At 36.6% G+C, this 126362-nt stretch overlaps 2 protein-coding genes across 4 annotated transcripts; one reads left to right on the forward strand and one right to left on the reverse strand.

Annotated features, from left to right (window-relative positions):
- The first annotated feature begins 67380 nt into the window (after positions 1-67380).
- On the forward strand, positions 67381-112135 carry LOC131152694 (mitochondrial Rho GTPase 1-like). Its single transcript, XM_058104502.1, has 15 exons — positions 67381-67641; positions 67722-67943; positions 68221-68353; positions 68603-68752; positions 79490-79666; positions 79881-80132; positions 86277-86345; positions 88200-88255; positions 90256-90337; positions 90919-91130; positions 91235-91304; positions 92280-92392; positions 97065-97215; positions 110024-110210; positions 111777-112135. The coding sequence occupies exons 2-15, from the start codon at positions 67726-67728 to the stop codon at positions 111848-111850; spliced, it is 1944 nt and encodes a 647-aa protein (XP_057960485.1). The 5' UTR covers positions 67381-67641; positions 67722-67725; the 3' UTR covers positions 111851-112135.
- A 549-nt stretch (positions 112136-112684) lies between these two features.
- On the reverse strand, positions 112685-115280 carry LOC131152704 (cyclin-U4-1). 3 transcript variants are annotated; one of them, XM_058104512.1, is made up of 3 exons: positions 115033-115280; positions 113578-113964; positions 112685-113277 (listed from the first exon to the last, which is right to left on the reverse strand). In XM_058104512.1, the coding sequence occupies exons 2-3, from the start codon at positions 113931-113933 to the stop codon at positions 113010-113012; spliced, it is 624 nt and encodes a 207-aa protein (XP_057960495.1). In that variant the 5' UTR covers positions 113934-113964; positions 115033-115280; the 3' UTR covers positions 112685-113009. The 3 variants fall into 3 exon arrangements, with proteins under 3 accessions (XP_057960495.1, XP_057960496.1, XP_057960497.1); XM_058104513.1 differs by having other exon boundaries at positions 115008-115272; XM_058104514.1 differs by lacking the exon at positions 115033-115280 and adding an exon at positions 114031-114090.
- Positions 115281-126362: the final 11082 nt, after the last annotated feature.

Genomic DNA, 126362 nt, shown 5'->3' on the forward strand with positions numbered 1-126362 from the left:
ATACCATTCACATACTTGCGTATAACTTAAGAATGACACACTTGAATCAATCATGCGTAGTTTCTTTTTATATGATTTCATGACTCCATAAAGAATCGATTGGTAGTACACTCGTGTTAATCTGGTTATATAATTTCTTGTATTTACACGACATCTCACGAGGCTAAATAAACACATTCACGTGATTCATTACACTTAGGGTTTCCTGTGAGCATTGAGAGAACACCCATGGCGACTATGACACCTTGTGAGATATCCTTGAGCTATTTATTATCCTTTTGAGCGTTAACATCAAATCAGAGTTCATGGAACTCGATTCTCTTTTTTCTGGATGATTCTTTGTACACTAGTCTTTGTTATTGATTTGCTAAGCCTAGAAGTGACACCTAGTGGAGATAGAAACTTAGGTCTTGTAGTCTACTCAAAATGTGAAGGTTGAGCCACCCCTAGAGATAGACTTAGTTCATGGACCACTATTCGATATCAAATCTCATTGATGGTATGAAGATAACAAAAGAAGTGTAAATATTGTCCTAATTGATCAAGGAAAGACTTTAAATGAAGAATGAGCAGAAGAAAGAATAAGCAATAAACATGCGCATTAAATGAAATGCTAATGCCTGTTCCATAGAAATACCACAAAAAATCAAGGACACAACACATGTTTTCCACATATGAAGATTCTCAACCGGTTAATGCCTTAGATGTATCCACAAAAAGTTTGTGAATAAGTTGATCTAGGGTGGTCTCGATTAGATATGGCGAGTAGGTGAGAAAATGTTAGGGTGAAGGACCTGACACCTCATAGATAGGCTAGATCCTTCTCAGACTAGTCCACTCTATACATTTAGCGTTTGTTCCTTTCAATATGTTGAATGTTTGATCACGACACTCCTCCTCACATATGACGACTGAACCCATTTTCTTTGAGTGTTCTTGAGGGTATACTAGTTAGGCCGAGTCAAAGCAACCGTTCTATAGGTGTCCACTGGTATCCTAGGTGTACTGAGTCACACACATCACACACACCTCCAGAGTTTACCTAGTTATACTCGAACTTATATGACTACATTAACTTTGAATTGTGCCACCAATTAACTTCATGTGAGTATACTATTCTTAAATGACACATAAATGATGAAACTTGCATGAGTGACGTGCTTCGGAGTTGTGTGCATTGAATATGAACGATCCTGTGTGAAATTCAGTTATGTTCTTATATGCAAAACGGTATAGTTGTGTCGCATGTGCATTAATTTCATGTTCACTGGAGTTCGTAGTTGTGGGCACTACCCTGAAATTCATTCACGTCATTTGCTAGAAACTAGAAAAACGTTAGTTAGGGGGTGTGATTACGTGCTAAAACTGCGTAATTAGGCATCTTAATCTGGACATTATTACTTCTATTTTTAATTAAATATATAATTATGCCCAATATTTTTAAAAAGTGCCCTATTTATCATTTCTGAGTTTTATTGAACAATTTATGAATTTTTGGTAATTCTTTTATCGCAGGAAAATTTTCGGAAGCCAAAACCAGCATCAGTTCGTAAATCGGGCATAACTTTCGCATCCAAGCTCTGATCGAGACAATTCAAATTTATGGAGAAAGAAGAGAGGATTATCTACAACTTCAATGTTTTGAGTTTTGAGAGAAACGGAGTCCAAGAGAGTCAAAAATGCGGATCAAAGAAAAAGAATATATATATATATCACATCATGATGTGACCCGGCCATGCAGCCGGGTCACATATCCGATTCGCTTCCACAATGTGCTAGGTGCTGAAGGGTGTCTAGGAAAGGATTAAAATAAAAATAAATGAAAATAAAAATAAAAAAAGTAAAAAAGCAGCATGTTTTTTTTTTAGTAGTTTTGGCAGGCAGGGTTTAATGGCATGAGGTTTTTCTTAGGGAGCTTGAAGGGTAGCAGGAGCTTGAGGTGCGGTAGAGGAGGCTAATCTCTCAAGGTATTCTCTCTCTCTCTCTCTCTCTCTCTCTCTTCCTTTCTTTTTCTCTAGTTTTTTTTTTCTTGTATTTAAATACTTGGTTGATTATTGTTGATTTTTAATTAAAGCTTTAACTTTTAAATTTCTATTGGGTTCTAATTATTAGATTCAATTTTTTTTTTATTCTTAGTTAATATCATTATTAGAATTAATTTTGGTTGGATTATTTTTTTATTGTTAAAGTTCGGTTTTGTCTCTTTAAAAAAATCTTTTTTTTAGGATTTAAATTTTATTGGGTTCTGTTTATTTCAATTCCAATTTAATTAAAGTCTGAGTTTTTATTGCGTTTTAGTTTATTAAGTTCGATTAAGTTTTGTTAATCCGTTATTTAAGTTTTGGTTAATTTATTTTTGTTTGAATCTATTATAGGATTAAATTTAATTTTGGCTACGTTAATTAATTGGGTTAAGTTCAATTGTTTAGTAGATATTTAATTTTATGGTTGAATGTTTAAGTTAATTAATAAAGTTTTGATCTTTAGGCTTTTGTCTTGAATTTCATACGTATGATTTATTTATTGTCTAAATAGAATTTAATTACCATCATTTGTTTCTTGTTATTTTAAGCGTTTTAGGTTCTCCTTTTATGTTTTAATTTTAAGTTTATAAATAAAAGTTCACGTTTTTTTTATTTAATTTCATCACAAAATTATCAAACATCCTAAGAATTGAATCTGAAATGCGTTCAGTAAAAATTTCTTTTCTTATTTTCTTTTGGAATTACACAAAATTTGGAACTAAACTGCATTCCCTGAGGAGACGATTTGGCCTTTGGGCTAAGTATTATATGACTGAACTCCTATACTTATGATAGCTTCCGAACTGCTCATTTTTAGAGCGAGTCAAGTTTTTGGCGTCGTTGCCAGGGAATATCGATCTTAGTCTCAAATTAGCGTTTTTCCCGTCATTTTAATTCGTTTTATGAAAAAATAAAAACAAAAAAAGAAAAAAAGAAAAAAAATTGAGTTTTGAAAAAATGAATAAATAAACATGGTTGCACCTGCACCACGCACGATAATAGACTTTTTGCAGCTTGAATATGTCACTACATCCTCTTCCACTGTTTTACCTAATGAAAAGCTTAATTTTATGATGCAGCGCGGAAGGACGTCATTGCTACCCGAGTTCTACGAGACGGAATCTGAGTACCCCTATCAGCACTTAGTATAGTTTAAGTTAACCTGCAACTTGTTTTTCTCTCATGCTAGAACTGACGAATCTACTAGACTGCAATTATTTATTGCTTCTTGGCAGGATGGGGCATAGATGTGGTTTCATTCCTTGAGACCTCACGCTATCACTAATTAGACTGATATGGAGAGCAAATTTCTACATACATTTTATCCTTTACAGAAAACTCAATTTTTATAGGAACAAATTATTCATTTTGTGCAACAGGATGACAAGACATTTCGGGCTTGCGAGGAGCGATTTAAGGATCTGCTAAGTACTTGTCCACATCACAGGTTTGACTCATGGAGGTTAGTTGATTGTTTTTATACTGCTTTTACCCCTAATTGTAAGTATTTTGTCCAGACCATGTGCAACGGAGAACTCTTCAGCAAGGATCTAGGTCAAGTACTATCGTTTTTTGATTACCTAACTGAATGTGTACCACAGTGGAATACACAATGTGATCAAGCACCTATGACTGTACACCCTATCAGCATAATTAGTGGTAGAGAGACATATGAGCTAACATACTATCTAGATAATCCTCTGGCTCAATACCAGCCATAACAGATCCCTCAGAGTTGTACGCCATCATAATTCCTTGAGGATAGCATGACACAAATGGCGAACATGCCCCAGCAGTTCATGCAAACTCAAGTCAATCATCATAATGAATTGCAGGATACCATTAATGCGATAAGCACGCAGTTAGACATCTTAGAAAAAGAAGAATTGCTCGCGGAACCTCAGCCTAGTTCTCAAGAGTACCAGCAGCCACAAAAACAAATACACGATGTCTTTTTTTAGACAGTAGAGACCGCCACTACTTCGAGAATCGAGAAGGAAGTTCCCCAACCTAAGATGCTCATCGTCAAACAACCAGTTGTCCCAACATCAGAAGTTGTGGTTGAAACAGAAAAGGTCAAAGAAAAATCAGAGGAAACGAACCCAGAAGCGGAGCAGTTAGTTAATAAGGAGATTAATACCAATAAGGAGTACCAACCTGTGGTACCTCATACTCAGAGCTTGGAAACCGTGACACTGTCACTCCCGCCCGAATCAGATGTCAAGGAGCCCAATGTGGAAGCAGACCCTTACAGTGGTGAGATGATATGTACACCCGATAAAGAGGGTGAGCAGACTGGTGAATGTCTAATTTTCAAGGAATCAGGTAAAACTTGTAATGTTAATGCTTTTGAAAAACTAAAGGTAACTGTTCCAATAACTTTCTCTCAAACACTGGTCCATAAGAAGCAATTTTCCTGGACACGATGTTGAATAAAGACCCTTTCTTGTCAACATAAAAGGGTCGATCTGCACATATATTGTTTGGTATTTTGATGAGTATTAATTCATTTGAGGTTGATTTTTGTGCAGGTATAAAGATTGATCCATTGTGGTGGCTCAAATTTGGAGACCCGCCAGTGCAATTTATGGACTTGCGACCACCAGACGAAATTTTTCTTGAGCCTCCGCCAGACAATTGTGATGTTTTTTTTTTCCCTTCTTTTCCTTTTATTTTATTTTTAGTTAATTCTCAGGTCTATTTTCTCGTAGTTCAGTTTTTTTTCCCATTACCCCGCCACTCAGGTACGCCTTACCTTTCCCGTGCATAGTTTTTTTGTTTCCCTCATGCTTTCATATTGAGGACAATGTTCCACTTTAGTTGAGAAGTGAGCATTCGCATGTGACACTGTGTACGTACACGTACCAGGTTTTATATGGGTTTTATATTATCAAAAAAAAAATCAATTAAAAAGAAAGAAAGAGCATTGAGGAATTACACTGCATTGTGCCATGCTTAACACTGACGTATACCCTTCACATACTTGCGTATAACTTAAGAATGACACACTTGAGTCAATCATGCTTAGTTTCTTTTAATATGATTTCATGACTCCATGAAGAATTGATTGGTAGTACACTCATATTAATCTAGCTATATAATTTATTGTATTTACACGACATCTCATGAGGCTGAATAAACACATTCACGTGATTCATTGCACTTAGGATTTCCTGTGAGCAATGAGAGAACACCTGTGGCGACTATGACACCTTGTGAGATATCCTTGAGCTATTTATTATTCTTTTGAGCATTAACATCAAATCAGAGTTCATGAAACTCGATTCTCTTTTTTCTAGATGATTCTTTGTACACTAGTCTTTATTTTTTATTTGCTAAGCCTAGAGGTGACACCTAGTGGGGAGATAAAAGCCTAGGTCTTGTAGCTTACTCAAGATGTGAAGGTTGAGCCACCCCTAGAGATAGACTTAGTTCATGGACCATTATTCGAGCTTAAATCTCATTGATGGTATGAAGATAACAAAATAAGTGTAAATATTGTCTACATTGATCAAGGAAAGACAGAAAATGAAGAATGAGCAAAAGAAAGAATAAGCAATAAACATGCGCATGAAATGAAATGCTAATGCCTGCTCCACAGAAATACTACAAAAAATCAAGGACACGACACATGTTTTCCACATATGAAGATTCTCAACCGATTAATGCCTCAGATGTATCCACGAAAAGTTTTTGAATAAGTTTGTCTAGGAAGATCTCGGTTGGATATGGCGAGTAGGTGAGAAGATGTTAGGTTGAAGGACCCGACACCTCATAGATAGGCTAGATCCTTCTCAAACTAATCCACTCCATATACTTAGCGTTTGTTCCTTTCAATATGTGGAATGTTTGATCATGATACTCCTCCTCATATATGACGAATGAACTCATTTTCTTTGAGTGTTCTTGAAGGTATACCAGTTAGGTCGAGTCAAAGCAACCGTTCTATAGGTGTCCACTGGTATCCTAGGTGTACTGAGTCACACACATCACACACACCTCCAAAGTTTACCTGATTATACTCGGACTTATATGACTGCATTAACTCTGAACTATGTCGTCGGTTAACTTCATGTGAGTATACTATTCTTAAATGACACATAAACGATGAAACTTGCATGAGTGACGTGTTTCGGAGTTGTGTGCATTGAATATGAACGAGCCTGTGTGAAATTCAATTATGTTATTGTATGCGAAACAGTATGGTTGTATCTCATGTGCATTAATTTCATGTTCACTACAGTTTGTAGTTGTGGGCACTACCTTAAAATTCATTCATGTCATTTGTTAGATACTAGCAAAACATTAGTTGGGGAGTGTGATTACGCGCTAAAACTACGTAGTTAGACATCTTAATCTGGGCATTATGGCTTCTATTTTTAATCAAATGCCTAATTATGTCCAATATTTTAATAAAGTGCCTTATTTATCATTTTTAAGTTTTATTGAACAATTTATAAATTTTTGATAATTTTTTTATCGCAGAAAAATTTTCAAAAGCCAAAACCAACATCAGTTTATAAATCGAGCATAACTTTTCCATCCGAATTCCGATCGAGACAATTCGAATTTCTGGAGAAATATGAGAGGATTATCTATAACTTCCGTGTTTTGAGTGAAACGGACTCCAATAGAGTCAAAATGGGGATCAAAGAAAAATAAAAAATATTATATATATATATATATATATATATATATATCACAACATCATGATGTGACCCGGCCATGCAGCCGGGTCACATATTCGGGTCCGTTTCCACAATGTGCTGGGCGCTGAAGGGAGTTTAGGAAAGGATTAAAATAATAAATAAAAAAAAGTAAAAAAGCAGCAGGTTTTTTTTTTAGTAGTTTTGGTAGGGTTTAATGGCATGAGGTTTTTCTTGGGGAGCTTGGAGGGTGGCAGGAGCTTGAGGTGCGACAGAAGAGGCTAATCTCTCAAGGCTATTCTCTCTCTCTCTCTCTCTCTCGCCCTTTCCTTTTCCTTCTCTCCTTTTTCTCTAGTTTTTTTTTTCTTCCTATATTTAAATACTTGGTTGATTATTGTTAATTTTTAATTAAATTTTAATTAAAGCTTTAACTTTTTAATTTCTGTTGGGTTCTTATTATTATATTTAATTTATTTATTTTTTCTTCTTAGTTAATATCATTATTAGAATTAATTTTGATTGGATTATTTTTTTATTATTAAAGTTCAGTTTGGTCTCTTTAAAAAAATCTTTTTTTTAGGATTTAAATTTTATTGGGTTCTATTTATTTCAATTCCAGTTTAATTAAAGTCTGAGTTTTTATTGTGTTTTTTTTTATTAAGTTCAATTAAGTTTTGTTGATCCGTTATTTAAATTTAGGTTAATTTATTTTTGTTTGAATCTATTATAGGATTAAGTTTAATTTTGACTACGTTAATTAATTGGGTTAAGTTCAATTGTTTAGTAAATGTTTAATTTTATGTTTAGTAAACATTAATTAATAAAGTTTTGATCTTTTCTTTTGTCCGGAATTTCATACGTAAGATTTATTTATTGTCTAAATAGGATTTAATTACCATCATTCGTTTCTTGTTATTTTAAGCGTTTTAGGTTCTCATTTTATGTTTTAATTTTAAGTTTATAAATAAAAGTTCACGTTTTTTTTTTTTTAATTTCATTACAAAATTCTCAAACATCCTAAGAATTGAATCTGAAATGTGTTCACTAAAAATTTATTTTCTTATTTTCTTTTGGAATTACACAATTTGGAATTAAACGACATTCCCTGAGGAGACGATCTGACTTTTGGGTTAAATATTATATGACTAAACTCTTATACTTAGGATAGCTTCCGAACTGCTCATTTTTAGAGTGAGTCAATGTGTATATGAGTCATTTTGTGTTGTTATTTGTGTGTATCACACTATAACATTGGCAGGCTTGAGGAGTTCGTCATATTGCCTAGATGTAATCATGATATACATTGGTAGGCCTGAGGAGTTTGTATATTGTCATTACATATTGGGGTAGAGCATTGGCAGACCTGAGGAGATTGTTCTACTGATATACAATGGATAGGTCATGGGGATTGGTACTAGTGGTTGGTGGTGCCTGTGTGAGCCACGATATATTTCTATGAAGATGTTAGTCCTATGTGGACCATGTAATTTATGCGAAGTTAGTCCTGTGTTGTTGAAAACAATGACCTTGACTGAATCTGGAGATGGCCGGCAGCCCACCGCTGTTGAGATTGGAGATTGGCAGGCAACCTACTCCACCTACCAGCCCACCTCCGTTGAAGTTTAATTCCTACCATTGTTGATTATTTGTTTTCTGTAATTGCTATAAATAGGTGAGTGTGTGTGCAATGTAAAATGTGGTGTGTTGAGAGTGAAAGCCAGTGAGCGTGAGAGGTGTGCAATGTAAAATGTGGTGTGTTGAGAGTGAAAGCCAGTGAGCGTGAGAGAGAGTTGTTTCCTCTGTATTGTTTCTGATTGAAATATATTGTTGTTTGGTATTTATCCTCACTGAGTTTCGGTTACAACCAGTGACTGAGCGATCCTCTCCACCCATTAGTGGTATCAAAGCGTCCAGGAACGGTGAAATCCGCCAAACAGAGGCAAACAAAGAAAAAATCCGATTTTCTCCCAGTTTTAAAGTTGCTCAAAATTCAAAATTGAGCATACCATTTTTAAATTCGACTCGAGATGATTCTAAAGGTGAAAACCAAGTTTCAAATGGACACTTAGAGACTCCGCACGCGCTCCCACGCCTCTCCCACGAAGATAGTGTCCTTCCCACGCGCCACATGTGCCGACAAAGACTTCGGCCGCAAGCTTCACGCGCCTCATGCTCCTGCACGCGTCTTCTTCTCCTGATTGGCGAGATCCGACCTGGACAGCGACCCGCAACCCGGATCTGGGACCCGCAAGAAGGATCCGTACCCGAGACTTGACCCGCATTTGACCCGCCTCCCAGCAGCGGACACACGGCACGTGCAGAGAACGCCACGTGGTGTAACGGAATCATTAACGCCATTAAACGGCCGCTAAGTTAAACCGGTTAGTTTAAAAATTCACCAAAATTTCCTATAGCCGGTTCAGTGATTTTTAAACCGGTTCATTGCAACCCAAAATCGGTTCCTAAGGTTTTTCGACCTTCTAAACACATTGGTGGCATCATATTTGCCAAAATCAACCCCCATCTCTCTGTTTTTATATATTAAATTCGATGGCTAACGGTACTACCCAATCGGTCATTCCAAAATTAACTCGGGAGAATTATGACAACTGGTCGATTCAAATGAGAGCCCTTCTAGGTGCTCAAGATGTCAAGGACATCGTTGAAGATGGGTATAAAGAAAGCCCAACAAAAGAAGCCGAAGCAGCTATACCCGATGCTCAAAGAACGATCTTGCGAGCAGATCAAAAGAAAGATTGTAAGGCGAAATCCATAATCTACCAAGGTCTTGATGAGGCCACGTTCGAATTCATCACCTCCTCCAAGACATCCAAAGAAGTCTGGGACTCTCTCCATCGAACACACAAAGGTGCAGATAAAGTAAAAAAGATTCTTCTTCAGACATTGCGAGGTTAGTTCGAATCTCTCAAAATGAAGTCTACTGAATCCATTGCAGACTACTATACATGAGTAATGATAGTATCAAATCAAATGAGAAGAAATGGAGAGACTCTCAATGATGAGAGAATTTGTGAGAAAATTTTGCGATCTTTAGATCCAAAATATGATTATATAGCTGTGACCCTAGAAGAAATAAAAGACTTGGAAACAATGTTTGTAGAAGAACTCGTGGGCTCACTCCAAGCCCATGAGCATAAAGTCAATAGAAGAAGTGATGATAAAGCACTGGAGCAAGCCCTCCAAACGAAGTTGTCCCTCACTGCAGCTGGATACGACAAAAGGGGGATGTCACAACAAGGAAGAGGACGAGACTGAGGATCTCGTGGAAGAAATTCTGAAAATTTTGATTCTAGAGGAGGTAGCAGAGGCGAAAGAAGTCCCACTAGAGGAGGATGAAATCAAAAGAACTATGTCCCATGAGGCAAAGGACAGGGAAGAAGAGGAGGATACAATAACCGCTCGAATATAGACAAAAGAAACATTCAATGCTACAATTGTCACAAGTATGGACACTATAGCAATGAGTGTTGGGGGCGACAACAAGAAAAGGTTAGCGAGGAGGCCAACCTTATCGAAACTAAACATGTAGATGGAGAGTCGTTGATGCTGATGGCACACAATTCAACTCCCCAGGACCAAAGTGTTTGGTACCTTGATTCTGGAGCCAGCAACCATATGATTGGTAGAAAGAATTTATTCTTTGAACTTGAAGAGAAAGTTCAGGGGGAGATCTCTTTTGGCAATAATTCTAAAATCCCAGTCCGAGGGAGACGAGATGTTTTGATCAAACAGAAGTCTGGAGATCATGCTTATATCTCCAACGTCTACTACGTGCCAGATATGAAGACTAACATACTTAGTCTCGGACAGCTCGTGGAGAGAGGCTACCAAATTAGCCTTAGTGATAAGAAGATAGTGATAATAGATGCTCGAGGAAAGCTTGTTACTCGAGTTCAAATAGCAAAGAATTGAATGTTTCCGCTCACCATCCAACATGATACGCCAAGGTGTTTGAGCGCTATCATCAAAGACAAAGACTGGCTATGACATCTAAGGTATGGGCATTAAAATTTTGAAAGTTTGAAACAATTGGGAAGCAAGAATATGGTGAAAGGCTTACCCAATATACACCATTCAAATATGATATGAGAAAACTGTATTCTGAGCAAACAACACAGAATTAGCTTTGGAAAGCAAGCCGACTAGAGATCAACCATGCCGCTCCAGCTAATACACACGGACGTGTGTGGTCCACTAAGACCATTTTTGAATAGACAGAATTGATACTTCCTAACCTTCATTGATGACTACAGCAAGAAGACCTAGGTCTACTTCTTGAAAAGGAAGTCAGAGGTATTCAATAAGTTCAAAGAGTTCAAAACTCTTGTGGACAAACAGAGTGGCTTCCGCATCAAGTCACTCCGGTTAGATCAAGGAGGAGAGTACAAAAACGAAGCTTTCTTGGAATTCCTTAGACAACAAAGGATTCAGAAACAGTTCACACCATCATACACTCCTCAGTTGAATGGTGTAGCTGAAAGGAAGAACCACACAATCCTTAACATGGCCGGAAGCATGTTAAAGGATAAGAATGTGCCCAAGAATTTTTGGGTAGAAGCAATGTTATGCGCAGTCTATCTGCTCAATCGGTGTCCTACAAAGAGTCTTGATACAAAGATACCATATGAAGCCTGGAGTACTCACAAGCCCAGTGTGAGTCATCTTAGGGTGTTTGGCTCCATAGCCTACGCCAAGATCCCAGAAGCAAGAAGGACAAAGCTGGAAGATAAAGAAGAGAAGTGTATCCTTGTTGGATACGGTGACAACACCATGGGATATCGATTCTACAATCCCATCAACAAGAAATTCTTTCACAGACGGGATGTCATCTTTGAAGAAAATGAATCCTAGAAATGGGACCAGACTAAATGTTCCAAAGATGCGGAATTGACACTTGAACGAGAAGAACCTACATAGACAAGAGAAGTGGCTATCAAGCCACAAGTTCCTGAGCTGCAGACACCTCCACATGGTTCATCACAGAGGAATGAAGCTCCATCACCAATAGAGCATGAAATCTCAAACATGAGACCTAGAGGAGCTCGAAATCTTGCTGACCTGTATGAAACTACAAAAACAATAGAAAAGTATGTTACTCTATATTGTATGTTGTTGACCAGCGACCCGGTTAGCTTTGAGGAAGCTAACGAAGAAGACAAATGGAGAAAAGCGATGGATGAGGAGATTCAATCCATCGAAAAGAACAAGACTTGGGAGTTGACAAATCTCCCGAAGGGCTGCAAAACTATTGGTGTGAAATGGGTCTACAAGACCAAGAAGAATGCTCAAGGAGAAGTTCAGAGATACAAAGTGAGACTTGTCGCCAAAGGCTACAAGCAGAAAGAATGGATTGATTATGCAGAAATATTTGCCCCGGTTGCCATACTTGAAACCATTAGATTACTAATTTCACTTTCAGCACAAAATGGATGGAAGATTTACCAGTTGGACGTGAAATCAGCATTTCTGAATGGTTTTCTTGAAGAAATGATCTATATCGACCAACCACCTAGATATGTCAAGAAGGACAAAGAAGATAGAGTGTACAAATTGAAGAAAGCACTCTATGGCTTGAAGCAAGTACCTCGTGCATTGAATATGAGGATTGATGACTACTTCCAGAAGACTGGATTTGAGAAGTGTCCCTACGAGCATGCGTTATACATAAAGATGGAGATAGATGGAAGCATGCTGATAGCCTGCCTATATGTTGATGATCTGATCTTCACCGGTAACAATCCAAAGATGTTTGCCGCTTTCAAGAGGAGCATGGTCAGAGAATTCGAAATGACGGATATTGACCAGATGGCTCATTTCCTTGGCATAGAAGTCGTGCAAAACGAGAAGGGAATCTTCACCTCCCAAAGCCACTATGCAAAAGAAGTACTAAAGAAATTTGGGATGGACAAATGCAATCCTGTGACAACTCCGGTTGAAACTGGATTGGAGTTGAGAAAGAATGAGCAAGGAGATGTTGACCCCACATATTTCAAGAGTCTAGTTGGAAGCTTGAGGTATTTGATGTGCACCAGACCAGACATACTCTATGGAGTTGGACTTGTCAGTAAGTACATGGAGACTCCTAACTAGTCCCACCTGAACGCAGCGAAAAGGATACTCCGATATGTCAAGGGTACCATCACCGATGGTATGTTTTATTCATCAAAAGGTGATTGCAGACTTATCGGCTATTCAGATAGCAATTGGGGAAGAGATCTTGATGAAAGAAAAAGCACGACGGGATTCACATTTTTCATAGGAGATACAGCGTTTACATGGTCTTCAAAGAAGCAACCCATCATAACGTTGTCATCATGTGAAGCTGAGTATGTTGCTGTCAACTCAACTGTTTGTCATGGTATATGAATTAGGAATGTACTGAAGTATCTGAGATTTCTTCAAGATAACCCCACATAAGTCTACATCGACAACCGATCAACGATTGCACTTGTGAAAAATCCAGTTTACCATGAAAGAAGCAAACATATTATACTCGGTATCATTTTATCAGGGAGCATGTCAAGAATAAAGGAGTGGAATTGATATCTTGTAGAACGTATGATCAGATTGCTGACATTTTCACAAAACCACTTAGGCATGATATTTTTTCAATATTGAAGACAATGCTCGGAATGACAAAGCTAGGAGAGTCAAGTTTAATGGGGGGTGATGAAAACAGTAATCTTGACTGAATCTAGAGATGGCCAGCAGCCCACCGTTGTTGACATTGGAGATTGGCAGGCAACTTACTCCACCTACCAGCCCACCTCTGTTGAAGTTTAATTCCTACCATTGTTGATTATTTGTTTTCTATAATTTCTATAAATAGGTGAGTGTGTGTGCAATGTAAAATGTGGTGTGTTGAGAGTGAAAGCCAGTGAGCATGAGAGAGAGTTGTTTCCTCTGTATTGTTTCTGATTGAAATATATTGTTGTTTGGTATTTATCCTCACTGAGTTTCAGTCACAACCAGTGACTGAGCGATCCTCTCCACCCATTAGTGTCGACCAGTCCTATGTGGACCGTGTAATCTGTGTGATGTTAGTCTTGTGTGGAGTAGTCTTCTGTGGACCGTGTAATCTGTGTGATGAGAGTGTGAGTCCTATGTGGACCGTGTGTTTTTTATTAATGAGAGTCATGCGTGGACAGTGTTCTCTTGTGTGAATAGTTTGTGTGAAATCTGATAATAAAAGATAAATGGTATGTTAATTTAATTATATATATATTTATAGCAAGGTAAAACTTTCCTCCAAGAGCTTACTGAGTAAGGTGAGTGCTTTGATAATTCTCAGTTTTGTACCAGAGCAGAGGGAAGCTACTTGTATGGGTGGGTAATCTTCCCTATTCTTGGAGACTTTGCCTATATACATAACCCGAGGGCTTACTTAGCAAAGTGAGTACACTGATATTAGAATTAGAGATGAGGAAAACTACTTGTATGGGCGAGTAAATTTCCCTATTCTCTGGTTTTATTAGTAAAAATATTTATGAATGCATGTATAATTTCAGATGACAGTATTGTTGTTAATGATGCGTTTTCTTAGCTGATGTGGATATTGAAACACAAATGAATATATATTCTGTATTTATTTAAACTCCTTTCCACACACTGCTATGATTTACTCTTCCTTACTGAGATGCGTTTCACCCTAGTGGATGATTATATTTTCAGATCCATCAGGAGATCGAGCTTAGAGCTCCGGGCAGGGTAGTATTTTATTTTTATAAACTTTGGGGCAACTATATAAACAGTTTATGTGTAGTTTAAGTTTTTAAATGCTAGAATGTAATATAGACAGATGGTTGCAGTTGTTTTCAGATATATATATATATATATATATATATATATATATATATATATAGAAAGACTTTGGTATTTAAATTGAGGGTAGTTATTTTAATTCCGCTGCATGTTTATGGTGTACAATATCAGAAACAGGTGTTTAAGATGCGTAACCTTCGGGCCCCACTTAGTGGGTTCGGGGCGTTACAGGTTTTCTCCTGGGCCTGCTCACCTATAAATAGAAGTGAGCTTATTTTTTAAAGAAATTCAAAATTCTCCTCTTTTAAGCTCTACTAGGGTTTTAGGTTTTAGGTTTCTTGCGTCAAAAGGCTCCTATGGGCTCTCTCGTGCTCTCGAATCATCCTCCTCTCTTCCAGCTTGCCGGATCTCGTAGTTTTGCCGATTTGAAAAGCTAGGGTTTTGAGTTTTCGGTCTGTTTCGGTTTCTATTTCAAAAATAGGTATGGGGATTAAGTTAATGCAGCATTTTAATAACTTTGAGTCGTATGAAATGTTTTTGGAGTAAGTATATTTATGTTTTCGGTTATTCTTTTGAAAACGACCATTCAAAATGACCTTTTTTCAAACCTAGGATATATGAAATGATATTTTGAGCAGGAATGAACGGTGGAAAGCTCCATCTAATCCTACAAACCATTTATACAGTGTTTTTCATGATTGCCTATGGGTTATGTTTTAATTATGGAAAATTGTGTGGCAGGTGATGACTCACTCGAAAAATGAGCAGTTCGGAAGTTATCCCAAGTATAGGAGTTTTGTCGTATAATATTCAACCCAAAGGTTAGATCGTCTCCTCAAGGAATGCGTTTAATTTCAAACTTCACGTTTTTCCAATCAAAAATAAAAAGGGTACCGAACTCAGTTCAGATTCAGGATCTCAAAGTTGTTTGATTTTACTTTTAACAAATTAAATAACACGCAAATTAAACCCTAAAAACTAGCATTCACTAAATTAAAAAACAAGAATAGAAACCCTAGTCTACTTAAGGAAATACCAGAACACGTGCTAATAAAAGATGGTAACTTTGGACACGGAATTAAAACACACAGGAATGGAAACTTAATCAGATTCAAACACGCACTAAAAAAATCAGGACTTTAACACGAACCAAGAATTAAAAACCAAAATTAAACTATCAATCGACTCAAACGATAACCGAGCACAATAAAAACATGAACTTTAATAAATAGACCCCAACTAGACCGAGTTTCAGAAAACAAAAATTAAATCTTGAAAAGATGACTACTCTAATTTCATTAAAACAATAACACTTTTCTTTTTCTTTTTTTCTTTCTTTTGTATTTTATTCTTTTTTTATTTTATTTTAGAATCAAACCAAACTTAATTGAATCGATTAAATCTACCGCTAATAAAAAGAGAGTAACTAAATAAATAACCATAATAAAAATTAAATGCCCTAAACAATATTCAACGATTAAACTTTCAAATAAACTAAAAAGAAGCTAAACTTGTATCATAATCTCAATAATAACAAATAAAAGAGACATGTGATAGAGAGAGAGAGAGAGAGAGAGAGAGAGAGAGAGAGTAAGCCCGGGTGCTGTGGAAGTTGTGGTGGGTTGGAGTCTTGGTGAAGGAGAAGGCTGTTGAACGTGGAGGCTGCCGCTATGGTTGGTTGGGCTGGGGCTATGCTCTGCTACAGGGTGCTGTGTGCTGGCCGAGGATGGTCCTAAATCTAGCCGTGCAGCAGAGGTCTCTTGGCTCGGGTTGCTGCAGACAGCAACTTAGCAATCTGGTGTGGGGATGGTCCTGAATCTGGCCGTGCAGCAGAGGGGTGCCGAGACTGGAGCTGGTGTGTCGTGGAGTGAAACTGGTATGGCAAGAGTCTTGGTGAAGGTCTGGCCTCCTGGTGGTGCTCGGGATGAGATTCTGCTGGCAGTGTTGCTCGATGGAGATGGCTGAGGGGGCTGGAACAGGGGTTGGTCTTCGATGGAGAGCAGCTTGCCTTGCCGGAGTTGCAGCAGGGTGGGATGGAGAGCTTGGCTGTGTGGCTGAGTTGCAAGACTAAAGAAGGACCGAGGAAGAACAGAGAAGAGAGAGTGAGAGCTAAGGGAAAGAGAAATAAAAGGGAACAAGAAGACAGCCGAGAGGGGAGACAAGGAAGAATGAGGGTGAGCTAAGGGAGAGGGAGAAGAGAAGAGGAAAGGGGAGAGGAAGAATGAGGGTGAGCAAGGGAAGGAGAAAGAATGAATAAAAAGGGAGAGCTGAGTACCCTAATCCAGATTAAGATCCATGACCAGATTAGAAGCAACTGACCCGGCCTTGCATGGGCGGGTCACATCAAGGCTTGTGCTATTATTATTTTTTTCTTTTTCTTTTTTTCATTTTCTTTTTGCTCTCCAAGTTCACGGCCAAGTTTGACCTTCCTAGAGCCCATTTCTCACAAAATTTAAAACACAGAAGTTGTAGATAATCCTTTCCTCTTTCTCCTAAAAATTAAATTGTCTCAATCGGTGTTTAGATGGAAAAGTTATACACAAATTACGAACTGGTGCCGGTTTTGACTCTTGGGAATTTTTTTGGGATAAAAAATTACCAAAAATTCATAAATTTGTCCAATGAAACTCAAAAATGATAAATACGGCACTTTATCAAAATATTGGATGTAATTGGACATTTAATTAAAAATATAAACCGTAAAACCCGGGTTAAGATGCCCAATTATACAGTTTTGACGCGTAATCACACCCCTCAATTAACGTTTTGCTAGTCTCTAACAAATGACGTGAATGAATTTCAGGGTAGTGCCCATAATTACGAACTCTAGTGAACATGAAATTAATGCACATGTGACACAATCATACCGTTTCACATACAAGAATAACTGAATTTCACACAGACTCGTTCATATTCAATGCACACTACTCTGAAGCACGTCACTCATATAAGTTTCATAGTTTATATGTCAATTAAGAACAGTATACTCACATGAAGTTAATCAGTGGCACATTTCAGAGTTAATGCAGTCATATAAGTTCGAGTATAAACAGGTGAACTCTTGAGGTGTGTGTGATGTGTGACTCAGTACACCTAGGATATCAGTGGACACCTACAGAACGATCGCTTTGACTCAGCCTAACTGATATACCCTAAAAAACATTCAAAAAGAAAATGGGTTCACTTGTCAAATGTGAGGAGGAATGTCGTGATCAAACATCCCACATACTAAAAGGAACAACGGTAAGTGTATGGAGACTAGTCTGAGAAGGATCTAGCCTATTTGCAAGGTGTTGAGTCCTTTACCCTAGCATCTTCTCACCTACTCGTCATATCCAACCGAGACTACCCTAGATCAACTTATTCACAAACTTGTCGTGAATAAATATGAGACATTAACTGGTTGAAGAATCTTCATATGTGGAAAACATGTGTCATGTCCTTGACTTTTTGTGATATTTATGTGGAACCGGCATTAGCATTTCATTTCATGTGCATATGTATTTCTTGTTCTTTCTTCTGCTCATTCTTCATTTTCTGTCTTTTCTTGATCAATTAGGACAATCTTTACACTTCTTTTGTAATCTTCAAATAATCAATGGGAATTTAAGCTCGAATAGTGGTTCATGAACTAAGTCTATCTCTTGGGGTGGTTTAGTCTTCACATCTTGAGTAGGCTACAAAACCTAGGTTTCTATCTCCCCACTAGGTTTCACCTCTAGGCTAGCAAATCAAAACATAGACTAGTGTTTAAGGAATATCCAGAGAAAAAAAAAAAGTTGAGTTTCATGAACTTTTAACTGACGTCAAAAACTCAAAAGAATGATAATTGGCTCAACAAGACCTCACAAAGTGTCATAGTCGTCACAGGTGTTCTCTCAGTGCTCACAGGAAACCCTAAGTGCAATGAATCGCGTGAATATGTTTATTCAACCTCGTGAGATGCCGTGTAAATATAAGAAATTATATAACCAAATTAACACGAGGGTACTACCAATTAGTTCTTCATGAAGTCATAAAATCATATAAAGATAAACTACGCATGATTGACTCAAGTGTGTCATTCTTAAGTTATACGCAAGTATATGAAGGGTATGAGTTAGTGTTAAGCATGACATAATGTAGTGTGATTCCTCAATGCTTTCTCATCTTTTCCCTCTTTTTGATGATTATATATATCAACCTAGTACGTACACGTGCGCAGTGTCACATGCAAGTGTGTATCCCCCCCCCCTCCCCCAACTAGAGTGAAACATTGTCCTCAATGTAAAGGCATAAGGGGAGTAGAAAGAACAGTGTACGGTAAACAACTAATGGAAAAGTACTACCGACTAATGCAACAGGAAAGAAAGAAAAAGAAATAAAAAGACAAAGAAAACAAATAAAATGAAAAGAAAAAAAAATGAAAAAGAAAGCAGTAGCATAGAAGGTCAGAGGACTCCCCTAGGGTCTTGTAAAAGCAAGACCTCTTTATCGACATCGAACGGAGTCATGAAGGGCTTTAGGGGCTGTCCATTGACTGTGAAGCGGTTGCCATTCTTTGGATCTACAATCTCTACCGCACCATGAGAATGAACTTTTTCAACGATGTACGGACCACCCCACCGGGATTTCAATTTCCCAGGAAACACATGCAGTTGGGACTCGTAGAGCAACACTTGTTGAGAAGGGAAAAGTTATTTGTCTTTGATGTTCCTATCATGTAGCAACTTCATCCGCTCTTTAGCCAAACAAGCATTGTCATAAGCATCCCTCCGAGACTCTTCAAGCTCACATACCTACAATTTCCTTAAACCTTTGGCATCATCAAGTGAAAAGTTAATCTATTTAATAGCTCATAAAGCACGATGATGAATTTCAACAGGTAAATGACATGTCTTACCGTATACTAACCTGTAAGGAGACATCCCTAAGTTTGTCTTGAAAGCTGTTCGGTAGGCCCAAAGTGCGTCAACAAGTTTTTCTAACCAATCCTTACGATTAGGACGCACGGTTTTGTCAAGTATGATTTTGATCTCTCTATTGGTCAGCTCAGCTTGACCATTGGTCTGAAGGTGGTAAGGGGCAGAGACTTTGTGGGTTACACCATATTTTTGCATGAGTTTTTCAAAAGGTTTGTTACAAAAATGTGACCCTCCATCACTAATGATCGCCTTGGGCATGCCAAAGCGTGCAAATAACTCCTTGAGAAAACGGATGACAACCTTGTGGTCATTAGTTCTACAAGGTATTGTCTCCACCCATTTAGAAACATAATCCATAGCAACCAAAATGTAAGAATGCCCAAAAGAAGTTGGGAAAGGTCTCATAAAATCAATTCCCCAACAATCAAAAATCTCAAGAGTCAAGATGGGGGACATAGGCATTTTATTCTTAGCAATGATTTTTCCTAACTTTTGACAGGCGTCACATGCTTTACAAAAATTTTCAACATCTTTAAACATGGTAGGCCAGTAGAGTCCACTTTGTAATATTTTTGAAACAGTTTTCTTGGCAACAAAGTGGCCTCCACATATCCCGCCATGGCAAAAATGCATCACGGAATTAAATTCATCATCTGGAACACATCTACGCACCAACTGGTCAGAACAATATTTGAACAGGTATGGATTATCAAAATAATAATGTCTTACCTCAGCTAGGAACTTACGCTTATCCTGGGTGAGCCAATGGTCCGGCATTCGGTTGGTGACAAGATAATTCACAATATCGGTAAACCATGGAGCGCGTGACACAACAAAGAGGCGTTCATTAGGAAAATCATCATTTAAGGGGGGGGATACCAGTACCTTGGGTAGCTGCAACCTAGAGAGATGGTCAGCTACAACGTTTTCCATGCCCTTTTTATCGCAAATGGTGATGTCGAACTCTTGGAGGATTAGAATCCACCTAATCAACCTGGGTTTAGCATCCTTCTTTGCTAGCAAATATTTCAGAGCAGAGTGGTCAGTAAAAATAATAACAGGTGAACCAATGACATAAGAACGGAATTTTTCTAAGGCAAAAACAAAAGCTAACAATTCCTTCTCGGTGGTGGTATAATTTTTCTGAGCATCATTAAAAGTTCGACTCGCATAATAACTAACTGACGATCTATTATCAATTCTTTGACCCAATACAGCACCAAGGGTGTAGTCACTAGCATCCGTCATGATTTCAAATGGCAAGTCCCACCGAGGAGGTTGCATGACATGCGCAATAGTCAAATATTGCTTTGGTGTTTCAAAGGTTTGTTGACAATCATCAGTCCACAAAAATTCAGTCTTATTTTGCAACAAAGTACATAATGGTTTAGTAATACTACTAAAACCCTGAATGAAACGCCTATAAAAGACGACATGACCAAGGAAGGAACGAATATCCCATATTGTCTTAAGGACAGGTAACTAGGAAATCAGCTCTACCTTGACCCTGTCAACCTCTATACCACGTTCAGAAACCAAATGACCAAGTACTAAACCACTACGTACTATAAATTGACATTTTTCCCAATTCAGAAGTAAGTTCTTTTCCTCACATCTTTCCAAAATAGTAGTTAAATTTTTCAAACAATTACAAAGAACTTACCGAACACAGAAAAATCATCCATAAAACTTTCACACATGTCATCTAACATATCAGAGAAAATACTCATCATATAGCGCTGGAAAGTAGCAGGGGCATTGCATAGACCGAATGGCATTTTGCGGAAAGTGAAGGTACCGAAGGGACAAGTAAAGGTAGTCTTCTCTTGGTCCTCAGGTGCTACAGCAATTTGATAATAACCAGAAAATCCATCCAAGAAACAGTAAAAGGAGTTACTATCTACTTTTTCTAATATTTGATCTAGGAAAGGTAACGGGAAGTGATCTTTTCAACTAACTGAATTCAATTTACGATAATCAATGCACATTCTCCAACCCGTTACTTTCCTAGACGGGATCAATTCTCCATTAGCATTTTCAATAACAGTCAAACCAGATTTTTTTGGGACTACCTGTGTCGGGCTTACCCATTGGCTATCGGAGATCGGATAGATGATGTCAATAGCTAACAATTTCAACACTTCATTTTTGACCACCTCCTTCATGGTTGGGTTCAGCCTCTATTGTGCATCTCAAATTGGTTTAGCGTCTCCTTCGAGGAAGATGTTATGAGTGCAAATTGAAGGGTCGATACCCTTGATGTCAGCAAAGGTCCATCCAATCGCTCCTTGATGCTCTCGGAGTACCTACAATAGTTTAGTTTCCTGTTCAAGAGTGAGGTGTAAAGAAATTACCACAAGGAATGTGCCATCTACTGGACCCAGGAAAGCATATTTCAGCTCGTCAGGCAATGGTTTCAGTTCGAGTGTTGGAATTTCTTCGTCGGACAACTTCAAAATTTATGGCAGATCAATGGCTTCAAATATAGGTTTACACCAACTACTTGTGTAACTCGATCAAACACATGAGGTGTACCATCTATCGTAGGAATCTGCCCTTCTGATCCTGGTAATTGCTCATCAAATTCCTTAAGATGGGCAGAAGGGTCATTGTCAAATATGTCATCAACATCAATCACTGACATTAGCTCTGAATTTTCCAACTTATCTATTACATCGATTGCATTTGTGTTGAAATTATCGCACCCACTTGACATCCGTTGGGCATTGAATACGTTCATTTCCAGTGTCATGTTCCCAAGCGTGAGCTTTAGGACTCCGCTTCGACAGTTAATCAGTGCATTAGAAGTAGCAAGGAATGGTCACCCCAAAATGACAGGAGCCTGATATATGATAGAAATGGGCTGTTGCATATCCAAAACAACAAAATCCACGGGGTAATAAAATTTGTCAACTTGAACCAAGACATCCTCAACAATACCTCGCGGAGCTTTGACGGATCTATCTGTTAACTGTAGCATCATAGTAGTTCTCTTCACGTGGGTGACGTGAGTTCGATCCCTGACAACGGCGCCAAAAACTTGACTCACTCGAAAAATGAGTAGCTTGGAAGCTATCCCAAGTATAGGAGTTTTGTCGTGTAATATTCAACCCAAAGGCTAGATCATCTCCTCAGGGAATGTGTTTAATTTCAAACTTCACGTTTTTCCAATCGAAAATAAAAAGGATACTGAACTCAGTTCAAATTCGGGATCTCAAAGTTGTTTGATCTTACTTTTAACAAATTAAATAACACGCAAATTAAATCCTAAAAACTAGCATTCACTAAATTAAAAAACAAGAATGGAAACCCTAGTCTACTTAAGGAAATACCAGAACACGCGCTAATAAAAGATGGTAACTTTGGACACGGAATTAAAACATGCATGAATGGAAACTTAATCAGATTCAAACATGCACTAAAAAAACCAGGACTTTAACATGAAGCAAGAATTACAAACCAAAATTAAACTATCAATCTACTCAAATGATAACCGAGCACAATAAAAACATGAACTTTAATAAATAGACCCTAAGTAGACCAAGTTTCGGAAAACAAAAATTAAATCTTGAAAAGATGACTACTCTAATTTCATTAAAACAAAAACACTTTTTTTTTTCTTTCTTTTGTAATTTATTCTTTTTTTTTTTTATTTTAGAACCAAACCAAACTTAATTGAATCGATTAAATCTACCGCTAATAAAAAGAGAGTAACTAAATAAATAACCACAATAAAAATTAAATGCCCTATACAATATTCAATGATTAAACTTTCAAATAAACTAAAAAGAAGCTAAACTTGTATCCTAATCTCAATAATAACAAATAAAATAAATAAATAAAAGAGACATGTGATAGAGAGAGAGAGAGAGAGAGAGAGAGAGAGAGAGAGAGAGAGAGTAAGCCCGGGTGCTGTGGAAGTTGTGGTGGGTTAGAGTCTTGCTGAAGGAGAAGGTTGTTGAACGTGGAGGCTGCGGCTGTGGTTGGTTGGGCTGGGGCTGTGCTCTGCTACAGGGTGTTGTGTGCTAGCCGAGGATGGTCCTGAATCTGGCCGTGCAGCAGAGGTCTCTTGGCTCGGGTTGCTACAAACAACAGCTTAGCAATCTGGTGTGGGGATGGTCCTGAATCTGGCCGTGCAGCAGAGGGTGCCGAGACTGCAGCCGGTGTGTCGTGGAGTGAAACTGGCATGGCAGGAGTCTTGGTGAAGGTCTAGCCTCCTGGTGGTGCTCGGGATGAGGTTCTTCTGGTAGTGTTGCTCGATGGAGATGGCTGAGGGGGCTGGAACAGGGGCTGGTCTTCGATGGAGAGCAGCTTGCCTTGTCGGAGTTGCAGCAGGGTCGGATGGAAAGCTTGGCTGTGTGGCTGAGTTGCAAGACTGAAAAAGGACCGAGGAAGAACAGAGAAGAGAGAGGGAGAGCTGAGGGAAAGAGAAAGAAAAGGGAACGAGAAGACAGTCGAGAGGGAAGACAAGGAAGAATGAGGGAGAGCTAGAGGACAGGAAGAAGAGAAGAAGAAAGGGAAGCAAAAAGCTACATGTGTGCAGGGGAAGGAGAAAGAATGAATAAAAAGGGAGAGCTGGGTACCCTAATCCGAATTAAGATCCATGACCCGATTGGAAGCAACTGACCCGACCTTGGATGGCCGGGTCACATCAAGGCTTGCGCCATTTTTTTTTCTTTTTTTTTTCTCTCAAAGTTCACGGCCAAGTTTGACTTTCCTGGAGCTCATTTCTCACAACTCAAAACACATAAATTGTAGATAATCCTTTCCTCTTTCTCTAGAAATTTGAATCGTCTCGATCAGAATTCAAACGAAAAAGTTATGCACAAATTACAAACTGGTGCCGGTTTTGACTCTCGGGAATTTTTCTGCGATAAAAAATTACCAAAAATTCATAAATTTTTTCAATAAAACTCAAAAATGATAAATACGGCACTTTATCAAAATATTAGACGTAATTGGACATTTGCTTAAAAATATAAGCCGTAAAGCCCAGGTTAAGATGTCCAATTATGCAATTTTGACGCGTAATCAGGTGAATGCTATTTTGAGAGTGATGTAAATACCAAAAATGAGAATGTTTGTGAAATAATGAATTGTTTGCAAAACATATTTGAACTGTTTAAGAAATGCAGGGAGTTTATAAGAGGGCCAAGGGCCGAGTTTTACCATACGGCCAAGGGCCGGAGTTTATTCGGCGGTTGAGAGCCAAGTTGTAACAGAGGGTCGAGGCTTGAGTTTGTTTTAAATGGCGCAAGGCTGGGATTTATAAAATGATAGACTTTGTATGAAATGAGTTTAAAGTACAGTTTTAATTACTTAAATTGCATGATATGCTCTAGAAACCATGAGGATTCAGTTGTTATGAGCACAGTACCGTTGCTAGAGATCAAGAGTTTCACCAATTGACCATGTGCGCCCACACTAGACTCGAGAGTGGTGTTGGGTGGTCTAGCCGATTGACCCAGGTAGAGGTGTTACCTTCCTTGGAAGTATGTACTAGGAAGTGTTAAGACAATTGGACTCACAAGCAAGCTTGCGGAAGCCTGTAGACGTAGTTACCAGGGAGTGACTTGGTCTGGGTTGATCCCCTAGGTTTTAGTCCAACCTTCGAGCACCACAACTCTGACCACGGGGGTTTATACATAGCGTTTAGTTCTAGGGTGAGTCTTTCATGCATATCTGTATATTTATGTAAATGATGTAATTGTTTTCAATACTGATTTATACTGTGAGAAATTAGCAATGAGTATACATTCTATTTTCAGTTAAAAGAGAGATGTATGATTTTCTATACACTGAAATGCATGTTGACCACACACTGTTATTAACTTAATCTTCCTTACTGAGAGGTTTCTTACCCCATTATACAACATATCTTTTCAGGAAATCCCAGAGATCGAGTTTAGCTAGAACAGGGGGTGGAGACTAGTATAGTTTCTTTTTTAAAGTGATTGCAAGAACTCAGATTTGAGTAGTTTATGCTGTAAGCCGCTGGGCTTGTATTGTGGTTGTATGAACCAAGTTAGTTGGTTTATTATTTTGAGATGTAATATGAGAATGGAAAGACCTTGATGTATGTTGATGGTTAGACTCTGGTAATAGATTATGGAGAATGTTTTATTTATTCCATTGTATGTTTTATATTATGAGATGGTATCAAGAACACATACGTCACTAAAGTAGCACCCTGGGCCTGCGAGGGGTTCGGGGCATTACAGCTGACGTCATAGTTGAGATGTTGAAGTAGAAGAGGTGCCTCTTCAAATTGCTCAATAGTTGAACAACAAATCAACCCTAAGGTTTCATCAATTCAAAGCTTCATAGATGATGAAGAGATTGTGGAGTATGAGGACTTTCTTAAGCAAAATGAAAATAAGGAAATTGATCTTGATGTATCTGATGATTATTGAAAATGTAAATATGTATTTTAACTAGATTAAAAGGGTTTTTTTTTTTTTTTTTTTTTGCAATGTAGTTGTCATGTATTTCTTATCCAGTCCATGTGTTTTGGAAATTTATATTATTATTGTTATTTAGAAATTTATACTTTTATAGTGCACTAACATCTTAGGAGTTGTGCAATATTTTTTCTACAAAATGATAGGTATGGGTAGAGGTAGAGGGAGAGGTAAAGTTCTACCCCTGCATTAAGAAAGCATAATGTTATTGGGAGCACTTCGACTTCACAAACGGATCCTATTGAGGACTCAATTGTAGCTCATCCTACTTATCTAATAGAGCCTTTTTTTGCCAAGGAGCCAATAAGGAAGTAATGGAGGTGTTGGAAATAAAAAAAAATGAAGAAAGTATTTTATGTCTTCTTGTATTTGGTGTTTTTATCTTAACAATAATATACTTGTTAACATACAACATTATTTACTATTAGGAGGAAATACAATAATTCCACCACTTCACATGCATAAAAGCAGTGGATCTACAATTGTTCATTTTCCAGCTAAACATCAAAGGTTATCTACTACTGGTAGCATGTATTCTTTTATTCCAAGAATAATATATTGTTTTTTCTTTAGTCATTAATTGTTAAAAATTCTTAAAGTGAAGAAAAAGGCAAATATTGATACTGTTCTATTTTGTAGACTCGCAAGAGCAAAATAATGATGACTCGATTGCAACTATACCGAGAAGATGATGTAGAAGTGATAGAGGTATTGGGAATGGACCAAATGAATGTGGTATTATATATTTCCTTGTATTTGGTATCTTAACAACGTATATATTTGTTAACATATAGTATTATTTACTATTAGAAGGGAATACAATAGATTCACCACTTCACAGACACAAGGAAAGGACTGGCTATCCTCCAACTCATCAACTCAAAGGCTATCTACTACCATTTATATGTATTTATTTCTTGTTTTAAAGCTTAACTTATTGTTTGTGTTGCAACCATTGATTGTCATAAATTCATAAATTTGGGTATATATTTTTAGGCTAAGAAAAATGGAAAGGTAGTCGTAAGGGGCTTTATAAGGGATGCTTAACTTACTACATAACTGATCCCATTTAATATTCTGATACTATTAACTCATCATATAATAAAGTCAACCTGAACTCGTGTGTAACGGGGACACACTTGTCATACACAGCGGAAACCTAAGCAACAGTAAATATAAATTACATTTTCCAAACCATAAAGTGCATAATTCCAAGGCTATCTACAATCCATCATAATACTGTGTTTATATACACTTCCTAAAACATCAAAAGATATACCTAGGATCTCACAACAAAAAAATATCCTAATTCTAGTTCAAAAACTTACCCTCCTAGTAGGGTAACACAACTGTCTCAACGGCGGCCTCGTTCCGCCGGTCTTTCTGGGTTTCCTGAAATGATTTAAGCTGGGATGAGACACCTCTCAGTAAGGGAAAATAAACTAAATATAGCTGTGTGGCAACATGAATATTTAGTACAATATTAAATATACAGTACATTTCACATACTAGAAAACACTTATCATATCATAGCTAAGTAAATATATAGTTTCATAATTCTACGAAATCATAATGTTCATGAATTGTCTTATATAACTAGTATCACTGAAATTTACCCAGGATGTATAACTAGTAATGTCATGTATTACCCCCATGACGGGTTATGCAACCCAAAGGTAGGACCCGACAATGGCTAGCTGACCATTGCTGAGTCAAAAATGTTTGTAAGTACGATGGGCTGCCACACTCTGGCCCAAAGTTCTAGGTGGACGTCTACAACTCTACACTGAAAGTCACATTGACTATTCATCTCCCACCCCCTCTACTTGCAAGGGCAGTTAGCACAAGTGTGAACTGTAATAAACTGAACTGTATAACTACAATACCATGCTCTTGAAACTAAACTAAACTATCATCCAGGTCCTTATAACATATAATACATGATAATATACTATTTAACATAAATAGATTGATAACATTTTCTAATTTCCATAATAACATAAATAAATGCGGCCTTGCGCCGATTACATTCATATATGTGGCCTTACGCCAAAATCATTCATAAATACAGTCTTGCGCCTAAAACATACATAATCCACGGCCTTGCACCGGCTATCAATCACGGCCTTGCGCTGAACATTTCATACATATTGATTTGAATAAATATATTATTTATCATAATTTTTAAAATCATAATATACTGCATTAGTCCATAATTTTTGAAAATCACTGAAACATACTTTATTTGTAAAATTGGCTTAACATAATACATTTTGCGTAAAATAATATTCATGCCACACATTGCTCAAAAAAACCATAATTTCCTTTCTAAAATCATACTTCCTGTATAACAGTAATATTTTCCTAAATATGCATTTTTACCAATCTACTCATATAAATAATACATGCTTCCTGAAAATTAATTTTCTAATAAATAATAATAATTTTCATGAAAAATAACTGCTTTAATTTATTCCCTTACGTGACTACTGGAAAGCCCCTAAAAAGTTTAGTCCTACACCCATAGGGTTCCCCATTCAACACCCTAAAAACAACATTTCCCAGAACTAAACTTCCGCATTTCTCCGTGTACAACATTTCTTATAACTATGGAAAAGCCAAGTTTTGAATAAAAAGTCTTACCTTGAATTTGGGATGAAATCCAAGGCAGCTCCATTGACGATCCACTTCAGCAAAGTTATAAAGAACTTTCCCAAAAATGTCATGGTGGCTTCAGATCGTCGAACTGGCGAGAATCCGGCCTAAAATCTTAGAGAGAAGTAAGGAGGGACGAACACGAGAGAGAGAGAGAGAGAGAGAGAGAGAGAGTGAGTGATTTATGCATGAAATTTTTGATAAAATTCGAGTTTAGGGTATTTATACACTAGCCTTTGTCAACGAGCCTCGTCACTTCGTCAACGAGGTCAAGAAGGAAGTTCGTCGATGAATGCTCACTCCTCGTCGATGAAATTCAGAGCTATGGTATATCCTCTTGGTATCTTCTCGTCGACGAGACATGTCCCCGTTGACGAGCCCCTTATGTGTGCTTGTCGACGAATCCCCTGTGTTCATCAAGAAAGGTTTAAAAGGATTAGATGTTACTATCCATATCAACAAGGTGCACCTTTCTTTTCGGGAGCCTTCCTACAAGAACTCCACGGTTAAGCATGTTTGGTTTGGAATAATCTTGATATGGGTGACCTTCTAAGAAGTTTTCTCAAGAAGTGTGTGAGTGAGGACAAAACAAACTGAAGAAGACACGTGTTGATCTGTGGGGCCAGTCATTAGTCCGATAAAGTTCACCCCCTATTGTCTGGTCCAAGTGGAGAAGGAGAGACACAGTGCTCCCTGGCAGACCCAGGTTGGGGCATTACAAAAAGGTTAGAAAGTCTACCCAAATGGAAAAAAAAAAAAAAAGGGAAGAGGGTGGTACGATTGAACCTGATACGTTAGAAATAATAAAGTACAAGTTTCACTATTTTTGTTTCTTTGAAATGAGGGTCTTGTGTTGCAAATGGAAACATCACTGATAGTTATAGTGTGATCCCAAGAGGGGGGTGAATTGGGTTTTAAAAACTTTAAGCTAAGTAAACTTGCGTCGATTCACCACATTATATCCCAATTGTCGCGACGTCCCGGAGCGCGGGTGCCCCGGGGTGGCGAGATAAAAATGTGTTTATAATTTTCAGAAAAAAAATAAGAAATGTCGGAGTCGCCACTAACCTTTTAGTGTGATTAGAACACTTAATTACTACCCCATTAAGGGTAGAATGGGTCTACGCTACTAGGGCTGGGGTCGGGAGTTTAGTTACGCGAGAGGAAGGTACGAGCACCCCTTACGCACCCGTTCTTACGAACGGTACCTAATTAATTTAAAATTATCCCTAAGTTAATTTAACAAGTCTTTGAAATTACTCCTCTAATGAATTTTTGAAATACACACAAAAATATGTATACTATATATTCCCTTAGAATCAGGGTACGTGAAGCCCGAAAGCTCATACCCTCTCATTAAAATCATAGGGATAGAAAATCGAATATAATTAATAACGAAAATATCATAATAATAACGAATACAGAAAAATAATATTAAAAACACTAATGATAACATACAATGATAATAAAAATAATGGTAATAATAATAATAATGATGATAAACGATAAATAATAATAATAGTAATAAATATAATAATAGTAATAAATAAAATAATAGTAATAAATATAATAACAGTAATAAATAATAAATAATACTAGGAATAATACACTCATTAACATATCAATAATATAATAATAGTACCATAAAAATTCATCACATGATAATAATAATAATAATATATAATACCCAACACACATTATAATAGTAATAATAAGAAACAATAATCATAATAATACACATGTCTAATATCTTATAAATATGACTGTACCAATATATAAATATCTAGACCCTTACGTAGATCATATAATATACACACATGGAAAGAAAAAGAATGAGGTTATGGCAATCCTAAAACTTAACATACATTATATGGAAACCCTAAAGACCAATATACACCACTATGGACTTCCTAAAATTAATTCATGCGCTATATGGAAGTAATCAACCCTAGACAGGCAAACTAATTAAAACCCTAAACGTCAAACACACCACATGACCATTACATAAATAAATACATTCAACCAAACCTTGCATGTTAAACACCAGCCAACCCTACATATTAGACATATTGCATGTTTAATAATAATGATAATAGTAGTATTGTACCAATATTATGATAATAATAATAATAACATACTAATTATTATGACGATGATGATAATAACAATGACATTCCAATAATATTAATAATAAATGATATACTTGTATTTATACATAGACAATGTACTAATACTACCAATAATGTACAAATATAATATTAATACTAACACAATTCATATAATAGTAATACTAATAAATTAATAATAATATAACTAATAATAGTATACGAACAAATAATAATAATAATATTAATAATAACATACCAATAATAATAATATTACTAATAGTAATATAGGACAATATAATAATGTTAACAAATAATAATATTCAAACGATGTAATAATATTACTAATAATAATATGGCAATAATAAGATTAATATTATTAATAATATACGAATAACAATAATGATATAGTCAATATAAAATATATATGTATATACATGTGTATATATATTAACACTAACAATGAAATGAATATGTATATGTGTGTGTTGTGTGTGCTGAGTGTGTGTGTGAGCGTGTGTGTGTGTTTGTCTGGATGCTCACTGGTGTGTGTTTTCTGGAGGTGTGAGTGCGTGTGTTTATGTGTGAGTAAGTGCGTGTGTGTGTTGGTGATGGTGTGCAAAGAGACTCACCGTCGGGTGGGAAAGACAGGTAACCGGAGCAAGGGATGGTCGGAGCTGTTGCGGCTCTGTGAGAAGTTGGTCGCGTGTTGGCTGCCGGAGGTAGCACATGGAGTTGCATGGAGGCTGTGATGGAGGTGTCTTCAGGCTTCCTGTGACTGGTGCGAACGGTAGTTGCCGGAGCTGGGCGTGAGGGCACTGTGGGATCTCGCTGAGAGCAGGAGCCGGCTGAGGAGCGGCTGAAAGCTTCGCCGCCGGGGCTGGGTTGCTGCGTGGATGGTTCGCAGCGGCAGCAGCAGGGTCGGGCGAAGGGCTTGCAGCAAGTTGCTGCGGCTGGTTTGCCGGAGTGATGCTGTGTTCTGGTAGAAAGTGAGACCGGAAACGGAGGTAGTTCGGCTGTAGGTGAGTTATTCAAGTGAGAAAGAAACTGTGGAGATCTGGAGCTGCAGTACTCGGGAAGAAGAAGAAGAGCTGCTGTGCTCTTGGCCTCCGCCCCCCCTTGTGTCTGTGCCTCTAAAGCCTTTTTATAGGCTTCCACTCAAAACCCTACTCCATAATAATAATAATAATACTAATAATAGTAACTAACAATAATAATAATAACACATTAATAATAAGAGTAATAAGAATAAAAATAATAATAGCAAAAAATAATAATAATAATAATAATAATAATAATAATAGAAAAATAATAGTAATAATAATAAAGTACTAATAATAATATAGGAAAATAATAATAATATTAATAATAATAATAATAATAGTGAAAATAATAATAATAATAATAAATAATATAAATAAAAATAATAAAAATCATAATAATAATAATAATAAAGTAACAATACTAATAATATATACGATAATAATATTAATAATAGTAATAGTAATAATAGCATAATAATAATAATAATTTATTGTGCCTTAGACGAAAATAGGGCGTCTACACCAATTAAAACATAATGTGTGCATGCAAAATAATTTGAACAATGAATGCAAGCATACATGTGCGGAAATTTAAAGCGCGAAAATATAAACAAGATAGGGAGAGAGAGAGAGAGAGAGAGAGAGAGAGAGAGAGAGAGAGAGAGAGAGAGAGAGAGAGAACATTTTAATAAGGTTTGGCCAATCCTGCCTACATCCTCGCCTTGGGCAAGCCCCCAAGGATTTCACTAACCCTGTTCACTCAACCGAGTGGAGCAGAAACCATTTACACTCCTTACATAGTGGAGCCTCCCTAACTCCTTCAACCAGGCGGAGCCAAACTGTTACACACTTCTTACAGAGTGGAGCCTCCCTAGCTCACTTAATTGGGCGAAGCCAAACCTCTCCAAGTGATGTACCCTCACTTGGCCACAGTTCACAACCCAAGCCGGGAAGGGTCTGTTTTGAAAAAAAAAATTCGTACAATTATAATGCTTCTCAAAAGCTGATTTGTACGATATGAAGATCTAAATGCACTCTCATATGATTTAAACATGAAGCTCAGTAGAGTAATGTTTTTCTCTCAAAAATTATTTTTCAAGTAAAATATGAGAGTATGGAAAATGATTTTTTCTAATATTGACCTTCAAACATGAGTAGCCTTTTAAGAAAAAATATATCAATGGATAAGTTGCACAAGGCTCTCTTTGAATACCCTAAAAAAATTCTCCAACAAATATATTTCAAGATAAGAGTAGGAGAATAGTAGGGTTTTATATTAATATGATTGACCTTTTAAAAATAAATTGAGAAAGCTTGCAAACAAAGTATATGAGTGTAAATCAAAGCTCTAACCTTTTTCAAGAAGCTTTTCAAGCAAGCATATATCAAGGAATATATGCTCAAAACTATCTTGAATAACTCAAAAATTTCCCCAAAAATATTTTTCAAAATGAATAGTAAGGGAGAAATTTGATTTTTGAAAATTACAATAAAAAGGCTCTCAAGCAAAATATATATATAAATGGAATATAAGCTCAAGTCTTTTTCAACAACCCCCTCAAAAATTTTCTCCAAAAGATATTTTCACAAAGAAAGAGAGGAGAAATTTAATCTTTGAAAAACAATAGTAAGAAGTCTTACAAGCAATATATATGAATTGATATATGCTCAAGACTTTTCAACAATAACCCAAAATAATTTCTCCATTAAATGTTTTCAAAAATAAGTGAAGGAGAAATATTACCTTTGAAAAACTTCAAGAATAAAAAGGCTCTCAAGTAAATATATGAGTGGATATGAGCTCAAGCCTTTTTAAGAAACCCAAAAAAAATTTCTCCAAAAAGGATCTTCAAGAAGAGTAGGAGAAATGAGAATTTTAAACTCAAAATGGGTTTAAAATATGGGGTAGAATCAAATAATATTTAACTAAGCTTTCCACATGATTCTCTAATATTTTTCAAGTGTTTTAGCTTGTATTTATAGGTCAAAAACCCAATATAGCTATTAAACTAGCCATTTTTTGGCTGTTGGGGCGCTTTCCCGAGAGGGCCGGTCAACTAGGGCCAAGCTCCAACAAGATGGGGCTTCAAATACACGATGTATGGTCGACTAGAGTGAAAATTCAGTTAGCTAGACTCAGGTTTTCTGTGTGGATACCCTTCAATGGTTTGGTAATAACTTTTTATATACAACTTCGAATTGGACATTCTTGGTATCAATAGAAAGTTAAGAAATTCCACAACTTTCATGTTGAACACTTTTTAAGACAAGAAGTTATGGATTGAGAAAAAAGCCTATCAATGAGATGGAAGAAACATGAAGAGAATTTTCTGCTATGGACACCTTTCAGTATTTTGGGCATTAAGTTTTCTACAAAACTTTAAATCGAACTTTCTTGGTATCAAAAGAAAGCTAAGAGGAAATTCCACAAATTTTATGTTGAACATATTTTAAGATGAGGACGAATTTATTGAGAAAATCACTTATTTCTACTGTCCGATCGACTGGGCTTTAACAGCCGATCGACCGACCCCTTTGTAAAAATTAGTTTTTGCCTTTTTTTAACTTAAAAATCATTTTAAACCTTTTGGTATAAGTTTAACTTTGAATAAAAACGTTTTTCATGGAAGATCGTGGTTCCTAAGGTCAATCTAAGGTCAGGTAGAGTTTCAATTTAAATCATGTGATATGCATGCACATTCAACCCTAATTACTATTACGACTTGAAAAAATAAATAAAATCTTCATGCTTTGCTCCTTTGCAATCCGATGGAATACGTCAAGGTATGCTTGTTTAGGTGCTCTTACGGCTTCCATTATGCATTTGTCACTTGTGCTTCCAGAAACATAAACTTGTTCCAACACTCAATACACAAGTATGATGTTGTGGTTTGTCATAATCAAAAAAGCATCGGACTCAAAAAGTCAACAATTACCTTAATGGTAAATATAAGGAATACACCACCGATGAATAACTTATGGGACATATACCTCGTGGGTTGACAAGAAAGGGATGGAGAGCAATGTTAAATGTCTTCACAACCAAGGACTTCTTGGTAATAATGATAATTGTCTATTCATAATATATATATATATATATATATATATATATTTTTAAACAAAGAATAGGTAATTTCATTTATTGATGTATTGTGCAAAACATAACGTAGGAAATGAGTATCACAAATACAAAGAATCACTCTCATCAAAAGATGATAGCTTCCACTGGGCCAATTCCTTTCATACAAGTAGAGTATGATATGGTGAGCTAAATACACACACACACGCACGCACGCACGCACGCACACACGCACACTATATATATATATATATATATATATATATATATATATATAAGCGCATCATAATACTTCCAATCATATTATTGTTAGTATTTTGACTTTATAGGTTGAATATTATAGATTGAGATGGCTCCTTCGTCTGATGTTTGGATGGTGGAAGGGAATGGCATGATTTGGTAGTTAAGAAGGTTTATGTATGCATTTTTTTCTTTGAAAGTATTGTTTTATTTTCTTCTACCATATATGTATATAAATGTGTCTAAGTTCATTGGTGGGTTTTAAAGTATGGTATAATGGAAATTGAAGAGTGTCCAAGGGAAGAGGAGGAACTAGTGCCAAGTCAATATGAGATATTGAAAAGGTCATTAGCATTAAATCCAATAAAGTTCATGCCAACTAAAAAATATGGAAGAACGCATGGAGGACTATGATAAGAATGACGATGCTGAAGGAGAGAGAAGCATATGGAGAGGCTACTAAAGCAGTATGAGCAAATGTAACAACACATTAACTCAAAATCTATGGTGAGTGGTTTATCCTTTATTTTAAGTCCACTACAATATATAGTTATCAACAATCTTTGAAGGATATATTTTGCACATTAGGGGTGGTAGGAAGCCTTGTACCCATTTCTAGAAAGCTAGGGTTGATTATGGGACTACTTTCATGAGTATTGCACAAACAACTAACATATGACTTAAATTGACCAACCAACCCACCTGGCCTAAGCTACACAACAACACACATAGTCTACGCTACACAAAAAACTTTAGCTTCTTTTTGTTATTGTAATTAAGCAAATGTAAATACAAGTCTTCCCCATTTGAGGAGCAATACTTGATGTCTTTAATTACATTGTTTGAAGGAAAAATGTAAATTGTTGGTCCTAAAGGGAATATGGATTTATGCTCTTTGTTTTAGGTCATTTTGTGCTTTGTTTGGATGATTTTGAGTGTTGCAATAGGACAATCTTACTTGTTTTTAACTTGGTTTGGTAACTTTGTTTAGATGTAGGACACACAGCAAGGGTAACCTTTTGTCCAAGCCAAACCCCTTCTCATGGCTTACTAAAATTTTGAACATGAAACCTTCATCATGGATGTCCTATGCTACGTCTACTTGCATTGTTTGAAGGATAAAAAAATTATGTTTAAAATTCATGCATGGATACAAATAAAAATATTATGACCATGCACCCTCTTAGTCTAAAGAAAGTTAATTGTTTATATATACTTCACTATGTCAAATTTGATCGTCTTTATATGTAAGTGATGGAATTATATGATCCTCAAATATGTCATGCATTAACTATGTACTTAGAAGGCTTTTGGATCATTCTGCAAATTTTCATATTATGTTGCTCCAAATTTTTAACATGTCTTATTGTATGGAAATGTCCAATTTTTAGGGGAGATTTTGCCAAAAAAATTATCATTTTTTCATTTGAATTTTATAGGATTATGGCGTGTAAGTTAGAGTGTATCCCAATAGGGGGTGAATTAGGTATTTTAAAATTAACGTGCAGAAGCTTAACCAATTTATCTTAATTTATTTTTCACAAGTGATCTAGATATTTTAATCACCACAGATATATATTCAACAAACAACTATACTAATAACAATAATCCTAAATATGAGACAAACCACAATGTTCACAATATTTACAGCAGATTAATATTTATAACAATATGTTCAGCCACACAAGGTTGTTGCTAGAATTTCAATGATTAATGAACCAATATAATCCTATTCCAGTAGATTAAATTAAGTTTAAATCCACAACTACAACATAGTTTGATCGGTATAAGGATTCAATCATTCATGGCATTCACAACTCAAAGTAAAACATTTATAGCATTCACAGCAGGTATATCTCACAATTAATATGCTTGAAAATTAAAGAGATAAGGGATAAGAATCACACCGAGATTTTTTACAAGGTTCGGCAACATGCCTACGTCCTTACCTCAAGCAAACCGCTATAAGGATTTTACTAAACTCTCCTTTCAGTAGGTGGAGCACCTCTAAAGTAAGAACAAACCTTTTGGTTGTCAGTGATTCACACCCGAATCGTCACTTCACAAATAAAACAATAGCATATTTGTACAAAGAAAAACTCTATCAATAGAGCAGATTTGTACATTTAAAAACCATTATGATACTCTAAAAAAGGTATTACTATGAAGCTCAAATAGATAGGCTAGGTTTTCTGGGTTTTGAAAGCTTTGAACTTGAAAAACAAATCAAAAAATTAGTTTCACCAAGGGGAACGGTGCACAACAGATTTTTTTCAATATAAAATCAATGTATTCTCTCTTTTTTCAACATATAAAACAAGTTTAGAAACATGTATTTATATGCAAAATGGTGTACTAGCCATTTTATGACCGTTGGGCTTTAAAAGATAATTAATCATTTTAAAAACTAGCCATTACGACTTTTTGTCGTGATGTTCGGTCGACTGAACTGAAGGTTTGGTCCCCTAAACCACCTGAAGATGAAAATTCTGAAAGTCAGTAGTGTGGACACCCTATTTTTGCCCTAACCAAATAGAACAAGGGGTCCCCTCTTATTTTCTTATTATTATTATTATTATTATTATTATTATTATTATTATTATTATTATTATTTTCCTATATTATTAGTACTTTACTATTATTTTTCTAGTATTTTTATTATCATTATTATTATTTTTCATTGTTATTATTATTACTAGTATTTTTATTATCTTTATTTTATTTTTACTTTACTATAATTATTTTTTTTTTCCATTTATTTTATTGTTATTATTTTTTGATATATTATTATTATTATTATTATTATTATTATTATTTTATTTTTCTATATTATTATAAGTAATTTATTATTATCACTATTATTTATTTATTATTATAATTATTATTATTATTATTTTATCTTTATTATTTTTATTTTTACTATAATTATTTATTACTATTTACTATATGGTAGTATTATTATTATTATTACCTTATTGATATTTATATTATTATGATTATTATTAATAATATTATTTCCTTTTTCATTATTACCATAAGAATAAAAAATAAAAAAAAAAGAGAAAAAGAAAAATAAAATCCAAAAAGGGAAATGTTTTTAGGGTTTTCAAAAATTTTTTATAAGAGGGGAGGCCAAGACAAGGAAGGAGGAGGCGGAGGCAGCGCACGAACACGGGGTGCGCACAGCAAATAGCCGCGAGCGACCAACTTCCCAGCCTCCATCCTCTCTTCTCCATCTCCATCTCACAGGTAACACCATTACCGCCAACCCGAGGCTCCCTCCACAGCAGAATAGAGCCCATCGCAGCAGCCCCTGCAGATCACGGTAGCGTCTCCATAACCAGCAGCTCCGGCAGAATCATCACAGCCCAACCTCCAGCAATCACCAACAACTACCACCACCCTCTTCGCAGCTCCGGCGACAGAAGCACCCAGCCACCACTCGTCACAATCCGGAGACCCTCTGCACCAGCCACGCTCAACTCCGGCCACCCCCAGCGGCCCTGTTACTTCTGCTGCTGCAACTCCGCAGACCCCACCAGCAACCACTGCCAGATTGCTGCACTCCGGCGACACCTCCCACGGCCACACCAGACTACAACCGAAGCCATCTGCCAGCCAAGGAGACCAACCTCCACATTGCAGACCCGAACCAAGTCAAACCAGCAGGTCTAGCCACTCACCACCCCGCCCAGGCATCACCGTCGCCGTCGGCAAGACCTCCCAGTGCCCCCTGCTCCCTTCTCCGGCAACCCCCCTTGGTGAGTTCCCTTGCCTACACTTACCCACACACGCACACACTGCACACACACTACACACACATTGCAAACACACAGCAAAACACAAAAAAAAACTCACCTTTAAACACACAGCAAGCACACTGCAAACACACACACGCTGAAACACACAGTGAGTTTCCTGCCTTTTGACACACACACAGCACTCATACCTTTTTTATTTTATTTTATTAAATGTTTGTATACCCCTTGTGATAATCCATGATCAGTTTTTATTTTATTTTGTTGTAGGTTTTATTTTTATTTTTTTTCCTGCAACATGTGTCTTAGAATTTAATGTCCATGTTCATATTTTGTGATATTTATTGCAACCTTGAGGTTTATATTGTTATCATATGAGTTTAAAGGTTTTAATGTTAATATCCATATTAATTTTTATTTTTATTTTTTTCCTCTGTTGTATCATTGTTTATATAAAATAATTGCTGTCATGTTGTAAAGTATTTATTGTTAAGGTGTTTTTCACATTATATGTGTATTATTATTATGGTCTTATTTTATTTTGTTTTGTTTTTGTTTTTTTTTTTTTTGTCTTTTGTCTTTTTGGTGTTTATGATTTATTGTTATAAACTGACTTTAGTATTGACATCATGTTTTATATATGTGTAAACTTTTTATATATTTTAATGACTAGTATACATGTTTATATTTTCACTTCTTGTTATATTATTCAAAGTTCTAAATTTGCAGTTGTATTATTCAAGCTCTCATTATCTTCATATTATTCATAGTTATTGTATATTATTTAGGGTTGAATTATGTTAAGTTATTATTTAAAGATATTGATGATCTTGATCGCTTTCCATGTTTAGGATTCAATTACTTCCATATAACTTGTGTACTAATTTTGGGAATGTCATATCATCGTATAGTGATCTTAAGGGTTTCCATAAAGTGTATATTAATTCTTTGGCTTCTATATGGCTTGGAAGAATTTGATTTATTTTCCATATTTATGTACAGCGTTTCCATATTAAGGTATATTAATATTTTAGAGTTTGTGTATATTTTATAATAGATCCATGATGTAAATTCTTGTCCATAATCTCATTCTATCTCCTTACATGTTTATAAAAAGTACATAATTTTTAGGGTCTGATTGTTTCCATTCTAGAGTATATCATTAGGATTTGATTATTAATACTCGGGGTTTTATCATTGAAAATTTGACTATTATGATATATAATATTTACGTGTTATGTCTTATATTTTAAGTAGTATATTATTTTTTGTTATTAGCTATTTGAAATTTTTGTGAAATACAGAAAAATAAAAAATAAAAATAGAAAACTAAGAGCAAATTCTAAAAACATTTTTGACTTTGACTTTCACTATTTTCTTTAATTATATATATATATTTTTTGAAAACCTCCCAAGCTAGTAGTTTTATACTTAGGAAAAACCCTATAAGATTTGAAAAAAAAAAAATTTTGGGAGGGTATTTTTGTAAATTATTTTCGATTTTATCCCTATGATTTTATTGCGGGGGTATGAGCCTTCGGGCATCACGTACCCTAAGCTCTGAGGGAATATATATGTATATATTATCTTCATTTATTTATTATTTTATTTATTTATTTATTTTTCACATGTATTTATAAATTCATAAAAAGGAGTAATTTAAAGACTTATTAGGTTAACTTATGTATAATTTTAAATTAATTAGGTACCGTTCATAAGAACGGGCGCGTAGGGGGTGCTTGTACCTTCCCCTCGCGTAACTGAACTCCCGACCCCAACTCTGGTAATGTAGACCGATTCTACCCCTAACCGGGTAGTAATCATGTGTTCTAACCGCACTAAAGGTTAGTGGCGACTCCGATATTCCATGTTTTTCCATGAAAATATTAAATTGATTTTTATTTCGCCGCCCGGGGCACACGCGCTCCCGGGACGCCGCGACAAGTAGCATTTCGATCACCTGAACTCTAAGTTTGGTCGCTTGAACTTGTTCAATTGATTGAACCTTGAGGTTCGGTCGCCTAAACTGCTAGGAAATTTCTGCCACGATATTCCTAAACACCCTTAAGTATTTGGAGCATAACATTTTCTAGATAACTCAAAAAGGACGATCTAAGTATCAATAGAAAGTTAAGAAAAAATCTCACAACTTTTTTGTTGAAGACTTTTGAAGATGAGAAGATATAAATAGAGAATATCGCATATCAATGTGGCAGCAGAAAAAAGAAGGGGATTTGGAGAATCCTATTTTAGGGTTTTTCATTCCAAAAAATGATTTAAGCCTTTAGAAATAACTTTTGATCTTGTAAAAATATTTTTCAAGATATTTAAAAATGCCTAAGGTCCAACTAATTTTCCTAAGAGCTTCATAAAAAAAAAATACTAATATGAGAAGTACTTTCATGAGACCTATCGTACAATACACATGGACTATCTTGGTTTTCTTCTCTTTAAGCTTGATCTTCATCCAAGCTTTTCTTCAATAGTCATTTATGATTTACTTGTGTTCTTCATGGCTTTCCATTTGTCATATTTCATTGTGCTTTTAATTTATAATACCTATAAATACACTTGAAAGTACAATCAGATGCCTTGGTTTGTCATTATCAAAATGAGATTAAGCTTTGTTAGGTCAACATGGTGATGGTTGCAATGATGGTTGTCTAAAATTGGAAAAGATTGAGCACTAGATTTTATTTTTATTTTTTTTGCATTCAATATTTTATATAACTATTTTCTATAAATGGTTAATTTTGTTAACATTTCAGATTATGAACTTGTTTTATTAATATTTTGTATTTTGGGACATGGATTACTTGAGAAGTTTGAATAGCTTAGATTTCTTGTTGGACATGAAATCAACTATCCTATGTTTATATTTTGATTAATGAAAGTGCTTGTTGGAATTGGTGTGATCCCAAGGAGGGGTGAATTGGGTACTTAAAAATATTTCAGTTAATTTAAGCATTTCACCGATTCACCACAAATCGTATCCCATTCAAATATAGTCGTGTATGTAGAGTGATTAAGCAATGTGTGTAGACATACACATGTAGAGGATATCTCATTTAACCATGGATGAACAAGCATACACATACTGAATTTGAAGTGTAATAATTAAATGAGATAAGGAAAAAGAGAGAGACACACACGATATTTGTTATCGAGGTTCGGCAAAACCGACCTATGTCCCTGCCTTGGGCATACCCCACAATTATTTCACTAACTCGGCTCACTTAACGAGTAGAGCAGAAACTGTTTACAACCTCCTTTCCTTACTAGGTGAGGAATACCCCAAGTCACATTGCAGGGCAGATCCCAACCTACATACCTCTCCTTACAGGGTGATAAATACCCCAACTCAATTACCATGCTGAGCCGAACTGATCTCCCTTATGGGGTGGAGACTCCTCAGTTCAATTTCCGGGCTGAACCCAACTAGTCTCCCTTATGGGGCAGAGACTCACCAATTCAATTTACGAGTTGAACTCAACCGATCTAATAAAAAAATTTTGTACATTTGAAATGCTTCTAAATACAAGCAAAGATGTACACAATGATGCTCTAAAAATGCACTCTTAGATGATATGAAATATGCTTAGTAGAGTAAGAGTGCTTTTCTCAAAATGATGTTTTCAATCTTTGAAGAAAATGTATATAATACAATGCTTCAAAGATTTGAACCCAAATAAAAATATCTCCAAAAATATATTTCAATAAAAATATAGGAGAACCTAGGGTTTGCTCTTCAAATAGTTTTTGTACAAATAAAATATATATGAATATATATATAAAAGATAAATATGTTCTCCAATAAAGATTTTTTCAATAAAAGATTATTTAGAGAAGTTAGGATTTAAGCTCAAAAGGTGTTTGTGCAATAAACACTATATGTTCTTTGACCATAAAAATAAATGCCCAAATCAAATTCTCTTTTAAAAAGATTTTCAAAGAAAGAGTGAAAAAGAGTTGGAGAGATTAAAATATTTTACCCCAAAGAAATGATTTTTGCAATAAAAATAGTTTGGGGGAACTTTGATTAAGAAAATATTTTGAGAGGATTTTAACATTAATCAAAGTTACTAATCTGAGTTATGAAGGGGGTATTTATAGATTTTCAAGAATTTTGACCGTTGAGGGACACAGAGAGAATTTTGAAATTTGTTTAATTAAAAATTAATTACGTTTATGCCCTTGACAAATTTGAAACTCGAGAGATTCGGCTTGTTGACCTTCAAGGTCAGTCGACTGAATACACATAACCATTTTGAGTTTTGAAATAGGTTTGGTTGGCTGTGGGAATGATCGATTGGTTGAGCAAGGCGATTTGCCGAACCTTCATTGGTAGTGACCCGAAGAATAATAGCATTTTAATAATAATAATAAGAGGGAAAGAAAATAAATACAGAAATAGAAAGAGGTTGTAAACTTTGTCGACGAATACAGGGTTTCATCGATGAAGGTTTAAATAATTTTGTCGACGAATACAGGACTTTGTCGACGAGAAAATGCCGAGAGACGGATCCGGGCTGCTCTGAATTTCGTCGACGAATACAGGGACTCGTTGATGAATTTACTGAAAGACTCATCGAGGAGGTGACGTGTCTCGTTGACGAATCTGGCAGTATAAATAGAGGGAAACCGGGATATTTTATCATTTTCACCGTGCCTCTCTCTCTCCTCTCTCTCTCTCTCTCTCTACGTCTCCCTTTCCCTTCTCTCTTCGATTCCGGCCCTACCAGTCGCCAGATCGATGATCTGAAGCTACCACGACGCTCCTAGTGGAGTTCTCTATAAATCTGCCGGAGCAGATTGTCGAGAAAACAGAGTTGGAATTCATCCCAAATTCAGGGTAAGACCTTTTAGTCCCTTTTTGATCTTACGACAGTTATAAGAAATGATATAGGTAGAAAAATATTGATATTATGTTCTGGCAAATATTATTTTCAGAGTGTTTTGTAGGAGGCCCTGCGGGAGTTAGGCTAGTATTCCATAGGGGCTTTCCAGTAGTCAGGTAAGGAAAATATGCTATGCTAGGTATTTCTTAAAATACTATATAGCTTATTTAATTAAGAAAATTATGTATTTAGTATGGTGTGGCTTGTGAATATGAATATGGTACGGGGATATGTTTTACGAATTTAGTTTCATGATTTTATGAATTTCAGTATTATGTTTATGTGAATTTCAGTACCATGATTTTATGGATTTTAGTACCATGATTATATGGATCTCAGTACCATGATTACACAAATATCAGTATTATGATTATGCAGCTTTAGTATTATGATTATGCAGTTCTCAGTATTATGTATGAACTACAGTTACAGTTTATGCAGCATCATGGTTATTTCAGTACTTCAGAATCATGGTAAATCATATATATATATATATATATATAGAAATATATTATATTATATCCGACCCTGTTGGACTTGCAGCTACAGAGCACGGTACCGTTGCTACAGATATTATGTTACTATATGAGTGCAACCATCTATTCAGATAATACGTGGTAAGGTCGACCACCTAGGCCCTTGAAGAGGTTGGGCTCCCCATCTAGATATGGGTTGAGGTGGGTAGGTCGATTGATGGAGTTCAATGATTTATTCCTGGTTGGCCAGCCAGGGTAAATCCAGCCTACGGGCCACACAACCTTGTCATGAGGGGGCAAATCATGACACACAGATATCCACAGGGAACAGTTTCAGTTACTATTACATACGTATGGATTTACAGAAACACGGACCATACTTATGTACACTAGAAGTACTTTGAATTATAACCAATATACTGTTATATTAAGCAATAGGGAAAAGGGGTGGTGTGTTTTATTATTTATACTATACTTTTGTACTCAGTTATTCATGTTTATATGAAAACAGCTTTCATGATATAATTTGCCACACACTAGTAATAGAATATTTCTTCTTACTGAATGTTGGCTCATCCCAGTGTTGAAATATTTTTTAGGTGATCCAGGTAGGCGAGCAGACCAGGCTCGCAGATAGAAGGCCTTTTGTAGTGCCCTGTGAGAGAGTGAGTACATTTTTGGGGAGTGTTTTTGTATATCCCAGTATAGTTGAGGGAGTTTTTGAAAAAAATAGATATATGTGTATATTTTGGGGAACATGATAGTACTCTGGTATTGGTTTTGTATTGTATATAATGGTTTATGGTTATGTTTATTCAGTTTCTGCTTCTTGCTACTTAGATTTATGGTTAGGTTTACCCCAAGCATGGTATCAGAGCATGTAGAATATTAGCGTAAAAAAAAAAAACATCAGTTTACTAAGCAGGTTGTTACATCATTGGTTCGGTCGCCCGGTCTTAAGGTTGGTCTGTCGATTCTTGAGGGTCGATCACTCGGGGTGCTTTTGAGCTCAGAGGAATGTCGACCAGGGCAAGTAGAAAGGTCAAACTTCATTGGTCGGTTGACCGTGGAAGCTATGTTCAAATTAAGGTCGGTTGGCCAAGGCTTTACAGTACATGTCTCACGTGGCAGGTTAGGTCGACCGAGTCATTTAGTATATAATCAGTCGGTCGACTGGGCTATGTAAAAATTACATTTTTGCCCTCTTTTGACCTAGAAACTTTATCAACCCTATGTGTATGAGTATGAAAATATGAGTAAAGGGTTTTCCATGTAAATTTAGGTTCCCTAAGGTCAGTCTATGGTCAATCTGAGCATTAAATCATATCATGCAGATGCATGCATTATTACAAACCAAATATGAAAACTTAAATGCAATACAAATGAAATCAAATGTCTTCCTCTTCTCCTTTGCTTTTTTGTCTTCATGGAATATGCTAGATTAAGCTTTAAGTCTTGTCTTGGCTTCCATGTTCTTTTACCCTTATGTGTGTGCTAAATAATATACCTGTTCACAAGGTAAGTACACATAAAAGATACTTGTGCTTTGTCAGCATCAAAACAGGGATCAAACTCAAAAAGTCAATAATCTCCTCCTTTTTTATGATGACAAACGCACCAGAGCAAAATGGGGTTAAGTGTAAAGACCCGAAAAAAAAATTTAATATTATTAACTAATTAATTATTATTATTAAATTGAATTAATGAAATAAATAGTAGGATGAATATATTAGTATACATACATACATACATATATATATATATATATGTATGTAAAATATTAATATAATGTTATAATGGCTTAAGTAAGATAATTAAATGTTAGTGGAATGCATTAAATGCATAAAGGACATTTGAGATTAAGTTTATAATAATATATATAAAAGTTAAAGTAGATATAATGATATTATATAAGTTGGTGGGGGATAGCAATCCAAAGAAAACCAAATTGGATTGAAATTCCAATTCAAATTTTAATTGCAAGCAGAAGCTCCCATCTCACGTACTGCTCTCTCTCCAACTCTCACTCCTCCACGGTCACATCTCTCTCTCTCTCTCTCTAAAATTTCTTGCCAAATATTCGGTCGATCAGAAAATGGAAGGTACTGTTGGATTCCTAACTCCGCTACCAAAATTTCTACCGGAACGGATTTGTCATGGGAGCGGCGTAGACACCACTTCTGGGAAAAGGTAAACCCTCACTTTTTACTCAATTTCTCCTTAGATCTTCAGCTAAATCAACGATCAGGCACCACCACGGGGTCCTAGTCGCGATCATCGTCATTTTGGCCAGAATAAATTTTCAATTTGGGTTTCCTAGGCACCACTACAAAGTGAGAGTGAGATTTAGTGAATTAAGTAAATTGGTTATATTTGAGAGTATAATTATTTATTTGGAATTTATGGGTCAAGGAAATGTTAAAATAGTATTTTATTTAGGATTGATTTAATAGAACTAGGATTTTTGATTCAGGGTTCGAGTGAGCGCCATAGGTATCTTTTCGGGGTCCCTGTTAGCATAGTTCAAGAAACGAGGTAAGGGGAAATATATATTAAACTAGATTTTTATGAATTAATTGAATAATGAAATATGTTATGAATATACATGTATATGTTTTTGTATGGGTTTAAAATGTCAACCATTTAAATTACGTTTTATGAGCCTAAGGTTGTTTATTTAGATACACATATGTGAAAATGAACTGATGTAAGTGAATGATATTTTCAGGATAACTATGTAAAGAGGAAAGGCATATTTTCAGTGTATAAATGTTAAATGTAGGTTAACTTATTTTTAAAATATATATATATATATATATATAATTGAATTTTACTTCTAAATAGTGTGGCATGAGTAAAATAGAATTCTATGTGGAATTATGTTATATGTATGAGATGCAGGATATGCAGGAAATAAACTGAGTATGAAAACGATATATGAAATATGCTGCATGTGAGTGTTAATGCAACCATGAAAACAAAAACAGTTGTAAGATGCTGGGTAGTAGATTAGCGCATTTCTATGTGGACTAACACAAAAACAGCTGAAAGATGCTGGGACTAATACAAAAACAGCTGAAAGATGCTGGGTATATTATGAAATGAAATGAAAATGAGAATGAAATGAAAATGAAATTTAAACGATGTGAAATGAGAAAGAGCCACGTAAAGTGAAATGTTATGAAATGTCAAAGTAGAGAATATGAATAGATGAGAATTACAAAATAATGATAGACAAAATAATGTATTATGGTAGTATCATTATTTATGCTTGTAGAACATGTTACGTTTGGGTGGGGCAAACTCTTCGCACGAGGGCTTGCTACGAAAGGCGAGTGCCCTGATTAGTATCAAGTGTAGCAGTAGGCTGCATAACGTATTAGGACAAAGGGAAATTACTTGTATGGGCGCGTTGATTTTCCTATTCTTGGGAGCTTTCGCTAGTAAACCTTTGTATAAATAGTGTGAGTACGAGATTACTTTTTCACTTGAGGGCTTACTAAGTAAGGTAAGTGTCTTGATATGCTTCAGTTGTGACCATTGGTTGCCTAAAGTATCAGAGCAAAGGGATGCTACTTGTATGAGTGGGTAATCACCCCAATCCTTAGGTATTCTCGTGGATAAAATACTTTGCATGTGTTGGATGAGGCTCAGGATTCTCGTGGACAAAGGGATAATTTAACATAAAACATAATATAAACCAGTTCTTTTTATCCACACATCGACAAAACCCTGCCCAGAGCTTTCTAAGCTCGATCACTTGGAATACCTGAAAAGATTAAATAATCGTCAAGGTGAGACACCTCTCAGTAAGGAAAAAATAAGTTATAACAGTGACTGAAGTGTTTGATATATAATTACAAAATATACATACAATTGAAATCCACTACCAATAACAGTTGAGAAAATGCAAACTTAATCACAACATTTTTTCTTCTCTATCACCCAATCACATACACACATAGATAATTATTTTTACTGATAATTCCCAAGAATAAGGAAGTCTGCCTGTCCATACAAGTAGATTCTCATCTGCTTTGGTGCTAACACCAGGGCACTCACCTTTCTAAGTAAGCCCTCAGGTTATGTATTCAGGTAAAGTCTCTGAGAATAGGGAAGGTCACCCGCCCATACAAGTGGCTTCCCTTTACTCTGGTATCCACAAATAATTACCGGAGTACTAGCCTTCCTCAGCTAGCCCTCGGGTGGAGTATTTTACTTTACCATAAATACTCAAGTAATTAAAGTCACATGCAACCAATAATAACCATTTCACAAAGTTCCACATGTACATACATATCACAATCAATCCACATAGGATTTACACATTCCACATTCTCATCCACATAGGGTCCATATCCACACAGAATACAACGTCCACACAGGAATCTAATCCATATAAAATACATGTCCACATAGGACTGGTCCACACAATACTATCATTTATACAACATACATGTCCACACAGGACTAGTCCACACAGGTTACACGGTCCACACAGGACTAATCATCACACAGATTACAACACAAACCACCTTGTTCATGGTAAATGGGTAAAACTAACTACTCATACCATTGCCAATGTTTACCCCCCCAATATAAACGCCCATATAACGACTTCCTCATACCACTGCCAACGTTATATGATAGTTATATCAGGTATGATATAACGACCTCTTCATACCACCGCCAATGCTATATCGCAATTTACATGAACCACAACACAAATCAATATCAAATTAACCACACTAACACATCCACGCATCTACCACAGTATACACAATCGAACGGTATCCACAACCAACCAGTATTTTCATCCAAATAGAAATCGCAGCTCACACAGTATTCACAATCATATCATAAATCATAATTCCACAGTACTCGCGACCATTTAATTATCAAAGTTGTTTTCAAGTCACATGATTTTTTTCCCAGTATAATATATAATCAAAAATAGTATTTTTAGTACCTACACTGTTTAGAAAATTATACCTAAATATATAGAATTTATACCCAAAAAGTAACCAGTTTAAAATTAATAAAAAATTATTATAAATTATTTCCTCTTACCTGTTCCTCAGGATTCTACCTAAAATCGAACAAACACGAGACCCTGTATTTCAAAAATCTCAACTTACTCAAATCTTAGAAAAATGCTTATTTAATGTTTCCTAGGCTCCAAATAATTATATTTAACATAAAAACTCCAAAATAACTCACTTACCCTAGTTTTGGGATGTTTCCCCAAACTTCTTAAATCGAAATTCAGCTCCACCTATGCTGCAAAGAATCTTTCCCAAAGTCTCGTGGTAACTTCCGATCGTCGAATCGGGCTAAAATCGAGCCAGACTCGAAGAGAGAAAGTAGAGATGCCATTTTCAGAGAGAGAAACAGAAGGAAAAACGAGTTTCTCTGCTGAAATTCTGATTTTTTCCTATTTATAGGCAACTTGCCACGTGGCCTTGTCAATGAGACCTATGGACTTGTCGATGAGTCAAGAACACAGTTCGTGGACAAATCCGGGAGCTCGTCGACGAAATTCAGAAACTTGAAAACCTCCCTCGGTGAACCCTCATCGATGAGACATGCATACTTGGCGATGAGGCTCAGATGATTGCTTGTCGACGAGACAATCAAGTTCGTCGACGAGCACCTACTTATTATCCTTTTAAAATTTATTTTTCTTTTATTATATTTTCCCTTTTCCTTTTATTATCTTTCTTATTATTTTAAATAGTTAAAATTTTTCGAGTCGTTACAAAACAGATAAAGGCAATTTGGTTCTCATAATCATAGGCCTAGCAATGAGTTGAAGTCTCTTAATAAAAGATTCAGCTAAACCATTTTGTGTATAGGTATGAGCAACGGGATGTTCAACATCTATTCCAAGTGACATGTAATAGTTATCAAAAGTTTGGGACGTAAATTCACCAACATTATTCAAACGAATTAATTTAATTGGATAATCGAGAAAATGAGCTTGTAATCTAATAAGTTGATAAAGAAGTCTAGCAAATGCAATATTACGAGTAGAAAGTAGAGAAACATGTAACCAGATGCTTCAATTAAGACCATGAAATATCTAAATAGTCTAGATGGTGGGTGTATTGGTCTGCATGTATCACTATGAATTCTTTGTAAGGAACTAGGAGATTCAATACTTACCTTTGAAATAGATGGTTTGACAATTAATTTCCCTTGATAGCAAGTAGTACACATGAAATCGCTTGATAAAAGAATCTTCTGGTTCTTTAGTAGATGACCATATGATGTTTCAATGATTCTTGGCACCATTATATCTCCAGGATGTCCAAGACAATCATGCCAAAGTGTAAATAACTTTAGGTCATTGCACTTCTGGTGCAATACATTATATGATTCAACTACTTTAATCTTTGTATAATACAATCTAAAAGATAGAGTTGACAGTTTTTCTAAAATTTATTTCTTTCCAAAAACAATAAAAGTAATATAAATGAATTCTTTACCGCCTTCATTTGCAGTTTTAATGTGATATTCATTGAGTCTTAAATCTTTAGAGCTTAACTGATTTCTTTTGGATCTGCAGGAATATAAAGCTTCATTAATTTGTACTAAAGTACCATTTGGTAATTTTATATTAGCTCTTTCGAAACCTTCAATCAAATTGTAGAACAAGATATTGTATTAACATTTATTGAAGATATATTCAAGTAATGAAATTATTTCCTATCTCGAAGAATTATGTGTGTTGCAGCACTGTCAGCTATACAAACTTATTCCATAAACATCTTAGAATCAATAAAAGTTTTAAGGCAATCCACACTACAATACATATTTTAAAAACACATTATCATACCAAAATTTATCTATTTAAACCCAAATACAATATTGCTTACTTTATATTTTAAAATATTACATCATTATTTTCGTCTTATTTTACAAAAAAATCAGCAACATCAAGATAAACAAAGTTGAATGGTTTAACATCGAGGTCTGTTGGAATAACATTGTCAACAAAATGTGTTTCAACTTCTTTACTTTTTTTCTTTTCTTTTATAGAGGTTTTGTATAGATCTACCAAGTGTCTGGGTGTACGACAAGTACGCGACCAATGACCATTTCCTCCGCATCTGTAGCATTTATTTTCATGATGCCCGAGTTATTGATCCTGATCATTATCCCGATTCTGGAGGACATCCCTCTTCTAGGGGATTGTAGCTTCACGTCGATGCCAGTAATTATTTCGATTATGACCACGACCATGCCCATGGCCATGCCTGTGGCCTCGTCCTCGACCATAAGATGTATTCATATTCACTTCAAGGAATGAGGTTGAACTAGTTGGACGAGTTTGGTGATTTTTCATCAAAAGCTTGTTATTTTACTCAAAAATAAGAAGACATTATGTAACGACTTGCTATTTATTTAGCATTTTTTTTATACCATAAATATCATATGTCTGAAAACTACTGAAAATATCTCAGGCTTAGAGGAGCACTGAGGAGCTCTGTATGTCATACACCTAAGCAGCGGTAACTGTGAAACTATAAACTATCATATATATATATATATATGCATACAATACCAGAAAACTAGAATATTCTAAAGTATGTTTACAACATAAAATACTAGTGATGTCACCACAATCTGGAAACTACCCCCAAAACACTGGCACCAAAATACACCTACTGTAATAACCCAAGAAATCTATTAAGGCTTTGTCAACGTACACAGGGGTTTCGTCGACGAAGGTTCATGAGGACTTCGTTGACAAGGACACGTCTCATCGACGAAAAGATATCGAGAGGGGTATATGGCAATCTAAAATTCGTCGACAAGGAGTGAAGGTTCGTCGACGAACTTTTTCAGGGTCTCGTCGCCGAGGTGACGTGTCTCGTCGACGAATCCAACTCTATAAATAACTGAAACTCGAAATTTTGGTAGATTTTTGACGCATGAAAACCTCTATCTCTCTTTCTAAAACGTTTCCCTCCCCTTCTCTCTTCGACCCTGGCTTCGTTCCTCGCCAAATTGAAGATCTGAGGCCACCATGACGCTCCTGGTGAAGTTCTTTGCACGTCTACCGAAGTTGATTCTAGGTGGAATTGGTTTGGAATTCATCCCAATTTCAGGGTAAGGTCATTCATTCAGTATTTTCTTTCCCTCCAGTTATAAGAAATGTTGTATACAGAAAAATACTGATATTTAGTTATGGGGGATGTTGTTTTCAGGAGGTTGAGCTGGGAACTCTACGGGTATAGGGCTAGAGTTCAGTAGGGTTTTTCAGAATCTAGGTAAGGGAAATATGCTATGCTAGGGTATTTTTAGAATGTTTATCAGCAGATTATGTATGCATATTCTACAAGCATGATGATCAGTTTATTTTCTAGAATATTACGAGTATCATTATTTCAGTGAAATTACAGATAAGAAGCATGAGATTTAATTATACAGTTATGTGGCCTGGGTTTATTATAGTATATTATGATGATTACAAAATTTTACAGATTTTCAGATACATAGTTTATTAGCAAAAAATGAGATTTATAACATTTCTCAGAATAACATGATTTCTAAACCATAACACTCAGAGAGATATTACAGACAGATATACAGATATTTCAGACAAACATTACAAATAGCACAGACAGATATTACATATAATGCAGATAGATATTCCATATATATTTCAGAAAGATATTATATATATTTCAGTCAGATATTTCAGATATTACCATGTTATGGTTGTTTCAAAATCATGTTAAAAGCAGCAAGATATATATATATATATATATATTTATTTATATATATACAGTATTACACGATATCAGAACCCTGTGGAAATTTCAGACAGAGTTATACAGCAGAGCACAGTACCATTGCTATTTACAAAATATAGTGCAACCACATAACTCATATAATATGTGGATTCCATCTAACCGAGCCAGAAGAGATTGTAGTCTCCCTAGCAAGCGGGGTTGAGGTGGCCGGTTAGACGATATTAGAGTTTGGAGATTGTCCGCAGAGATTATAGTAGGCCAGATTGGCATATGTACAAATATAAATTGACTTACCTGGTAGGCCCACTAGAGTAAGTCCAGCCTACAGGCCGCTCAACTCTATCATGAGGGGTTATATCATAATATTCAGATCCCAAAGTATAGCAAAAGTTTCTATGTACAGATATATCACACAGCATTAGTTTATATTATTATATTAGCAGTACGTTCATATAGCAAACTCAGATACACAACTATACTTTAAATTACATTTCATATATTCTGTACAGTTTATCAGCTTACTCAGATTACAGTATCAGTATTATTTCAGTATTTTAAATGTGTAACTCAGCCGCCACACACTAGTAATAGCATATTTCCTCTTACTGAATGTCGACTCATCCTAGTGACTAATTATTTTTCAGGAGATCTTGTTAGGTGAGCAGATCAGACTCGCGGTTAGAGATTGTCTTGGGCTGCCCTTGCTGGAAGGGTAGGTGTATTTTCGATGCCAATGATTTGGGGAGATTTCAAGTTTTGGATGTTGTCACTGGGGATTTTGTGCTGTAATTATATTTCAGAGTATTATAGTTTTCTAGTATTGCATATAGCAGTTCCCAGTTTTGTGCACTGCTGCTTAGTTATGTATGACGTACAGAGTTTCCTTAGTGCTCCTTTGGGTTTGAGATGTTATTATTAGTATTTCAGACAGATGATATTTATGATATATAGGTAGAATAAAAAAATATTAAAGAAATAGCAGGTCGTTACAGTTTGGTATCAGAGCCTAAGTTGTTAGGTTCTGTAGACTTTAAAATGCAGCGGGAACAATACTAGAATATAGGAAAAGAATTTGAGGTTTTGTTTTATGGTCTTAATACATGATTTTTGTGGTAGTTTCTGTGTTTTTCCTAAGCTGACGATTTCAGGAAAACCATAGTAAACTATCGACAAGTCATGTGTTTGGGTTACAGGATTGGATTTTGGGATAGGATCGGGGGGAAAAGTTGACAGTGAATTTGAGGTTTTAGTTGAATGGAGTAAAGTAGATCTGTATAGGGTTTTAAAATAGTCTTCTATGTATTTTCAGGATGGATCCATGAAGTAGTGGTATAGATGCAGGAGGTGATAGACCAAGACCTTCCAATATGGGAGGTAGGGGTACAAATGTCGTCTTACACAACGTCACTCAGCAGATAATGTGTAAAGACCCGAAAAATTAAAATGATTAAAAAAAAGATAAAATAACAAACAAATAAATAAAAGGAATGGTGTGGGAAAAAGAAAAAAAAAATTAAAATTAAAGAAATTAAATTAAATTAAGATAAATTAAATAATTAAATAATTAGTTATTAAATTAAACATTTTTACATCAGATTTTAAAAAAAAAATCTAATCGAAATAAGAGAAATATATATATATAAAGTAACTGAAGAAAAAGAAGTTAATTTTTTCTTAATTACACAAAGGCGCCCAACCCCCCCCCCCCTTGAATATTTCTCCTGCGCAGCCAACACTCGCTTCGTCTCCGTCTCTCTCCTTCTCTCAATTTCTTGACGAGTTTGCGGTGGATCGGGAAACGGAAGGTGCTATTGGTTTCTTGGTTCCATTGTCGACATTTCTACTGGAACAAATTTTTCATGGGAACGGCTTAGGCACTGTTCCTAGGGAAAGGTAATTTTTTTCCATTTTCCCAATTTCGCTGTTAATATGCGGTTAAATCGACGATCGGGTACCACCATGTGATCCTAATCACGATTGTTGTCATTTTGGTGTAGGTAAACTTCCAATTGGGGTTTTCTAGGCTCTACTCCAAAGCGAGAGTGGATTTGAGAAATTTGGCAATTTGAGTATATTTGCAGGTATTACTGTTTATTTAGGAATTATGGCCATAAGAAATATTTAAATAGTATTTTATTTAGGAATAATTTATTAGAATTAGGAATTTAATTTCAGGGTCCGGGTGAGCGCCACAGACATCTTTTCGGGGTCCTTGTTGGCGTAGTGCAAGAAATCAGGTAAAGGAAAAAATATATATTAAATCAGAATTTTTATAAATTAAATGAAAAATAAATTGTGTTATATGTACATGTAAATTTTTCAGTATGGGTTTAAAATGTCAACCATTTAAATTATGTTTTTCCGAATTTAGGACTGTTTATTATATACGTATATGTGAAATTGAACTGATGGAAGTGAAATATTTTTCAGAATAATTATGTAAGAAATTAAAAGTATTTTTCTAATATATGAATGTTAATTGTGGGTTAGTTTATTTTCAGGCAATGTATGAATTTTACAGCTCAATTGTGTGGCATGAGTAAATAGGAATGCTGTGTGGAAATATATTATATGTATGAGATGCATAATATACAGGGAATGAACTAAGTATAAAAATGTTAAATGAAATATGCTACTTGTGTGTGTTAATGCAACCATGTAAACAGTTGAAATATGCTGGGTAAACAGCTGAAATATGCTGGGTAAAACAGCTGAAAGTGGCTGGGTAAATGTGTAACAGCTGAAAAATGCTGAGTAAAACAGCTGAAAGATGCTGGGTATGAAATGAAAAGGAAATGAATGAAATGGAAATGAAATGTGAAATATGAACAATGTAAAATGGGAAAGAGTCACGTAAAGTGAAATGAAATGAAAAATAAAAGATGGAAATAGGAACAGTTGAGAGATGCAGAATAATGGCAAACAAAATAATGTACTATGGTATTATCAATATTTATGCTAGTAGAACATGTTACGATTGGGCGGGGTGTACTCTTTGCCTGAGGGCTTGTTCAGAAAGGCGAGTGCCCTGGTTGTATCAGGTGTAGTAGTAGGCTGCATAATGTGTTAGGGCAGAGGGAAACTACTTGTATGAGCGGGTAGATTTCCCTATTCTTGGGAGCCTTCACCAGTAAACTTTTGTATGAACCGTGTGAGTACGAGATCAATTTATCACTTGAGGGTTTACTGAGTAAGGTAAGTGCCTTGGTATGCTTTATTAGTGACCTTCGGGTTACCTAAGTATTAGAGTAGAGGGGTGCTACTTGTATGGGCGGGTAATCACCCCTATCATTGGGTAATCTCGTAGGTAAACCTTTGCATGTGATTGTTAGGTTCAGAAAATGACTTTCAGTGTTATGGTAATGATTTACAAATATTATAAAATGATATGTATAATCTCATGATCGTCACATGCTGAGTTTAATATATTGTTTCTTCCCTTACTGAGATGTGTCTTGCCCGAATATAAATGTATTTCTTTTTCAAGATATCCTCGAGGTCAAGCTTTTAGAGTTCGATGTTTTTATAGCATTATTGGGAAATAGAAAAAAAATGGTATATTTTTATTTTAAATTTGGGGAATATAAATATTTATGTTTTAAGTCTTTATGTTTTAAGGCTATTAAGTAAGGAATGATTGTGAAAATACTGAATTGTTTTGGGAGTTATGTATTTATGGAAATGCATATGATGGTTAATTTATTATGGATTATAGATAGATTTTAGAAAACTCTGGTATTATAATTGGGAGATTATGTTTATGTTTTCCGCTGCTTATATGTTGATTATGGATTATCAAGGATTTTATCAGGTATAACGCACTGGACCCAGGTTTAAGGGTTCGGGCCATTACATAATGACTAAGATGGCTAGAAACGGAGGAGAGCGTGGCTGCACGATTGAGCAGTTTACGAGGATGAAGCCTCCATCCTTTGCCGAAGGACCTGACCCAATTGTAGCTGAGAATTGGGTCCAGGATGTTGAGGAGATTCTAGCAGTACTGGCCCGTACAGATGAGCAGAAGGTGGCGTTTGCGTCGTTTAAGTTGATGGGAGAGGCAAAGCGCTGGTGCAAATCAACGCGGTTGATTGAAGAGCAAAGGTCGGATCTAGTTCCAATATCATGGAGTTGGTTCAAGGAACTATTCTTCGAGCAATATTTCCCTGTTATCATTCGAACTGTGAAGGCAACAGAGTTCCTACATTTGGCTTAGGGGCAGATGAAAGTATCCCAATATGCTGCACGGTTTATCGAATTGTTCCATTTCGCCCCACACTTAGCACTAGATGAAGAAAAAAAAGCCAAAAAATTCGAAGAGGGCTTGAGGCAGAATTTATTTGAGCAAGTCATTGGCTTCTGGGCTCATACATTCGTGGAGGTGGTAGATATAGCTGCTATTATAGAGAGTAGTATGTAGAGAGGTGTTGGGGCTTAGAGTTAGAGGAAGAGATCCGCGACTCAAGATCTATAGACGAGTTCCAGCCAAGGGCCATGGAGAGGAGATCGATATGGAGGTAGTCAGGGACAGATGATCGGCCGCGGTGGTCCTCTGAGTGGATGAGTTGTTCCTACCTGTCCCAGATATGGTTGCAGAGATCCAGGTGAATGCAGGATGGGTGAGGACATCTACTACCGATGCGGGAGACTCGGGCATATATATTGGTCGCGTTAAGGATTGCCAGCTCAGGCACCAACGCCCAAACCATTCGAGGTGGCTATCAAGCGCCCCGTGGAGGACAACAAAGGAATACAGCACCGACAAGAGTGTACACATTGACGCCGGGTGAGGCCAAGGTAGCTGGAGACGTAGTCACAGGTACCCTTACTGCTTTCTCATATACAACTGTTATTTTATTCGGTACAGGTGCCACCCACTCTTTTATTTCGTTGGTATATGCAAAATTAACGGGGTATGAGGCACAATCGTTGGATGTTGGATTAACTGTAACTACGCCAACTGGATCAGTAGTAAGATGTAGGAGGGTACTCAGAGACTTTCCAATGACTATTCAGGGAAAGATGTTACCAGCTGATTTGGTGATGTTAGATATGCAGGGGTTTGATATAATTCTAGGTATGGATTGGTTGGCAATTAATCATGCTAGTATTGACTATCATTTGAAAGAAGTGATTTTCAGACCTCTAGGCGAGCCTGAATACAGATTTCTTAGTTCGCGGGTACATTCTTCACCACAGCTGGTATTAGCTATACAGGTGAGAAAACTTATTCAAGATGGCTGCCAGGGATTTGTTGCTTACATGAAAGAATTGTTAATAGAAGAACTGAAACAAGCTGATATCCCTGTGGTCAAAGAATTTTTCAGATGTATTTCTAGAAGAATTACCTAGCCTACCACCGGATCGTGAAGTTAAGTTTATAGTGGATCTTCTACCGGGGTCAGCACCAATATCTAAAGCTGCTTACCGAATGGCCCCAGTCGAGTTAAAAGAATTAAAAGATCAATTGTAGGAATTACTGGATAAAGGATTTATTATGTAATGACCCGAATAATGATAATGTAATTTAAATGGAGAGGAAAGGAAATGGAAATAGTAACAGAAGGTGGCAGTTGACTTTGGGAGAAATAACTGAGGAAATTTATCAGGTCCTCATCGACGAACACAGGGGATTCGTTGACGAGGGTACAAGAGGGCCTAGTCGACAAAGACAAGTTTCGTCAACGAGAAGATACCAAGAGAGGATTTTGGGGAAATATGAAATTCATTGACGAAGGTGTAGGTCCGTCGAAGAACTTTCTACAGGACTCGTTGACGAGGTGACGTGTCTCACCGACAAATTTGGCCGTATAAATAGTTGAAACCCGGATTTAAACGCACAAAATTAAGAAAAATCTCTCTCTCCCTTCGGTTTCTCTCTCCTCTCTCTTCGATTTTGGCTCCATTGTTCGCCGGATCGACGATTTGAGCCACCACGACGCTCATGGGAAAGTTCTCTTCAAATCTGCCGGAGTGGATCGTTGGTGGAAGTTAGTCGAAATTCATCCCTGAGTTTAGGTAAAAATTTTTATTCAAAATTTGGTCTTTCCACAGTTGAAAGAAATGATGTACTCGAATAAATACTGAAATTTAGTTCTGGAAATTATCATTTTCAGGGTACTGCTTAGGGTTTCTTGCGGGTGTAAGACCAATATTATAAAGGGGCTTTTCAGTTGCAGGTAAGGGGATAAATTAAAACAGTTAATTTTCATTGAATTTACTATTATTTAATAGTAGAATAATTTTCAAAAAGCATGTGATTATATATAAGTATAATTGAGAAAATGTAAGTTTGGGAAAATACTGCAATTGTACAGGAAATGTGATTCAGAACAGAATATACGGTTTCATTCAATTCGTGTGGCATGAATATTATTTTATGTATATATATTATACCATGTTAAGCTAGATTTACAAGATAAAGCATGTTCACAAATATTTTTAGGAATAACATGATAAACACAGTAAAATATGATTTTAGAATAAATGATATGTTCGGTGCAAGGTCGTAATTGATGTTTGGTGCGAGGCCATATTTACTCATGTTATTCGGCGCAATGTCGTAATTATTCATGTTTTCGGCGCGAGGCCGTAATTATTATGTTAATGTATGATTCAGAAAAAAATGTTATTATTTGATTTACGATAAACAGTATATGTTTATGTACTATATGTTATCAGAATTCGGATGTTAGTTTAGTTCAGTTTCAGGAGCACGATACCATAACTTATAGATTAGATATCTATGATCATATTGGTGCTAACCACCCCACGAGGGGGTGGGAGATGGATAGTCGATGTGGCTTTCAGTGTAGAGTATAAACGTCCACCTGACAGTCCGGACCAAGGTGTGGCAAGCCCATTGTACTTATTAGACATTTTTGACTCGATAGTGGTTGGCCAGCCATTATCGGGTCCCGCCTTCGGGCTGCACAACTCGTCATGGGGGGTAATATATGACATCAACTAGCTATACATCCTGAATAGTTTTCAATATTATATATTATATCAGATAACACATGATTAGTATGATTACTTGGAAGTATGAAATTATATGTTTATCTAACCATATTATGGTTTATGTTTTATGGTATGTGAAATGTACGATATATGTATTACAACATTAAATATTCATGTTGTCACACAGTTGATTTTAATTTATCTACCCTTACTGAGAGGTGTCTCACCCCAAGTTTCAATTATTTTAAGAAACCCGGAGAGATCGGCGGGTCAGGGCTGCCGCTGAGTGAGTTGAGTTTCCCTACTAGAAGGGTAAGTTTTGGTCTAAGATCAGGAGATTTTTGTTATAAGATCTTAGTTTTAATTTGCATTTTGGAGATTATATATATAAATATAGTATCTTTGGGAATAGAGTAGACTCTGGTATTGTGAATTGTTGGTTGATAGTTGTGATTTACATTTACTGCTGCCTAGGTTCCGCTATGTATGATAGGTGTCCCCGCTACTCACGGGTTCGGGTTGACTATTTTATTTATTATGTTTTATTGTATGTTAAATTAAGCAGAACGTTACATATCAGGCCTAGTGTGTCGCCTTGGGGAGCACCAGTTTTATTTGTAAGAAGGAAATATGGAACCATGAGGATGTGTATAGATTACAGGGAGATAAATACACTAACAATTAAGAATAAGTATCCACTTCCTAGGATCAACGATTTGTTTGATCAGCTCCAGGGGACCCAGGTTTATTCTAAAATCGACCTGCGTTTAAGTTATCATCAAGTGAGAGTGAGGGCAGAATACATCTCGAAAACAATGTTTTGAACGAGATATGGGCATTATGCATTCTCACTGATACCATTTAGATTGACTAACGCACCAGCGGTATTCATGGATTTAATGAACCGAGTGTTCCATCGGTATTTGGACCAGTTTGTTGTTGTATTTATTGATGATATACTGGTCTACTTGAGGAGTTTTGAGAAGCACGAGCATCATTTTTGGCTGGTATTGCAAACATTGAGAAAGAGAAAGTTGTACGCGAGTGACAAGAAGTGTGAATTCTGGCTGAGGCAGGTTTCCTTTCTTGGCCATGTGATCTCCGAGGTAGGTGTATATGTTGACCCAAGTAAGATAGAAGCAATAGATAGTTTAGCATCATAACACATGAGAGTTCTCGAGGTTAGGGTAGGGTACAGGGCCATTGTAACGACCTGCTTATTTTACCCCATATATATATATATATATATATATATATTCCAATAATAATATCCAATATGATAATCCTGGTGAATCATAATCAACTTGGACCCATGAGAACCAAGGAAATACCTGAAATACAACACATATTCCTAAGCATCAGGAAACATAAAATCATATACATATCAAATTGTCCAACCAACACAATACCAAAGTCTTACTACAACTGTCATATACATACATATATCACAAAATATTCAAAAGTGGCCTAGGGTCACCACCCAAAAATCTATCTGACACTAGCAAAATGCTTACTCTTCAAGTAGGGTAGATTAACTGAATCCTAATGCTATGGAGCTCTATCCGTTCTTCTATATGGGGCTTCTGAAATGTTTATATAGTTTGAGTGAGACATCTCTCAGTAAGGGAAATAAACTAATATTAGTGTGTGGCAACATGAGTAATTCTGTGATATGCATATAACAGTATAAAAATCATACTTAGTAAATCTACCCATATCATATCTGTGGAAAACATATTTTATTATATCATGGTATAACATACTGGATTTCTATACATATAAATCATCTTATATAACTATACATAAAAACACCCTAGATGGATAGTTGGCTGGTGTCATGTCTTACCCTCACATGACTAGGTTGTGCGGCCCAAAGGCAGGACCTAGCAATGGCTGGCCGACCACCCTAGATCAAACAAAAGTCTATAAGTACGACAGGTCTGCCCCTCCTGGTCCGGACACCAGAGGGACGCTTGCGTTACAATAAATCACATCGACTACCGATCTCCCATTGCCCCGTACGGCAAGTGGTAGCACTAACATAATCATGATCGTGATCATATAGCTACGGTACCGTGCTTCGTGAAAGCCTAAACCAAACTAACCACATTCTGATAACATATAATATATTTCCAAATAATGATACATGACTATTTCATAATAATAACTGTCAAGTTAATATCTTTATATAATTTTGCATAACATATCATAAAAATCTTCGGCCTTTACACCGGTATTTCATATAAAATCCTCGGCTTGTACACCGACATATCATATAAAACCCTCGGCCCATACACCGACATATCATATAAAAACCTCGACCCGTACGTCGACATATTATATAAAATCCTTAGTTTGAAAAAAATCCCTGTATCATTTAACATTTTCTAGGAAACAGTAAAAAAAAAAAACATAATTATTTTGTAAACATAATATTCCATCATCATAATTTTTCATGGTAAATTTTACTCATGCCACACAAAAGAGGTATTAATCATATTTCTAATCAACAACATTATTTCCAAAATAGTTATACAGTATACATATTTACCTAAACTAAATGTTGTAAAATAGTAAATGCATCTTCATAAAATTTTAATTTAGTTTATTTTCTTACCTGACTTCTGGAAAACCCCTAAAATAACCAGTCCTACACTTGCAGGATTTCCTATTCAACACTTTGTAAATAATATCACCTCGAACAAAACTTCAGTATTTATTCGAGTACTACCTATTCTAGAACTATAGGAAAGCCAAATACTAAATAAAAAACCTTACCCTGAACTTGGGATGGAGTCTAAGTTAGCCCTACCAACGATCCACTCCAGCAGACTTAAAGAGAACTTCCCCAGGAGTGTTGTGGCAGCTTCGGATCATCGATTTGGCGAATAATGGACCTAGAATCTTAGAGAGGAAGGAGAAAGGATGAATAGGAGAGAGAGAGAGAGAGAGACGGAGAGAGAGAGAGAGAGAGAGAGAGAGAGAGAGAGAGAGAGAGAGAGAGGGAAATTTCGCGTGAAAATTAAGCGCTAAAAACCGAGTTTGAGCTATTTATATACCTGCACTCGTTGACGAGCCACGTCACTTCGTCGATGAGGCCACGAAGGAAGTTCGTTGACGAACACCTATCCCTCATTGACCAAATTCATAACTGAAAATAGCTTCTCGGTATCTTCTCGTTGATGAGACACGTGTCCCCGTCGACGATCCCAATAAGCCACTTCGTCGATGAACATGGCTGTGACCCCTTTTACAATTTCCTTTCCCTCATTCTTTTATTATTTAAATACCACGATTTTTTGGGTCTGTACACCCATACACTATACAATCCCTCTGCCCGGTACTCAAACTTGTGACTTTGCCCATTTTAGTTTTTAAATCATGTATATGCTTATTTAGAACACCGTCCAGTTTAGAAACTTCATAACAAATGCCAATACTACCCCTTGGTGCGGGTTATGCAATCATAAATCCCCTGAACAAGCTCTACCCTACGCAGACACTTGTCAGTTATTATGGTTACTATAGTCCGACTAAATCCACCTGGTCCATTAATCCACCAGTGGCACACACCTACCCAGCCGACTATCTCGATACCCACACTGAATCAGATGTGTGGTTGCATTGTATCCAAAATATAGCAACGGAACTACACTTACATATACAAAGCTTTTTAAGGCTTCCAGATATTTAAGCTTTTTAAGGCTTTCATAGTAACAAGCTGCAATCCTAATATCATACATACAATTTACAATAAGACAAATTAACTTGTTTCCAATTCATAAATCACCTGTACAGTTCCAGTATTTTCACAAACTCATTCATTCATATTGTGGTATAAACTGGCACACACACTCTCGGTTTAACCCTTTTTCACCTACAAATCTCGGTGTATAACCTACACTTATTTTCCACATTTTCAGATAGCAAAATGGAACTTCAATTCCCATAGTTCATATACGTACTTAAACAAATTCACATATTCCATTTCATATCATACGCCACACTCGTTTGGTCAAAATCCGCTACATAATATATAACTCAAAAAATAACATTTAAGCATAAAACAAAAGGGGTCCAAGCATCTCCTACGCAAGTTTAATGCAAATTAAGAAGTTTTGAAAAATTTGGAGATCATACGCCAAAACCTTCATTCTTACAAAAACTGTAAAATAGTAAAACCAACATTTTTACTTGGCGAAACTTTGCAAATAAGCAGTTAATACGTGCATATAAACATAAGTTAACTTTCTAGCAATTTAGTTTTCTAAAATGACTGATGTAAACAAATTCCCTTACTTTTCCTCCGAAACATGAACTATATGGCTCCCAAAATAGAGAACCAAGTTCTCAAAACTTATAAACCACAGAACAGGCACTTCAACACAATCCTATTTACTACAGATCTACCGAACCAAAAACGAACTTAGACCCTTACCTTGATTTTGGGATGAAACTCGGAAATCCTCAAAACGAAGATCCGATCCGCTATAACCATAAAGGTTTTCCCCTAATCTACGTAGTAACGTCGGATTATGGATTCGGGTGATGAACAGCGGAGGATCGAAGAGAGATAGAGAAAGCTCGCCAATTCTAGAGAGAGAAAGAAAGAGAGAACGTTTTGAGTTTCTTAACCATTAAGAAATGAATAAATATTTATAATTTAGTTGACCCGACCAGACTCGTCTACAAAGTGGAGCACTCGTCGATGAGCAAAAGAAGGGCATTCGTCGATGATAGAGTTGGCCTCGTCGACGAGCCTGAGATTCCAAAATTCAAGAAATCTCTCAGTATCCACTCGTCGATGATCCTTTGAACCTCACCGACGAGACACAGAAGAGACTTCGTTGACGAGAGAAAGAGCCTCGTCGACGAGTCTTGCTGTTTTCACCTTTTTAAATTCCTTCCCCTTTTCTTATTTGTTTAATTCATATTTCTCGGGTCGGGTCCTTACAGTAATATTTTCACCACATAATTTTAACTTCGAGTTAATCCTATGCAGAGTTGAGTTATATTAACTAACTGTTAATCTTGTAACCTCGGGTGTAAAAATTCATGTCGAGCATTTAGTAAAATCACAATTTTTTGATGGTTAAATCTATCCTTTAAATTTTTTCATAAGATAAGTGAGTCTTTAATAGTGAAGTATTTAATATTTTATTATTCATCTAAATGATGATGGAGGAAGATCATAGCCTTTGCACGATCTTGCAGGGATGCAGTATTTTCATCTAAAATAGTGTTTCCCAAGTTCATTGCATTTATATGGATATCAACATTAAGAATTTATGATAAATAATTGTTATTTTTGATATCAAAAGAACAAATTCAACTTTACTTAGGTTCAGCATCTGAATAAATTAACAATAATAAGACAATTTACAAAAACAAAATGTAAAAACTGAGATAATAATAAATATAATATTACTTCCACGCTTTTGAGGGTACTTAAATATGTTTCTTTAAGAATATTATTTTTTTCTCAATTTGTACTCTTCAGGTGTATGATTTCAATTGCAATATGAAAATGGGTAATAATTTACCACCTCTCCCAGAGGTTAAATGTACTACCTTATCTAGAGGATAAACGTCTCACCTGATCTTTAGGATGTCGATTTTAACATTTTTTCAAGAGGTTAAAAATATACCCTTTTTAAGAGGTAATATTCACCATATCTTCTACATACTAGATACACAGCCTCTTCAAGAAGTCTATCTCTTCGGGAGATTAAATATATAAGCGAGAGATTTAAATATATGACCTCTTCAGAAGGACTATCTTACCATATCTTCTGAAGACATGTACTCTTTAAACTTTAAAAGACATATTTTTTTCGAGATAATATTATACGCTTATGGAGTATAACTTACAATAAATAAATTAAATATGATTTAAAGAAATATCTCAGATAGTTAGAGTCTCGTGTTGATAACGTGTTATAAAAGATGCGGGAAAATAAATAAAGACGAGACTAAAATTTTACGATGTAGAAAAATAATTAGAGAAGAAATAGAAATTTTACATGATTTGGTTATGCCTACTCCACGAGCGGATGAGATAAAAAAGTTCACTATCTCAGGAGGAATTATAAGATGGTTTGTAATCGGCCTTGTCCAAAATATCTCTTTTTCTTTCTATCTTTCCTCTTTTCTCGTCCTTTCTATTTGTATGCCTACTCCAAGCCTTATGTGTGCATGTAAAAATGAGAGAAACAGAATAAGGATAGTAAGGATAATATATTATTTATGGTAGTGGAAGATGAAGGGGTGATAACCATTTATATTTTTTATAACAAGTTATTATTTATCTATTATTTATTTTTATTATATATATATGTATATACACACACATATAATTACATTCAGTATATGACTTGACTTTCTTGAAAATTTAGTATCTTTTCAATGGTACGAAAACCAACATCATTTTAAATTCAAAAATTAAATAACCAAAAACAAATCCACCTATCCCCTAAAATTAAGTTATTTCTTATTAGTTATGTAATAGAATATTTTATTGGAAATAAATTAAAGGAAAACAAAAACCGTAACAATCACGCCAAACATATAATATATTTATCAAATGCACTATAAATTTGTTCAAATTTTTCTCATAAATGCTCCTCCACTTTTCGAATTAGATTAGTTTAAACTATTTTCAACAATATCTCACTTTTAAATAATTGTCACTCACTTTTCTTAGCCGTTCTTAATATACAACATATGTGTTGATCAAATATAACTATTTTTTTAAAAATATTTATGTTATTTGAATTAAAATGTTTGCACGATTAATGTGTTAATTTTTATAAGAAATGGAAGGAGGAACTGCTTATACGAATGTATTTTAAATATTTCAATCTCAAATTTAAAATATTTGTACTGTTTTCTTCATCTTTATTCATGGAATAACTCAAAAGGTCAAAAGGAAGAAATAGGGTAGCGAATAAATTAAAGACTTTTAAATGAAAAAGTAACGAAACTTACAAACTGTCAATTAATATTTATCTTTTTAGCCTAATTTTAATCTGTCAATGAAGAAACTTGCATTTACTTAACTACTTTAACAAAATGAATGCCAAGAGATGCGTATATGTGAGCTAATATTGTCTTTGAACCAAAATACAAAACACATTTATCAAATATAAAAAGTTTTAGTGCAATAGTTTTTACTTCACATAGGGCAATATAATTATGTTAATAATCATATTGTTTTATCATATAATACTTATGATTTCGATATGCTTTTAAAAGGTTTCGAATAAACTAAAACTCGATTTTTTAAGTTAGAAAAATTATTTATCAAATAGCTTCAACTTTTACTTTTAAAAATAGAATAGACAAGATTAAATTAAAAATACTTTTCAAAAATTATAAAGTGAATTGTGTAACTATTATTCTTAATCTGGATAATCACAATAAATAATTTAATTTATTAACTAAAATTTTAAATATTTTACTTTAATAAATTTCCATTAACTAAATAATAATAATTAATTTAATAACAAGTTTTAAATATAATTAAGTAGTTGTAAAATTGAAATACGGTTTTGTATATATACGTAGCAGTGCAAAAATCGAGACAGCGGTCGGAAAATTTTCCGTATTTTACGAATTATGTCATTCAGGCCCGCACTTTGCTAACCAGTGCATCGGGAGTACGTTCACCATAGCTCCTCACCGTCCGATCCGATCCGATCTTCCGCAGATAGCAGAACCAGTTCATGAAAGGCGTCTGCGACAAACCACACTAATAGAAAAAAGCGCTTCACTTTCCTCGGCAGCTTCTTCTCCCAGCCTCCCTTCTAGGGTTTCGGAAGTTTCAGAGCTCGGCAGAATCCGAAAGCTAGGGTCTGCAAGCTAGGGTTTTTTCATTTTATATGTGTGGTGCGTGTTGGGCGTGGTTTTTTCATTTTTTGATTTTGTTGCAGTTACATGGCGGGTGGTTCAGCTGGGGCGGCGCAGGCTGGCGGCCGGACCGGCGTTCGTATCGTCGTTGCCGGTGACCGCGGTACGGGCAAATCGAGCTTGATTGTCACTGCCGCCGCTGAAACCTTCCCTCCGAATGTTCCCCCCTTGCTGCCTCCTACGAAGTTGCCAGAAGATTTGTACCCTGATCGTGTACCCGTCACCATCATCGACACCTCCTCTAGGTATCTCTGTGTGCGCGTGTCAATGTTATTTTTATCTGAGTATTGGACCGGGTTCTAGATTGTTACTTTTCCCTATTTCCCCCACTATTCAGTTCAATTTCAGTCTGTTGCTTGTGTCAATCCTTGAAGCCTGTTTAGTTCAATTTTGCATTGCAATTGTTATGAATTTATGGATGATTGAATTTTTGTATATGCGTTCAAATGTTGCTGTTTGTTACTCCCAATTTCCCTTTGAGTTTCAGTTTTGGATTGTTATTGTTCTGTATTTGTCAATCAGCTTGGAGGATAGAGGAAAGCTGGCAGATGAATTGAGGAAAGCTGATGCTGTTATACTTACTTATGCTTGTGATCGGTCAGAAACACTTGACAGATTGAGTACTTTCTGGCTTCCTGAACTTCGCAGACTTGAGGTTTCCCCTTGTACATTGTTATCTTTAAGTTATATACTGTTTTTACCGGCTCTGTCTTTTTGTAAAGGAAGGAGAATATTCCTATATGTTTTTAGAAAAAATGTACTTTGGAATATTTTCCCCTTAGATCATAATTGGGCCCTATGGATATATTCTTTTTTTTATTTTTATAGAAAAGTCATGCTGGTGATTTATTTTCGGTGAAACACATGAAGCCACTGTGTTAGTTATATATATATTGATGAACAGGTGAGGGTGCCAGTTATAGTGGTGGGTTGTAAGCTGGATTTGAGAGATGAGCAACTTCAGGTGAGCCTGGAGCTGGTAATGTCACCAATAATGCAGCAATTTCGAGAGATTGAAACTTGTATAGAGTGCTCGGCATTAAAATATATTCAGGTGATTTCCTTTGCCCTTTCATTTCTTCTTTGTATATTTTAAGTCATCTTAATGCTTAAGATGTACATGATTTGGCCTTTTTTTCACCCTTGCTGGAATTTATTGGTTAGATTAAATTGTTACGCCCCGACCCCGAAAATGGGATCCAGGGGTGAAAATGTAATCTAAAATGTCCCTGTATCCAACAAATCATCCAAAGATACAGAACCATAAGTGAGGGTCCAACCCCGTGGGATTCCAAGACATCTTATACATATCCATAAACAACAGAATATATTCAGCGGAAAAAGATCATTTTATACATATATGGTACTATACCGGAGTCTATACAAAGGAGTCAAATTTCACAAAAATAGCACAAACCCAGGTGACTGCCAAAACCCCCAAAAGACCACCCAGCACAAGTTTAGGACTTACCCAGGTACCTTCTACGATACACCGACCACTACGCTCCTACACCCAGAAGTTAGTTTCGGTTACCTGAAGGACCTAAAAAATATGTATGTATAGTAGGGGTGAGATACCCTTTAGTAAGGAAGAATACAGGTTATATTGGTCCGTGACATTCGATTGTTATCATGACAGCAAAACATAAATAGTTAAATGCGGGTTCCAATACTAGTTTCAACACAGTGCATACAAGCACACACACACGTGATCAAGCGGTGTCGTCGCACCCTTCGGCCCGTAGCCGGCCTGCAGTACGCGGCATCGGCCCGGCCGACCCACAGTACTCGGTGTCCCCGACACATGGTAATTTCCAGGCTCCCATGACATTGTACCGGTACAAACTGGTGGATCCACACCCTTTGGAGTCGGTAAGGCTCACGCCCTCGGATATAGAGTCGGACACTCTGTCAACCCATGGCCAGCGATTTCATACGCCCTTGAATATAGAGCCGGACACTCTCAGGACCTGGAACAACTCAGAACCTAGTTCCGATTGTATTTCACAAAAAAAACACAACCATGCATGCTCATATAATCAAACAAACCACACCCATTTGGTAATCTAAAATCATGATTTTTCAAACATATACAGTTTAAATAAAGTCAAGGTACGACCATCCTTATTACACAATATAAATCATCATGTACATACGATTTTCCAACAAAACCAGGGATGCAACCCAATAACCCATTTTTTTCAAAACTGTAATCATGAAAAACCCATAGTTTTACCCGTTAGCTCCCCCCAAATGAGTAACCAAAACGCACACAGGACCGTGAACCACAGTTCTACTGAGTTCGATTTCAAAAATAACTGACATAAATTGAATCCCTTGACCTTTTCCCCAAATGGCAAATCCCAAACTCTAATGTCCCTAAACAGCGAACCGAGTTCCAAAGCCTACAACGTACAGTACAGAATATACTCATGACTCAATTCTCTACAAAACCACTAGAACAGAAATAAAAATCGAGCCTTACCTTGATTTTACGCCAAAACCTGAAAATGTCCGAACCGAAAATCTGATCCTTAAAACTTGTAGAGAATCCTTGCACAATCCTCGTAGTAATTTCAGATTAACGATTCTCGCGACGTATGGGGAAGAAATCTAGAGAGATAGAGAGTAGGTTGAGTTTCAAGAGAGATAGAGAGAGAAAATGAGATTTCTTAACTGAGAAGTAATGAAATTGATATTTATAGTACCCTTGACTCAGTCGTCCTCGTTGACGAGACAAGGACCTCATCTACGAATCTGATATTACTGGTTTCCCGAAACCCCTCGATTTCTCCTCGTCGACGAGCCTTTGAATTTCGTCGACGAGCAGCGCATGGACTTTGTCGACGAAGCGAACTTTGGCTTCATCGACGAAGCCTACTCAATTCTTAATTTGCCTCTCTCATAATTAATTAAACCCACCTATCACGGTTCGGGTTCTTACAACCTCCCCTGCTTACAAAAATTTAGTTCTCGAAATTTGCCATCTCTCATTCACAAGCTCAACATATAAGCAAATACATATACACAATTTTAGAAAGAAACTAATGACTACTACAACGCAGCCCCATCACAATATATACGTACCCTCACTTATAGCGGAGGAATACCGTGGTTACATACATAACTGTCTCAGGAGTTCACAATAACATACACTCTCAATGACTAACCACCTATCCCAACCCAAAGAAGAGAAATGTACGCATACTCAGAACAACTGCGGATACTTCCGACGTATTTCCGTTTCCAGTTCCCAAGAAGCTTTCTCAACCTTGTGATTCTGTCACAATACCTTCACTAATGGTATATCCTTAGTGTGAAGTTTTTGAACTTTACGGTCCAAAATCTGAATAGGTATTTCCTTATACGCTAAAGTATCCCTAATCTCCACATTCTCGTAACTAATAACATGTGAAGGATCCAACACGTACCTCCTCAACATGGATACGTGAAACATATCGTGAACCCTCAAGAGTACTGGGGGTAGTGCAATTCTGTAGGTTACCGGACCCACTCGCTTAAGAACCTTAAATGGTCCGATGCACCTCGTGCTTAGCTTTCCCTTCTTCCCAAATCTTATCACCCCTTTCATCGGAGCGATCCTTAAACATACGTTACCCCCACCTCGAACTCCAACTCATGGCGGCGAACATCTGCGTAGCTCTTCTGCCGACTCTGAGTTGATTTAATCCTTTCTCGGATCAAACTACCTTCTCAGATGCCTGCTGCACAAGTTCAGGTCCTAACACCTAACGTTCACCAACCTCACTCCAATACAGAGGAGATCGACACCTCCGACCATACAAAGTCTTGAACGGTGCCATTTCGATACTAGTTTGGAAGCTATTGTTATAGGCAAACTCTACAAGTGGCATAAACTGTAACCAGCTACCACTATAATCTAACACACAAGTCCGTAACATATCCTCCAAGATCTGTATTGTTCTCTCCGACTGTCCATCAGTCTGGGGGTGGAACGCTGTACTGAAAGTAAGCTTCGTCCCCAGTGCTTTTGGCAAGTTCGTCCAGAATCGAGAAGTAAACCTCTGATCTCGATATGATACAATGGACGCTGGTACTCCGTGCATCCTAACTATCTCATGCACATACAAATCTGCTAGTTTACTCAAAGGGTAGCAAACCTTCATCGGTATGAAATGAGCAGATTTCGTCGATCTATCCATGATCACCCAAATGACATTCTGCCCGTGAAAAGTTGGTGGCAATCCGGTAATGAAATTCATGGAAATGTGCTCCCATTTTCACACCGGAATAGGCAAAGGCTGTGACGGCCCTGCTGGCCTCTGATGTTCAGTTTTTACTTGCTGACACGTCAGACACTGCTCCATGAACTGAGCAATCTGCCTCTTCATACCAGACCACCAGAAGGTCTTGCGTAAATCCCGATACATCTTTGTACTATTAGGTTGTATCGTATATAATGAATGATGCGCTTCCTCCAAAATTGTCCTTCTAATCTCGTCGTCGTTCGGAACACATAGCCTGGTCCCAAACCTCAACAAACCTCATTCAGAGATGTTGAACTCCGTAGCCAATCCCTGCTGTACCTTTTCCATAACCTTCCCCAACTCCGCATCACTAACATGCGCGGCTTTTATACGCTCAAACAAAGTCGACTGGACCACCAAACTAGTAAGGAAAGCCTGATGATCACCACGCACCAACTCTATACTTGAGCTCTCTAGATCCCATCTGATGTGATGCCGAGTCACAACTGCAGATACTGTCACATGATCCGACTTTTGACTCAACGCATCAGCCACCACGTTAGCTTTCCCCGGGTAATAACTGATGGTGCAATCGTAATCCTTGTTCAACTCAAGCCACCGTCTCTGCCTCATATTCAACTCATTCTGCGTGAAAAAATACCTGAGACTTTTGTGATCAGTGAAAATCTTACATTGTACACTATATAAGTAGTGTCGCCAGATTTTCAGTGCATATATAACAGCAGCTAACTCCAAATCATGTGTAAGGCAATTCTTCTTGTATTTCTTCAACTGCCAAGAAGCATACGCTATTACCTTACCCTACTGCATAAGCACACACCCCAGACCCTTCAGATACGCATCACTATGAATCACAAAATCGCCATTCCTCGAAGGAATGGTCAAAATCGGAGCAGTAACCAGCCGGTGCTTCAACTCAAGAAAGCACTGCTTGCAATCACTGATCCATTCGAACTTCACTCCCTTTTTGGTTAGTCGAGTTAGAGGTCCATACAGTTTAGAGAAACCTTCCACGAACTGACGATAATAACCCCCCAGTCCTAGAAAACTCCGAACCTTCTGCACATTCTTCGACCTCTCCAGTCTTCAATCTTGTTAGGATCAACTGATATACCATCACTAGTCACCTCATGACCTAAGAATGCAATCTGATTCAACCAGAATTCACACTTATTCAGTTTAGCATACAACTTCTTCTCTCGCAAAAACTGTAATACTAACTTCAGATGGTTCTCGTGCTCTTCCGAACTTCTCGAGTATACCAAAATATTGTCAATGAACCCCACTACGAACCGGTCCAGGTACTAATGGAAAACCCTGTTCATAAGATCTATAAATATTGCCGAAGCATTCATTAACCCAAAAGGCATAACCAAGAACTCGTAGTGGCCGTATCTAGTTCGGAAAGCCGTCTTCGCAACATTTTTGAATCGAATCCTCACCTGATGATACCTTGACCGTAAATCAATCTTCGAAAAGACCCGCGTATCCTGCAGCTGGTCAAAGAGATCATCTATACGAGGCAAAGGATAGCGATTCTTCACAGTTACCTTGTTAATCTCACGGTAATTAATGCACATACACATCGATCCGTCCTTCTTCCTCACAAACAATACTGGAGCTCCCCTAGGCGAAACACTGTGTCGAATGAAACCCCTGTCCAGTAATTCCTGCAATTGCTCTCTCAACTCCCGAAGTTTTGTTGGAGCCATCTGGTACAGAGTTTTAGAGATTGGTGCCTTGCCACTGTATAGCAAACTCCACCTCACGATCCGGGGGTAAACCGGGTCAATCTTCTGGACACATCCGGGAACTCGCTGACTACTCGAATATTCTCGAGCCTCAACTCATCCCGCGGTAGTTCTTTCACACAAGTTAGGTACCCCTGACATCCGTCGAGGAGTAATCTCCTTGCCTGCAGTGTTGATAGAATCTGTGGCGTCAAACGCACACACGATCCCACAAACTCATACTCCTGCCATGGTATTAAATAACGGCCGTTACGTAACGGAAAATCATCTCTCCGATACCGTTACAGCCCGCTTTAGCGGTGAGCAGAAAATTCACGTGCGTAACGGCCGTTACAGAACCGTAATGGTCCATAACGGCCATTACACTAACGTTACGACCCGTAACGTCCGTTACGACACATTACAGCTGACAGCCCCTTACACTACTGCGTACCTTCCTTATCTCCTCAAATCTGCTTCATTTTGTTTGTTTCTCTCCATCATCTAGCTTAGATCTCCTCATTTGAAGCCTCCAAAGAAACGAAAGCAGCTTCGAAGCTTTGATTTGTTGTGCTGGTCCCTCTTTCACTCTTCGTCTCTTTCGTACAGCTTCAATCTACTGATCTGAAGCTTCAAAATCCCCAAAATCAGCTTCAATTTTTGCCTTGAAGATGTTCTTCGCAATTCGCAGCCATTACAGGTCAGCTGACTGGCAGTTCGTCTTGAAGGTGTTTGATTTTTCCCTTGAAGGTGTTTCGATTTTTCCCTCTTCGTCAGTTTGTCTCCTTTGTCCAGTGTAAGAACCCAAAAATCAGCTTCCAATCTTCGATTTGTCGCTTGAAGGAGCTGTGCTCTGCAGGTCACCTCCATTCGCAGGCTCGCAGTCGCAGCTCCAAAAATAAGTTTTGAAGCCTTCGATTCCCCCAAATTTTGGGGGCTTGCAGGTTGCAGCTCTCTCGCAGCTTCGGTGGGGACTCGGGACTTGGGAGTGGGTATGTTTCTTCAGTTCTTCTACTTCATTGGTTAATGTAATTGTAAATTACCAATTTATTCTAAATTAATAATTTAGTTTATTTTATAATTTTAGTTTATATTTATTATTTAATTCGTATGCAAATTTATAAATGATTATATAAGTAGAATTTATTAATTAAAATAAAAAAATTAGTATAAAATTATTAAAACATAAAATTTATAAAGTTACTTAGAGAGTTAAGAGTACAGATTTAGTAAAAAATTATTAATTAATATTCCATAATTATTTTTTTAAATACCTTGACTATTAATAATTTAATATTAGATCTAAAATTTATAATAAATCCTAATTTCTACACAATTAGTCAAGTCTCAAGTGACTCAAGTACACTACCATTTAAATAATTAAATTGTAAGATTTACAATTCCATATTTATTTTTTTAAATTGTAAATTGTAATATAAATTATTGTATTGTAATATAAATTATTGGGTCTATTGACTCATTTTAAGTAACTTTATGTCTTTAATCAATTGATTCTTCATTTTAATTACATTTCTACATCTTTTTTACCCATTAAACTAATGCAAACTTTAAAAAAATATGCCTTTTTTTGTATGCAGCACACTAAAATTAATATAAAAATCATAATGCCTATTAAAAAGCATTTGTAGGTTGAATGAAGGTTGTCAAAATTCATTAAAAATCATGCATTAATGGATTTCATGCTTATTTTTCAATTTTGGCATGGTTGTGCATGCGTGAAAAAAATTCACAGCCGTTATGCCTGCTTCCCGTTACGTAACACCCGCGTCTCCCGCGTCCCGCGACACCCGCGACCGTTACGCGACGTTACCCGCTACCGCGATTTCGAACCATGACTCCTGCTCCCCAGGAGGTCTGAACACTACCATCTTCCTACGACAATCGATCACGGCATAATTGGAGAACAACCAATCCATCCCCAGAATAACATCGAACCCCGACATGTCGGATACCACAAGATTCGCTGGTAGCAGCTTCTCCTGAATTACCACTTGGCAGTCTTCCAACATCCTCCTACAGAATGATACACTCAGATGGCGTGGCTACAGACAATACTTCATTCATGACTCGGGTCTCCACCCCACACATCCCACACAATTTCACAAAATTTACAAAGATAAGGGAGTGAGTCGCACCCGAATCAAATAAAACTACACTCTATTTAAAAGCAACATCAAAGTATCTGTCACCACATTCCCTGCATGCTCGGCATCCGCTAGAGTAAGTGAATACACTCGTGCTGGAACTGTGTTTGCCTGATAAGTCCTCTGGGATACCTGATTACTTCCCCGATTTTGACTCGAAGAAGTCGTGCCCCTCTTTGGCGCGTGACAATCCCGAGCCATTTGACCTGACTGGCCACAGTTGTAGCAGTTACCCCCAAACGACCAGCACTCACTGCTATGCCGTTGGTGGCACCTGGTACAACGATCACCCGACTGGCTCGCCTGAGAACTCCGACGCTTAGTATTTTGACGGTAACCCGAACCCCTGTTCCTCCTCTTCCATGATCCCTGCCGAGATCCCGACTGAGAACCAAAAAGTACTGACCTCTTCCTTGGCTCTTGATCCACCTCGTCCTCTCGGATACCAGTCTGGATCATAGTGACTTTATCCACCAAAACCGAGAACTCACGAATCTGAAGCATCCCCACCAATCTGCGGATATCCTTCCTCAGACCCTTCTCGAACCTCCGAGTCTTCTCGTACTCGTTCGAGATCAAGCATGGCACAAATCGGGATAGCTCTATATATCAAGTAGCGTACGCCTGCACCGACATACTCCCCTGAATCAGAGCAGAAAAGTCATCCACCTTCGCATCACGTACAGAAGCCGGGAAGTATCTGTCAAAGAATACTTCCTTAAAATAGCTCTAAGACATCTCCACAGGACCGCCCCTCTGCTTTTCCAGTAGATTCACTGCGGTCCACCATCGACTCGGCTCCTCAGATGGCTGGAAGGTAGCATAGAGGACTCACTGCCTATCCGTGCAGTGTAGAACTTTCAAGATCCTCTTGGTCTTTTTGACCCAGTTCTCAGCTATTGTTGGGTCATGTCCACTAGAGAACGTCGGAGGATGCATGCATGTAAACCTCTCAATGGTGCACCCCGCAGCAGTAGGAGAGCGTTCGTGTCTCCCAACACTCCGCCCGATCTCCCGCAAAACCTGCCTTGTCAAACCTCAAGGCACAGTAGGAGACTCATCACTCGCAGTCTCTTCGGAGCCACTTCTCAGGTCGTTATCCTTGGACTCCATTCTGAAAATATAATATGAATTTATCAATACTCCTATAGCACGTACAGTTAACACAATTATCTAGCACTAATCATGTTAACTACTCCCTGCCAGGTCTAGGTCTGTCCTATCACACCGGCACGAGAATCATCAATGATTTGCCTTACTTTTACTGAAATTGTCATTTCAGGAAAAACACGGAATACCATCGACGAGTCCCGGCCTAGCGACGGAACAACCCTCAACCAACTCTACCCACATCCATCATCCTATACTCTGGTATGTACTCATAGTTAAGCCTAACCAAGTCTACAAGACCTAACAACATGATTAGCTCTGATACCAAACTGTCACGCCCCGACCCCGGAAATGGGGCCCAGGGATGAAAATGTAATCTAACTTATTCCTGTATCTAACAAATCATTTAGAGGTACAAAACAATAAGTGAGGGTCCAACCTCGTGGGGTTCCAAGGCGCCCTATACATATCCATAAACAACAGAATATATGCGGCGGAAAAATGTCATTCTATACATACATGGTACCATACCAGAGTTTATACAAAGGAGTCAAACTCTACAAAAATAGCACAAACCCAGGTGGCAGCCAAAACCCCCAAAAGACCACCCAACACAAGGTTAGGACTTACCTAGGTACTTCCCACGATACTCCGACCACTATGCTCCTACACCCAGAAGCTAGTTCTGGTTACCTGAAGTACCTGAAAAATATGTTCGTACAGCAGGGGTGAAAATATGTTCGTACAGCAGGGGTGAGACATCTCTCAGTAAGCAAGAATACAGGTTATATCGGTGTGTGGCATTCGAGTGTTATCATGACAGCAAAACATACACAGTTAAATGCAGGTTCCAGTACTAGTTTCAATACAGTGCATATAAGCACACACACACATGATCAAACGGTGTTGTCACACCCTTCAGCCCATAGCCGGTCCGCAGTACCCGGCGTTGGCCGGACCGACCCACACTACTTGGTGTCCCCGGCACATGGTGAACCCCAGACTCCCATGGCATCGTACTGGTACAAACTGGTAGATCCACACCCTTCGGTGATCAGCCGGTAAGGCTCACGCCCTCGGATATAGAGCCGGACATTCTGCCAACCCATGGCCAGCGATTTCATACGCCCTCAGATATAGAGCTGGATACTCTTAGTACCTGGAACAACTCAGAACCCAATTTCGATTGCATTTCACAAAAAACCCATAACTATGCATGCTCATATAACCAAACATACCACACTCATTTGGTAATCTAAAATCATGATTTTCCAAACATATACAGTTTAAATAAAGTCAAGGCACGACCATTCCTATTACACAGTTAGATCCCCCAAATGAGTAACCAAAATGCACACTGGACCGTGAACCACATTTCTACCGAGTCCGATTTAACAAATAACCGAAATAAACTGAATCCCCTTACCTTTTCCCCAAATGGAATCCCGAACTCCAAGGTTCCTAAACAGCGAATCGAGTTCCAAAACCTACAACGTATAGTACAGAATATACTCATGACTCCATTCTCTACAAAATTACTGGAACACAAATGAAAACCGAGCGTTACCTCGATTTTACGCCAAAACCTGAAAATGTCCGAACCGAAAATCCGATCTGTAAAACTTGTAGAGAATCCTTCCACAATCCTCGTAGTAACTTCGGATTAACGATTTTTGCGACGTATGGTGAAGAAATCTAGAGAGATAGAGAGTAGGTCGAGTTTCTAGAGAGATAGAGAGAGAAAATGAGATTTCTTAGCTGAGAAGTAATGAAATTGATATTTATAGTACCTTTGACTCAGCCGTCCTCGTCGACGAATTACGTCCTCGTCAACAAGGCCTTATAGATAGCTCGTCGACGAGACAAGGACCTCGTTGACAAATTTGATACTACTGGTTTCCCGAAACCCCTCGATTTCTCCTTGTCGACGAGCCTTTAAATTTTGTCGACGAGCAGCGCATGGACTTTGTCGACGAACTCTGGCTTCGTCGACGAAGCCTACTCAATTCCCAATTTTCCCCTCGCTTAATTAATTAAACCCGCCTATCACGGTTCGGGTTCTTACATTAATACCTGTTGTGATGCTTCTGCTTGAATCTGCGTTCTGTTATTGTCCTATTGGAACCTTAAATAGTTAAGGAAAAAGGAACAATAAAGAATTCTCTTAATATGTGTTTGGCACATCAGGAAATTTAAACCTTAGTTTTCAATATTTGCAATACTGTTCTATCAATGAAACTATTGGAGGGAAGTGTTTCTGGAGAATAGTTGCCTGTTATGTCCATATTTGCTTGCAGCAATCAGACACAAAAAATGAACTGATTTTATTTTCACTTTTTCTTGACTTTCCTTTTTCCCACTGTCATCCAAAGGGATATATTAGGTATTATGAGCTTAAGGCTTTTAAGTTAAATATTACAGTTTTGGTATTCAGTTTGTTGGTTGACTTCACTTGTGATCCCCAGTTTAAGCTTTGGTTTTGGTATTGACTTTCGAAGTGATCATACTTAAAAATTTTCAATTTGTGTATTTGCAGATTCCTGATGTCTTTTACTATGCACAAAAAGCAGTGCTTCATCCAACTGGCCCATTGTTCGATCAAGAAACACAAACTTTAAAGCCTCGATGTGTGAGGGCTTTAAAGCGGATATTTATTTTATGTGATCATGATAGGGATGGTGCTCTCAGTGATGCAGAGTTGAATGATTTTCAGGTTTTTATTCATTTATTTATTTATTTATCTGATTCTTATCTCTTTTGCTCATTAGAATGTGTTTAGAACGTAGGATCCAATTGAATTGTCTGATGTACTTCCACGACATTCCAACCCGTTCTTATAAGATTCAAAACTAGTTCCTGTTAGAGTGAAGTTATGGTATATGCAGTGGATGATATAGCAAACAAAAATTGACTGTGTGTGTAAACAGGTGAAATGTTTCAATGCTCCATTGCAACCAACGGAAATAGAGGGCGTTAAGAAGGTTGTCCAAGAAAAACATCCTGAAGGAGTAAATGACAATGGCCTTACATTGTCAGGATTCCTCTTTCTCCATGCATTATTCATTGAGAAGGGGCGCCTAGAGACAACATGGACTGTCCTAAGGAAATTTGGATACAATAATGACATCAGGCTTCAGGATGATCTGTTACCATCATCATTTAAACGCAATCCTGATCAGGTTACACATTATGAACTGCAATTCCTAACATTGCTGTGTTTTTGCCGACTCTGTTCTGATGCTGCCTTTTTGTATATTAATTTTTTTTTTTGTTTTTGATATGTTCTTAATCTTCTGGAACAGAATTACAAGTTAGTGAATTGGTGATGTTAAAGCATTTGTAACTAATTATTAGCGGTAGGAATGCATTTGTAATTAGTGCCAGAAGCAAGTTAAATTTGAGCTACTGATGTTGCTGCTAAATGTGAATCCTGCATGGCTCATTTGCAGGGGCACAGTATTTTAGTGTAGGTGATATGTGCATTTTGTCTTATTGATCCAAATTACGCAAACCATAATTTTGCATTGTCGTGTTTTTTTGGTTTTATTTACATTTGCTTTATCTAACCAAACTGCACATGTGATGACCCTTAGTTTATTCTCACACATCTTAATGGGGGTTATCCACATGGCTCGTTTAATTGTCACCCATTGTATATAATTTATGCAGTGGAGGTTCAGAACTGTTGCCTTAGTGCTGTAACTAGGATTATTCCACGCTATCAATGGATTTCCAGCAGTATTAGAGAAGAAACAACAGAAGGCAATATAGTTGTTGGAACAATGAAAGTTAAGATTCTAGTCTTACTTGCTTCAATGGTGCTTTTTGCTTCTATAACTTCGATACTGTATAATTTGATTTCTAGAAGTAACTTATGACTTGCAAGTTGCTGAACAAGTGGTTTCATATGAGGGCTAGAAAATCCTATTGTCCTAGTGATTGGGTTGTGTGTGCTTGGAGCGGTTTAAATTCGAAAAAATTGGTATTGGTTGGTGTTCTTGCTGGCAAGAAATGGACAGTTTTTGGTGTTAGGGTGGCTGTGAATGGAAGAGGGTATATTCCATTCCTGGTGGGTATGACTATGAAAGGCTTTTCATGGAGAGATTTTTGTTTTATTATTGAACTATTATAGATTTGATGAAAGATAGGTTCCAGTACAGTTGAAGTTTTGCTAGAGATGGAAAAGAATATTTGGGTGGAATGACGTGGTGAAGGGTGTGGTTTGGCCAACATCCTCCAGCAGTGGTGGTCTTTGTGTTAATCATGGTTAGAGAAAACATTCTTTGGGTGATGAACAGGTGGGCTGAGGGAGAGATTGCTGGCGGCTGGGGTTTCCATGTGGCATAAAAAGCATTGGGAGAGGAAGACTTAAGGGGGTCTGCGCATGAAATGAGTTTTTTTTTTTTAATATGGAGTGGGCCGGATATTTTTTTGTTTTTATCTTTTTTTTTTCATTTGATTTGAGCCAAATCAGCCAATTATTCAATGAGGCTAAGTTCTTTTCAACTTACAAGCAACTTAATGGAGGATTGTATTGAGCCTCAATGCTCTCATTGTAAAGAAGTTCACTTATGCTGTGTTTGGGAGTATGGATTTCGGACCTTGAATTTAGATTTAGGTGGATTTGGACAAATTTCAATATAATTTTATATTACATCTTATTCAAATCTAATACAACTCCAAATTCAAGGTCTCTCCAAACATAGGGTTAAGGCAAACCAATGGCTAGGTGGATAAGGGAAGTTTGAAAAAGGTGAGTTCAGGGGCTGTTTATTCTTGGTGAGGATCATAATGCGGTTGGATGAAGTAGGTTCTCTTCCTGCGGTTTGCTTTTCTTCTCCAGCAAAGGGTATCTCTTGAATTGGTTCTGCTTTATCTTGGAGCATAGGGGTTATGGAGATGAAGTAGAAACCCAGCAACCACTGGGTTTATATGGGGAATGAGGTGTTGAATGTCAGGTTCATATTCTGGGCTTAACGGCAGATAGAGTAGCGGACAGGGTTGAGATGTAAGTTAAACAGGTGACAGATCAGTTGTGGTGTTGGTATATCTTATCCGTCTCCAGTGAATGTTAGCCTTGCTGCAAAAAGAAAGGGAGTTCAGGATCGAGTATCTAATTACAAGAGTGAAGAATTGCAGGGTCAAGTTGTTAAAGCAACAACAGTAGGTGCTGAGGATGGTATTAAGTTTCTCAGCAATGGAAAGCAATCTGCTCAAGCTGGATCTACTAGTGTTTTGTTTTTTGTTTTTTCGTTTTTTTTTCCTTGGCAAGCAAAATGCCAGGCAGTTGTTGAGTTGAAACATGATCTTGATGGAAAATGACTTAAATTTTGATTGCTGGGTGTGAAAGGCTTTAAAGTATAACTGACTTGAGGGCAGGATCAGATGAGAAAGTTGGTGAAAAAGGATTGTTAATGGTAAATAAGACACGAGGAAACACAATTAGAGTAATTTTGATGGAGATTGTGTGTGATGGCGGGTTATTATTGGATGAGTTCCATGAGAAGTACGGGTATGTTTCTAATTCTTTGGAATTAGTTGGTGATTTTCCTCATGTGTCTGCGACTCCATTCAAAGTTTTATGTGTCCTAAGTTTTTTGGGATAATGGGATGGGTAAAGAGACAAGTTGTAAATCACAAAATGGATGGTGTTTTATCTATCCCCATCTTTCCTAGTAGGATGTTAATGCCGGATACTGTAGCTCAACTAATGCCATATTAGAGGGGCTTGTGGTCCATTGATCCTGGAGGAAAAATAGCTCAACTGGATTATGGTAACAGTGAGGCTAAAAAAAGGCCAGCCTGAGTTGCTGCATTATTTCTGCAGCAATCATGTGCTGGTATTGCATGTGAGACTGTTAAAACTCATTAAGAACATGATCTTTTTGGTAAAGAAAAAGGAGATATATTAAGAGAGAGAATATACAATCTGGGTGAGGATACAAAATCCTCAAAGAAAGCAATTTTTTTTTTAATAAGAAAAATAAAGCAGATTCAAGGCAGCAGGCATGCAGGGGATGGGGTGGTTATGCCATTCTGCTTGAGATCTGCCCCATTTACACCCCTACATTGTATTTAGTAGTGGATTTAAGGAGTGTGGAGGGAAGTGGAGGAAGATGTACTCAGTTAGCGTATGTGGGTGGGTGGACAAGTAGGTGGTGGTTCCTCCCCCTCTCTTTGAGGTGGTGTGGGGTCAGGGGGGTTGGAGTTGGAGGGGAGGAGATGGATACATTCCCATTAGTCCCTTCAAAATGATTGCTGCCCCCAAATTCAGGGAGTTTGGAAGAGAATGTACGAGTTTTATTACTTCGTGTCATTGTTCCCTTCCCCTCCCAAACTTCTGAATAAGAAATCGAACTGCCTCACTTTTCCCCGCCTATACTCTCTAAAAGTTGAAACCAACACACTCCCATCAATCCCATCATAATGATTGCTCCCCAAATTCAGGGAATTTGGGAGGGAATGAATGAGTTTTTGTGATTTTGTGTTATTGTTCCCTTTCCCTCATGAACTCCCGAATAATGAGAGATAAATGCCTGATGCAGGGGCAGCACCAAGGATCTGTAGCCATGGGAGAATGTAGGAGAGGAGAAGAGAAGAAGAGGGAATAGATACAAGGGGAAACTCATGTTCATCTCAATTTCAAGTTCAACAACTGCTTACTACGTGGCTTTCACACATTATTTATAAGAAAGCCTCTTCTCATGAAATTACATATAAACCCCTAAGATTACATTATATTACAAAAATACCCATGGAATACACAAGTACTACAAACAAGGCCCCAAATACACATAAAACTCTACTAATTAAACTAAACACATAATAAACTACTTACTAAATCCAATAATACCTTGACCAAACTCGAGCATGGGTCTTCCCAAGGTCTTGCTTCTTGTCCAACATCAACTCTGCCCTAGTTAGAAATAATTCAGCCTTGAATTTGGAAATGCTGGAGGATCAGAAGTGAGAACAAACTTGAACTTTTTGAAGGTCAGTGTTTGAGTGATACAATAAACCACGTTCCATTGGCAGCTTCTTAGACCCGGATTTAGAATTGGCTTCAATGAACTCACTGGGGATGACAAACTCTACAATAGTAATGTTTGAAAGATTTTGGATGTCTTCAAACTCAATCGTTTCCTTGCTTGTGGTGTCTTCAAGTTGAGTTACTTCGGAAGATTATTTGTCTCAATTGATTAGTAGAGTGGGCTTCAAAATGATCTTCTTACCATTATAGTGGAAGGTATATGTGTTCTCAAGTCCTTGAGTCACACCCAAATCATCCAGCCAAGGAGAACCAAGGAGTACATGCAAATATTCATAGGTATGATATTACACCAAACATTACCAATATATTTTTCCAATTGGACAGACACTGAAATTCTTTTACATATGTTTCAAGCAGAGTTATCAACCCAAGATATCTCATAAGGGCTGTAGGTTAGGTTCTGGATGAAGTTGCATACAAGTGACTCGATTTATAGAAATCATGTTCATAAGACATCTTCCATCAATGAAGAGTTTGCAGTTGCAGACTTTTTTCCCATACTTAAGAAAGGTATGGAATGGCTTGATATTATGCTCAGAGTGTGACAAAAGCCATTCATTTTTCCAATAAGCTGTTGCCATATTGCTGGATTTATTTATATATATTGCGACTATATATCACCAAAAGTCCTTAACAAAATTGTCCACAATTCTCAATCTAAACATGCAAAACCTAAACTTGACTCAATTTTCAAGAAATATTGTCAATTCACCTTAGATTTTGAGTGTCATGCTGCATTTGAAATGAAACAAATTCATTTACGAAACTCTCAAATTGCAGCAACAAAACCTGATTTTTGATGTTGGCAGTGACAATTTCTTGGGTTTTGTGCCAAATTATTGCACTTGCATTCAATATATTGTGTCAAAAATAAAAAATCTCCTTGCAGGCCAAAACATTGTGGTGAAATCCCAAAATCTTGCGACTGAACCAATTTCTCGTGAGACTACAAGCAGGAAAACGCGGGGAATTTTTCAGTCACAGGTTGCTGGTGAGTGTGCCCCTTGGGGAGGTCCTCCAGTGATGAAACTTGGGGCTAAGGGAGAGGTTTGGTCAGTGTGTGGAGATTCACTGGTGGTCGGATGGCGATGAAATTTTAGGGGAGGGGGTATCAGTGATTTCTGATTATGTGGGTAGTGGAGGGGTCTCGAAAATCAGCTGGGAAGGAGGGGTTCAAAAAACTGGGGACATGACTGGAATTTTTGAAAGTTCAGAACTGCTCTTCATGTTCATTTGTTTTGTTTTGTTTTTTGTTTTTGTTTTTTTTTTAAGATTGAGATTCAGAGAGAGAATTATGAAATGAAGAAGATGATGGTAGATTGAAAAAATTGTTGCACAGAAACTGTGAAAAGACAGCAACATAATTCAGAAATCTGAAAGAGAGTTGAGAGAGGTATGGGAGAGAATTAAGAGAAGAAGAAGAAGAGAAGGAGAAGAGAAACAGTGAAGAAGAAAGAGGGCAGAAGGCTGCTGGGCAGCATCAAGGATTTGCAGCCTCTGGAGAATGTAGGAGAGAAGAGAAGAAGAAGAGGGAAGAGAGGAGATGCAATGGGGAAACTCTTGTTCACTTCAATTTCAAATTCAATAACAGCCAACTACATGGCTTTCACACACTATTTCTAAGAAAGCCTCTTCACATGATTTTTGAAACTGCATTACATTACAAACATACCCGTAGAATACACAAGTACGACAAAAAAGCCCCACATACACATAACTCTACTAATTAAACAAAACACTTGAGTAACTACTAACTAAACCCAACAATTCATTGACCTAACTCGTCTTAGTTATTCTTGAGCAAGGTTCTTCCCAAGGTCTTGCTTCTTGTCCTACATCATTGTCCTACCTTTCCCCTCTGTTTCTCTTTAGAAGTTCAAAAAGAGGGATGTAATTACCACAGTTTTACTTCATTTCCCCACCATTTTCCTCCATATCTGTTCTTCCTTTACCTTTAAACTTACAAGTGTAGTCTTAATAAAACCCATCAGTTCTCCTTACCAAATCCATCTCAAATTCTTATTAATAAAATATTTACCTTATTCCAATCTTTTCCTCCCTTCCCTACCATGAGAGAGAAGAAAGGGAAGGAAGAATTATTGTTATTATCATTTTCTTTGTTCTATAACTCATCGAGCTTTGTAAAAGTTTTTCTTTATGTACCATATTGATTGTGTGCCATATATATATATATATATATATATATATATATTTTGTAATTTAACATGTTACAGTTTAAATGCTAACTCCTAGATTTTGTTTGTGTTGTTAGAGTGTGGAGCTGACAAATGATGCTGTTGAGTTTTTGAAGGGCTTCTTCCACTCGTTTGACACTGATGGGGTACACATCATCCCTTTCCTTCAATGCTACTTGTCAACTATAGAATCGATGTGCTCTTTTAGTTTAAAATGCTCATAGCTGATCTACTTAAATTTCTAACTGTAATTTATGTTTTAGTGTTTAAATATAGTCTTGTACTTGACAATTGTTTCATGGAGATATTTGGATTGAGTTCCATTTTTTTATCTGAACATGTCGGCTTTATTTTAAGAAGAAAAGAAAATGCCCAATGTCCATGGTGGGAATTAAAGAGGGAGCTCAAAGCAGGAAAAAAATGGCATTATTTGCGAGTCCAAACTGTTTGTGGAAGGCAACCTGATCCGCACTTCTGACGTCTTCCAAGATGCTTTGCTTTCATTATGATGAATCTGCTTCTTAAAAAAGTTCTTTACTTGCTACCTTCCAAAATATCTAACAATGACTTGAAGCACGATATTGCATAGCTTTATCCTTTGTTTTGCATTCTTAAACTGTATTTATCATATCACTTGGACTAAAGTTGTGGCCTGTTGGTTCCCTGCTGTTATTATTTTTTTTGATAGACTAAAAAGTCATGCTGAATTATCCTTTTTACTGCATGACATGTGACAGAAAGAACTAGCAGTCTTTATTTGTATGACTATTAAAAGGGAAGGAATGCCCTGTTATAAATAGTTCTAAAATCTGAACTGGACTTGCTGTCTGATTGGCTTGGACTGGAATTGGTCACTCATTGGTCCAGCTTATGCTACAAACTTGGTTTTGATGTGAACTGAGATCAATTCGGAACATGGGTGACTTGGTCAAATTCGGTGAACCAACTGGGTCAACCAGGCCCCACACCACAAAAATGACACACTGCTGCTCGTGGAATTCGAACCTCGTACCTTAAGGGAGGTACCATGAAACCTTATCACTGGGCTAACTAAAGTTGTTTGTTAATGTCTTACTGTATTGAGTGAACAATATATAAACATAACACGTAATGTATACTTAGAAAAGTTTTATTTGAATCAAATCATGCTCCACCTTCCAATATATTTGACTCCTAACGATATCAATAGGTAATAATAATTATAAATTTCAAAAAATATTTAGTTAAAAAAGGAAAATAGTACAAATTTTATCATTATTGTTGCTACTGGTTTTTTTTTACTTTAATGTGTTGATAGGTATTAATGACTAGCATAGTTGTAATATTTATGTTGAAGGCGATACATCAGTTGTATAGCCTCTCTTCTTTGCATAGCATCTATAAGGATGCTGATTTTTGGCCATCGAGGGTATTTAATTTGATGGAGTATTTTGAGGGAACTGACTTGCTGATTTATCATTACTGTCTAGTTTGTTTTTTTTGGGTGGGGGGATTGTAGAAGTTATTTTCATTTCCCCCCTCTCTTCGTCTCTGCTTATTCTTTCTTTTCTTCAATTAGGTTTTTTTTTTTCCAGTTAAAATTTTATATAAATAGAAGGGAAAGGGCCTTGTTATTATTTTTATTTATTTATTTTGGAAGGAGGCATGGCTTTGAAACTTTACTGGAATGAATTTGAATCTAGTGATAATATGAAAAAGTCCCTAATGCATGCAATATGAAAAATTATGTGATGAAGACATGGATAAGAATTCTTTGACTTCTTAGTGCATACGTATATATAGTCCGATATTAATATTATTGTAACAAAATATATAGTTGTGAATGATGCATGTAAGTGGTTTGAGAAAGGTTAATTGATTAGGCTTTCTTAGGCCAAAAGTTCATTTATAATATGGATATTAGTCTTTCAGTCTTTATGTCATTCTAGTTTACAATATGGCATTTAGCTAGGTTCTTCGGAAGTTGCAAAATTCTATAATGTTTAACATGTTCCTTCCAGGATGGGGCGCTACGTCCTTATGAGGTTGAAGACCTGTTTTCTACTGCTCCACAAAAGTAGGTTTGTTTCTGTGATACCAGAAATTAATTATTGCAGTGTATTTTTTTTCCCTCTGCTTTTGATTATTATGCTGTTTATGTCACAGAAAATTGTCTAAGCTTGTGTATATAGGCAGAAAAATATTCATGTAGCTGATCCCACCTAGTGGGACTTAAGGCTTGGTTTGTTGTTCTTGTTGTTGTGTATAGATGCATGTGTGTGTATGAAGTTGTCATCATAATGGAATCATGAAGCTCAAAACACAAACTAAGCGAACTGATAGCCTATGAATCCTTTGTACTCGTGTGCTTGGGTGCTTTATGAAGGTCTGAGAGCTGTGAGGGCCACGTTTTCTTTTATTAACAGCCATGCCTTATTTGCAAGAAATGGCAATTAAGTGCGAATGCAGGTGCCAATTAAGAGCACAACTTTAGTGAGCAGTGTATTCGGTGCACTACGATGAATTTTCAGTGAACAAGCATAATGAAACTGGTGTTTGATAATAATGCTTTTATTTTCTGGAAGCTTATATTGAGATGCCTTGAATGTATCGTGTGGTTTGATGACAATGTGCTTTGATGTCACCTGCGTCAGCTTTCATTTAGCTGTCAAAAACTTTAGATATAAAGTGTTTCTTTCTCTATCTCTGTGTCACTTTGTCAATTCAATTGGTAGTTTTTGGCACAATGTTATCTAGAACATGGAATATTCCGAATGGTAGCGGATTGCAGTATGACGCTTGCTCTAAAATGAGGAACATTTGGGGTATATTTATATTAATATATTGGTGAATAATATGTAATGGGGGTACTTGTATGTTTAGAGAGAGTGTTGAGGCGTTTCTGAATCTAGAAAAGATTTCTTTTTTGAAATGGATTAATAATGTTTGGAAATAGAATTACAATTTATAATGCAACAATTCCTCACTTTAAGTAATTGAAAAAAAAAATGTTACGTGAAAAGTATTGAATTATAATTTTGGATCGTTAGATATAGTGTTCCAGAATGAAAATGTACCATGCTTTGTATCATTCATACCAGTTTATGGTTTGCTAGGTGTTATGTTTTCTGTAACTATGCTTTGGCATAACCACCCAAAGGTCTTTACTGGCACCTGTAACATATGGACACATCTCACTTACAAACAAGGAATTTCTGTAGTCCCAGCTTAAAATCTAGGGACAATTTTGAAAATAAAATAAACGAATAATGAATTTGAAGCCATTGGCAAGATTGCCAACAAGCTTCGTGGTGCAAGGCAGTCCCAAAGATTTACAGTTGTTAAGAGAGACACAAAAGCATATAGCCTATTGTTGATGTCTTTGTTGACAAAGGAAATAAGGGAAGATATGCTTTCAAATGTCCAGAGTCCAGACCTTTTCAAATATGCACATTTTCTGTATATATTTTCTCCAACTTGCATGTGTGGTAAAATTGTTTCTGCCATTTTGTTGATTATCTGAAGACTGTTATCATATAGCCCATTTTGTGTTAAATTGATTAAAAATTTTGGAAGTTGCAGTTTTCTCTTTGCATGTTGCCTTTTGAGGTATCTCATAATCTCTATCTTGCCATTTTCTTATTTCAAACATGCTGAAAATGACCAACAACTCCTTTTCCTTCCTCTATCAGCAAATTTCAGCACTGATTGACTAATAGTATTTCCCTTTCTTGCTTGGATAATGAATCTCAATATTTTTCACTGCCTAGCACCTGGCAGTGTAATCACATGCTTTAGTAATTACATTTGTTCAAAAAGTTACCGAAGAAACTTTTGAAGCACTTCGAGGCCTGGTTGTATTTTTTGGCTATCCATTTATTTTTTCCCAAATTTTGTTACATTGTCTTTTTAGTGATGATGTTGTGGCATATCATCCTTGGTTATCAAGTTAAATGAAATTGTTACGTAATTCTGTGCAATAAGATTTTGCTTATGGAACTCATGAGTGATTTATTAACCTGAAAAGGTCTTGTGTATTCTGTTTACCCCTTTTTTTTTTTGCCTTGAAAACTTTAGTCCTTGGAGTGAAGATCCATATGTGGATGCAGCAGAGAGAAGCGCACTGGGATGGTTATCCCTTGATGGGTTCTTGTCCAAGGTATGGGCAGCCTTTGTATAATTTTTATGTTCAATTTTTATGCTTGCTTATTTTGTGAAGGGTTTTGGGTTCTTTATTCTATTGGCAAATAGTTCTCTTATTTTAAAACCTTCTCCTTTTCCTCGGTTGACCCATTTGCTGCTTAAATATCATGTTTTTGTTATGTAAGCATTTAATATTCTACCTTTTTGTTTTTATTCTTTGTTCTATGTTTTCTCTGTGATTGAAGTTACGAATTTTTATGTCTACTTTTAAAGTGCATGCTTGTATAAAATTCTTTTGACATTGATTTTGACAGAGAGTTTTGCTATATGGATTTTTTTCCAAATTTTCTTGAACCAAGACATAACTGTTTTGACACCAATATTTTCTTCTTTGATTGGAGTAGAAGGCTTGAACATTCATTGATCCAATACCTAAAAGCAAAAGTTGTGCAACTTCTTGCTACTATTTTTTGGGTTGCATACCACTGGAAAGTATGTTGATATGGACTTCTGAATTGGCTGATTGTTTTATGCAATAACTATGCCTTTCTTTGAGAGGGCTCTTTGTAAATTTATGAGGAGTATCTTTTATTGCAGTGGGCCCTTATGGCACTTCTAGACCCTATCCATACCATAGAAAATCTGATATACATTGGGTACGAGGGTGATGCTTCCTCTGCCATCCGCGTGACTAGAAGACGACGTTTAGATCGCAAAAAGCAACAATCAGATAGAAATGTTTTCCAGTGCTTTGTCTTTGGACCTAAAAAGGCTGGAAAGTCTGCATTGTTGGATTCCTTCTTGGGAAGGTGTGTTTTCTATCATCCAATGAACTTATTTTGCTTGGTTCTGCTGAAATTTATGATGGTTAATTTAGTCTTATGACTGATATTATTGCTGATTCAAAATGCAGGCCTTTCTCTGATAATTATGTTTCAACTACTGATGACCGTTATGCAGTGAATATTGTCGATCAACCTGGTGTAAGTTCCAGTACATACGTATTGTATTTCTTGGTAGCTATTACTTTTTGTACTCTTCTCTCTCTCTCTCTCTCTCTCTCTCAAAACAGGTGTGTAGATGCACACACAACTTAGAAAACCTGGACATGGTATAACAACTGCAAATGGACTTGTATGTGTGCCATGTTTTGCATGTCTGGACTTAGGCGAGCATGGTTCATCTTTCATTTTTCTCCTTCTTGATCTTGTCTTCTTTTTTTTTTTGTGAGAGGGTGTGTGAAAGAATGGGTATGGTTATCTTCATTTTCATACGTATTTTCATCTCATGAAGGTATGCAGAAAATTTCCCTGAGATTACTTTTTAAAAAAATGCACTATTTTGGAACCACATTGATATAACTTGCCGATTGCAGAATGCTACAAAAAGTTGCCCACTAAGATCCATGGACTCGATTTCATCAAAAGATAAATCTTGGAGTTGTATGTGTTTCATGTTTTTTATTTTTTTATTTTTTTTTTATCTGCTGCACTTGAAATGTGACGGTCTGGCCCCATAAGAATTTTTCCGTGTGAAATTTGATTGTAATGAGATTGAAGGCATTTTTGCAAGCCACGATTGGTTTCAATTGTTGCATTTCCTTAGTGCGATCAGATGATGGATTTATGACCGAGTCATGTGAAGATGTAAATCAAAGATTTACCTTGCAAGTTTGTGTGGTTGAATTTTACTTGTTAGTAGTTGATTTTCTGATAAATCCGTGACTTCGGTTTTAGTTTGGGGTTTCTCTAATCACCAACATTATTTTTGTTTGTTTGACAGCAGCTGGCTTGAGAAATGAAATTGTCGATCCTCTGCATGAATTTCTAGATCTTTGACCATTTATGCATTGCACATGCTTTTCTTTTCTATTGCTTCTCCATGCAACATCAACTTTTGTGTTTGTCGTTGTTGCTTTCTGTTGGGATTATGTCCATGATCTAATTTTTGAATTGCAGGAACCCAAGAGAACACTTGTGCTGCGAGAGATACCAGAAGATGGAATCAAAAAGCTGCTCGGTAATAGAGATTCTTTGGCAGCTTGTGACATAGCATTATTTGTTCATGATAGGTAATTAAAAATGTTCCCACAATTCTTGGGGCCTATTCACCCACAAGCAATGGCGTTAATTTTCCTGTTACCCTGATACTGCTATAATTTTTTTAACCATTTTTTTGGTACAACAACAGCAGCAACAACAAGCCTTAAGTCCCACTAGGTGGGGTTAGCTACATGAATCCCTTTGTGCCAATTCACCTGATCCAGAGTATTTTCTGCCAATTTTTTTGGAATATTTATATTTATTTAATAAATTAAAATTCTTTAGAGCATGGGCTTCCCAATGGCTTGTCTCTTTGCTGGTACTACAACAGGGACCAGGTTTGATTCCCTTTTCTGGAGATTGTGCCCGTGACTGCAGATGCAATGCGTGTTGTGAGGGTGGCTATTTATCTATAAAAAAAATATTTCTTGTATTAGATTCAAATTTTTTTGAATGTCATATTACTTTTGATGAATTATTATTAATATTGTTACTTATTATAAATTACCTGAGCAAAAATTTTAACAATTGTAAAATGTGAATTTAGTCTTTTTTTTTTAATTTTTTGAATCTGTTTATGAAATGACCTAAGCAAAAATTTTAATGGTTGTGAAATGCTAATTAGTTCAATTTTTTTTTTTTTACTGGAAAAATGGAAAAAGGCAAATGTTGTGTTATTTTGAATAGTTGTGACTTTTAAAAAGAAGTTTTATGATCAAGTTCTGTCAAGGATGGTGCTTGTAGGTTTACCATGGTTTGAATATTTTGAAAAACTATGGGAAAAGAGTTTATTAACATGCTTACTATAAATAGATGAAATGAAGGCAACAACTATGTTAGCACCATGCTCCATGGTGTGTGTTGTTTGCAGATTATGTATCTTGGTAGATGTGCTTATATGAAAAAATATATTGGCTTGGATGTGACACTTAATTTGAAATTTTTTATCTCTCTTCGATATGAAGCCTAGCTGATTATTATTTTCTGTGATGCTTTCACCATGTCAGTGTACTGAAAAATAGGCAAGGTTGGCTAGGTCATTGCCCTGGAGCAGCATGTTGCATTTGCACCTGAGTACAAGTCAAATATGGGAAAAGCATGGAGATAGTTGAAAGAAAAACATAAGAATTGGTTGGCATTATTATAGACAAAGACCTAATAGTTGGTGTTGTAGATGTAAAAATGTGTAGGGGATAGAATCATAACAGTTAAGATATGGTTAGGCATACTGTAGATAAAGAAAAATCCTTTTAAACATTGTAGATGTTAACAGGGTTTTTTGTGGGGGGGGGGGGGTGGTGGGTGGTTGTAATCATAAAAATTAAATGGTTTTAAGGAAACTTAGTCTCCCAAAGTAGGCCTAGCGGGATCTTCAGAAGCAATTCTGAGAAGATATAGATAATATTATACAAGGGATATAAGAGACGAGAAAATTCTCTTATGAGTGGGTTTAATTGGGAAGAGAATACTAGGAGGACATGGATATGGAGACAAAAATGCTTATGGTGTTCTGATCTTAGGCTGTGTTGGGCATTTGAACTTGTAACAATGCTTAATTGCTTTAGGAAAAGAGAACCCTTAATAAAATTTAAGAGTGGCAAAGTAAAAGTCAAATTGATTTTCCCCCTTTAACTAAGAGGGTAGGTCGCTTATCATGTAATGATTATAGAGTTATATGAAAACTAAACAAGTAGGTTGTTTGTCTTTGATCTACATTAGAATTTAAAAAATATATGAGAAAGGACAAGACAGATCATTGTTTAAGAGAATTAGGTTGTGGAACCTAAGGAGTGGAAATATTATAAAATTCAAAGATAAAATGATAATGAAGATTACTAGACAATAGAATGTAATGTATATACAAACGCCCTTTGGAATAGGATGGATAGTTCTATTAGAGATACAACGAAAGTTATTTTAGTTGAATGTGGCTAGTAGGGAGTTGGTGGTGAGAGACAGCATCCAAAAAGTAGTTAAAACATTAAGAATGTTTGTTATAGCATACTATAATTTGTAAATGTAAACAGAGTGTTTAAGGGATCACCACAAAGGCCTGAACTGGTAAGATGATTTCTGCAACTTAAATAAAGAACTTTTGACCTCTCTTTAAACATCTAAATGCCAAAGTTTGGATCACACAGAGAGGTTTAGGGAGAGTAAATTGTTGCGAGTGACAAAGGACCAAAGAGATGGACAGTGGATATTTATGAAGCCATCTTTCTAGGAATGAATAGAAGGGTTAGATCCATCCTACCTTTGTTGATTACGGCCAGGACCAAGCAGAGTGGTAGATTTCTGAAAATCATGAGGAACTGAGGGGTGGTGTTTAAGAATCAGAGGCATGAGAAGCACCTGATTACAAGGGCCACAATGGGCAGTATAATAGAGGAATATTGAGCTGGAGAAGGGCTTGACTACAGATGTAGAAGACAGGACATACAAGGAGAGACATGGAGGAAGGCTCCTGAAGATTAGAGGTGATTTAAAACTTGAATTCAAATTTTGATGGGTTGGTAGGAGCCTGAGCTTCACTGCCAAGTATTTGCAAGAAGGTTGAGCCTGCTAAGAAAAAGGAAGTGAAGTGTCAGATGATGCAGCATATTCTTCAGTACCATATCTTGTCGAAGGATTTCACCAATATATTGAAGCCCATATTTGCTGATGAAGCTAATATATTTTGCTCTTTCAGGCCTCAAATAAGCAAGCCCAAAAACTGCTTATGATATGCATCTTCAATCTGGGTGTATTAGCTGGAACTTTCTCTTTTAACTTAGGCTCAGAGGGTCCGGAGAGGAATGGGATTGGTTCACACCTACTGACAAACTGGAGCTGAAAAGATCAGCTCTGGAATCTGAGAATGCTTCAATAATCAATTGATGGGAGCTTCAATTGGCTGCAAGCCTTCTTCTGGCTGTAGTTCCTTCAGAACTTGATGATTTTGCTATTTGCATGTCTTGGAGAAGGTGTTGATGGAGTGTAGCCCTATCAAAGTCATTGCTCCTATGTAAGAAAGAAACTGATGACACAGAATCTCGCAGGAGTTGTTAAGAATGATGGCGATGATTTGGAAGGTAGTGGATATCTCCTTCAAGGGCTTAAGGGATGCTGATTGTAAAGAAAGCTGGTAGGGAGATAAGAAGAAGGGAGCTGAGGTGCATTCCTGTTCTATCAATTATGAGAATGGAGGGGAAGGGAAAGATGGGGATGGATGTAGCAGTATCAGTGCTTTGAATGTTTTTTCCAGTTAGATTACCGATTAAGATAACATGTATTCATAACTCTGAGCATATTGAATGATAAGTAAATGGGTGCTTTTGAAAGTTTTTTTTTTTTTGAAAGAATAGAGGCCAAATTTAGCCTGCTTGCAGGAAATCAAACTGAAAAACAATTGAAGCAGAACAATTAGATCACTTTGGGCTTGTAAATACTTGAAATGGAGTAGAGTGGAAGCGAATAGCACAATTGGGGCAATACTAATATTGTGGAATAAACACATCCTCTTGATATTATAAGCCATTAAGGAGGATTGCTCTCCTTAGCCAAATTTAAATTTATAGCTATCGGTAAGATTTCGGCTTTTAAAGGAGTGCTGAAGTGGGAAAATTAGTGAAAGACACATGCTGTGGCAGGATTTAGATACTTTGGGAATGGAAGGTCCTTGACGCATTGCTATAGATTTTTAATTTTATTCTCCACCCAGGGTAAGGAAGTGTCGGAGAGAGTTTTCAGGAGTTCCTTGTAATGAATTTGAGAGCTTTCGGATCTACTACCTTTTTTTTCTTTTTTTTGTTTGTTTTTTTCCCCTTTTATAAAAGGGTAGCGAGAGGGGCAGGGGCAATTAGTTAATTCAACCTTTTTTGCTACACATTGATTCACCTTGAATGCTATTTTAGGATACTGGAGAGATTACTAATTACTCATGGAGTGGGGATGAACAAGTATGGCCAAAACCCTTTTAGGAAAACGTATGGATTAAGTTTGATGGTTTTGGCAACCTTATCATGGAATGGTGCAATCAACAAGTTGAAAGGGGTTGTGCAAGCTTTGTCATTGCTAGAAAATTGAAATTTCTGGAGGGGAAAAAAATATGAACTTTGAGGTCTTCAGAAACATCAAAATAAACACAAAAGGACAGCTGGTGGGGGACAACAAACATTGGAAACATTGAAGTGACTGAAGGGCTTAGTGATGGAGAATGAGATCACAGCATTGCACAGAAGCAGAGAAGGCCAGGATTCTAAATATGAAGAAATGTGATAGAGACAAAAATCAAGAGCTATTCGGATTAATGATGATAATAGAAATGCCGATTCTTCCACATACTGGTGGAAGCACACTAAGGGTATAATTTCATTGATTATATTGAGGTAGATGGTGAAGTCTTCTCAAAGGAGTATGAGAATTATGCAGCATGCATGCAAGAGGAATTATATCTAGATGGATAAGTAGATCAATGGACATAAAATTGTTTTTTCGTTTTAGGTGCTTTCGTTCCCTCTGTCTGAATGCAGTGAATTTAGCTATTGGTTTAAGGTGAAAATAAATTATCATTTCTGAAAAAAAGGCTATATTTTTTTTGACATAAAATTACAAGAAATTGATGTTATTGCAGAGGTGGCAACATAACTGATTCCATATATTTATGCATGACTTTTTACTTACGAATGCATTTACTTGAGTTGAAATCATTTTTAATTTCAGTTCCGATGAGTCCTCATGGAAGAAATCAACTGAGTTGCTTGTGGAAGTTGCTGGTCATGGAGAATATACTGGCTTTGAGGTGCCTTGCCTCATAGTTTCTGCCAAAGATGATCTGGATCCATACCCACAGGCAATTCAAGATTCGACCAGGGTATGTACTTCTCAGTGCCTGTATCTGCATGCCAAGTATATAAATTGAATCTCTCTTTTTGACCTTGCATTCAAGTTTCTGGTTTTGTAATTTTAGTGGAACAATTTTTCTCATTTATGAGCCACTTTACATGATTAATTCCATTTTTATAGTGGTACTAATTTTCATGTTTCACTATTGTTGCCTTGGTTTGATCAAATGTAATGTCTGGTGGTTTTACATTGTACATTAGAATTTAGATTGAAGCAAAGTGAGTCTTCTCTAGGTTGGAGAAAGAAGAAAAAAAATCATTCGTAGTTTGTTGATTGTTTCTTGGAAGTTACTTTCAAGGTATAGATATAGCTGAAGATGGTTTGAGGAGGCGTCAAAGGTAGTGCTGAGAATCTTGACATGAAAAAAGAAAAGGCTCCTGCTTTGGATGGTTTTGCAATGACCTATTCCAGTGGTGATTGGGGTTTAATCAAGGATGATCTTATTGGTGTTTTTAGGGAGTTGTATGCTAACGGTGTGTTAGGGGAGGGGGAGGGGGGAACATTAACTCTTTGACATTTGTTGCTCTGGCACCTAAAGGTTGTTTTGTTGAGGTTAGAGATTCCAGTAATAGTTTCGTGAATGGCGGCGCGCTCAAGATTTAGGAACAGAAATAAAATTCTTTTTTCTGCATTTAGGCAAGAGAATTTTTGGTTCTTAAAAGTTCTCATCAATCTTATATGTTCCGTTGGTTGATCAAATGGAGGACTCTAGGAGGAATGATAGGAGGAAATAATTTTAAATTGGATTTTGAGAAGACATATGGTAAATTGGGTTTGGAGTCTTGACAAAGTTTAGGAGGGTAATGGTTTTGAAGTTTAATGGTAAAGTTGGATTAGTTTTCTCTCCAAGCTTTTTTCCCTTACCATTCTTCACGAGGAGCTTAAGTTATGGAACTTATGGTTAATTATTTTTCCCCTTTGGATTGCAAAAGAAATTTATTAAGAAAAAGAATAGAGAAGACTACAAACTAGGAGAGTACAAGAAATCCCTGAAGCAGAAAAACAAAAAAAATAAAAGGAAAACCAAAATGATAATTTTTTTTAAAAAAGAACTATCTAATTAAGAAACCCCTCCTTAAACCTCCCCCTCTGTAATTGATAGAGCTGTAAAGCCTTGCTAATTCCTGATGACCTTTATTTGCATCTCTTTTTGCTCCATTCAATCAAATTTCATGTGAGCAATTCACAATCCCATTCGACTGAAAAGATTTTGAGCAGCAGCATCCTGCTCTCTAATATTCTCCAAAAGAGTAGGAAGAATCCAATCCTTACACTTATTATTCACGGCCAAGTTCTCACCCAATTCCCACTCTTCAAAAATAGATACGCTCTATAAACATTAAAAGGGCAATAAAGAAATAACCCACTTTTGCGTGCAGTCTGCTAATAGCATAATTATGCATGTGTTGATGCTAGTGGTGAGGATCATGCTTGTTTACTACAACATTAGTTTGGGGTTGTTGCTTATGGAAAAAGCCTTTTTTGTTTGTTGGGAGTGCTTTGAATTTGTCCTCAGTCGTAGTAGGATTTCTTGTTTGTTTTTGTTGGCTTTGAGGGGTAAAAAGAAGGTGAAGGTTTTGTGGCATTGTGCAGATTTTGCAGTTATATTGGCAAGTTGGAGAGCAATGCTTGGGTTTTAAGATCTAGCTTAATTGAGAGTTGCATTTTACATCTTGAAAATAATTTGAACTTTGTAATGTTATAGCTATCTCTTGGGCATGATTTTCTTATCAATTCAAGTTAGTATTTTTTGAATGGCCAACAAGTAGTTTACAAATTATATTTAATTCTTTTACATTTTATTTGTAACTTTCTTAATTTTTTACTTGAATACATTTATTTTATTTTTTTTCATATATTTTTTTAATAAAAATAAAATTCTTAAAATATTTATGCCTCACCTCTTGAGGCTTAAAACACCTTACGCCTTCGCCTTTTAAAACATTGGTTCATATTAGCTTTTTTTTTTTTCGCTTTTTGTTTCTTTGGAATAGATAGCTTTCATTCGCCACTTTTCATTTGGTATGAGGACTTCTCATCCTATCTGTAATTTATTCTTTCTTAATGAATTTATTATTTTCTTATTGAAGAATTATAAAAAATTTATAAACTAAGTAGTATTTCACATGCAAATAAAGCTAGTTTAGACATAAATGGTAGAACAGATGTTGTTAATCTCAAAGTTCAGTATCATCTGCAATTTTAAAGGTTTAAAGCAATTGTTTCTATCCTTACCTTTAATAGTATATGTTTTTGATAAACATAAAGATTTATGAATAGGAAGAATTATGGTCGTTGAGGACGTGGATATAAACAAAAGGCTTGGTTTTGAAGTCATATTTTGTAAAAGCCTATGATTGGGTTAGTTGGGTTTTCTTGGATAGAGAAGGATAAAAAAGTTTTCAAAGGAAGATGGAGAAATTTTTGTTTTCGTTTTTGTTTACTTATAATTTTTTTTTGTTTTTTTTTTTCCTTTCAAAATTCCATTTGTAGTGGCGGGGCAGGCTAAGTCTTGGTTTCGAGCTTCTGAGGGGTCTTGGAAGGGTGATCCCTATCCCATTTTTACTATTGTGGTAGATGCTCTAAGTAGGATGATTGATAGAGGGGTTGAAAAGGCTTGGTGGAAGGGATTAAGGTGGGCCATGAGGATTTGCCCATTTCTAATCTTCAGTTCATTATGATACAATTCTCTTTATTTTGGAGGTCATGAGCAGCTTCTCTAATGTGCCCGGCCATTTTACAGGTTTTTGAGAAGGTGATGGGATAAAAAATTAGTTCTGTAATAGTATTGGGATTTGCATTGATCAGTGTTCTTTCGCTAAGTTAGCAGGTTGTGATGTTTTTGAGTTGGCCTATTACCTTCTTAGGTCCCTAATTAGGGGGCAATCCTTGTGCTGATACTTCTTGGGGCCTGGTCTTTGAGAGAATTGCTAGGAGGTTGGATGGGTTGAAAGGAGATTTTTTCACTTTAATAGGCTGTATTACTCCCATTTATGCTTGTCTTTCTTCTATCTCCTTGTATTATTCATCTGTTATAATTCTGCTGAGAGTTGCCCCAGAGACTAGAGAAAATGAGGGGGTTTTTTCGTGGTTGGGTGCTGATGAGCTCAATAGGGATCATTTAGTAGGGTGGACCATTGAGAGTAGGTCTAAAAGGGAGGGAGGTCTGGGTCTAGATAATTGATGTCTTAAAATGTTTCTTTGGTGGTGTAGTTTTACTCGGCATAACTGTCTTTGGCACAGGGTAGTTTGTAATAAATTTGGATTTTTGCAAAATGGGTAGGATGTTAATGAATGAGTTAATGTTACTCGAGTCCTTAGAAATTTGTGTCTCATATCTATTGTTCTTTCTTTCCTAAAGTTTTGTTACCAAGCGAGCAAATGGGGAGAAAAATCTCTTTTTAGAAGATCATTGGATTGGAGGTGTGCCTTTGGCTATTGGGTTTTCTTGTATTTCTTGGTTATTAACTCTTCACAAGTCTCTTGTTTCTGCCTTCCTCAGTTTGCCAGTGGATGCCCATTTTGGGACTTTCATTTTGGGAGGAATTCCAATGAGAGAGAAATTAATGAGCTTGCTTCTCTGACTATTTTGCAGTGTCCAGTTGGGAACAGACAATGTGTTTAGAGTTTAGATTCTTCTTGGGATTTCTTGTGCAAATCTTTCTTTTGTGATGTCATCCATGACCCTAATGTTAATCCTTCGCGCTTTCTTTAATCTGGAAAGCTAAACCTTCAAAATCCTTACAAAAATCGATACTAATCATTTGCTTTAGGAGCTAAAGACCAAACAAGGGCTTCTTGCCCAATGTTCATGTCCTTTGTTATAGGAGTGGGGACAACCGCTTATGTTTGTTTTTACTTTTGGGTTCTTTGAAATAACTTGTTTGGGGAGTTGTATTTATGGGTTTGGTACAAGCAAAGAGAGGAAAATTTTGTGGCACTCTATTGTTTGGCTTTTCCTTGGTGTATTTGGTTGGAAAGAAATGCTAGAATCTTTAAAGGTGTTTCCACTTCCAGTAACATGCTTTGGGGCAGAATGGTCTTCCTTTCATCCCTTTGGTTCTCAGCAAATAGATTTTTTTGTCCTGTTTGACCTGCAGAGGATTGATTGGTGTTACTTTCTTAGAATTGTCTTGTATTGACTTTCATTTTGTTGATCTATTCTCCATTTGCGATGATCGGACATTCTGTTCATTCTGGTTTTTTTTTTCTTTCTTGCACTTTTTTCTTCCTGTTAAAACTTAATACACATTGTTGCCCCACAACCTAAGCTTAAGCTTTTAGGTAAAGTGGTAACCTAACATGGTATTGGAGCTGGTTACCAGGAGGTCCTGGGTTCTAGTCTTGTTCCCTGCATTTATTGTGTGGTGTTTAAAAAACTTTATTGTGTTTCATATCATAGGTATTATTTATTGTGTGTTTATTTCTCTAGTGCTGTTGGGCTGCATTTGCGGGGGAATGTTAAAGCTTGATATACATTGTTGGGCCACAACCTAATTGCTTAAGTTTTTAGGTAAAGTGGTAATCTTCCTTTAATATAATTCTAAATTCTTTGTTTATAAAAAAAAAATAAAAAATGAAAGAGGACAAATTTTAGTAATAATTTGGCGAAAATTTTAAATGCCATTTTATAATATATTCCATATGTAATAATGTACGCAAGTATATTTATCTTGTTTTAAATGTTTTTTCCATTATTATGGAGCAATTTTAGTAATAAGATGAAAGAATACCAATTATCTAATAAATCAGTAAGTTTAGTTACTAGCTTTATAAATATGAAAATAACCAAGATAAAAATGATTGATTGAAAAACACAGTTTACAAAAATCTAAAATACATGTGCACAAACTACTAAAAATAGGTGTTATAGCTTGATATGTGTAATCTGTTAAATGAGTAAAGAGTTTTGAAGAGCTCAAAACATTAAGGATTCCATCTGATACAACATAGTTGGAGGATTTGTCAAAATTCTTAATGTTCCATTCAAACTTAAAAATAAAACTCCAGCTGAATCAAGAGACTCGTTTAATGGGAATTCCATATCTTTTGTAACTTTGTATAAGAACTATCGAACCCAAAAAAATTTCCATACAAGTTTTAGAAAAATGCTATGATTTTGAGATTTACATTGGAGGGATGCGGAACTTCAGTTTCATTTTTTTAAGGAAATTTTGTTCCTTAGTCGACTTCTCGACAAGTTCTATTGAATTTTGAGATTGTGATGAAGTTTAGATGATTTATAGAAATTTAAAAAAGAAAATTTGTAGTATAAAAATTTAGGACCATGGGTGGGTTTAGTGAATATCGTTGAGCCCAAGTTATAATTCACTGCTGATATGTTTTTTCTTCTTATCAGATGATTTGGATGGTTTTCTAGTGTTAATTATATTGCAGGATCTTGATTGGGTTTCAGGTTTAAAATTCAATTGTTTAGGAGTGATCTTGCTGGTTTTAATTCAAAGTTGGCAACCTTTGATTTGCTTACACTTGATTTGCTTCTAGTATAGTGTGTTGTTCATATTTTTCTGCTGACATACTTGGCTACCACTTCAAGAATATATTTATTTATTTATTCATTCATTTATTTATTTATTTATATTTTTTTTGGAGAGGGGCGGGGGGGGTGGGGAGTGGGCGGCTTGATTTAATTCTAGATGAGTGTCTTTTGAGAATATTTTTAGAGACTTGATTAGTAGAGATGAGTCTTGTGAGAAAGTTTTTTACTAGAGGGATCTTTTGAGAAAAGTATATTAGCTTTCTTTTCTTTGGGTGGTCCCATTGCCCATGTCCATTCTTTTTTAAAATCATTTCTTATTTTATTGCCTACCTCTGGTTAAGATTCCTTTTCAAGTAACTAGAAGAATTGGGAAGTTGAGAGATATTTTTTTGAGGGCTTGGCAGGGGACTACAAAAGTGAGACATTGTGCTTGGGAGGAGGGTATGCAAGCCTGAGGTAGAAATACGTAGGATTGTACTCAGTTTTATTGGTTTTGGTTTTGACCAAACCAAACTGTGATTGGTTCTTAAAACTTATGACTGCACCCAATGCTTTCTTGAAAAAACCATGTTACTGGTTCAGTTCAGTGGCTGGTTCATAGTTCTAAATAACAAAAAGAAATTTATATTATTTTTGCTTGGTCCATGGTTTTGAATCATAAAAATTGCGTGGGAAAGATGCTGTAGACCATGGTTTTCGACCCAAAAGGAAGGCACTGGTCTGGACTTCTAACATTGCAATCGTTTTTAACTGGTTCATAGTTCTAAATAACTTAACAAGAAATTTATATTATTATTGTTTGGCCCATGGTTTTGAATCATAAAAACTGCGTGGGAAAGATGCTGTAGCCCATGGTTTTCGACCCAAAAGGAAGGCACTGGCCTGGACTTATAACATTGCAATTGTTGAGGTGGAGAGAGGGGCTTCTTTGCTTACCACGTCGGCTGCTGCTGGAGTTTCTCTTTGCAACGTATGAAAGTAATGGTAGAAATACATGTGTAGTAATAAATAATTTAATAATACATGAAATAAATATAACCTTTTTAATATTGGAAGCCTAATATTATAATAAAACTTAATATATTTTAAAATTATTATATTTTTAGTGCATTGGAATATTGGATAGAGCATAATGGGACAGATTTTGAGGGCCCCACACAATCCTTTTAGGTCTTGAATGGTGCAGGAATTTTTTAAGCTTAGTGTCACGGACCCCCAAAATGGGATTCAAGTAAGGGCTGTGTGGCACTCGTTGAGAGCTCTCCCTCGACAAGTCAGCCAAGTCTCACACGTTCAAGCCTGCAATCACGAGCACCTGGTGAGTCTTAATACTCAAGAAAACCAAGAAACAATAGGATATCACATGAGCAATATATTCTTATACACCGAATAAGACTAACAATCAGAGACATCACAATCCAAGGCAACAAAACACCACAATAAAAGGGACTACTTATATTATTCAACAACAAGAGAATAATCATACAAACGATAACATAGATAATCATATATTCATTCCAAATCCCTGAAGAATACAATTATAGTTGTATCTCTCTCCCCTTTTCCCCCATTACATTGTCACTCCCTAACATCCTCCCCCACTCATTTTATCGACGTCCTCGTCGATGTGTTGTAGAAGGTCGTCTCACGCTTATGATGTCGAAGTTGATGTCATTGTCTTCAAATTTATGAAATCTTCAATCTTCTGTATGGCATGCTGAAGGTTTGCTGCGGGTTCCCAACTATTCTCTTCTTCCCCCAGCCCCAGCCACTGAACTAGAAATTGCTGTTGTTGATGACCTTCTGCATTGACGACTCTGTCTGCAATGATCTCCTGGACTTCTTTGTTGACAGGCTGCCTTCTGGAAATGGTTGATCTCCTTAGCTTTTGTCGGTGCGGATCTGCTTCATCTGTGTGGAATGGCTTTAAATTGCTTACATGAAACACAGGATGGACTGGACGTCTGTGGCTTTTCATCCACTCGGGCTGCTCAAGCCGATAAGATGCATGTCCCACCTTCTCGATCACTCCAATTGGACCCTCGTAACGGCGTAACAGCCTTTTATCCTTGCCGCGAAGAAAGCGAAATGTCTCCGGCGGCACTTTTACAAGAACCAGATCTCCAGCTTCAAATTGTTGCGGTCGTCTCCCTTTGTCAGCCCATTTCTTCATGCGCTTTGATGCTTTTTCTAACTGAGCTCGAGTGATTTCAATGTTTTGCAACCAATGTTTCGTGAATTGGTATGCTTTTGGGCAATTTCCTTTGTATGGATCATCCAGAGTGTGCGGGAGAGTCGGTTGCTGACCTGTTACGATCTCAAAATGGCTTTCATTAGTCGCAGAAGATTTCATGGAGTTAAAATAGAATTGTGCCGTGTCCAGTAAAGTAACCCAATTCTTCTGATTGGAGTTAACGAAATGTCGCAAGTATTCTTCCAGTATCCCATTAAAACCTTCGGTCTGACCATCTGTCTGTGGGTGATAGCTGGTGGACAGATTAAGGTTTGAACCCATCAAGCAAAAGAGTTCACCCCAAAATCCCCCTCGTGAATCTAATTAGGCTTTTTGGAACACCCCAATATTTCACTACATGCTTGAAGAATAGCTGAGCTGTCTTCTTTGCTGAACATGGCTTCGAGACTAGTACGAAAGTTGCATACTTTGAGAACCGGTCAATCACCACCAAAATTGTGTCATACTCCTCTACTTTTGGCAACGAGGAAATAAAGTCCAAAGAGACACTCTCCCATGGCCTGGCAGGAACAAGCAATGGCTCCAATAAGCTTGAGGTCTTCTTTCTTTCGACCTTGTCTTGTTGACAGATCAAGCAAGTTTTGGTATAACTCATCACATCATCTTGCATATTCGGCCAATAGTACCCTTGTGTAATCAATGCGTGAGTTCTTCGCCATCCCGGATGACCAGCCCACAATGAATCATGGCACTCTTTTAGTAGGGTTTTCCTCAAGTTTCCCGCTTTGGGCACATAGACTCTCCTGCCTTTAGTCATAATCAGTTCATCTTCTACCCAGAATTGTCGAGTTTTTCCTTCTTCTATTAGTGTGCTCAGGGACTGCGCCTGTTGGTCTGTACTTAAATGTTCCCTGATAAGATTCTTCAAAGATAACGCCACCCTACTAGTTGATAGATGACTGATGAGTTTCAATGCTGCCAATTTGGTTTTTCTACTTAAAGCATCGGCTACTTCATTCGTCTTCCCGACTTTATATTCAAAATCAAAATTAAATTCAGCTAGCTTCTCCTGCCAATGGGCTTGTTTTGACGTTAATCCAGGTTGTGACAAAAGTGAGTAACTGCCACATTACGGTTTTTACCACAAACTTGGACCCCAAGAGATGGTGCCTCCACACCCGAAGACAGTGTACCATTGCGAGAAGCTCCTTTTCCTGTGCTGTATAGTTCCGTTCGGCACCCAACAATTTTCTACTTTCAAAAGCAACTGGATGCCCTTCCTGCAAGAGAACTCCCCCTAATGCAAAGTCTGAGGCATCTACTTGCACTTCAAATGGTTTTGTCACATCAGGAAGGATTAGCACAGGATCTCCTACAATCTTTTCCTTTAATTCAACAAATGCTGATTGGCACTCTTTTGACCACCCCCATGGTACCCCCTTCCTTAGTAAATTCGTTAACAATACAACTCTTCTGGAGTACCCCTCTATAAACTTTTGATAGTAGTTGGCTAGACCCAAGAAAGATAGCAGTTCTCTAACGGATGTAGGTGCTCGCCACTCTTTGATAGTTTTCACTTTAGCTGAATCCATCCGTATCTGGCCCTCCTCAATGATATGCCCCAAGAATTTAATACGCTTTTGAGCAAAAGCACACTTCTCCCCTTTTACATATAATTGATTTTCTTTGAGTTTTTGAAAAATCTTTCGAAGATGATCTTTATGTTCTTCTAAGGATGCGCTGAAAACCAGTATGTCATCAAGGTAAACAACAACAAACTGATCAAGGTAGTCCCGAAAAACCTGATTCATTAGAGAACAAAAGGTAGCTGGTGCATTTGTTAGCCCAAAAGGCATGACAAGGAATTCAAATGCTCCATATAGGGTGACACAAGTGGTCTTCGGTTCATCTCCCTCAACAATGCGCACTTGATGATATCCCGACCTCAAGTCCAGTTTCGTGAAATATCTAACTGTACTTAACTGGTCAAAAATATCAGCAATCAGTGGAATGGGATACTTGTTGCGCACCGTCACCTTATTAAGAGCCCGATAATCTACACACAAGCGCAAACTACCATCTTGTTTCTTCTGAAATAACACTGGGGCCCCAAAAGGTGCTTTTGAAGGACGGATGAACCCTGCTGCAATAAGATCATTCAGTTGTCTTCTAAGTTCAGCTAACTCTGGTGGCGCCATTCGATAAGGGGCACGTGCTGGCGGCTTTACTCCTGGCAAAAGTTCAATTTTGTGGTCAATCTGCCGTCGAGGTGGTAAAACCCTCGGTAGCTGTTCCGGGATCACCTCCTTGAACTTCTAAAACTTCCTTAATCTCAAGTGGATATTTCCCTACCTTTGCATCTTCTGAGACTATCGGTAGAACCACGAAAGAAGATTCTACCCTTTTTACTCCCTTTTTGAATTGGAGGGTTGAAAGCAACTTCCTCTCATCGAAATTGTTGTAGGCTGCGGGGACCGCACAAGGTGCACTTCCCATAATCACAAGAAAATCCGCAGCTGGGATCGGCATTGAGCGTGTCACTTTAAGAAAATCCATCCCCAATACCACATCAAAGTCGTCAAGGGGTGCCATAATGAAATCAATTGTTCCAGACCATGATCCCATTTGGCATGCCACTTTAGGTACCACCCCCACCGTGGTTAACGCTGGAGAATTCACTGCTTTTAACTTGCCCACATCCTTATCTACTTGCAATTCTAACCATTGAGCTTCAGAATCAGCAATGAAATTATGGGTGGCCCCTGCATCAATCATGGCCCTGATTTTCTTTCTATTCAAAAGTAGATCAACATACATTAGTCCCTTCTCCTGAGACTTGTTGTTAATTACTTGACACTCTAATGCCCCCAAAAATCTCAATGCTCCCACCATATTCGGTTGTTCTTCTGGGGTTGCTGTCGGGATTTCGGTTTCCCCTCAAAGGGCCTTTATAGCATTCAAAGCCTTACGTTCAGGGCACTCTGCCACTCGATGTGGTCCCATGCAAAGAAAACAGGACATTGGTCGACGCTCACCACCCCCCGTTCGTCCGCCCCTCCACTCCTTAACCATGGGCGCTCTTTTATCTTTCTAAGAACTATTTGTCTCCCTATCCCTTCCCCCATTTGTGGGCTTATACACTTTGCTGGGCCTGGAATCATTATTGGCGGTCGTAGGGAAATTTCGCTTCCCAGAATTATCTGAAAAATCATCCAACCGTTCGGTAGCAATGAGAGCAGAAGAGAGATCACCAGCACCCTACCGATGCAATTCATTCCTTGGCGATGTCTTCAAACCCCGTAGAAAATGAATTAGTTTGTTTGATTCAGTCATGTCTACAATGTCCAACATCAAGGCTTGGTATTCTCGTACATAGCTCCTTATTGAGCCAGTTTGTTGCAATTCCATTACTTTGCACTTTGCTATGTACTCCACATTTTCGGGATAGAATTGAGTCTTCAACTCCTGTTTCAACCCTTCCCATGTGTTGATAACACATCTATTGTGCTGAATATCATTCCATTTAGTTCTCCATCACACTTTTGCATTCCCTACCAGGTATATCGTTGCTAGATTTACCCGGTCCACTTCTAGATCCACTCCTGAGCACGTGAAGTTGTGCTCCATATCAAAGAAGAAATTATCCAGCTCCTTGGCATCTCGCATACCCCCAAAACTTTTAGGTTCCGGTACCTTCAATCGAAAACTCTCAATGGGATCTGCAACCGGCCTTCAGGCTATCTGTGCCACTGCATTCACTTTCACATTGATCTCTTTTAAATTCCTCTGGACTTGGACCACCGCACTTTGGACATTGCCAATCTCCTTCAAATCTTCTTTCAAAGCAGCAATGGACTCCTTAACATCTTCTGCAAGGAAATCAAAATTATTTGTTAGCTCACGTAAGGAGGCCTCAAGCTCTATTGGCTCTCCCTATTGGGACGAAAGAGATGACAATATGTCCTCAATATGTTGCAGCCTACTCTCAAAGGCTTCCAACTGCTCGATACTCTTTTGGAAGGTCTCAAGCTTTCTTGGCCGTTTCTCCAAGGATTTCACGCGTGGAATGAATTTTTCAAGTTCCTCAAGTCTCTCTACAACTTTTGATACCCTATAGAGAGTTTCTCTAGGGTTTTCTTCGGCGGCCTCAAGCTCTGTTGGCACGCTTTTCTCTTTTATCAATGTTGCCACCAACCCTTGGAGTTCACCGCACGTTCTCTTCAGGGATACAAGATGTGTCTCAAGCGCCTCAATGCGCTCTACTTTTCCTGACTTGTTTCTCGTATTACCACTTATGGTGCTTGCACAAACTGTGTTCTGATACCAACTGTCACGGACCCCCAAAATGGGACTCAAGTAAGGGCCGTGTGGCACTCGTTGAGAGTTCTCCCTCGACAAGTCAGCCAAGTCTCACACGTTCAAGCCTGCAATCACGAGCACCTGGTGAGTCTTAATACTCAAGAAAACCAAGAAACAATAGGATATCACACGAGCAATATATTCTTATACACCGAATAAGACTATAATAATCAGAAACATCACAATCCAAGGCAACAAAACACCACAATAAAAGGGACTACTTATATTATTCAACAACAAGAGAATAATCATACAAACGATAACATAGATAATCATATATTCATTCCAAATCCCTGAAGAATACAATTATAGTTGTATCTCTCTCCCCTTTTCCCCCATTACATTGTCACTCCCTAACACTTAGCATTGAAGTTCAGCTTGTGGAGCTATTAAGGGTATTGGGCATGCTAGGAGATTGGATGTTTTGCTGCTCTTGGAAATTATGTATTGTGCTTTCCTCTTGTTGTTTTCTTTTGGAGGACTTCTCATGCTTTTTGTTTCTTCCCTTCTCAATATTTTTTTTTATATAAAAAAAAATAGAAGGTGAAAAGATTTCCCCTGGTTATGATTCCTATCTTGATTTGGTTGAGCAGTGATCTCCAATTATGGGGTGCATTTTGTTATCTTCTATAAGGATGATGGTGATATGACATTTATATATATATATAAAGTTTACCTCTTGCAAGCATGGTGTTAACTTTTTTCTCCTTTTTGATTTTGTAGGTTAGTCAGGATTTGGGAGTAGAGGCTCCCATGCCTATTAGCGCAAAGTTGGGAGATTTCAATAATGTATTCCATAGGATTGTTAGTGCAGCTGAGCACCCTCATTTGAGCATTCCGGAAACTGAAGCTGGGAGAAGTCGGAAGCAGTACCATCGGCTTGTCCATCGTTCTCTTCTGTTTGTTTCAGGTATGTTCTTTGTTTCGAGATCAGTTATTCTCCTTTCAAATTTCCTTGGAATTTTGTTTAGTTTGATTTGTTATCAGAACAAACAGAATGATTCGGAAAATGGAAATGATTTTCTAACCTTGCATTATTATTTGTGTTGCCTCCCAAAACTTTCAGAATAATGTGTTCTCTTTCTCTGTTTCTGTCTCTCCCCCTCCCATAGTCGCGGTGTGCACACTCTTCCAAAGAAATGCTCTTATGCCTGTTTTCTTTACTTCATCCACATATGCTAAAATAATCTGCCTAAACTACATTTCCTAATTTTTTTACCCCTCAAGATCTTATGGCCGCCATTTCTGTTTTGATCAGACCAATTCTAGTAAAGATTTTGTTGCCCAAAACTTGGTCTCTGTGACATATGGAATGGTCTGTTGTCATAGTTAATAAAATTCATACCCTTCATGGGTAAGTTGTCCAACTTTTGGGAACAGATTGCTCTCTCTACTTTGGCCTATTGGACATCAATGCCCCTATCTTATTTATTACAAAATATTATATGTAAAATAATAAACTATTGATAAAATAAAAGTAATATTGTTATTATGTTATAATAATGTAATATAATAGTGAGCATTTAGAGATCATATTTTCATCAATTATTTTGGTTAATTTGATTATTCAGCTGATGAAATTTTTTGATTTATGATTGCTGGAAGTTTTAGGACATGGATTTGATTCAGTACATAAAATTTAGTAGGTTTTTGTGTTGAAGTATAATTAGTGTTCATGAACATTCCTTATACACACATTAAGGTTAAACCAAACACTAAGATGAAAATTCTATGCACATTTTTGGGAATCTTACAATGCAAATCAAACAAAAATATCCCATGAGAAAGGCATCAGATTCCCAAGACTGAGATTCCTAGGAATGTCATTTCATGGGAATGTTTTTGATGTTGCGAACCAAAAGCTCCCTTGGGGATCAGCCCGGTGGTTTGAGCATATGGGAATGACATTCATGTTGGAAGTTTCAAAGTTTAGACCTCGGGATGTGGTTAGGAAATGGGCAGCGATCTCTGACCTCATGTTTGGGTGCTTGGAATTTGAAACTTCCATTTGGATTTTTTCTGGTCTTGGATAAAGTGCAATATGTATTTGTATTGAGTTTTGTCACATTCAAATTGTTTGAAGACCATGCAATCAAATAAAAAATCTGTAGTCCCCTCTCAATGGACCGAAACCAAAAAGAAAAATTCTGGTGGAGAGATGGTATTGAAGGATAAGCAGGACATGGCTTTGATAAAAGAAATTTAGATGGCTTTATGGATAGCTGGTGTGGATTTGGTAATAAATGCAATCCTTTTTGAATGGATAAAAGTTCTGCACCATTCGTTCTATGAATGACCTTCTCCCCCTTCTTCCACCGCAGCAAGCCTCCTCCCCTTCCCCCAAAATGCTTTTGCAGGTAACTGACATAAACATATTGGTGTATTCTTCTGTATGCTCATGTGTGCCCAAGTTAGTGTGCCAACATGTGGTTTCTATTAACCTTGTACTGATTTTGTTGTTTACTTACCATTGCAGTTGGAGCTGCAGCAGCCATTGTTGGGCTGGCAGCTTATCGTGTCTACCTTGCAAGGAAGAATAGTTCCGGTTGAAGAATCTTTGTTTTCCATCGCCACCACCTCATTTCGGCACACTTGGTTGATCCAAGCATTTCTTCATTTCAGATGCCAATTGTGTAGGGTTCCCTGAGACAATTCTTGTGTAGAGTGTCTTTACTTTCTCGTCTGTAGCGCCCCCCCCTCTGTTCCACCTTTGTATTTCTTGTAGGTTTTTATTGTGAAAAATGAAATGGTATTTGGGTTTTTAATTTAGATGATTGCACAATGCCATATTTATTGGGCATGACGTGTGCAATAAAAAATTTTGCTCTCTCCCTCCTCTTTGGACTGCCACTTTGTTTTTTTAGGAAGTGTTGATGAAACTTTGTGATTGCACAAAGTGTTGAAGTTTTGTGTTTTATTTTTTTCTTTTGGGAACATAGCTTCGTACTTGGAAAACTCCCAAGTGCCAGACAATGTGGTTGATATTTGTATAGAGGTGCCTTGGCATTTTAATAGTTATAGGCGTGTCAGCTGTTGGTAACAAAGGAATGCAGTGTGTTCGAGGGAAAGGTGGGTTGAAGCCAAAAACTTGAGAACTGGAAGGGGCTGGATGGAGGTGCAAATAATTGCGCAATCCATCCATTTACTATTGATTAAGCCAATAGTTCACTAGGCAAAATATCATTCTATTAATTAACCCAATTATGCCTTTGGTGCTGCACCCTCAACCCTCTTGATAAAAATTTTCATTTCTGTGCCTATTATATAAATAATTTTTTTTGGTCTGGGTTGCAAGCAATTACCTGAAAAACATCACAAATTCTGCCTGACAAAAGGATTATTAATGCCCTTATCATCAAGGTTGAAAATATTATGTCAAAGCAATTTATTATAGATGCTTGAAATTGAAGTCCCTTTAATAAATTGTTTTAATAACGAAAATAATATTTAAACCGTTAAAATGCTGACATTCGAATTTAGTTATAGAAAAAGAGTTGAAAGAAGAAGAAAGGGCAAGCACGCAAATTATTGTCAGAAAGAAAATTAGGAACATTTTTGGAATGCTTGTCATCTACCAGTGCTTATTAACACATTGTAGGTAGCATATCTTCATTCAAAATCTCTTTTTATCCTTCTCTGAAGTTTGGATTCGGAGTCTTGCACCGTAATCTTTGGGACGTCCTGTAACGATCATGGTCTCGATATTTTTCTAATGCGTGCCGTACCCAGTAACTGTGGGTGGACATTTGGATTCATCCTTCTTGGGGCATGTTTCTTTCAATCCACAGAAGTGAGTAGGTCTCTGTATCCTTGGATTTGTGGTGGCTTCCTCCTCTAGCCAGGAACAGTACACATCAAAAGTGTCGAGGCCAACAAAAAGCTTGAAATCCAAGCCAAACAGGAATTCCATTTCCAACCTATTCATCTCTTCCGTGCTCACTCCTCCCACCTTGGCATAGTAGGCATTGTTGTAACACCTGCAGTTGATATCATTTAGCGGATAGTACTATTGAATTGTCGAGTTATAATTTCTGTCGTCAAACAGGTCATATGGTTATGCACACGCAAAAAGAATACAACATTTTACGTGATTAGTAACATGCTCCATCTCTTTAGAGCCCTTGCGAGAGGTTCCATAATAGAGAGTTAATGAAAATGGGCGAGCTGTGTTAGGTTTCAACCTTTGGCTACAAGTTTATATAGTCTTGTGGAAAACCGAAAAATGCCCTTGTGCAAAAACCAGTGCCACGACTCTCTGCTGTATGGAAGGTACTTACTCATCATCCATGAATTTTGCAGCCACCATTACACTTGTAATTAGGAACCGGTGAACATTGAGGGAGGTGAGGCAAACACCCGTTCGACGAAGAAATTCATCCAGGTATATGTATGCAGCTACGAAGCAGGAAGGGCTGCAGCTCGAGTACTTGAAGATGCGATCCATGTATTGACGAATGCTCAAGGCAGGTGCACTTGAACCGTGAAATACGGTAACAATGTCTCTCTTTTCCGATGCTGCGAGCAGCTTCTCGTTCTTTTGGGTGGTCTGTTCTAGAACCAAAGAAAGAAGGGCTAGGACCTGTGGAGCTCCTGAAACTGCTAAACCAGATTCATCCAAACCCAATGTGCTCATTGTTATGCACTGTAAGTATGATCACCTGTCACTGAAAAGATAACAGCAGGATTAGTTGGCTTTGCAATTTGAAAAAATTAGATGCGCGTTGCATTACATTTTTTTAGAGGGAGAAATGAGAAATGCCCTGGTTAGAGGGAAATGACAAACTTACTATTTCACGTCTTTACTAAGTGGCATACTTTATAGACAAATTCAAATGCTTGAGCTACTTTAATTTGTTCTTTTCTTTCAGATAGAGTAACCATTCACGAAGGACAATGAGGGAAAAAGTAACCCATAACTCAGAAATAGAGTTCCCCTCCTGACTTAAAGAAGGGGGGAATATTTCAACTTTATATGTTTAAGGGGGCATAAGAGGAGCTTGAAAATTAAAAGTGAAAAAAAGAAAAAGGTCAAGTCTTGACGAAGGAAAGAATAGGATCTTGCGAAATGCAATGGTAAAGGGGTCCAGCCAAACAAAATATCATAAACAGAGTGATACATACTAAGGAGCTTATCCTTTGAATTCATTTAGATAAGCAATACCAAACACCCGAAAAGGAAAATCAAAGCCCCCCTTATATAATAGTGGATAAACTATATACCCGATGAACTACTGTATACTATAGTAATTAGATAATGCTAAACAGAAGAAATATGAATGCCAAACCATGAACAAAATCAAAATCCTTATCTAAGAATTGCCAGATATAACAGCTTATTCACACACTTCAACCAAAACCCAACTCACAGCGCATTAAAAAAGAGTTCACGGTTTCTACAGAAGCTTCCGTCTGCCTCTGGCTCCAACATGGTAAGCACAAGGCACCAAGCAGAAAAATGAGATATTGATGGAGGTGACATTCTCTGTTTCTCTATTCACCTTTATCCCAATGAGGAGCCCCTCTCCCCTTTTCTTTGTTTGGTAGACAAGAATGAAATGTATCGGAATGGAACTAATTTTTACAATTCCACAAATGCACTATACAGTTTTTCATTTCATTCCAGTATTAATTCATTTTTTCATTCTAATGCATCGAACATAAATACTTAAAAAAAACCACTATAGGAACTGTGTAATGCTGACATTACCAGCTCGATCACAAATTTAACCTACTGGTTGGATCGGCTGATCGAATCGGCTTCATCTGATTGAACTGGATTCCTCCACAAGCACATCGGTCTGAGTTTTAAAGCCAGGAGACAAGCACATGGCGGGGCGTCAGCGGATTTCGTCCCCTGCCTCTCTGTGTTAGATCAGTTTTTTGTTTGCGTTTGTTGTGTAATTCCTTGGCAGGGAAAAGCCATCAAATTTAAAACACTATGAAAAACCAAACGTGGGGGGCTAATAATTCTTGAATCCATTTCTATTTTCTTTCAATGGAAATGGCATGCTGTGGGTGCTCTTGTTGGTGCGTCAATTTCATCAGAGTTGAGCTGTCACTTTCTAGCTCAACCATAGCTACCGGTGCGTGAAAAGTATATGACGAACTTGATTAATACATAGAATGCAATCCTACACACACACACACCCACACCCACACAAATTTGTGGATCAAGGAAGGCATGAGCTACAAATAAATCCCTTTTTCTAATGTGGGATTATTGTTTATGCAATTCAGCTTTGAATGAATGGAAGTGAGAGTCACAGCTACAGGAGATTCAGCTCCTGTAGCTATCATGGCTGCTAATGCGACTAGGACGATAAATGAATTCAGGTTGGTGGATGTCCCGATCCATCTCTACATGGACGGCTTGATTAGTTTCTAAACTCATTTTGAATAATAGTTAAGATGAATTTTGTAATAATTCATTTTCTTCGTTGGGTGGATTCTGGTTCTGCTCCTCCCGTTCCAAATCCATCTCGTTACATCCCGAAATATGTTACTTTCGTAGAGTGCAATTCATATTTAGGGGCCGTTTGGTTTGTGTTTTTTTCTTTTAATTTTTGGTATCATTTTCTCATGCTTGGTTCGATGCCAAGATGTGGTAATTTTGGATTATTTGAGAATTGGTTCTCACGAAATATAAAAATTCTAATCTCAAACTTGCCCTAGGTAATTTGAGCTTCACATGATGATCCAAATTTTTTATATTAATTTAGGTACTTGGGACAGAAATATGCTTTATAATTATGGTACTGTCATGCTAAATTTCGATAATTAAAAGGAAATAATCTTCATAAATTTATATACAGAGGCTAAGCTAAATACAAGCATGAACATCCTGCACATTCTTGAATAACATGGCATTTTAATCATACAAAAATATTCTCATTAAACAACATCCAATGCAATTATTGTTGGTATATGTTAAATTTTTTTTTTCAATTAAGTATATGTTAAATTTAATATTTTAATTTTAACGGTTTTTAAAATATTAACTATTATTTTAATAGTTTCGTATTTATTATGTTGAAAGTTATTCTTAGTTTTCCCTATATATATGATACGTGATCCAGCTTCAAATTAGAGTAGGGGTGTAAGTCAAACTTATTCGTGAGTTACTCGGACACGACTTGATTTGATTCTCTTGAGTTCGAACTACTCGAGTATTTTAATGAGTTGAGTTTGAGCTCAAAAATAGTACATGAGCCGAGTTTCGAGCCTAATCGAGTTTTTTAGTTTTATTATTTTTATATTGTATAATCATATAATATATATTTTATAAATATATTTAATATTATATATACATTATATATATATATTTAATAATAATTTATAATTTAGTCGAGCCTAATCAAGTCGAGCTTGGGTTTTATGAGTTTATAGTCGAATCAAATTTCAAGCTCAACATTTTTGAATCGAGTAGAATTCGAGTCGAATTTTTAGCTCAATATTTTCGAATCGAGTCAAATTTGAGTATTTTACTATATCAACTCGACTCGAATACACCCTTAGATTAGAGAATGTATTTTTCTTCAAAATATTTCTATCTTCTATTCTTTCTTGTGACACAATACTGTGCACATAAGATCTAACTAGCTAAGTAATTTTGGAGGTTGTGCGTGCAATGACTATATGCACCAAGATTTTCTCTGTAGGCACGAAATTAGCTTTAAGAACAGTGATCCTTCCACACCTCAACTTTTGATAAGTATTTGTGTTTTAGTTACTATTAATTTTATTAATATTTATTTTTTCCTTCCATTATTTTTCCAACATTATGATCTATGTAATTTTTAACCATAATTTTAACTTTCAACACGCTTTATGATTCCTTAACGTTGTGTTTCAAAAGATGAATTTCAAGTCTTAAATTAGTATGAATTATGATAAGCTGAATATAATTTTTTTTATTATATATATTTCCAGAATTCACATAATGCAAATTTAGGACCTAAAATTCATGTTCTTAAAAAAGGATAATAGCATATATTCAAGTTATACAAATCTATGCCTCTACATTAATCTTTGATTCATTTTGATAATTTGTAGAAGCCATATAAAATTAATTATATCATATAACCAAAATTTGAAAAAAAATATGAAAAAATATTTTTAGTGAAGATATACTAGCTTTCCAACATAGAAAGTAGTGAAAAGAATAAAACTAGCGGATTAACATGTGTTATAAGCACTATAGTAGCACTCAACACTTCATAGTTCAATAAAAGAAACCTGTGGCCCCCACGAGCATGGCACGGTGGAAAGAGGCTGGCACTCAAGTAGGAGCATCGGGAGTTTGATCCTCGCTTGATGCTCCCTGGTTAATGCCTTTCTAGCCAAAGGTGTCCTGGAGTCTTGGGTTTCAAGTTGGCCAAACGTCTAACCGGCTAATGGAAACTGTGACCGCATTCGGTCTTTACCTGAGTAGTGAGACCTTAGAGAGGATGACACTACTCTAGGGGGTTTGGTACCGCACTAGGGGGTCCGAAGGGGTCATCGGTGGCTGGAGTTCCCACATTACAAAAATAAAAATAAAATAGAAGAAAGTTGTGCACACAAGTAGAGCTACATATAACTAATTTATTTTTCGAAAGTAATTGAAAAAAACTACCTCTATTGATTACTGATGTCTCCATTAATTTTCTTGTAGGATGTAGAAATTTACACAAGGTATTAAAGAACAAGGACAAAATTTTTGTGACAATTCCTTTCCTTTTAATCCTCCATTTTTTTTTGTTACACATCTATTTATTAAAAACAAATGTTTAGAGCATGTTTAGTTATAAACAATATTTTTTAATTTTTATTTTAAAAATTTTAATAAATTTTTATTTTCACCATTCTTAAGAAATTCACTTGTAAATTTGTCCCATTTTGAAAAATAAAGTGGAGGACGGATATTTATATACGTGGTTAGACCCAAAATTCAATACGTCAAAACTTTTAAGTCAAGTTTGTACTCACCCATGTATATTTAAGTTGTGCGAAGACTTTTTGAGTCGGATCGTTGTTTTGATAATGGTAAAACACAAATATCTCATGAGTGTGCCTAGTACTTAAACATGTTCATAATTCAGAACACACACATGGAAGAGGAAAAATGGAAGCCATGGGGATCTTGAAAAGCTTATACAATCTAGCATACTCCATGGAAAAATGAAGAGCAAAAGAAGAAGAAGACATACGTTTAATTTGTAATGCATTTAGATTTTATGTGTAATAATACATGTCTTGCATGATATGATGTTAAACTCAAACATGACCATAAACTGACCCTAGGAGAACAATTTTTTCATGAAAAACCTTTTACTCAAAAATCTAAACTTACATAAAGGTTTTAAAATGTTTTTGAAGTTAATTAATGGCCAAAATTCAATTTTTCAAAGTGCCCAGTCGACCGATTTTTACAACCCAGTCGACTGAACCTAACATATGGCTAGAATTTTAATTCTGTAAGGTCCCAGTCAACTAGTCCCTTTCAAGCTTTATTTTCCCCAATCGACCGGCCATACTATACTAGCCTGAATTGAACATGCCCAGCCGATCGACCCAGTTTTGCATTCTGAACCCTAGTTGACCGACCTTCAATGCCTATTTGATTGGATCCTAGTGCCGACATGCCGTTTCTTGGGGATTTAAAAATCACCCAAGGCCAGACGACCGGAGCAAATGCCAGTCAATCGGACCTCTCAGGTTGGCCAAATTTTGAAGCCAAAAATAGTAGATAAATTCAAAAAAAATATATTATTGTAATCCCACAACGACTAGTTAATGGCCAGATTTTTAAAATCTCTATAAATACATGCTCATAACTCTTAAATTTGTTGTTGATTTTATTGATTCATATTATTTCATTTATTGGGAAATTATTTCAAAATCAAAGCTCTCTTCTACTCTACATTTGCAAAAATATTTTTGAAGAGCATATATTCTAGTTTCTCCCATACTTTCTTTTGAAAAACTCTTTTGTAGAGAAATCATTCATTTGAAATCTTTAAGCATTATTTTTATACATATGTCTTAAACTCAAAGATCACTTACTCTCACACTCTTCATTGCAAAAATATTATTTTGAGTGCATATTCATATTTCTCCTACACTTTCATTTTGAAAATATCTTTTGAAGAAATCCTTTTAAAAAGATTCTTGAAAAGTCTTGAGCATATATCAATTCATATATATTGCTTGAAAGACTTTCGATTATATCAAATTTCTCCTCTCTCTCTTTCACTTTAAAAATCATTTTTGGAGAAATTTTGTGAGTTATTCAAGAAGGCTTTGAGCATATATTTATTAATATATACCTTGCTTGAAAAGCTTCTTGCATTGATTTTTGCCAAACCCTAGGTTCTCCTACTTTTTTATTGAAATATTTTTTTGGAGAAATATTTATTAAGGTTGAATCTTTGAAGTGTTTATCATATATATCTTATTCAAAGATTGCAAAAATTATTTTGAGAAAAATATACATACTCTATTGAGCTTATTTTATATCATTTGAGAGTGCATGTAGTACTTTAATTTGTACATCCTTGTTTATTAAAGAGGCACTTTATTGTACGTAAAATTTATTTCATATCTTTGTATCCCTTCGGTTTGGGTAGTGAACTGGTTCCAGGTGTGGAGTATCACCTAAGGAGGAGGAGCTCCATCCTGTAAGGAGCGGTTGTAACGGTTTGGCTCCGCCCGGTTAAAGGAGCTAGTGGGACTCTACCTTGTAAGGAGTATTGTAAACGGCGTTGTTCTGCTCGATAAGAGAGCTGGATAGTGGAATCCTCAAGCAGGTTGGCTTGAGGCGGGGATGTAGGCTGGATTGGCCGAACCTCGATAAAAATGTTGTGTCTGCTCTCTCTTTCCCTGTGCTATTTAATTCTTCGCACTTATCTTTATATTTGATATGTTGTGCATGTTTTAAATATTTGCTTATCTGAATATTTAATATATTTTTGTGATTGCTTAGAGAGGCCACAGGTTGTGTAATACTGCTTGTGGATTTTAAAATAGGGGTAAATTGACCTAGGATTTTTAAATGCTCAATTCACCCCTCTTTTGGGAATACACTATTCCTGTCACTTTTTAATTTTAACAAGTGATATTAGAACCAATGATTTGTAATTCTAGGCGAGCAATATCATAAAGTCAAGGTGTATAGCTAATTCTCTTGGCATGCTAACAGTTGGAGCCAAATGTGTGATTGAGACTAATAAGGATCATTTAGGCCCGATCCACGGTTTCTACTCATTGGGTGAGAGTTCAAATTCACAAGCAAGGGGGAATTGTTGAAATTTCCACTTGTATGTTTGTCCCACATTGGGGAAAAAAGTGAAGGATGAGTGCTTATATATATAGTTGAACCCAAGACCTAACAAGTTTAAACTTTTGGATCAAGTAATTGATGCTCACTCATGTATATCAAACCTGCATGAGGACTCTCCCAGTTTTAACAAGTGGTATTAGAATCGATGGATTATAACTCTAGATCAGCTACATCATAAAATTGAGGCGTGAAGTTAATTCTCTTCACGTGCTAATAGTTGGAGGGCCAAGTGTGCAATCAAGACTACTAAGGATTATCTAAGATTGATGAACGGATCCAAATAGGGTCAGAAAGTGGGAGGCACAGGGGTAAGGCCAATTTGAGCAACTATTAGAGAATTGACTTTGTTCTAATGAGGAAGACGATTTTTGCTCAAGGGGTAGAGTTCAAATTGGACTTGAATGTTCATGCATTTGTCCTTGCGGATATAGATATACGTGAAAGAGGAGTGAGGATGAGTGGACTCCTATGATTTTTGTGCTTTTTCCCATGGTTGAGTAATGACTCCTAATTGGTTGCGTGACAAATACCACTTGTTCAATTCTGCCCCAATGACTCTCTTCTAGGCTAAGCGGAGCTTCTCTTGCAGCTCTACCTTTTCCTATAGCCATATTGCTTCTTGTGCTTCCCTTTCTCCTTTGAACTGAGGTGAGATCTTGGAAATTGAAGGTTCTGCTTGGGGGGTAGGAGCTATCTAAGTGCACGGTGATTAGAAGTCCACAACATGAGGATTAACTCTGCTAGTGCACCAATCATCTTATCTTCCTCTCACCCTAGTGACACAATTGCCTAAATCTATCAAGTGAATGATCCTCCAAGCTGCAATAAATTTCCTGATTCGTTTATGGCCCCCCTCCTAACTATGGGCAAATTTTGAGCTAGCCAAGTCATGTGTGATAGGTATAAACTAGGTAGACCCTACCTACCTTCTGAACATAAGAGCAGCCTAGGCTACCCGTACCCATGGGCCACTATAAGAAATAAGGTTATTAGTGACGGTTCTAGCTTTATCACCACATCTGCGGACTCATTAGTGATGAAATATTCAAACCGTCACTAATAGTGGAGTATTAGTGATAGAAAAAAACCGTCACTAATGTCCTACGACCGTCACTATAAATTATACGTATGGTCAGCTCAAATTCGTCACTAAAGCGCATGTATTAGTGACGAATTTAATAATCGTCACTAATATGACTGCAGTAGAGATGATCAAGAAATCGTCACTAATAGTGCGTTTTGTAGTGATGATTATTAAAACCGTTACTAATAATTAACTATTAGTAACGATTATAGAACCATCACTAATATTTGTCCCTCATAAGGTTGATTCTATAGTGAGGTTTTGGTCATTTAGTGACGGTTTCTAAATCGTCACTAATACTTCATATTCTCATTATTAGTAATGGTTTTGCAAACCGTCACTAATGCTTTGAAAAAAATTAAATTTTTATTTTTAAAATTCTTGTAAAAACCTATAATTAACATACATAAATTGAACTAGAATTACTAAAATATTCATAAATTATTAAAATTTAAAATACAAATTGTTCAAAATTAAAATACATACAATTTCAAATTAAAATATACAAATTAATTCTGTTCAGTTGATAAGAAATACAGAATAAGTCAAAAGTTGCGCGCATTCGACCCGACTGAAGTGTCTGGCATCGTCGTAGTGTTCTTAGAGCCGCAAACCCTACAAAATAATAATTTTACAAGAAATTAGCTAGCTAGTATACAATATTTGAACATATATGTACATAGCATGATTTTGTGTTCATAACCAAAGAGCAATCCATATTTAATTATAAAACTTTAAGAGCCGAGTTCGATGTTTAGAGTTTTCGGAAGAGCCTCAATATTCAAAAAGCAAAGCACGTGATGCAAATAGGTTCTTCATGCTCTATTTTGAAGAATGGTGCTCAACTGCTCTATATGTGTTCTTATGCATGCATTTTCAATTTAGGATAAAGATCAATCTTCATTTAGCAATGATTCATCCTTTCAATAACAATTTAAGCATGCATCATATTATAAACATTTAGCACTTGATTTTTGGGTTTTGATTATTTTGGGAAAAATTTTAACAAAATTTCGGCAGCATGCCATCTGTAAATAAAACATTTCCCAAATCTGTAAATTAAAAAGAGTATACCAGATAGTTTAGTAGTTTTCTATAGCATACAAAACATAAATCACTGCATCAGCCATACAGGTGGCATTCTAGATAAGGCATGCGATCCAGTAGCTCAAATAATAGTTCATACAAAATATGAACCATCTATCAAAGAAATGTAATCATTCACTCGGTTTGCAAAAATGAGACAAAAATTTTCACTTGCTTATTTGAGTGGCCATCCAAGAACATGCCTGAACTCTGCAAGCACTTATGGGGCAGACGTGTCTAGGATTTTTCTCTCTTTCGATACAAGCCTTTTGTGCAGTTACTTCTAATGATCTTCAAACTCCACGAATAAATCCCTTAACTCCTTAGTTATCCTGTATTTTGCAGTTCCTGAGTGACATAGCTTTAATTCTTCGCCAGTTATAGCATTTGTGCTCTGTAATTCCTACTACAATATGAGAATCGTAAAATCAATTATGCAATTCCACAATAGAGCTCCAACAGTAGCACAAAATCTCACTTTTATAGTTGATGATTTACTAAAAAATTAATAAAAATAAAAATGAAAGAATGTGTGAGGGATGTCGGTTTCAGGTTCCCAATTAATGATTTAAACAATCCATGCCTTGATATCTTTTCAGTTATCACCCACGGCCTGCAGAAAATGAACAAAACATTGAAAGCTAACTGATAAGGGAAATATAAGTTCTAATGAAAGCAATGACTCCAAATTCAATATAATTCGATATAGAAGTAGAGCAAAAAGCGGACATTGTACAATCAACAATAATAATGCATTAAGTTGATACTGTTCTGTTGAAGATGCTTTAATGTGCTTTGGATTCTCCAAAAATTCCCATAATTTGTACAGGTTCTCTTTAGAATCCAACATAATGATTCCCCCCGTGTATGTCGCTAATAATAGACTATTGGTGACGGTTTATAAAAACCGTCACTAATAAAGGACAACTAGTGATGGTTTCAATAAACCATCACTAATAATGCTTAATAGTGACGATTAACTTATCTAACCGTCACTAATAAGTGTCATTTAGTGATGCTTTAATCTTGTGACTAATACTCCAAAAAACGTCGCTAATATTTTCCTAAGTTAGTTTCCATGTGAAAATTGGTTTCTCGCGATGGTTTGGCGGGAAAATTTAGGTTTTAGTGACGAACGTATTAGTGATGGTTACTTTTTCGTCACTAATACTACCTTATTAGTGACATTTTTACAAACCGTCACCAATACTTACACTATTAGCGACAATTTTAAAAAATCGTCACTAAAAAATCACTTTTAGTGACGAAATTGAAACCGTCACTTATAATTTCGTTACTAAAAATTAGTTTTTTTTTTTTGTAGTGGGCATAAAAATGGTACCCAAGGGTATACTTTACTCCTGTATAACATAATTGCGTACCCTGTCGACAATGTCTCTGCAAAAAAAATACTCCTATCACCCAATTCCGCATTCTTTCATCCCATTCAAACTTGTTAAAGAGCTTTTTCTATTTTGCTTCCAATCCTAAATATCCTTCTCTGCATGCATGGCAAATGACTCATGAACCAAACTTATAACAAAGGATGCAACATCTCAACGTTCCTTCTCCTTTTCTCCTACAATGATTAAGGGATTTGAATGTCTTGACAAGACACTGGTACTGGATTAGCTCCATCTTGGACTTAGGCTACAAAAGAAGTTGCCTTCTGATAGGCTACAAAAGAAGTTGATCAATACAAAACCTATAGATTCCATTGTCTTCAAAATATTTCCCGACACATATGATCAAAAGCTTTTTAAACATCTAATTTGCATAGTATCTGATCTTCTTTTCTTTTCATCATAGTGTCTATGCATTCATTGGACACCAATGCAGATCCAAAATCTACCTTTTTTTTAAAAAAAAAAAAAAAAAAAAAGCATTTTGGTTTTAAGCTATATTTAAGGGGGTAAACCATTTTCAATGCAGAGGAGAGAACCTCAGCAATTACCTTGTAGATGGAGTTGAGAAGGTTTACTACTTACTAACTAGTCTAATGACCCCAAAAATTATATACATGGAAGTGTTAAAAAATAAAATAATAATTAATTAAATAATATAATATAATATATATACTTAAAGCATCAGGAAAGTTCCTGATGCTTCAAAATTGAATTGGATTTCAAGTCCCCCTTCTCACTTATTCTCTCTCTCTCTCTCTCTCTCTCTCTCTCTCTCTCTCTCTCTCTCTCTCTCTCTCGTTTTTTCGGCCCAAAGTTAAGGTAAGGGAAATAGATTATGTCGGTTCACTTTTAAAATATTACCGATTAAATTTGAGTACGTGAATTTAATTAGATTTATGTTAATTAAAATATGTCTGATTTAAATTGAGTATGTGAAATTAATTATATCTATGTTCAGATTTCATTTTTAAAATATGCTTGACTTAAATTAAACTGCAGGGATTTGGTTATGTCAGATTTTTGGGAATATTTTGGAATTAAATTAAACAATAGGGATTTGTGTTGACTTTTTGAGTCCGATCCCTGTTTTGATGCTGACAAAGCACATGTATCTTATGTGTGTGCCTAGTGTTTTGAACAAATTTACAATTCAGAATGCACACACAGAAAGGAAAGATGGAAGCCAGAAAGCTCACATCAACTGATGTTTTCCACGAAAGACATAAGAGCAAAGAAGAAGACATTTGTTTTGTAATTGTATTGCATTTAATTTTTTATCTTTGGTTTGTAATAATGCATGCATTTGCATGATATAGACGAATGCTCAGATCGACCATAGATAGTCCCTAGGGACCAGCACATTTCGTTAAAAACTTTTTTCTAAAAAGACCAAAATCATACAAAACTTTTAGAATAGCTTTAGGGTCAAAATGGGGACTGATGCTAGATTTTTTAGGCAAAATATTCATTGTTAATGCCCTCGGTCGACCGAACCAAACTAGTAATAACTAGCTTGGTCAATCAAATCACTTTTTGTCCAGAAGTCAAAAGTTTGACCTGTGATAGTCGATCAAACCTATGGAGTTATAATTGCCATGGTCGACCAAACCGTTCGAAAGTCAACTTTTTGACTTTGGACGGTCGACCATTCTGATTTGAACGTATCTTCCTCAGTCGACCGAACCAACATGTGTCTAACACCCCAACTATTTGGTCGACGGAACTCACAATTCATTTTAGTCACGGTCAATCGAACCTGGAGGTAAGGTCAACCAACCTTATCTTGGTCAATCGAACCCACAAAGAGGTTCAGAATTGCCTTGATATGGTCGACCGAACTTGTAGTTCAAATTATCCACGATCGACCGTACTCGGTGATATGGTCGACCGAACTTTTAATATGGTCGACTGAACCTCTCAGGTTGGAAATTTTTTAAGGGCTAAAACGTCATTAATTTTTTAATTAAACTTTTTCAAAATGCCGAGTGTCCCCCACGGTCATATTTTTCGGAAAATCTATAAATACCTCCTTATTACTCCAGATTAGCAACTTTGATTAACTCCAAATTCTCTCTAAACCCTTTTGTTAATCAAAGTTCCTCCAAACCAATTTTTATTGATAAAATCATTTCTTTGGGGCATATTTTTATCAAATCTCTTCCACTC

Source organism: Malania oleifera, chromosome 4 (assembly GCF_029873635.1).
Source record: "Malania oleifera isolate guangnan ecotype guangnan chromosome 4, ASM2987363v1, whole genome shotgun sequence".
Taxonomy (NCBI): Eukaryota; Viridiplantae; Streptophyta; class Magnoliopsida; order Santalales; family Ximeniaceae; genus Malania; species Malania oleifera.

Coding starts and splice junctions, on each gene's coding strand:
- LOC131152694 (XM_058104502.1), top strand. CDS start 67,726: ATGGCGGGTGGTTCAGCTGGGGCGGCGCAGGCTGGCGGCCGGACCGGC. Junction 80,133..86,276: donor TTAAACGCAATCCTGATCAG/GTTACACATTAT, acceptor TTGTGTTGTTAG/AGTGTGGAGCTGACAAATGA. Junction 110,211..111,776: donor TTCTCTTCTGTTTGTTTCAG/GTATGTTCTTTG, acceptor TTACCATTGCAG/TTGGAGCTGCAGCAGCCATT.
- LOC131152704 (XM_058104512.1), bottom strand. CDS start 113,933: ATGAGCACATTGGGTTTGGATGAATCTGGTTTAGCAGTTTCAGGAGCT. Junction 113,278..113,577: donor GCAAAATTCATGGATGATGA/GTAAGTACCTTC, acceptor TATCAACTGCAG/GTGTTACAACAATGCCTACT.